Genomic DNA, 110838 nt, shown 5'->3' on the forward strand with positions numbered 1-110838 from the left:
ATGAGACTGAGTCTGGATGTGCTGCTCTGTCATTAACTCCTAAGTTTAGGGAAAGTTCAAACAAAAGAGGACAGTTCAGATAAGACTTGAGAATGAGCTTATTTTGAACAAACATCTCAGACTTTCTGAGCTTCAGCACCTACAGCAAGATATTTTAACAACAAGCAACTCAAGAGATCCAGAAGTTGGAGAGAGTTAGCTTTAGCTGAGCCAAAGAACATGTGGGATGCTAACCTAGCAAACATTTCAGACTTTTCTCTGTGAATTCTGAGAAATAATTTCCTATTTAATGACAGAGCTACACATCTTAACTCAGTCTCATTAAAACAGACTCTAATTCAGTGTCATCCATCCATATTAAAGTGCAGTTACCCAAAATGTTTGTTGCATGAGCTCCAACAAAACCTGTCCAGGTAGAAGGCCACTTTGACAAACAGGAAGTGGAAGATTCCAAGTAGATTTATAGAAGGGGGAACCGGACTGTACTAAGTGTGGTCCAGTATAGAGGGGTGTTTTGTGGGTTTTTAAGGCTGATAATGATTATTAGTGAGACATTTGGAGTAGATATTCATTTGCAGTTAATGAGAGTATTTATAAAATCTTGGAGTTAAACGTAGAAGAACACAAACTTTAACAGAAAACTTTGTTGATACGTTTTTGTTTTGTTTACAGATGTTAAGTTAAAGGAGTTTTATTCGTGACGTATAACCAATCAAATCACTCCAGAAGACAGAGCGACCACAGGTAGATAAAGGTTCAGGGCCAAAGTAGCGCCATTTCTCAATGTATTTATTACTGTAAATCAATAAAAAATAAAATACTGATAATCAGTAAATCAGTCAGCCCACAATTACTACAATTCTACAATGTATGTCTCTTTCCTTTGACTTGTTATTCGTACAATATATGATGTATATGATGGTGTTTTTTCATACCAAAGGCTATACTACTATACCACTACTCTGTTTGTTCTGGCCCTGGGCCACTGCACTCCTCCTCTGTTGTTTTCTGGATTGTACTCAACTGCATGCCTTCGTCCACCCGGCCTCCGTTGACTCGTCCCGCCTGCCGTCTCTGGAGCTGAAGCTGGATTGGAACAGACCAAAGTACAGTCCAATCACGATGCCAGCTGCCTCTCAAAAGGCTCCTTCATCTGGCAGGTGGCGGCACTTCTTCTGAGGGGAAGCTGAGCTGGCCCTGCAGAACTTTGGAGATGTGGTCCAGTGGTTGGTGGATGTGTGGGGAGATAGAGAGGGACCTGTGAATTGTTCAGAAAGGAAAACAGGGAACCCATTGGTAGTTTTAGTTTAGGGTGCTACTGCGGTGTGTTTTGGGGTTTTAAGAGGTGAACAGGAAGAGTTTTTTTTTCGGATTGATTATCTTTTACTTTGTTCCTGGTTGGAATGCCCATCAATGTCAACATGAAGTTCACTTTTAGTTCTGTTTATTTATTTTTATTTTACTAACACCCATTTGCTTTTAACCCCCTCACATGTTGTGTTGTTGTAAACTTACTCTTTCAAATAAACAGTCGGTTAACCCTCTGGAAACCAGCGTTTGTACTGTTTTTGTGTGGCTCCTCACCTACATTAGACAGCCAGGACAAAACAAGGTTTTGTGGACCAAATGCTATATTTTTTAGAGCGACATGCTATACTATGACAATTTTTGAGCGACATGCTATACTATGACAATTTTTGAGCCACATGCTATACTATGACGTTTTTAGAGTGACACACTATAATATCGGCTTTTTTAATTGACATATTACTATGACGTTTTTTTGTTTTAGTTTTTTTTTGTTGTTTTTTAGCAACATATTGTAAGAATTTGAACATTTTTAAAAATTACTATACTTTTACTTTTGCAATGAAATATTATTCTATGGCATTTTTTAGACGACATTATACTCTGATGTTTTCTTGAATTACATACTATTTTGACAATATACTGCACAATGACATTTTTTGAACCACATATCATACATGACAATTTTAGACAACATCCTATCATTTTGCACTTTTTGAACCACATAATAATCAGTTGGGTTTTTTTGTCGACATGCTATACTATGAACTGCAGGCCATACTATGTTATTCTTGAAAAGTATACTATACTTTGACATTTTCTGAACTACATCCTATACTATGGCATTATACACAGAGTGCTTTGGTTACATGTTGATTTATAATCTAGATTTTTTTCTGTTTTGTTTTTTGACAGGATTACCACAGAGCTGACCGTGAACACCGTTGACACCCACCTGAGGGAGACGCTGCCTAAGATCTCAAGGCTGCTTGGTCGTGGTCTTTCTGGTCCTGCTCCAGAACGCCTTCATCAACTACGTCTTCTTTTGAAGAGGCCCTCAGATGCTGCAATCTCTGACCTTAAGGAGGAACTGCTACTTTCCCTCTGTAACGAGACAGCGGTTATTTTAAAGACCCAGCTCCTGGCGGTTTTGAGTCAAAGTTTAACACCCATCAAAACGGAACTACAGACAGTTAAATCTGAGCTGTCGGTCAGTATTTCAAACATCAAGTCCGACCCGGCTGCCATAAAGCACACTGTGAGTGAAACGGAAACTTCACTCTCCACATCACCAACGACATCGTCACACTCCAAAGCAGAGCACCTCTCTGCTGAACTTTTAAAAGTGGACTATAAATGTGAAGAATGTGATCAGCAGCAGACTGTGAGCAGCGGAACAGATGCGATCAGAAAGAAGTCATTTTCTTTTCTTTCTGGTTGACTTGATGCTGTCTGATGCAGATGCTGGAGCTGATTCTGATCTTTCAGGATAAAAAGCTGCTTTTCCTTCACAGACTTTTCAGGAAATTATTCTCTCAGATTTTCTCTGCTATTTATATTTTTATTATCTGTGATTATTTCATTATTTCTTTATTGTAAAAATAAAGTTTGAGGCATAAAGACTCATTTAGTTATTTTAATCCTGAAATCTTTGATGTAGCAGAACTAAACTTCCATTTTCCTTCTTGTACTTCTGATAATAGAACTAAACGTATCTTCAACACGGATCATCTGCTTTTAATGAATCAGCAGCAACATCACAACAACAAATGAGACAATTTTCAACAAATTAATGAAACTGATGTCATTTAAAACTATCAGTCTGTTTTAGTGTCAAATTAAAGCTGATTACTGACAACTAGAACGTTAACGTTACTGTTTTAATCACATTTAAGTTTCCTGAATGTTACATTAATGTCAACCAGCCAGTTTTATGAACTTAATGAACCACACTACAGGAACACAACACACTTCAGCTGTTTACATGAAACTCAACACATTAGCTTGACGCTACGTTAGCTTTAATCAGGTTACGACTCAGTAGCTAGCTCGGTTAGCATCGCTAACATTAAAGCTAATATTTACTATGCTAACTTTCTTCTCTGGTCAACACACACTGAAACAAACTCCACCAACATCTGGAGTGCATGGCACACATTATATCTGACACTAAAGCTGCATATAAAGTGCATTAAAAGCGGCACCGATATGAAAATAAACATTTACTTACCGAACTATCAGAGTCCTTTTAGTGTCTGGTGGTAGAATCAGCCGAAGGTAGAAAACTGGTTAAAACAAGCCAACGGGCAGGAAAACTGTCTGTGGAAAATGTTCTGCTGCTGCACCGATAAATAAACCAACAGTTATTAAATCAGAATTAATCCAAACGAGGAGAACAGAGTCTCTGCTGCCTCCTCCATAGGACCTGTCAATCATTCCAGACCGGACTGTCAATCAAGTAGTCCCGCCTCCTGGCTTCGCAAAACTTTAACGCTCTATAGAAAAATTCAATATTGATTTATTTTAAGATCGGCCACCTGATCTCTCATTTTGACCATGAAAACTAACGAAAAAAAAATGTATATACAGTCTATGCGCCGTACTCTGTGGCTCCACACTTGCTGATGACCACTTCCGGTCTCAGAAAATGAAAAAACGGACCTTTTTTGTTTCTGTCTCTTACTGATTTTACTTTCTTGTTATTCTAAATATAAAACGAAATTCAAAGCATTTTTTTAAAAAATCGTATATCCCTTTTTGATCATGGAAAGGAAAAACGCCTTGTATTTCAATTTTAATTTTTGTAATTTAGAACAAAAATCAAATAACCACTTCTTGTGTACCGTCTACTTTGATAATTAGGTAAAGCATCAAGACATGACGCACTGTCTTTTCGGTACTTTTATTAAACAAATGCGGACCACCAACATGCCGCCTCCGAGATTCTCACTTCCGTCCTCATGTGTCCCTACGTCATCACGTAACACGTATATCAATACATGACACCACTCATTTTTGTTTTTCAATACCCGTTTCAGAACGGAAAATGAAATTGCGAGATTAATACACGGACCATTTCTGCAGCTCTTTTTTTTTTAAATAACTGATTGTTTATATCTGCATCCAAATTTCATGATCTTGTTCACGTGCACAGATTGTTTCATTGTCAGCATGTTAATTGATTCTTTGCATGACTTATTCATACTGTAACAGCCACTTTTTTGTGTCTTCCAGCTCATTTAAGACAAAAACGCTCTTCACACATGCATCTTTTTCATGGGACAGGTGTGTAACAGAGATTCAAGGAGGGAAAATATTCCAAAAGACTCCCACACAGTGTCTAAGTTATAAAAAACAAACATGTATTTACAATATTTAGTGCTAAATATTTATTATAGACGGACAGTTGCAGACTCATCTAGGTTTTTTGACCCTTGGGGATTTTGAGGAATCATATCCTAGGATTTTACCGAAAAAAAGAAATGATAACAGCAAATGGAAACTAGAAATAGACAAAAACAGAAAAAAATAATTTTGGAAAGTAACTTAAAAAACACCAAAGGAAAAAATGGCAGAAAAGGCTTTCTGATAAACAGACAAAAAAAAAAAGGACATGCATGAAGACATTCTGTCCACTCTGCAGGCAAATTTGAGACTTATGATAGTGGGTTAAATTGACTTAACCTGTGCACATATCAGACTGTCCTGTACTTTTCATTGTATGGATTATTATTTTATATTATTTTTTCATTAATGGGCTGGGTCACTATTGTTTGTCTCCAAAAGCTCAAAACTTAAAGTATAGAAGATTCTTTGCAGTAACTGAATCAAGCATGACTCATTTTGAGAATTTGTCAATAAAGCATTGGATTTATTTATATGCTGGAGCAGATTTAAAAACAGCAAAAGTCCTTTATAAAGAGGAATTTAATAATTTAACACAAACAATCAAGTAAATAATGACAAAACAGTCATATAAATAATAACGGGGACTTTGGTGGTGGTGAATGTGAATTGATTGAAGGATCTGAGGGGTCATGAAGCAGAAAAAAGAGTTTGTTGATGTAACCTGATGACAGTCTGTACTGTGCTTTTACTACAAAATGAATCAATATTACATAAAAGCATCAGAAATAAGAGCTAGAAAGGACGTCTGCAGATACACATAATGTCGTAAACGCTGCAAATAATGACTAAATTAATTCAAGGTTGTCCGTTTTACAGATGTGTCAAAATCCTCAGTACTTAGTCAATGTTGTACTTAAATCTTGTGAAATTTGTTTGTGTTTTGTGAATTTATTATCCTCTTGAGGCAGAGATAATGAACAAATGGCATGAGAATAGTTTAAAGCTAATTTTTGCTCTGAAGGCCTCAAATAGATGTACTTCTCAATCTTAATGCTTCTATTTTCGAAGCAATTCTTGACAGTATGAGCTTTACATACTTGGTTTTACTTTAAAGTAAAGTGATGTGCTGTTGGGGAAATTTCTGTCAATCATGCGAACACTAATATAGACGGCTGCTGTGAAGCTTCTGCTCATGCCAAGTTAAGTAAATGCAGCTATCAATCACTGAAGGGCTTCTTTTTCTTAATGATGCTTTGGTAATTACACGCTCTGACCTCTGGAGGGAGCAGCAGACTTATAGTTGAACAGGCTGCAGCTTCCTCTCAACACTGGTGCAAAAAAAGAGAGATTTAAATAAGCCACAGTGATAGACAATGTTTGGTTTAGAATGACACATCCAGAAAGCTAATATCTAAGGATGTTTCATCACTATCACAAATAATAGAGCAAATCAAAGCCGACAACAAGATGAGCTTGTCGCCGTACGGGAAAAGAGTCAGTGTGGATTTGATAAACTTGCTTTAATATTAAGCGCTTCACAGACAGGATGTTTCAATCAATACATGTTCTGCTCAAATGACAGCAGAAGAAGCCAATATACAGGATTAGATTTAAACAGTGAGCACAAAGTTTTAAAAAAAAAAAAAATAGCAAAGATGCCTTGGTCTCAGGGTGGTTTCTTAGAACGTTTTTTTATTTTTTATAAAGTGATAGAACATCTGTGATTTCTCTATTTTTATGTCTGTATACATGTTGCACTTGGAGTTTTTGTTTTCTAATGAGATAGTTGACATTATACTATGATTAATTAAATGTTTATATAATACAATATATATCTGCAGTACATTCAAAATAACATAGCGTATATACGGCTGCTGACGCTGCCTTTGCTGCCATAGCCATGATCATTGGCATGCTACAAATACAGTATATTTCAATGAAGTCTGTGCAAAGGTGTTACACAAAATAAAGGATCGTACAACCCGACTGTACAGCTGTCAGAATACACTGTTTTTAACTATGTGCACAACTTGTTAAAACAGCTATTCATGTCTTCAGAGTGCACAAATAATAATAATAATAATAATAGCAGGACAGTTCAGTAGGACTATGTGTATCGTGGTAAAAGCCATACGCATCACATGTGACTAGTTAATTACAGACCATTAATTTAACAACTTATCAGTCTGGACACGACGCCAGAGTCAAAGCTGATAGAGAGCCCTCTGTCAAATTTTAAATGCACGTTGGAGTCCAGGATTTTCCCTCCAACGTCCCTCGTTGATGAACCTGCTTTGACGCAGCCGATCGTCGCTTGTTTTAACCTCCCACTGACTCCAACTGAACTTCAAAGTCCACCGTGAGTCGCATCTCTCATGCTCCGGTCAATCAGCGCCGTTCACACTCTTCACAGAGGTGAAAGGGGGTTTTGGCACATCTCTGTTGTCAGTGATCCATGCAGCTCCCACTGACGGGTGAAATCAAACAAGCGTTTTATACATTTAGTGCTCATTCTCTGCTGCTACAAACATCTGATCCTGGACTCCTAAAGGCACATCTGGCAACAGATAAATTAGAGGAGAAAATGACTGAAAAAGTAACATCTGAGAGAGACATTAATTAAGACTTGATGGAACTTAGCATGGGTCATAAACGTTAACATTTTCATTAAACTCTTGCTTATTTTTCCTTCAAATGATCAGCAGTTCTCTTGAGAAATCTTGACATTATTATCTGAAGACTTGTTAAGCAATATTAGAATGATTATTTATAATATTGAGTAATCTGCTCATCATTTTCTCTATTAGTTGACTCATTTTTTTGCTTATAAAATATCAGAAAATTCTGAAAAAAAGCAAAGAAAGTCAATTTACTATATGACAAAAAAAAAATCCCATTTGAAAATGTAGAAGCAGTGAATGTTTGCCATTTTTGCTCTTAAAAAATGACAGGCACACTATTGGCAGACTAACGCTCTGAACTCCAAACAGTGTCCCAGCATGTTTTTGCTCACATTTTTACTCACTGTGGATCATTTTACACTGCAACTTTAAGTTCTGCACCCCTGTTAAAACAACACCACCATGGCTACAAGTAGAAACAACTTAATGTCTTCTGTGCATTTCTTTTAAAGTTTTAATGCTGCTAATTATAAGAAATGTCATTAATTATTTAACAAAAATGGGCCCACATACAAACAGTATTTCACTATTTACATTTATACTTTGTTTCCATACTTGTCTCCTATCTGTTCTGTGTAAACACCACCTGCAGTTCAACGTTGTTTACCTGGAAAAATTTCTAAATTTTCATCATGTAACTGTTGGTCACAGCTGAGTCACTAACGGCTTCCTGGTTGTGCCAAAGAGTGCAGAATTGTTTGTTTTTCACAGATTCTGTTATTGCAAACTGTTGATTTTGGGTAAATTTCAAAATGATTTTCATGAAATATCATATTTGAAAGCTTAGATTTGGTTAATTTATTCATTCATTCAAGTCACAAAGTTGAAAATCTGACAATTCAATGGTTTTATAGCTCCCTATTCTGATAAACGGTGTAATTTTGGTGCCTTTCAAGCCCACTGGTAGGTTTTGGGGTTCAGAGGGTTAATGTGTTAATTGATGAACTGACCAATCATTGCAGCTTAATATTCCATACAATTAGGGAGCTCTTCTTTCTCATGAATACCATCTAGGAGGACAAAAACAAACACTACTGAAGATGCACTTTGATCACATTTGGTCTGTTTTCCCTACAAAATCAAGAATCATCATCTTTACATCCACCTGCACTTAATATTATACAATCTTTATCTGCTGATATAAGGGAACAAACACTGAAGGGCAGGAGGATGACATTATTATGCAGAATAGCTCTATGTCAAATAATGGGAAAGGTGGAATACAATTTAAAATGTTTGTTTGAATGCTTTAATGAAATCCATTAATCAGTTTTGGCACTGCTTCAACCCCAGGTGAAGATGAAAATGAACTGAATCAGAGTCTACATTGCTGATGTGATGTGGGTCAATCCCAGGTCATGGGAGTCTTCCTTTCCAATGTGGGAAATAGAAGACAGTTCCACCGCTAGTCATGTCGGTTTACTCGTCCCATCCGGGTTCTCCAGGGCGACGGCGGCCTCCTGTACGGTGCTTAGGGCCTTTTTGCTCCCCGACACCTTCTCCCCCTGCAGTCTGGCCGAGAGGCAGAAGTCTTTGAAGCAGCGTTTGAAGTTCTCGTCCAGAAAGGCGTAGAGGACGGGATTGAGGCTGCTGTTGGTGTAGCCCAGAGCCACGCAGAAGAAGTAAGCGGCCATGATGGCGGTGGTTTCCGGGACGCTCACGAGAGCTTTGACCAGGATGAAGATGTGGATGGGTGTCCAGCAGACCACGAACACGGCCACCACGACCACCACCAGCCTCGTGATCCGCCGCAGGTTGCGATCCTTCTCACGAGAGCCGGAGAGCATTCGGACGCTCTTCAGCCTCAGGACCATGAGGGAGTAGCACACGGTGATGATGAGCACAGGCACGATGAAGGCAAACACAAACACACAGATCTTCATCAGCGTGTCCCAGTAGGTGTACGGCTCAGGGAACTGCAAGGCACACTCGGTTATATCTGCAGAAGGAATCAAAGGGACACAATGTTCAACAAATGGCAAAGTGCACTTTTATTTTATCATAAATAAAATTCCACTTTGCACCGTTCTGCTTTCAATTTAGCACGCTGTTATGAAACGGCTAATCTGCACTCATGAGGGAACACTTCGCCCTTTTTTCTTACATCATCTATATTCAGGAAGGACGTACCTGATGTGTGGTTAATGGAAAAGTCTTCCCCGACAGATGAACTTGATAGAATATATTTCTGGGCTTTAAAATGTATTAGTATGTTCTGTGGATTGAAAATTGGCTGAAACTTTTAGACGTTTTGAAAGTATGGTCATCTGGGTATCACCCAGTACAAAAGCAAGAATTCCTGCAGCCAATAGTCTGCTTCATTGTGTATTTTCCTCTAAATGGGATCATAATTTACAAAATGAGCACCATGCAGAATTGAAGAAGACTTAAAATCAACAGCTGAGACCATAATTTCATTAGAAATGTTAGAATGTTAGAATGTTTTCTGAGATAACAATATGAGAAGTCTGGTCATTTTTTGCTAAACTTCTTTACAATCAGATTCTTTTTTGTAGCCAGAGGAGTTGCCACCTACTGATTGATAGAAAGAATGCAGGTTAATGCCTTCAGTTTCCAGATTTGAAGGCTACATCCACCTTTTTTACAAAGTCTATGGTTAAATATGAAGCTGCAGTTAGCAGTCAGCTAATTTGGACTTTTTGAAAGTATGGTGAAAGCATTTCCTCACAACTGTTCACCAGTTTACCCAGTACAAAAGCAGGAATCCATGCAACTGATACCCTGCTTCATCATCTATTTTCCTCTAAATGGACCCTAATTTATGAAATGAACACCGTGTTTTATTGAAGAAGACTGAAAGCTAATAATTGAGACCATAATTTCATTAGAAAAATGTTTACTGAAATAACAGATAAAGTGAGAAGTCGGATAATTTTCTCATTGACTTCTATTTGCAACCAGAGGAGTCGCCCCCTACTGGCTGATAGAAAGAATGTAGGTTTATGTCTTCTCAGCATTGGTTTCCATTTTCAGATTGGAAGGCTACGTTCATCTTGTCGACACAGTTTATGGTTAAATATAAGCTACAGCGAGTAGTCAGCGAGTTTAGACTTTTTGATACTATGGCTAAAGCGTCTCCTCACCACTGTTCGTCTGGGTACCACCCAACACAAAAGCAGGAATCCCTGCAGCCGACGACAGGATCCAGATGCACACGTTGATCATCTTGGCTTTGATGGGAGTGCGGAAGTCCAGCGCTTTAACCGGGTGACACACGGCCACGTAGCGATCGACGCTCATCATGGTGAGAGTGAAGATGCTGGTGAACATGTTGTAGTAGTCGATGGAGATGAAGACCTTGCAGACCACCTCGCCGAAGGGCCACGTGTTCAGAAGGTAGTCGGTGCTCTGGAAGGGCATCGTGGTGGTGACGAGGGCATCAGCAAGTGCCAGGTTGAAAATATAAATATTGGTGGCCGTCTTCATCTTTGTGTACCTGTTAAACATGCAGAACACAAGTTTGTCCGGTGATTACAAAGACAGGAGATACAGCGAGAGCCAACCATCCACCCAGACTACCTCGGTTGCAATTATTGCCGTCCTGACTCTGGAGAGCACCTTTCTTCTTGCCTCATTATGAATTAAACATTGTCCATTAGGCTGCAAAGCTGCCTTGAATCTGTAATGTAATTTTTGTGACTCACACTTCATTGTTATGTATAGTAGGCCTACACTGCTGACTGCAGACTGTGTGTAATCACCTTGTTTCCATTTTGTTAAAATACAACAGCACAATCTGCGTTATGACTTTCGCAGAGTTTTATTTCATTCTAATCTTATCTTTTCCTGGGGCATTGCCTAAAGGAAATCTGTGCACATTTATCTTGATTCAGCACTATCTGTAAGTACCAGGCATCATATGCATGACTTTTTTCTATGGTCATCCAGAGAACAGATGAGTCGACTGTGACCTTCTGTTCAGGCTGCTGCTAGCAGAAAGTACATTTATCAAAGTCAGACTTCAATTTTTTTCTTTTCTTTCTTGAATTCCTCCCATTGTATATTTTTGTGAAGTTTAAAAAAAATCAAAGAGTAGTTCCACATTTTCAGAAGTATTCACTCTCTTGTCAAGAAAGTTGAGAAGATTGATTTTTTTTGTGGGCTGGATTAAATAAATGGATTGTCTATAAAAGATGGAAATGGCCACAGAGGCATCACCAACTGGCTTGTGGACAACCATTTTGAAGAGTCAATCTTTTTGGGTGTCGCCAACTCCTTACATCCAGTAGCACTTTATCAATCCAGAAAACATACCCTGTTTCATCATGTATTTTCTTCTAAATGGAACATAATTTACAAAATGAACACCAACTTGTGTTGAAGAAGACTTGAAAGTAACAATCAAGACTATAATTTCATGTATGGTCACTGAGATAACAGATAAAGTGAGAAATATGGTCATTTTCTCATACAATTCTATACAATCAGGCTTCTTTTTACAACCAGAAGAGTTGCCCCCTACTGGCTGTCAGAAAGAATGCAGATTCATGTCTTTGGTTTTCTTTTTCTCACACACAGAGGCTAGTTTCATCTTTTATAACACAGTCTATGGTTGAATGTGAAGTGGCACCAAGCATCCAGCTAGTTTAGCTTAGCATACAGACTGTAAACACCAGGAAGGAGGTAGCATCTGTACAGAGGTCAAATAAACAAATTAATAAAATTTACCTACCAGCTACACTCATAGAAATTTCTGAAATCAACATATTACATCTGTTTTGAGGAAGTGTAAAAAGAAATTGTTTATCAGTAAAAAGTTTGCTTTTAAACTAACTGGCCTCTAACTGTAGTTTCATATTTAATGGATAATTATGAGATTGGCATCAATTTCCTCAATTAACTTGCAGCAAAACATAGACATGTCTTCCCAAAACTTGAAAGTTTTCCTTAAAGTTGACTTTTAGGTCACTTGATTGAAGAGAAGCAAGCTTCAAACACAACATATAAGCGGATATGTGGCAAACATATCAGCAAACAGTTGCCTCTCTACACATCAAACAGACAGTTAGCAAGATACCATTGATTAGGGATTGTGTTTCTGGTCAAGTGACTAACAAGAGTCAGATATAATCTCTGTTTTAGCTCTGTTTTGGTCTCCACCAACTCCTGAAAAACAAATGTGGCTTATTAGCTGCTACATATTTAACTCTTTTCACCACTTAGTCACAAACTTTGTCTACCTTGGTGCTGGGTTTGTAGCACACAGTGGGTTTATAAGGTTAAAACAGCTGTCTGTTGCTGCTGGAAATAAAATGTATGAGGAATCAAACTTAAATCTATGGGTGGTAAGACGAAAAAAATTTGTGGAACGATACTAAAATGCTCTGTAGAACTGAGAGGACCTGCAGAGTTGGGTGGTATTTATCTGTAAGTTCCTCACAACAAGTTGCACTTTCCACATTTGATCCAGAGTTAATGTAAAAATGTTGAATAGTGCAGCTTTAACAATATATATATAATGCCCATTTAAAGAAATGAAAGTTGCACTACCTTGTCAGATGCTTCTAATAAAGCCTTATAGTACAACATTTACTCCGTCGCCCATGTTGACATGGTACATATTAGATCAGTGCAATTCCAGATATTTACTTACACTCCATCAGCATAAAATATCTTCTTCCTTGTGCTGAAGTGTCCTCCGCGGAACAACTATGCAGTAAAACATACAGTCTTTTCTGGAAGCGAATTGACAAAATTGGCTCCAACCAACAGGCGGAGCAATCTATATCTGATTTGAGGTAACTGTTCTCTATGGACTGAAGCATTCTGGATGGCTCTGCTGCCCTTTGCATTACATCAGATAGGATTTGCTGCTCTCACAGACTATAAATAAAGCCCAATGAGGTGCAAGCAAGCTATCGGCTTGATAAAGCACCACTGGTTTCAACTATAATTAATATCACGTCTGCTAGAACTGGAGAAGATTCACTGAAGATTGTTGTTTTATTTTGAGAGTTATTGGATTCATAAAATAGGCTAGTTTAAAGGTTTTGGGCACTTTCCAGCCTGAAGGAGGCAGAATCGGCTCATAGTGTCACTCTACACATTTAATGCTGGATTAGAAATGACAGCTTTCATATTAAACCTGAATGCAACCCTGTTTTCTGTTGGCTAAGAGCTGAGAGCTTCATACCTTCTTCCTGGGATGAACCTGTCCCTGAAGTGCATCCAAGAAGAAAAAATGCAGCCACCAACAAGAGCTCAGACACACAGCAGATGGTTTAGAGTTTACTGTAAAAGCTTCAGAAGTGGTGCCAATGCTTTATCCACAAGCACTAACATTTACAATATGGAGACACAAAGTCCTCTGGCTGAATGTTGCTGCTAAAAACATGTCATAAATATGTTTCCCTCCCTCTGACTGCCCATATATTTCCTCATTTATCAGCACAGTGACATAAGCTCATATCTGGCATATCATATGAGCAATATGTGGGTTTAATGGTGTAATTTTTACTTAAAAAACGATCTTACCTGATGATCACATACATGACCAGGCAGTTGCCCAACAAGCCGACCACAAACACCACGGAGTACACTGCAGTGATGATGGGGATGATGGGGGACATGCTCTCCTGCTCCCAGCTGTCATTATCGTGGCTCACATTGCGGCTGTCGGAGTATCCGGACACCCAAGCAGAAGAAGAATTCACTGGACAGTCTTCCAGCAGCGCGGAGAGGCACTTACTGTCTTCTTTGTAGATTTCTACCGGAGTGTTTTCCATTTTGACACCTGTTTGTTGGGGAGAAAAAAGCTCCATAATGAGACTTTAAAGTGGAGGAACTGAAAAAAATGCGTAATATGGCACAAGGTGGCCAAATAAGGTGCGACTGAGCCACAATTACGCATGCAAATCAACACTTAATTCCTCCTGAAAAAAGTGGATATAATCACGTTGATGCAAAAAAAAAAAAAAAAAATTACAGCTGCACTAACACACTTTGATTGAGGAGACACTTGTGGATCATGCAAAAACACTGTCGGCAGCAAACACACGGAGACGTTCAGGAAAAGACGCGCACTGGAAACGCATCACTGCCCTCGCAGGTTACTCACCTTGATCAGGCAGAATTAGCAGCCTGGAATAAATATATAGAGATATATTAGACAAAAAAACAAATAAATCTTCCCAGTTGTAATCTTGTTGTGTCGCCTGGAGGAGGGGAAGGTTACAGCTCATCAAAGTTTTGTGGACGGTCTGGACTGCGCGCCTGGAGAGGAGCAGCAGCGGCGTCTTTGCGGACACTCGTGCACACGCACCGGTGGAGGGGTGGCGCGCAAAAGAGGCTAGACCCACCACACACACGCACGCGCACACACACACACACACACGGGCGCGCGCATTCACCCAAAATACCAAATGACAGAGCGATGACAATAACGCGCAGGCAGCTTCCCACCATCATTATGTTACAGCAGAGTAAACTGTTGCGCATCATTAAGCGAAGGCATCCCTGATTTGTATATTAGAAGGCTCTAAAGGGTAAATTCCCCCGATTAGAACTACGTTTACATTGCAGTTTGATAAAAGTCTTCTGTCACAGTGTTCTTGTACTGTCAGATTAATGTCAGCAGGTCTCCAGGTGCAGAGAAAACAGTTTCCTGCAGCGACTTTAAATTGTGAAATTCCCCGAGAGTGCAGGAGACATGAATCTGGTGGCATTCAGCCCCCTGCGTGTGTGCAATGATGGGGGTCATAACCACTTTCAGCGGACACAGCACTGCACATTTCAGGGCATTTCTGCTTTAGTGGACACGGTGAAGCCCAGGGACAGAGCAGGAGATGATGTATGGCCGAGGTCCAAACACAGACAGCCAGCAGGATGAACCATCATTTCACCTTCTGAGTCATTTTAAAAGGAAAAGTCCAAACACTTCAGTCCCACATTGCAATGTTCTGCCGCTCTGTTAACTCTAATAGTTGGTAACTGTATTTTTTTTTTTAAACAATTTGCTCTTATTTTACAGATTTCCCCCAGTTTTGTTAAATTACAAATAATATCTAGCAAAATTACAGAAATATGTTGAACCAAGAAAAGCAGCAGCAGTTGATGACAGAAACATTATGAGAGCTGTAAAAAAAGACCCTAAAACAACTGATAGTGACCTCAGCAACAACCTCTAGAGGGCAGGAGTGAAGGTGTCACAATCTGCTGTTGGGAGAAGACTTCATGAGCAAAAGTAAAGAGGCTACAGCAAGAAGAATATGAAGGCCAGGCTGGAATTTGCCAAAAAAAATTCAGGGACAAAGTTTTATGGCCTGATGAGACCTTTACCAAAGTGATGGAAAGGTTAAAGCTTGGAGAAAGAAAGGATCTGCTCTTGATCCCAAAAATACAAGCTCATCTGTGAAACACAGTGAAGGTAATGCCATGGCTTGGGCTTGCATGGCTTCTTCTAGGACAGGCTCATTAATCTTCACTGATGCTGGAACACATGATGGCAGCAGCAAAATGGAACTCAGAAGTCTACAGAAACATTTTGTCTGCCAATTTAAAGATGCAACCAAACTGATTGGGAGATCAAGATAATGTCCAAAAACACACCGCTGAAACAACAAAGGACCATCAGGGGCAAGAAGTGGAAGGCTTTAGATTGGCCAAGGCAATCTCTAAACTTAAATCCTCTAGATTTGCATTATACCTGCTGAAGAGGAGGCTGAAGGGAGTAACCTCCCAAAACAAACAACTGAAAGAGGCTGCAGTGAAAGAATGGAAAAGCATCACAAAAGAAGAATGTAAAAGTTTGGTGATGTCAGTTATTCTTTTCAATTAAAGAATAACTAATTTAGTCACTTTAATCTACTTTAAGTCTATCTGTTCCAGTACTTTTATTCACCTAAAAATTTGGTGTTCTGTTACAAATAATGCTATCTTCTAAGTTGTGTATCAGGTCCAGATGTAAATGCTTAATTGATTTTTTTCAATGTCGCATTATTCCATAATTTTTTTTTTCTGGCACCTTTCAGCCAGATTTTTGCTATTTTTTCATGACATTATATATTTTTTTAAAAATAGTGCATTACTTGATTATTTTATTTGACTTTTACAGAGCAAACTTTCTTGATTCTTTTACTTGCAGCCTTTTAGGAGTTCACGCTGAACAATGCCGATTGAGCCATCAAGGAATGAGGAGCAACATATAGATTTTCTTCAAGGGTTCGCTGTTAGTCCAACAAAAGCAGAAAAATCTCTGTCTGTACCTACAGTGCACAGTGTTGTTTCAAACTCTGAAGCCTCTCCAGCCTGATGCATTGAGCTTCTTTCTCTCCTTTTAAAACATTCCCTGCAGTACGGGTGCCAAAAAAACAGCTCTTCTTATTCTTTATCCTGCAATCCTGGCACCACAGGCTACTGGCGAACGACGTTTATAGCAGTGGGTGAAGAACGTGAAATGGCAGAGTTGTACAAATGTGTGAGGTGCATCTGTCTACGGGATTGTGTTACTGTAATTCTCTTTAACAGCCTGGAGAATGTGCTAGAAGTTGTTAAATCAGCTTGGCACTGGCGGATAATGAGAATAACTTGTAAAACATATTTCAAACCGAAGTGCTCCACTGAAAATCTCTTCTGCTTGGGATCACACTGACTCCAGAAACGCCATTAAACTGAAGGTTTTCATCTTTGTTTGGGAGGTCGATGCTGACAATACTCTTGATGCTGCATCTCCAAAAAGTGTTACTTTGCACAGTTTGTAAAGAAGACACAAAAAGATACCAACAAACTTACTGGATAAACATTAGTAGAAATAGATAATGATCATTCCATTAAAGGTTGCACAAACTGGAATACTTTACCTATAGCTATCAGGGAAAACTCCACTTTTATCAGTTGTAAGAGACAGTATAAGATATGGCCGATTGATAAACGATGGAAATTAGCCTTTTGCTAAATCCGGCGTATTTACTGCAACCTTGTGTAAACTATTATGCGACTGTATGTTCATTAATATGCACTGTCCTATCCAAATAAATAAGTAAAATTCTAATTTAAAAAATCAGATTAAATTGGAGATAATGTGCTGTATGTGTGAAAACAAAAGAATTATGTGGGTTCACACAGAGCCCAATAAACATGAAATATGTTTTATATGATGCAATAACAACGTGTAGTGGTCAATAATGCATTTTGTTGCATTCATCAAACACAGTCGCAGTTTGTTTTAAATTTCTCTGGACCTTGGACTGTTTTATGGCAGCACCCGCCTGTCAATGGAAGAAGCCACAAATGAAATCCTGCATAATTTTAGGCCTTAATACAATTTAAATGGGTGAGTTAAATATAAATTCACTCCCTATACAGTTATCATGAATGGAAAAATTAACTATAGAGACCTAAACCATGTGTTATACCAGGCTGTAAACGTGTTTATTTCTACTGTAAAGTTGGACATTTTAACATGGAGGTCAATGGGGATCGACCGGTTTTTGGAAGTAGCCTCAAGTGGCCATTTGAGGAACTGCAGTTTTTGGTACTTCTGCATTGCCATCATTTTTCATCCATGGAGGTTGTTTTCTACGTAAGCACGGGCAAAAATCTGAAAGGGAAGGAAAAGATTGTTTCTGCAATCCTTAAATTTTGTTCCTTATTGTTGAGCTTGCACAACCTCCCCTAATGTATGGGTAAAAATAATAATGTCAGTTAAACAGCTGCTTTACTGTCATCTTATGTGTACTTTGCTGTACTGAGACATCCATTTATACATGTCTTGATTTAGTTTAAAAGCCATGATGACTCATTCCAAACTAATGTCTTGTTTTTCATGTCTCCTCCTTTACAAACCAATATGTAGCATTATATTACACTATATCTGTATCAAAGACAACAAACGTCCTCAGGCTGCAATTTTCACATGATTACATGAGACAATCCTGTTAAAAATAAGACATGGAACTGTTTAAATTAGATGCATTACGGAGAGGCTTTGTGTGACTGTAATGCTGTGATTTACTGTCGATCTTTACGTGAGTCATCCTCGGCGTATCATCGGCGGAGCAGTAGCCAAGCTTCAGTGCAGCTAATGTCTGAGGATATAAAAAGGTCTCATATTTGTTGAGTCCTCGAGGCCCATCAGGAAGCCATATGAGCTTATGTCACATAATTACTGTGAATGTAAGGAGAAAAACCAATGGAAAGTCAAAAGTCATTACAGCAGACAGAATTTAAGCTGTTCTACTGCTGACTCAAGCTATATTTTATGAGCTCATTTCTACTCTGGGGATCAGATTTTATTATATTTCTTTATAGTCAGAAATGTCTCCATGTAACAAGGTCCAGGTAGTAAGTTTCTACAATGTACTTTCCACCATCTGCCTGCACTGATGGCTATTCGTTCTGAAAAGTATTGTTTTTTAAAAATTAAAATCCATGAAATTTACAGCTTTTAAGAAAACCATCTATCTCTCTTTTTATACAAATTATAAATCTTGAGTGTTAGTGAGGGCTCTTTCCTCGCAGCCAGAAAGTGAAAAACTGATCTCTGAATGTGCTGAATGTTAACTAGAGCACTCAATTTCAGTGTGACAGCTCAAAATTAGCATCTCCACCATGTCATGACTTCATTTGTCACCCACGATGCAGATGATTTTATATTCCTTCTTGCTGAGGAAATTCAATGACGCCTTCCTTTCTTTCTAGCTGGAGGTAACGCTGCAGCAACTTGACAGGCACTGACCAAACCTGTCCTGGGGCTCGTAGAGAACATGGTCAGAAAAGGGGAGAAAAGGCTTCCACACTAGCTGGTCAGCAGTGTTACAACATCCCCAGTGGTTCTTGGAGGAGAACAAAACGAATCTGGGAAATGTACTTCTCACCTAGTGCATGCTGGGATAGGCTGCACACACTGAATAAAAACAAGCTGATGTAGAAAATCAATGAATGAAAGAAGAGAAGTGCAATGAAAACAGCTTCTTTCAGAAGGGAAGGAACAGTATATTCAGCGTGGGGGTAAAACAGATTGTTTTGTATTGTATACCTGCTCATTTGTGGGGTACAAACAGTGGACTAGGAGATTATTTGAGGCTTACATTCAACATCACATAGGTTGGACATTTAGAAGGAATTAAGTCACCAAAATGATAAACAAAATGTACAGAAAAATAGCACCGCTCAGATAAATCACTATAGACATTGACAGTTTTATCTCTTGCTGCATACTTGACACATTTATGTTGTATATAAAGTACACTAATGGGCAAACATAGCTGTATTGCATATAAATGTCGGTTTTGCCTAGAAAAAAACTAAATGTGAAGAGTAAATGTAATACATTTCAAAGAAACTTCACATAGTAAGGTAAACATAGTCTAGATAAACAATGGTTTTTAATTAATTTATTAATAGGAAATAAGATTTTCTGAAGTGATTGCATAAACCATAGAATATTATTGATTGTAATGTATAGTAGCTCTATCTATATGCACCCTATGTGCAGTAATACTTTAATGTATGAGAATTAAATTGTAATACCTCACAATGATTGCATCATTTCTGTCCTGAATAGTGGGTTATTTGTACCTATGTATTTGTACCAAAACAACATTTAAGATTTACTATATAAAAAAATACTGGCTCCACATACAGAACTTGATGCAACTGAAGTCACAACTGAGATTTACATTCTTTACTTTTTCAGTACAACTTCTTGTTTTTAATCACAGACAAAATCCTCGACAGCAAAGAAGACACAACATTTCTGGGTAGATGTTCTAAGTTCTTCAGCTTATTTTTCAGCTGAGAGGTTGTGTTGCTCAACTTTTCTCCTTAAAACACTCCAAAGGTGCTCTGCTGGTTTCAGATCAGGCAAGATACTAGATCCACATCATAGTTTTTTCTTTTTTACTTTTTTCTTCTTCAGAAACTCTTGTGTGATTTTGGCAGTGTGTTTTGAAATGTTATGAGCTGGAATATTTATCTACTGCTGTGCTTCTACCATATTGTCAGCCACTTTTCGGGTATTCATAGTGCATCTATAGATGTCATCTCTAACTCGTTTTGCAGTCATGCAGCTCTATATCTTCAACTCTCACCTCCGTCTTCACTGTCAGGACTATACATTCATTGTGGTAGTCTTGACTAGGTACAGGCCAAACATGCTGGACCTCATCTGAGCTGACAAATTTACATGCTCCCAATATATATCAGGCTTCTTTTCATGTACAGTTTTGCTCTAAACAAAAGGCTGAGGCGTCTTCTTTCCAGCAAGATTGACATTATGCACCGTACACCATCTGTGACGCCACTTTAGCTCTGATTAGTGGTATTATGACTTGTTCTATACTTCTGATTCCTGCTGCACCTGATTTTTAGTCACTTACAAATCCATCTAATGCTTGTAATTGATTGATTGATTGGTGTTTTAGTGTTGACCAACATCTCCAGAGCCCTGCAGCTAGCATGGCTAAACCTCACCAAGAAATCTCCGTTCACTAGTGATGATTATGTAACAGACGAACATGTAAATGCGATGTTTAAACGTTATGCATTGTTGTTGTAGATCTTTGTTTTAATCCACTGTATAGACCTCTGCTGTAATCATCTGCACACATCTGTCTGGAGATCTTGACAAAGAGACTTTCACTCATCCAAACTAATCCAGTTCAAGCTGTCTATCGGCAAGCATGCTGCTGAAGTGTTCTTGAGGAAGTTACTGAACCTGTTTCTTGCTCTGCAGCTCACCCTGACCTCCGACCTCCGCTGTAGAGGATAGTGCTCAAGAGAATGTGAATTCAGGAATCAATACATCGCATTACTATTCTACACTATACTATTCTAAACAAATCTGCCACCACTACGCTGGGCTTAAAGGAAACACTCATCTATATGTGATCGGACACAATTCTGTCAGTGCCTCTGCAAGAATTTCAAGTGTGTACCCACAGTGAGGGATTAAATGGATTTAAAAGAAGATTACTTTGGAAGTATGCAGCTGTGTTCACTAATAAACTGCATCAGATGTGATTCATGCTGTGAGTTATTCTAAGAGCGAACACAGAAACGTAGGATTTGTAGCACAACCTGTCATCAATATTTTCACGCTTTAGGTCACCGATGGATCCACAAAAGGAGACTCCGCTGTATGACGATATTTCTACTCAAAATACTCACAGTACAGTAAAGAAAAATACTCACAGTACAGTAAAGAAAGACTATTGCTGACCATCTTGATCTTGATCATTTTCATAGCTACAGCTCGATATTTTTAACCGAGGGCCGCATGGTGTGACAATGAATTGATCCAAGTCTGACAGGAGGTTTGATTGATCTCGCCATTTAGTCATGCACAACATTTGCAGTTTGTTCATAATTTTCAGCTTTTGTGAAGATGTGTGGGAGGGCGGCGGGGGATCTTTCACAGCTTTGTCTGAACTCACAGTCATGAACGGGCAGATGGATGCCATAACATGCACCATGAGGAATCTTGGATCTAATTTAAGTGCATTCCTAGGAATTATATAAGCAAAGTCATGAGTTCGTCCTCAGAGGCAGACTAATTAAAGTATAGACACCCTCTACCTGAAAGGGAGTCAAATTCAAATACAAAAAAATGCAATTAACTGTTATGTCAAAGTCTCTCAAAGTCAGTGAGTTTATTGCTCTAGTGTCCTTGTGCGTTTACTGCAAAATCACGCCCTCAAACCTCTTTCATTCTGGTTTAATCAAACCCCACCATGCTGATCTTTTTCTCACATCTTCGTAAAAAAAAACAGAACAGTGGTCATTATGTACTACTCATGAATCATTTTTCCTCCCTGGTTTACAAACTCCATAGGCATCATTTTTCAACCCACAGTGATTTGTTCTTGTTTTTGTTCTCTTTTTCTAAACCATCTCACCAGAAACAAGCAGAAATAGATGTTTGCACTGCGATGTCTGCTTATAAATCAGCTCTTTCTGCAAAGCGTCTACCGTCAGTGCTTCCCTTGGTGACACAAAGCAGAGATGGGAAATGTGTAGATGTGAGAGCAGCTATTTCAGGCTGGAGGTTTTCCCTGCTGGACTCCTGCTACAGTAAATGTGGGAAACTGAGTGTGTTGCTGTGAGTTATTAGAGTTCCTCCCAACACGGCAGAGGCAGAAATGCATTTTAGTGTCACTGGAAACAAAGGTCTGGCAATGATCTGTCCTCCCTGAGGTCGAAGGGATAAATTGTAGTTGTGTGTGAGCTGCTGAGTCAAAGGCTGCAACCGCACTGATTTGTCACCAAGTGGACTGAAGTGGAAAGGAAAGTGTTGCAGCCGGCCTGGTTTGGTTATAAAAATCCCTCTGTGGTTCAATTTGTTAAACAAACAAGATGTTGCACTTGGCATCCTCAAACACTTCAGCTCGTCCGAATTTGTTGTGTTTGAAAATCTGGCAAATACTGAACCGTTACCATAATAACAGAGCCATATGTGGTAAATGAACTACACTTAATGGACAAAACATTTTACAACAAGCCTCTCATTCACCTATTGACACGCCAAAATGATGCAAGAAATAACTCACCCACATCCAGAAGTTGTGGCGCGAGGTGTGGTTTTTTTTAATCACTTTTTTAACTCAGCTTTTGGTCTCCACCAACTCCAGAGCAACCCTGTTTTCACAAAATTACATTTCAATACAAGTGTCTGAGTAGATTCTGTCATCCAGGTCATGGTAATCCTTTTAGGTTCAACAGAAAGCAACTGGACATTTCCTTTAGGTTCTTTCTAGGTCTTTAGTAGTATCTGTTGTGCTCTGTGGCCTTTGACTGTGAGGCCAAGCTATAAGCTGTCAGGGATGAGTCTGAGCTGTCTGCATCTGAGGTAAAAACACAAGTGGTTCCTATATTCTGCAAGTTTTCTTAACATCTTCTCATATTTCTGCACCAGTCATAGGGGTTCATCGCAAAGTGCAAACCAATATGTTTGTGTTAATTCTCAGTCATCCAGGTCATGGTAAGTCTTGGAGCTTCAGTAGAAGGCAACTGGAGTTCTCTTTTGGGTTCTTGAAAGTAAACTGCATTCGGAATAACATTTTAAGGGGAATGTGACTTTGTTTTGAAGTTCATGCTTCAATTTGTGAGGTTGTAGGAAAAGGACCATAAAATCCATGTTAGGAGGTTTGAGAGCAGGATGAAGAAACAAACCAGAGGCCGGATCTCTGCCCAGAAGAGCAGAGTTTGTATCTCATGATGGACAAAGAGGCCGTAACAATCTTCTCATATTTCTGCACCAGTCATAGGGGGCTCATCGTATAGCACAAGGCGATATGTTTGTGTTAATTTTCAGTCATCCAGGTCATGGTAAGTCTTGGAGCTTCAGTAGAAAGCAATGGGAGTTCTCCAACGATGTGAACATTGATTGACTGATTGATAATATGTTTTAACTTGTATTATTCACTGTTTTTCTTATTGTTGTTGTTTTATTTATTTATTTTAGGATGCCAATTAACAACAGGTGGAGGGACCACCGATGGAAACTAGTGTGGTTATGTTCAGAAAATGTCCTGTTTTGGTAAACATTTTTACATCTTAGAAGTTTGGTTGAGATTAGACACCTAAACTACTTGGTTGGATTCGTAAAAATGTCATGTGTTAAAATACAACCCTTTCACTTCATGTTTGAATTATCTTCTCTATTTTCTTAGTTCCCAGGGTGACAAATCCATCTAATTTATGACTGGTTGTCTGAAAAGGAGTGACAGTAAAGCAGTTAATTAAATAACAAAGACATGCTAATTAGAAACATATCTGGGACACATTTCAAACAAACGTAATCCAGCAGAAAATACATTTCCTGACAAGTATAACTGAGAATGCAGCTTAGTTGAGTAGGAACAGAATTTTGTGGAAACTGGGTTGCTGAAGTGAGAAAATTCTGTATTTTTAACTGCTTAGAGAGTCATTGGAGCATTTGAGAGTTAATTGTTTGGGCACGGATGGCAGGAGTGTCAGTAACATAGACGGGCTTGTGTTTTCAGGAACAGTGATCAAAAGACCTTGGTTTTCAAGTAAAAATTGTAGTCAGTGCCAATGCAATAGTGCAATATGTGACTGAGAATATCAATACAAGATGAGATCAGACCCTGTCAGAACAAAACAGTCCACTGATGGTCACGTAGACACGAATACTGTAGTCAGGTTGCAGCGCATAAACCCTCATTACAAAGATTAATGGATATTTGAAAGCTCATTGGTGCCAAAAAACAACAACCTTGCTCTGCAGAGATGTGAAAGAAAGTGATTTGGTCAGCATATTTGGTCCTAAACATAAAAAAACCATAGATGCATTGCGTTAATAAATCACAGCTGCAGGTGATAAATGTAGCCCCAACTTTCTCTTTAAAAAAAGATAAAAGGTAAAGTAATACAAAAAACAGAAGGACTGTTTTATGGAAAGAGAGAAGTGGTGTGACAAAGAGTAATAATTCATAGCTTTATCTTATTTATTAGTCAAATACCTACAGATATGGGAACACACACAGAAAAATATCCCTCTAAAGCTGCTCCATGCTGTCGGAGTTTAAATGATCCACCTTGAGCTGTGGAGCCGGTGGGGCTCGGTGTTTGTGATCTATGACTCGGGGGAACGGCGGATCATCTCCAAAAACGCTGACTGTGCACTGTGAGCGAGCGGGACGTTTACAATCAATGGCCGAGGGATTGGACTGCACACAGACGGTCCTCTACATCAAACAGGGAAGGGAGGAAAGTTGGAAAATTTAGCCGTTGATGTGGTGAAAAAAGTTGGAGAAGGAGGCAGAAGTGATGGAGGGTTTAGACAGAAGCCAAAAACGATGAGGCAGGTGGGGATAAGAGAGTTTTAATTTATCAGGATCAGCTCTATGGGGGTTCAAAGCACTTCTCTCACTTTAATACTTTGTACTTTCAGTTGGAACTTGAATAATGAATGTTTGTCTATTCAGTCGTGATGACGAATAAGAAGACTTGCAGAGTGCATTGCATGATAGTTCCAAAAAATCATGAAATGCACTCAGTAAAACATCAATCTTCTCATTTGTGTTGGACCTGGGTAACTCCAACTGTGACTGGACAGCTTCAGTCTAGTAGTGTTTAGCAGTTGTCCAAATATCCTTACTTTGATATTCATAAATATTTGGGGAGGTTGAAATTGACAACAGTAACAAAGCCTCAACTGCTGAAGACGCCGAGACAGAACATGGACACAACAGGCCTGTTTCCAGACAGAAGTCAAAGTTATCCTCAAGTTTAGACCCAACTACCACCAGCTCAGCCCCGATCCCAAAGCCCATAACTTCAATAAATGCTTCCAGAGTATTGAGAAACATATAACTAACTCATGTATGCTGTGGGGTAGGGTGTTGGTTTTGTGGCAGATGCTTTAAAAACAGAGAAAACAAGAATGTTCCTGTAAAAACAAAGGCATTTTTAAGAAATCTTACACCAGACGTAAAGGAAAATGTTGCCCTCACCTTCTCTAGAGACTGCAGTCTCTTATTTCTAACGTGATATCTGCGCATTAGTGATCTTAAACTTTAAATTTCATACATTTATGATACTAAAGAAGTCCATTTAGTTCCAACACTGCTCCATAATGAAGGACATGTGGAAATGACTTTTATTTTTGGTTGAATTTTAGTGAAATTAATTACTCTCTGTGAAAAATATAAATATACAAATCAAATTTCTAATCTATGTTTATTTAGCTGCAATACCAGCACTTTAAGATGGAGTTGGCAGCAAATCAAGACTAGTGCATTTTCTACATCAACAACTAAATGCATGAAGGTTCCTGTGACAATGTGATGCATACAGTTACTAAAGTACAGCTCAGAAGGCCTGCAGATGTAAAACATTCCCCCACCTGAGAATCTGTATCTTAATAGAGAACATGGTCAGGATAAGAACTGGTTAAAAGGAGATGTTTCGTACAGCTGATTTAAATCCTAAACTCTGAATAGAACCTCCTCTGGAACCGGTTACCATGGTGATGTAGCGGGTTAATAGTGCCACCTTCATTAAAACTCTGGATTTATGCTCAACATACCTCAGTAACCCACTAATCTTCCTTTGTAGAACATTATCAAGTTTATTTTTTAACCAGACTCTCCATTATGAACATCCACATACAAACTTCTGCACCAGCTCAGACAATCAGGATAAACTCCTGAACTGACTGCGACTGCTCATGTTTCATTCTGTATCTTTGCACTGAGTTGAACAGCACTCTCCTAAAGCCAACATAATACACTTCTATATATAAAACAATTAAATCAAGAGACAGCTGCAGTGAGGAAACAGCGAGGCCCTGCAGAAATCTTCCCGTCTCACAGCGTCACAAGTGCTTTCCACTGATTTGCCCTCAGGTCTTAAAACTCGCTTGCCAGTGTGAACGCTCCCCGCAGACACCAGTGTTTGCTGTGTGTTTTATACTCACACATACATCCACAATACCTCCTCGCATTCTCTCACATGTAATCCTGGACCTTCCCGGTGAGCTGAGGCTCCTCCGACAGTCGCCACGGTAACCTGCAGCTTTGTGATGGATGCCTGTGACTTAATGAGAAGTGAGAGGTGTCAATAAACAGGATCAATAGGCGCGCCGATGCATATCTCAGCATCTCGGCTTCACAGACACACATTTTCATCCTTGATACAGAGCCATGTGGGCAAACTCAAAGTGCAATTACAGCGATTATATTCAACATTAAGATTTTCTGTAAACTCAAGCACTGTCATGAAAAGCGGTCTATTATGGGATGGCTACACTGTTTTCCGGTACCAGGACTGTCGTAGCTAATGTTAACTCTGGTGCTAACGGCAACATGTTTTGCATTGAGGTGATACCGTCGGCTTGAAGTGACGCAGTGATCAGAAAACTCTTTGTTGCACAATTTGCAGACAACCAGGCTTTTATCCAAGCTGCCATCAGGAAGATATTTGAAAGAAAGCTTTCCGCCCAACAAGCTCAAGTCTGTCTTGTCTTCCTTCACTGTGACATTTCCTTTATGAATTATTTGTCCATACCGTGTGCCTTTAATTTTGGATGTCAGAGGAGGGCTCAAATGTAGACACAGGAGGCCAATTAAAAAATGACAAAAAAGGCTTAAATTACTGCAGAAGATCAGAAGTAAAGTCCTGAAGGCCAGCAAAAAAACATAGGAAGGAGGCAACAAAGACATGAGGAACAAAGTGAAGCAAGAGTCGATTGACAAAAAATGGTTCAAAAACTAATCACACATGAGAAATGCAGGGGAACTCAGGCTGGTAAACACATGAACTGGCAGCTACAAGAGTGAGAAACAGGATTATAATGTATGTACACACTGGGGCTCATTGGGAGGTGAAATACAGGTTAAATTGATCAGGGTGGTAGCAGCATTCAAATGAGCAGGAAAACACGCAGGGGAGGAAGCATAAATATCTGAGACACACAACATAATGAAGCAGAAGGTGATCTTAAACAGAAACCAAATACTGTGTCCATGATAGATTTTTTCTTCATATATAAATGGTGCAACAAGTCATGAGCCCGTAAAATCTGTTTATATGGTAATAAATTTATATTGTCTCACTGGGAAAGCTGTAACGGTCCATGTTTTTAGTGTAGACTGTATATAAAAGATGAACAGCCTACAAGTCTTATAAGAAAAGACAATACTGAAGTACCATAAGTGTGCATTCTTTGTAATGGCCATCAGGGGGCGACTCCTCAAAACTCAGATTGTATAGAAGTCTATAAGAAAATGATCCTATTTCTCACTTGATCTGTTTCCTCAGTAGATTTTCCTAATGAGTTCATGGTCTCATTTGCTAGTTTCAGGTCTTTTTCTACACAGCATGGTGCTTATTTTTTTTAAATTATGGTCCCATTTAGAGGGAAATAGGCAATAAAGCACGGTATGTTTGAGACATCTAGCTAACATGTTGCTGTCGTAGTATCTTTTCTTTTCAAAAAATTAGGATGCCAAATGAGAAACCTAAGGCTTCAAAACAGTAGCCCATGAACAATATACAGTCTGTGGTTTTATGCTAGCACCAATTCCCAATAGATTTGTGGCATTTCAGTACTCCTGGTTGCTCCTACACACTTAGCGCTGGGTTTGTTTGGCATTGATCTTTTGGAGGTACGGTTTATTGTCAAAACTCACAACAATCTTTAGGAGCAGCTGGAAATAAAAAAGAGGCTGCTAACAAACATATTTCCTCATCTTCAATTCATACAGAACACCAACATCAGTCAGTCGCAATCAAAAACACACTGACAAACAATTCAAGGGCTGCCGTCGCTGCAGGATAAACGCTCATATTTCTTTCATGTGATAGTGATTTTGAAATATGTGCAGCAAAAAGGAAAAAAAAAAATCAGTCACAGTCCAGAAGGGGATGTTAATGTATGTCTCATGTGATATAATGTAGGACATGTTGGCATTTGGCATCAGGTGTGTGTTGACTGTGTTTGAGCTTTGATATTTACGTCGGTGATGTGAACAGATGGTTTAATACGAGTGGAAACATCCATCACACATAATATGTGCAGATCACACACCAGAGAAATAATCTCAGATGTTTTTCATTCATTATATTTAATGTCGGATCATTTCATAAACAAAGTTGAAGCGTAATTACAGACATTAATATACGCAGAAAAAGAATTCAAGCAAAAAGGATGCCACTAATTACAATGTGCTGGATGTGACCTGTGAAATGTTTTTTTAATGAGTTTACAAGACTGCTGATGATTTTGCACATTTTTTTGGCTGCTTCTAATTTAATATGCTAACAAGAGCCTCATAGATTATCATGTACACAATGATCAAATGTAGAGTTGTTGTCGTTCATGTTCATTTGGTGTTTACTGAATTGGAAAATCACAATGAATGAATTTGTGTTTTAATGTTTTTAACTTTCTGACAAGAATCTTTAGCTGTATCAGTTATCAAATATAGAAATTTAATGAATGTAATATATGATTACTTTACTGAAGATGAAGGAAATTGTCTACAAACGCAACCAAATGAAAGCCTGCTGACAGATTAATAAGCAAGATGAATTTATAGCTACACCACTATGAAAAAAATTACAGTGACTAAACAGCTCTGACCTGTTGTGTTCGGTGGTTTCTGGCAACAGGAAATTGTCACAGGATGTTTTGGGTGAAGTGGGCCTCCGTTCCACTGGATCCCGTAGATGACCAATCTGATTGGAATATGGAGAGTTTAGAGGCCAGATCAGATCTATGGACACTTTTTCATGCTCTCCAAGCTGTTCCTGAGTAGATTTTGGGCGACACATGTCAAAGTAACATCCACAATAATGCAAAGATCCAAAGTTTTTCAGCACAACATTGCATTTCTGTTAACATGATTAGTGGTGTTCACTTCACCCATCAGTTGTTTGATTGTTGTGGCTGATCGGTGTATTATTTAGCCCATTGTGAGTAATTAGATGTAACCAAAAGAGGAAGACAAGGAAATACTACAGGGGTGTAAAAGACCATTGCCAGCAATTAAATTAATTTTTAATCCTACTTTTACCATTAATCTCTCAAATATGGTCAATTATGGACCAACTCCAGAAGCGCCCACAGCTTCTTTAGTGGTCACAAAACCATTTAAACAAAGCAGATAAGTTCAGTGTTTGTATAGTAAATGTAAACTGTCAGTTTAGTGATAAACTCTCAACTGTAATTTATCATACATGGATGAATAGGGTTCTACTGAATTACTTATTTTAGTAATGCATATGCCGGTATTTGAAAATTAAGTGTTTTTAGCACTCGATAGCACAACACAGTCAATATTAGTCTACAGAGGAGTAAGCTCTGAGTAAAATGTTAAACTGTTCACATTCATGTTAAAACCACATCATTCATGCCAACTCATGTTTGTCATACACTTGCACTGGAACACATGCTTGGTGTGACGTAAATAAAAGGTATGAAGGTCATTCAGATCAAGCACAAACTCTTGAACAAGGTCACACATCTTTTTTTGTGTCTCATCCAGCCTTAAGAAAACTTCAGAGGTTTGTTAAAGCTGATTGGAACACAGCAATATTTTGCCATAAAATTCGTTCCCATCTCCTACCTTCATCTGAGACATACAAGTTCAGTGAGTAAGATGTGTCCACTCACATTCATTCCCCTATAAATATGGTCTATTCCTGCTACAGGAAGCTAAATAAATCAAACCTAGAGATGAAAATGTCATTAGTGCAGTTTACTATGTATGGACTGTAATTACCGCTTCATGATTTGCTCAGTAATTAATATCATGATACACAGAATTTAAAGTTACATGGAGGTTTAGTGGTTCTGGTTCATCATTTACCATAAAACGAATCAACCTGAGAGGAGAGGATGCTGAGCTGTGAGGCTCTTTCTACTGTCACTTCACTTTCCCACGCTGTCAAAATCATTAGACTCTCTATTGAACATCACTACTCTCACCTAATGATCTATTTTCCTGCATTTTCCAAGCCAATCAGTCTGTAGACCCTGTTCTTTAAAGTCATTTTAGTTCTGTCACTCTTCCTTCCAGGCTGTTAAAAACCATCTCCTCATCCACGTTGGAAAGAGTGTCTAACTCGGTCATCATCACCTGTCATTTGCTAACTTTGCTTCATCACCACCAGCATCTAGACTCAGAGGAGTCCTGTCCTCATCTCCTACCTTCATCTGGGACTCTGTTCTATAATTTCACTGCTCACTGGAGTCTAATTGCCAAAATGCTTTGATCTAGCAGGCTCATGTTCCTGCAAGAAACTTTTGTCCTCTAATTACATCCGATCTCTCCTTATATTAGTAACAATAAGTGTCATACTACTAGATTTTGTACTAAGTGCTTAAATTGCCAGAAATTCAAAGTCTCTTAAACTCATCTGATCCACCTTTTATATGACAAATAGATAAGACTCCCTGCATTAGTTGTTGAAGAAATACTGAGGTCCTTTATTCAAGTTAAGGTACCAGCAGTGTATAAATACTCCATTACAAGTAAAGGTCCTGCATGAAAAACTCTACTTAAGCAAAAGTACATAAGTATTAGCTGCAAAATGTAGCGGAAACATGAAAATAAAAGTACTGGATTGGTCCCTCTGACTCAAATATTATTATATATGACTGCTGCAGGTGGAATTGGTTTGAACTATTTTATATTTCAAATCTGAGGGCTTCAAACACAATTAATGGGAGAGAAAATTAGAAAAACTAAACTCTGAGTCACAACTGTGTTTTCACTTTTTCTCCAATGTTTGATTTTTGGATAGGTGTTGAATCATTTAAACATTTATTGAAAGGAAACCATGTGAGAAGTTCAGGAGGATTTGGTGGAGCTGTTTATAACTGGCATCTGAAATAAGACCTTGACTACGCTGTGATTTTTTTAAGAGGCCAAAAATGTTGGAAACTGTATTATAAAAGCTTGTTTTCTTATCCACTGTGTGAATCTTTTACCTTAGACGTAACAAAAGTTGCCAAATAAATTTAGCGGAGTAGAAAGCACAATATTTCCCTCTGAAATGTAATTTAGTGGAAGAATAAAGTAGCACAAAATGGAGATACTCAAGCAAAGTACAGGGACTTTAAATTTACACTTAAGAGCTGAATCTGACAAGGTGCTCTTAGTTACTTTCCACCGTTATCCTGCATCCCAGTGTGTTAAATATTTAGATATTTCTCAGGATGGAAGTGTTCATCAGATTCTACACACAAACACAGCAGACAGATGAAGACAGTGATGTGGTCTGTTGCTGCTCGTCTACAGCAACTATAGTCAGCCCCATACCATATAACCAGCGACCTTTAGACAAGATTCATGCAGTACATTAAACATAAAACATTTTTGGAGGAACTCATGAGGAAAGACTGAAACCTGCAGAAGAGAAAAAAACTAATTACTCAAATAATCATCGACCGCAGTGTGTTTGAGCGAAACAAATGAAACTCTGCGAAGCAAATGACATTAGAGCAGTTTATTATGGATGCACTGTAATTACCGCTTCATAATCTGCTCAATAATTAATGTTGTGTTACACATAATTTAAAGTTACATGCGTGTTCGGTGCTGCTGGTTTCACCATAAAATAAATCCACCCATGAGAGGGCCGAACCTGATAAATGCTGAGCTGTGAGGCTGCGGGCTGTTTTTTTCCAGTCTGCACTTAATAACATACGGCTGGAGAAACACTGATTTGACTTCACGTTTTATAACAGCGGCACTGAGGCTAATGCTGCTGTGCATTAGGCCAAGACAATAAGCGACCTGCCTGCTTTTGTGTTGCCACGTTGTACGGTTTCATCAACCCGGCTGCTGATGCTCTGAGGCTGTGGAGGCACTGAAACATGTCAATAAGAGTCTGTGACAGCGTGCAGACGATGACTTTAATGGTCCCATTTCATTAGATTGGGCTGCCTCTGAGAAAATGAACACAATTTTAATATTTGTCCTGGAACGTCCTTAAATTGGAGAGAATGCAATCAGCTGTTTTTCAGCTCACAAGGATGCTGCCAGTAACAGCTAAATATTTGGTAACCTTTTATAAAGTGGGTAAAAATAAAATACTGAAGCAGTGATTAACTAAGGCATGACACAGGATGATTTAATGCATGAATTTTGTGTCATGAACTACTGTTGCTCATCATTAACAAATGACTGAGTCATCACTGGTGTTTTTTTCAAGGCAGAAATTTGCAAACGTTTACAGGAGCAACACTGGAATCAGTCCTAGAAGCTTGTCTGCTTCCACTACAAAGACTAGTTCTTGGATGTAAATCTAGCTATTTAAATAGGTAGGAAATAGAACAGTGGAGGGTTTGTTTTGTTAGTCTGCAATGTAAATTTTTACACTATTGTCAGAGGAAAAGACAGCTACTCAATGAAGAACGGCAGAAAATCCGTACAGGAGTGTTTTTGTGGCTGCTCAAAAACACAGCGTCTATTACAAGTACTTGAAAGTTTTCCGATTTTATTGCTTTTTAACACTGAGTTACTGTCAATTTAATCTGGCTTCTGTTGAAAAGATTTTTTTTCACAAAGGCTCTTTCGTGATCAAGTGAAAACAGATTTCTATATAGTAAAGTCAAATAATTACAACAAGAAAAGCACTCAGACAGCACAGCACTCACACATAAATAGCTCAAGAACCATGAGAAAGTTGAAAGTCTATTGATTCCGTTTTTACACTGTCTGGCTCTGAAAATGGTGTCATTATGGTGATTTTTTTTAACACACCTTTAAACCCACCAGATTTTTATGTGCAAAGTGTTAAGTACATGATTTATATCCTCATCATAAAGTGTTACCAAATATTTCTTTTATGATATTTTCTAGTCGTGATGCTCTGGTACAGATTCATCTTCAAGTTGTTAAACTCGAACATTCTAAAGTAATATATCTGCTCTGTTGATTTCCATGTTTTTTGCTTTTTTTTCAGACACAAACATATGTTAATGTTCTCTGGGGCGGCTATCATCAATACTGCAACTTAAAAACACATAATGAAGCAAACTTAATGATCCATTCCCCTATATGGATCATTAAAGTTGAAATCCAAAGCATTTTTACATATTCCAGAAGAACACAGGGTTGGAAACTGACATTTCCATGTGTGACACTCATTCAGTCATTTCCTCGCAAACATTAGACAGCTGCTTCGGGGAAACTGCAGGGAACATGAGAGGCGAATATTAATAAATATAGCAGCAGAGAGGGGTGTTAAAGGTGCTGGGAGTGCATTTCTATTAAGTCCTGTCAGCAGCATCTGAATTATCAGAGCATAAAGATGGTCAGTAGAGTATGGCGAGGCCTGCCTTGGTTTGTAGTTATAGATCCATACTCAGCTTTACAACCACTACAATCAGAGCAGAGTGATGGAGGTACACAGCCTGCCAAACAGGAAATTCAATGTTTTTAAATTAGTGAATCACAAATGGGAAATTTCACTGGTAGCAGCACACAGATGGAGTTCAGAAACAGCTCTTACCTTACACTTAGTGATTAAAATGGACCTCGAGCTAAAGCTTAATGAAGCACCTTGTGCACTGCCTGGCCTGTGCAGTGTGGAGTTGCCAAATGAAGTTTGACCATGAACAAGTCTTTCTCCTGAGCACCCGAACGCTTTGATGCTAAAAGCTCAGCAAATGACACGCTCATTAAAACACTGCACACGATGTACTCAGCAGCTCAGCGGGAACTATAGAAAAAAAAGGAGAAAAACTAACCAGGGGAAACAGTTTAGGGGCTGTTTTTGTGCTTTCACTGGATCTACAGGTCCTTAAAGTGTTCCGTCATAAACATTTTGCTCGTTCTCAGGTAATTCACGATCATGTGCATCATTGCGGGACGATGCTTGTAAGAATTTAGCTCGGGGACACATCAGCAGGGCTTGAACCAGAGTTGCACAGGTGAAAGAGTCGCCTCGCTGCCTTTGAAACTCTCCCCGCAGGGATGTCGGACCAAAAAACCCAATTTGAGCCCCATTTCTGTCATATGTAACCTCCTACATCCTCATAATCCTCGAGTTGAGCTCCGTATATGAAACTGATAAATCAGAGCAAACCGCTTCAGCTGCAGCGAGACAAATTAGGGTGAAGATATTATGACTTTTTTCTGACCTAAGGCTTGTGTGTCCAGCTGATCAGCCGCTTGACCTAAAGTCAGGCAAGAACAGAGGAAATAACAAGCAGCAGCACTTAAAGGTCACAAATGTGGTGTTTCAAATTAATTGACTGAATTCATTGTTCCTTCTTTTCTGCCGGGTGCAGCAAGCAATGTCAGATACGGTAAATATCTTCTATCCTCTAAAGTGTTTTGTGATGATTGATGCATTTAAATTAGATTGGGAATACATTCAATGCAGAATAGAAATGCTGTGTTTGCAACGGTTTTTCAGGAGAGATGGTGGCTTTGAAGTAATCAGGGCCTTTTGGATATTTGCAGCAAAAACAAATGTTGTTTTGCCACTAAATTATTCATAACATTCAATGCATAACGTGAATGTCTGCTCAATGTAACAAAGCTTACAGTGAAAATAGAAAAAAATGATGGAAATGCCAGAAAAGAGAACCTTTATTTACCTGTAACAAATATTCACTTCAGCCATGCACAGGGAAGATGGACGAGATTTTAATACAAACATTTTTCCTTAGTTAGCCACATTAACAATCATCAATGAGCGATCAGTTGTTAAAAATAATAAATAGAGTCATTACAAGGGGGTCTGTTGCAGTTCTTCACTGTTTTAACATTTTTTTTGGAAGATTGTCTATCACTATGAGCTGTGGCTTACTTTCAGTGTAATTTCACTACCTTTGCTTCTAAGCTGTTATTTGTAGTCAGTATAAGGAGTAGTCATACATGCTATGTCTTGTTTTGTATCAGAACATTCTTGACTAATCAGATCTTCCATCATTTATTATAATACTACTTGCGCATTTTGTTAAATCAGCCTTTAAAGCAAGGAAAAGAAAATATTTTTATTAAATGCTGGGAGTAGACAAATACTGCCTGGCCAAAAAAAAAGAGTCACCACCCAGATTTAACTAAACAAATAGGTAGTAGCCTTCCATTGGATAATTCCTGCAGTGATGAATATGTTTCATCTGCAACAACTTATTTAACTCTAGCTGATGCAATGAGGAGCTTCTCATTACTTAAACAACCATGTTGGAAGACATGGAAAGGATGTTAATTTGTCTCAGGAGGGTCAAATTATTGGCCTGCATCAAGCAAAGAAAACAACTAAGGAGATTTCTGAAACTACTAAATCAGGTTAAGAACCGTCCAACGCATTATTAAAACCTGAAGGATAGTGGAGAACCATCATCTTCCAGGAACAAATGTGGTCTGATGAGTCCAGATTTACCCTGTTCCAAAGTGATGGGAGCATCAGAGTAAGAAGAGAAGCAGATGAAGTGATGCACTCATCATGGCTAGTGTCTACCAGCCTGTGGGGGTTAGAGTTATGATCTGGGGTTGGTCAGGTTCAGCAACATTATGTTTCCAAAGAATGAGGTCAGCTGTCTACCTGAAGATACTGAATGACCAGGTCTTTCAATCAATGGAGTTTTTCTTCCCTGATGGCATGAGCATATTCCAAGGTGATGATGCCAGGATTCATGGGGCTCACAGTGAGAATGAGTGGATCAGGGAGCATGAGACGTCATTTCCACACATAGATTGTCCTCCACAGAGTCCAGACCTCAGCCCCATTGAGAATCTTTGGGATGTGCTGGAGAAGAATTTGTACAGCATCATCAATACAAGATCTTGGTAGAAAATTAATCCAACTCTGGACAGAAATAAATGCTGAGACACTGCAGAAGCTTATTGAAATGATGCCACAGCGAATGCGTGTCATATTTTTTTTGGCCAGGCAGTGTATTTTTTCATAATCGTGTAGGGAAATCAGTGATGAAGGAAACTGTTTGACTTAGAAATAGGATAAATCATTTGCTTTGTGCCTAATAGAGAAATGTTATTTGTTTATTGGATTGTACACATACAATAGTCTACTCTGAAGAACTTTTATGCCTATATTGTTTTTACTTCAGTATGCACAAATAGGTAACTAGCATAATTAAAAAGCTCTGTTTAATGTATCATTGCATAGAAAGCAACATATCTAGATATTAACACGTCTCTGCAATGACGAGTTCAGGAGTAACTCAAAAAAGACAAATAATAAATTACATGCAAATTCAAAATTAGTTTGTCACAAAGACAGGCAACTGGCATTGTTGGAAAGGTCAAGTGGTGCAATTTTACTTTTCGAGATTCCTTCCTGCAATAAATACTTCAAAAGCAACTCAACCGAGAAGAACGGATGAGAGTTTGGATGCAAAGTTTAAGTTCTTCAAGGGCTACAAACTGCTCTCTGACACTCCTGGTCTGTATAAACTGAGCAGCTGCTTCTGTTTTAGATACAAGTTTAGCATTCACATCAATCCCTGATAGCCTAGTCAGACTTCAGGTAAAAGCCACTATCCTCTGCTACTATAAATCCTCTTCACTACAGGAAGCAACAACCACCTCTGAGCTGGAGCTTCTTGTGAGTCATGAAGGAAACACCTAAACTCTCAAAGGAAGCCTCGATAAAAGTTTTGCAAGCCCCATGCGAACCATTTCGCCTGCTCAGAAAACATTATGCAAAGCCACAATGTTCAAGTCACAACATATATTAAAACCTTAGACTGTGAGGGGTTGTATTAAACAGTAGGTGTACAAGTACTACAGCTAATGTACAATACAGTTTCTGAGATGCATGTAGAGAAAACAGGTTTTTACCATCTTTTGGAGCTTGTGGAGCCAGGGTTAGGTTGAGTTAGTGCCCTACTGGAGCTTTACAATGAGGTTCGTGACCACCTATGTTATATTAAGAAACAGCTTGTATGGAAAGATGCAATATTTTTCTTCATCCATTCATTTGTTAAGTGTATACTGCACATTGTATTGATTTCAACAACTTAAATATGCTTGAGGTGTGTATTACCTGTCAACAGATACTAAATATCAAATGACTTGGGGGGAAAAGAGGCAAAAAAAACTTAATCAGAACATCCCTTTCTCAAATGTGGAGAAGGTTTAGTTAAGTTGAGGCAACAAAAACTTAAGCAAAGACTGTGTTCATGCTTAAATTAAACACTGATTAGCAGAGACAGGATGCAAACCACTGCCTCTGGGGGTCAAGACCACACAATCTGTATGCACAGCTATTCACCACTTAAATTATTTTTTTTCATATTTCATCAAATGCACTGAGATGAGCGGGGAGGCTGAGTTTAGTGGTGCATGACCTCACATGCAGCAGCATCGACTGGGGAAACGGTCCAAGTCGAGCAGGAGTCGATGGCTGGAGGAAGATTGAGGAGACGACGGCAAACGTCCATCTTTAAAATAGTCTCATTCCAGTATATAACCATCTATCCATGAGCACTGCTCCATCTGCTGAGAAAGACTGTGAGATGTAGTTAAAACCTCAATTAAACAGCCAATGAGGTAGTTTTGCCAGCTATTTTTTTAAAAATATTTTCTTGCAGCTGCACTCATTTCATGTATAGCAATACGTGCTTTGATGTAAATGAATTAAATGGTATTCAAACGCAATTATCATTACTAAAACATGAGCAAAATAAGAATGATATTCATCTCAGGGATATTAGTGTGGACCTAGTTTGGAGTAATTTACTAGATTTTGATCGGGCTTGTAAGGCAGATTTTCTTCTTCATTTTCTTGTTACCAGCAAATGAGTCCCAAAGTGACCTAACAGTGATTCATCTGATTACACACATCTCATTATCTTCAATCTGTTTTCCATCTACAGTCCACCTGTTTAGCAGGTTGATAAAAAAAAAAAAGAGCAGCAGCACAACAATGTGACTCTCCAGAGCACAAAAGCGAAGCAGCCCAACAACTGTCTGATCTCAGGAGGGGAGGAGGAGAGAGAAGAGCTCATTCCCCTGTGAAAAATTCTTTGAAGTTACAACAAAAGGATGAAGCCGAGGCCTCCTGGGAACCCTCGCTGCAGTGCCCTACGCATCCATTCATTTCACTTTTCATCCAGAATACAGAGAGGGTGACACATACATTGGCTTTTTTCCCCCGATGATGCATTTTTTAACTTCATGTCAAGTTCAACTGTTGCTTTAACTCTTGAAAGGACAGCGTAAATCTGGTCATAGGGGACGGTCGTCACGATGATATTTTGAAGGCGACCAAGGGGGATGGTCGTTTCTGTCTTTTTGGAAGCCACAATGAGTAAATTTTCATCCCGCCTGGAATATTTGGAGTCATTTTCTGCACATTGTTTCTCTCTAAAAACCCAGCTGCTCCAACAATTAAATCTAAACATGGATTTGACACATCAGCTGCATCTGCTGCTGTGCAATGAGGGCTTTGGCTCCAATCGTCCTGACTCTCATCTGAAATGGCAGACGGAGCTGCAAATGACCGGAGAGTGCTTATGGAGGAATAATGACAGGATGCCGAGCAGCTGTGAACAGAGAGGCTGAATGCATCTGAGAATCTAAATAGAGACATTATAAGGTGACAATGAGATTCCAGATTAAACGCAGATGTCGGAATAAAAGCAAAATAAAGGTTCAAAGCCGGTGATGTGGTATTTATGCTTCCACGAGCATTTTACTAATGCTGACAAAAAAGATCTTACAGCAATGTCATTTTTAGCTGTAAAATGTGTTCTGGTAATGGACTGTCAGACATGAAATGTATCAGAATGAGTGAATTCAAGAAAAGTCAATAAAAAGTTTTTGTTGCTGTTGTCTCACTGTGAAAAAGCAAACTTTACATCACTTTGTGAGGTATAAACCTACAGTGCCTATCAAAAGTCTCCTTTTACTGCTTTGAAACACTGAATTATGGTCACTTTAATTTGGCTTTAATCCGCCAAGAGCATGTCTTCCGCAAAAACTGACTGACTGTATAACAAAGAGACTAGTAAAGAAGGCCACCATGACATCTATGACTCTTCTAAAGGAGTTATAAGCTTCAGCAGCTAGGATGGAAGAGACTGTAATACTTGTTTCCTGTTCTTCACCCATCAAAGGTTTATAGGAGTGTGGCAAAGAGTTGGAAAAAGCTTAAATTTAATTTCAACTAGAGTTCAGGAGGCTCTGAAGTCAACCAAAAGAAGCTTCTTTGTTCTGATAAGACCCAAATTCAGCTTTTAGCCATCAGTCTAGATGCTATGTTTGGCAAACACTGCCCAATAGTCATTATAAACAAACCATCCACAATGAAGCATGGTGGTGGCAGCATCATTACAAAGGGATGCTTCTTAGCAGCAGATCCTTAAAGACTTGTAAAAGCAAACTTTTGGGAAATCCTGGTGGACAATCTGCAATAAAATTGTGACTTGGGAGAAGATTTGTTTTTCAGCAAAACAATGACCCAAAGCATGAAGTCAAAACGGCACAGAAATGGTTTAAAGACAACAAGGTAAGTCAGAGCCCAGAACTAAATCCAAATGAGAATTTCTAGCAGGACCTGAAAAGGGATGTTCACTCATGATTCCTGTGTACCCTGTTTTCATAGAAAAACGGGATAAAACTGCAGTGTCTCAAACAACTGATAGACGTATTCAGAAAGGTTTAATGCTATAACTGCAGCCAAGAGTGCATCGCCTGACTTCAAGGGGCGAATGCTTATGCAATCTATTATTTTACCTTTTGATATTTTCCAAAAGTTTTCTGAGTCTTTGGAAATTATCCTGAATTATTTTTTTAACAACTCTATTGACCATAATTCAGTGTTGAAAAGCAAAAAAGGAGAAAACTTACAAGGGGCCACTCGATAGTTTTTGTATAAATTTTGGCAGGTGTCCTCGTGACGTACGTCTAGATAACTGTGTGGCTTAGCCTCTGAAACAGTGACTGATTAACTGCCTTGTTCTGTTGTTGTGACACTAAAGTCCACTGAAAGCAGACGAGGACGTCAGAGTCATTGAACATGTCACAGAATCGACTTCCACTGAACCATTTTGGATAATGAGGGACCTGAAATAATCAAGGACCTGCCTGCACTGCACTGATGGCCTGTTTTCATCAAGAGCAGCTCACAAAAACACCTCATTTTAACTCCTCTCTCTGCCCGACACCTCTCATTAAAGCCGCAGTGAAATCATGATCAAGAAGTGGCCCAAACACCTCTGGGGAGTTTGATTGCACTGATAAAAACCCTCCACAGTCTTTCACAAAGTGAGTAAATTCATGGAGAGCATTACAACTTACTCATTACACAAATGTTTTAGCTCAGATCATCACAGTCATTTCAAGTCTCTGCAGGGTGGAAAGTATTACAGCAGATATTTGAAAGGTGCCTGTTCAAATCATACTACGTAGCTTAATTGCTGCAAACAGCTCCATTACAGTTAAGTGGTGAGAAACCATTTTTCGGCACGTGATTCTTGCAAGGATAAAGATCTTATGTCTTTGCAAATTGCTGTACTGCTTTTTGATAACAGTATACTGTCCTCCCTATGAGTTTAACAAATTTCCAAGTAGACAGCTAGCTAATACGTGATGTTCTCTAAAATCCAAGGCATAACTTCTCTTGTTGTTAATGAATATAAAAAATATAAAAACAGAGAAATCTGAAGATGGCCAATGCACACGTTCAACATAATATAAGAAAAAAACTAAACAGAAAAAGGTAAACCACAGCTATACCAAGATGTCAATCAAACAAAATTCTAAGGCAGTCCTTTGAGGAAACAAAAGCATAACAAATATAATTGTTTCCTGTTATCAAACAATCCCAAACAATTGACCCACTTACAGACAAGTACTATCCGAGGCAACAACAGTGAAATAAAAACTGTAGCAGGAGAAGCTACAGTACTCAGCTCTGCTCATGGTCTGAATAACTCAGAAATCGTAATACGGAAATCCACTGTTCTAATGTTACTTTTCACAAAAAAAATCAGTAGAGGACCCTGCAGTAAACGTAATTCTGCTGTAAGGCACAACAAACAGTATCGAATTCTACAAACTAGTCCAGTTTGGTTGTAAGATGTTTAGGGTAAGATCAGGCTTTGAGGAGTTCGGACATCTGGAAGGACCTCAGAGTGGAGTCAGTGCTACTTCCTGTCGGTTCAGGTCTTATTAAGATGCATCCTGAATGCCTTCTTATGGAGATTTTCCAGTCACGTCCAACTGTGAGGAGACTCAGAACTCACTGGAGGGATTACATATCTCATCTGGCCTGGGAATGCTTTGGGACCCACCAGGAGGAACATAAATATATAACATGTGAGAAGGACGTTCGGAATGACCTCCTTAGCTTGCTGCTGCCGTGATACGACTCAGAATAAGTGGAAAATAAATGGATTGATGGATGCACCATCAGTTAAAAAAGGCCAAACAATGAAAATTAGGTTTTAAAATTGATTTAGGAAGGCCCCAACAGCAAAGGCACACATTGTGACCTTGTTATAGCTGTAATAGTTGTAATTTGGCTGCCATCGTTGGCTGCAAACAGTGCCTATTTTACACCTCACAGCCACATTATCATTCATTTGTGGTCACATGTTGTCCAGAATTCATTCGTCTTTAATGTCTGTGTTTGTTCCCCACCAGTGAGTGATTCATTATTTTTTAATAACGGTGGGGACGGTCTAATAGGAACAACTCCCAGCTTCTACACCAACATCAAGCACAACACGCAGCAGGGAAGGTAGATTAACAAGGTCAGTTCATGGATGACATCAAGACAGCTTTGTGGAAACCTCCTCCCAGTGCGAGGACGTATCATTGAGCCTGGAGGATCTGGAGGTGGAACAATCAGATCCAGGCTGCTATAAAGAGGGTTGTAAAGAAACAGATTGGTGCCAGGGAGCAGAACGTTTTGATTTTGGTTATAATAATAATAATACATTTTATTTAAAGTGCCTTTCAAGGAACTCAAGGACACTTTACAGAGGCATAAAAATTGACAATAATTAAAAACTATGCAATAAAAAAATATCAATAACAAGAATAAAACAGAAGAACAACAAAGAGGTGTGGAACAAGGGTGACAGAATGTCACCTCATGTCTCTTCAGACCACCTCCTGGTCACCATGAACACCAGAATATCTGACTCTTTAGCTGCTAAATCCTCCATTATATTCTCCAGCTAGTTGTTAACTTTGTCTGTCATTTAGTGCCAAGCAGGAAGCAGACATAGTGGACTTTTGGGGCGGAAAAATCTGGTTTCTGTGGTAGAAATCTATGCTATAAGAACTCTGGACATTAAAAAGCTGACAGGAACTGTCGAGTTGAGTCAGAATTATCTATAGGTTCACCTCTACAGGGGATTTCTATCACATGCAGTCATCATGTGATCTATTATTAATGCAGAAAGGCTGATTATAGCCACTTTATCACATGCACGACACATTTCCAGAGGTGTTTTCACTCATTTTCTCCCTTACTCCCACTCATGTCTGTACAACTGACAAATACAAAGAGAAAAGTTTCTGTTTCAGCGCGATTTCCTGAATAATTTATTCATATTTTACCAAAAATCCTCCCGTATGCCATTAATTATTATCTTTCTTGTATTTATATTGATGAGGATCCTTAGTAGCATCCTTTTTATGATGTTACTATGTGATTTCAAGTTTGTGTTTTTTATGCATTGTATATTCTTACACTTAATGGTGACAGCTTCAAGGTGTTTCCACCACAAATATGATATTTTGGACTCCATTTAGCCACATAGTACCTTCAGGCTCATTTGTTTTCCTTTGGTTCTGAACAGTAAAATAAGTGGAGACTTCCAGACACTGGTTGTGGTTAATCCATCACTGTGAACAAACAGCAAATCCCATTTTGGAAAGCAGCACCACAATGGTGTAATTAATCTGTTTTCAAAGGAGCCGGCTTGCTGAGAGTCATGACAAGATTTATGGCGTCTGAGCCTTTTTCTGATTTTCATATCCAATAGCAAGTATCTTAATCTGCACTGGAAAATGATCTACAGCAGTATATACGTCGAGGGAATACACAGAAAGAGTGAAAGGTGCACTTAATGCTTAAGGTGCACCTTTCACTCTTTGAGGAACACAGTCTTTTCGAAGATTTCTTTGCAGAGAAGCTGAATACTTTAAGGAGGAGGAACAACTCGCCAAGTTCATGAACTTTGGTGAGAGAAAAGTTTCCATCTACTAGATTTTATGTGCATTTTCAATTTCTGCTGAGAAAGTGAGTGGAAGTGCAAGAACTTGAGAAATGGTTGAATTTGTGGCTCAGGTGTGTTGATAAAAACGAAATCCTACAAAGTAGAAGCAAACAGAAGTGATGAATAAATCTAAATGAAGCATGCAGTGTAAATATTCTACCAAGAGATGGAAAATAGCAGCAGACAAAACACCAGACCTGTTTGACAAGGAGGCTGTAACATGTAATTTGAGGTTTTTGCTGCCTTTAAATAGATTCGTGACAACAACACGTGTACACTAAATGCTTGGCTGTAAGCGGTGAGAATACTGCTGTTATGCAAAATCAGAATAAACATCAATGCTAGTTTGGTGTCTACAAGCCTCTGAAAATAACCGATTTACAAGCAACACTAACATACAAAATGCAGATTGATTGTTGAGAGGCCGCTTTGTGAAGAGAAGTAACCATTTGTTCTGGATTTAGGCTCAAAACAAGAAGTACAATTAGCCAATGAACCAATTCACACTGAACACTTGCTAAAAGTTGTAAAGTGAAAATTCTTCCATCTTTCGCTTTGATAAACATCCTGTGTTGACAGAAAAAACTGCTTTTTTTGACTTTTTTGTCCGGCAATGGAATACTTGACCTTTCACCTTAGGTATAACTTGCTATAAAGCAGGTTGATGAGCAGTTTGCTAGATCTAATCACATGTTTTATGTTTAATGATGAAGCATAATCAGTAGTTTGGTTATAGTCTTACAGCCATATTGAGAGAAAAACTGAGTCATTTTCTCTGTACTCCTGGTAGAAAATGAGGCACAGATGGAAGAAATTGAGTTTGTTGTTGACTTTAAGGTTGGTCCTCTTTTTGTAGAAGGTGTTTGGGGATTTTTGTATACATTTTGACCCGTGTTAAGCTTGAAATAAAACCAGATTTTTGACTGCACACTGCCTGAGCCAATTTCCCTAAAATAAGGGATCTGTTTGTGACAGAGTCTGCCAACTGGATTTGAAATTTATAAAATGAGTGGAGTTTTCAACAAGTGAAGAGATATTTCTCACTAAAGCCAAAGTAAAATTGCTGCTGACACATTTTGCATTAGATTTAAGCTGTCGCAAAATTGATAATAGATAATAGAACAAAATGGAGCCTTGAAGCAATGTTTTTAAACAGACGAGACTCTTGCAAATGACACAATCAAGTCAGATTCCCCTAAAACCTGCAGCACATACACTTTACTTTGTTCTTCTAACTCGATATGACTCGATATTCTCTGTAAGAGACGCAACCGAGTCTGTTAACCAGGCATCATAATTGGCTCCGACATATTGTTTAACTGCATACGTAGAATATTGATGCTTCGTCTGATTACTGTTTTTGAATGGATAAACCAGACAGTCGGCTCTGGGTAATTGCATCCATTATCCAGAGGAGGTATCGTGAGGAACCACGCCAGCATACTGAAAAGACAAGGCAGCTAAGAATATCAACATTTACCTCAGACATGATAAAATTACAAAAAAAAACTCCAAACTCTAAAATTACAACATATTACTTACAATCCACTGAAAACTGGATTTTCATTTCTGAAAACATTATGAACCACGTCACAACTCAAAGCTCTTAGCCAACAGTAAAACACTACTGAAAAGGTGGAACTCTTCTCGTAAACACAACCCCGTTTCACCGGCTCTCTTTTAACCGCTTAACTTTTTCTGCTGTGGTTTAATGACGCCCAGATGGAGAATTAGTGTTTATTTCAATGAACCGATTCCTAATTTCCACAAAAATTCACCGTGAAAAAATGTGCAATAATTAGCATTTTCTTTTGCTTAAATATTGTGCTTCATTTGGATTAATTATGAAAAACAGCATGTGTGAGGAGTATCAAGACCATCTGTGCACCTGGAATTTCTTTTGTTCTACTAATGTTCTCAGATGGAAATTTTCTTTAAGTTCCTAGAATGTTCTTACAGGTAGGACAACTAAAGATGTTCGAAAAAGGTTTGGTAGCTTATGATGGTTATTTATGTCCTTGAAACTGAAAGTTATACTGAAAACATTCTTCCTTTGTCCTGAAACATTGCATTGGTGCATTTGGAGCATCTTTCCTTTGTTATCACTGTGGAAGCATCTTTTTGAAGAACATTCTATAATGTCACCAAAAAGGCAAAATGTTTGACCTTTAACGCATCACATCACAGGAACATTACAGAATGTTCTGTATAAAAAAAAGTTCTGTCTGTAAGACTGTAAAATCATCAGGAAAACCATTTTTGAATGTTGGTTTAAGAACATTCTTCGTTTGTCATCACTAAACATTGAGGGAGTGTTTTCTAGAAGAACGTTCTATGAAGTGTTACCTGAAGAACTTCCCCAAAATATCCTCAGAACATGGCAGGCAGAAAGTTTCACCTTTGTAGAACATATCAGCTGAAGTATAGATAACATCTGTAAACTGATTTTGCATGTTGGTTTGAGAACGTTCTTCCGTTGTTACAGAACATTTGCATTTTTCTTAACTTTTTTCAATTCTTAAATTATTAGAGCTTCCATTTCTATTTCTCTATTTATTTGGATGGAACAGTGCATATTAATGAACGTACAATCCCAGTAAGTTTACAAGATGTTGCAGTTAATAAGCCGGATTTAGAGCAAGACTAATTTCCATCCGTTGTCCCAAACATAAAAGAAAAACATACAGGGTTACGGACGTATAAAAATAATGTAGCAAAACAAAGACAATGATGATAAATTAATTCTGGCTGGGTTAAACATACCCTAAAGTGCTATTATTTTAGTAAAGTGCTTTCTAGGCAGAACCTGTCATAAAGTGCCTGATTTTCTCAATGTTCACAAGTCTGACTGTTAATCAGCCATGCCTTACACTGTCTCTTAAAACTGACAAAGGTGGAACTTGCTCTGATAACTATAGCTAAAATACTCCAGTTTAAGCAACCTTTAATAGAAAAGGTATTCTGTGCAAAGAAGGACTTTCTAAATTTTACTTCACCCCTGGTGGCTGACCTTGTATTAGTAATACCATTTCTCTTTTGGATAAAATCCCTCAGAGGCAGTGGGGCCACTTTGTTCTAATAATCAACTAAGATGCAAAATAATCTCCAAAAGTGTGCAGCTAAATCCAACAAACCAACAGCTGAGCTTTCAATAATCAGTACACATGGCTTCATCAACCCGTTTTTTTTCTCTTCCTGGAGCTGTTCCCCAAAGAAACATGCGTTTTCAGATATTTTATTAAAACGTATCCCTTCACACTTCCTATTTCATATCACATGTCCTCCCTCCCATGAGAAATTCTTCCCTCCAAGCTTCAAGTTCCACACTCGTTACACCAAGGACTTGTATCAACTATTGATGGGTGTTATGTCAGAAGGTGCTGGTGGTATTATCACAAGTCTCCTGACTATGAAACAGGGGGATGAGCTCAAAAAAAAGAATAAAAAAGCTGTATAGATTCTATTGATTGTGTGTTACAGTGTTGAGAACAGCTCCTGTCTCTTGTTAGTCCGGTATGTGGGGCAGATGTGGCAGGAAGTGGGGTGGAAGCTGAGCAGAGCGGCAGGTGCAGCCCACGAGGACAACAAGCCACACCTGTGCCAATTAAAGTCTTTGTGTATCAGTTGATGGAGCAGACTGAGAGCTGGAAGCAGGAAGACATCGAATCACACACCTCGAAGAATCACCTCAACGCACACCCTCCTGTTGCAGCTTTCATTCTGATTTGTTAATTAACCTGTTTGTATGGAGTCACAGGTGCAAACCAGAACGTGCATTTTTTGTGAACTTAGAGTAATCCAGTTCATACAGAACTTCTTTTCAGTTGACGGGATTATTGATAGTTTACTTGGAGTCACATGACTTGTCAAATGAACCAATACTGATGGGTGTCTCATTGCACAAGAGCTTACAGTTGGCTTTAAATTAATTTAGAAGAACTAGTTTTCTATCAAATGTTTCTCAAGCTTCTTCCGTAAGATACCTGGATGATCCAAACGCATCTGCAAATTTCTGCACATTTTGAGCCCATGGGGCTTAAATATGCATAACAAGGATTCCCACTAGTGGACTTCTTTCAGGCTCCCAACTGGATATCTTTGGACCAAATTCTGGTTTATAAAGAGGTTTGCAACACTTGTAAGTATTTGAGGTAAAAACATTATGGGGGCGAGTGGAGTTGGTTAGCCCAGAACTACTCCACGACTGCAGGAAGTTCAGTGCCATCTACATTTAAAGCAAAACTTCATAGCTTCTCATGGATGCAAAATCTGCTTTTGTACTTTGTTGCATGTTTCATAAATGTTCAGCTCTTTTGTTGTTGTTGTTGCTGTTTTATCCTTTAGGGTGAATCACTTCACTTTGATTCATATTCAGTGTAAAAGTTCTTTTTTTGGGATTTTTGACTGTAATTGGTGTTTTTCTTGAGGCTTTTTGCCTTTTTGAATGCAAAACTTTGAGGTCTTACGCGTTTAAATGTCATCTGATGTTTTTTCTGATTAATCACCATTTTAAAATGTCAATATTTTCATTGACGGCATGAATTTCAATTGAGAGATGAAAAAAACATCTCAAAATGTCTTCTCTGAATATGAAGATGATTCAGTTAGTTCAGCTTTATTTATTCAGGAGGTTTCATACAAAGGGAATGACAAATACACAATAATACAATAAGACAGCTGAGTCATGCAAAGGATTTGTCACACAAAGACACACTTGTTAAGAAGCATTACTGAAAATAATTATGAATAAATGGAACTTTAAAGTTGCCTAGAAAAGTGAATATTTTGCACTTCATTTGAGCTCTTCTCCACGTTTCTGTAACAGAAATCTTATTTGGACAAGACTGTGGTGCAGTTTCTACTGATTCACAGGAAAAATCAAATGTTGTGATCTTTAAACCCAAATAAGAGGATTTAGGACACCTTTATATGAAATCATCCTCCCATAAAAAAAAAAAAAAAAACACCCTCACAGGTTGTAAGCAAGCAGACGGGCGACAAATTAAAGGAAAAACCTGAACTTTACAATTAGAGGATCTAGTGTTCCTGTTATGCTGTGAGGCATTTTGCTTGCTTGGTTTGGCATCGCTGCTGTTACCTTTAGAGGGAACGGTCACTGTAAATCAATACAAAGTTAGAATGATCACTTTTCTGTCCTGATATGATGATAATGCATCCATCCACAGGGCAAGAGGGGTCACTGAATAGTCTGATGAGGATGAAAATGATGGGAATCTTGTATTATGGCTTTAAAAGTCACTAATGGGAGATTTTGGACCAATTTCTTAGACACGGTCTCCTCTACAGTCATCAAAACACGGAACGAGGGAACATCTTAGGTAAGAATGGTGTTCATCCATTCAGTGGAGTTCCAGATACTTGGAGAATCAATGCAAAAGTGCACTAAAACTGTTGTGATGCCACATGAATCCCAACACCTGAATAAGACACTTAGTTTTTGCATTAATTTCTCACTGTAATTTTAGTTTATTGTGTCGGCATAGGACATTTGTTAGCTCAAAAACTCCAGCAGTGGCCGAGTGGAATGGGATCAGTTTTCTAGTTAACTGAAATTTTGACCTGCAAATGGTAACAAAAATCGTTCATTCATTCATTCATTCATTCATTCATTCATTCATTCATTCATTCATTCATTCATTCATTCATTCATTCATCCATTCATTCATTCTTGGGACCGTGAGTGTAAATAAATGCCATGTATAATCTACAGCCAATATGAATAAAAATGTGAATTTTGACAACATGAATGCAACTAATTCAAAATACTTTTTCAGTTTATTAACAAAAAACTGTTAAGAATATATTAGGATTTAAGTGAACTGTTTCCTTCAACTGAATAACTTTTTCTAAACGAACACAACATAAAATATGCCCAATACTTTGTTTTTATCTTCCTAATCTTTGTATTAAATTACAAATTATTTCCTGCAAAATTCCCTGAAAAACAAAAAAAAGCTACCAAAAGAAATTATGCCCAAAAACTTAAAACCACAAACTACAGTTGCATTTTAAACACCAATTACTACCCCAGTTTTCAGGAAATGCATTTATTTACTTCACCTCAACCAAATGGAAACACATGAAGCTCTATTTTTTTTCTTTTTACATCTTAAAAGCGTTGTTTTTAAATAATTCCGCCTCTTTACATTTAGCTGCAGATTGAGGTCACATCATTTCCGCTGCATCCTGGCATCCTAATGTTTGTAGTATAAACTCAGCTTGAAGCAGAAGGTTGAACACTGGGAGGAATGGAATGTAAATCCCAGTGATTTACATTCGAGGAACACGGCCAGATGGGCTGGTTAATTCTAAGATCTGAGACGGTTTCTATCAGGTCCAAATGTTTCCGAGGATGCAAGCATGATTGGATTTTGAGATTAAAATCTGAAGTTGTTTTTCACCTCATTTTACAGCTCTCTACAGTTGTCTGACTTCTTAGAAAGCTAGTTTCTGTGTGTACTCTGCATGTAGTAATACTTGTTGGATGATATTAATTTGGTTTCAGTTTTATGAGACAATTCAGACACTGATTTATTTCCTCTGAAACCTTTTTTCCTGTCATTTCAGATGTATTGCAGCTGAATGGAGGCAACAGATGTTCCCCTGATTCGTTGCGACCACCAACCAGCTACGACCAGCAGGCGTCACACACTTGCCCCTATTCTTAACCTCTTTCACCCTCGAGGTCGCTGCAGCAGAACGAGACCATATCTGTTACAAAAACACAACCAGAGCCATTTTTCAAAGGCTGCCAAGCATGGAACAGTCACTGAAGAGGCCACCTGGGACCACTGGGACTGGAATAGATGGAGCAGAAGCACGGGATTCTTTTTTTTTTTTTCCAATCAAATTTGATTTCAGGCTGTTATTTACTCACTATTTAGCAGTTTTCATTTGGTGAAAGTGAAGAGTTTGCCCCAGTGGAAGGAACAAAGAGACTTACAGTTGTGAACAAAAGTGTACTTGCACTTGTAAAGGTCGCGTATATCATGGCAGTCTTATGTTTCCAAAGACTTCTAAAGCTCCTAATTTTCTATGTTGGAATCACTGAAACACACGGATCTTTGTCAAAAAAAACAAAACAATCATGCATTTTGGTTCTTTCATAGAAGGTCTACTGGAAATATGAGTAAAAATAAGCTGGGTCAAAAATATACATACAGCAATTTGATTTATCAGTTTTGGTTACATAGAAAGTGGTTAATGAGATTTTCCTACTGGCGTGGCCTCTTAACTTCTAATGAGCGATTACAATTTACTACAGCTACTGACTCCTCTGATCCAATTTATATAGGGCCTATTTGATAGACTCAGACTCAGACACAAAAACCAAAAAAATAAATAAATGAAATAAATCGAACGTGCTGAGTGCATATCTGAAAAAGCAAATCAATGACTTAAAGTCAGAAGAGTCACTTGGAGCCATTTCAAAGCAGCTACAGATCCCAAAATCATCATAAAGTGCATTGTAAAGTTGTTTAACTGCCACGATCAGGAGGAAAACACAAACTATCACCAGCTGCTGAGAGACAATTGTACAGGATGGTCAAGAGTCAACCAAAAATCACCAAAAAGCAGATCCGCAGTGAATTAGAAGCTGCTGGAACACTGGTGTCAAGTGTGTTTTACATTGCCATGGCCTGAGACGCCTTCTGGAGAAAAGTTCTGTGGTCAAATTGAGCTATTTAGCCACAATAACTTGAAATAAATTTGGAGAACAGAAGGTGGGGCCTTTAGCCGAAAGAACACCAAACCTACCATCAAGCATGGTGGTGGCAGTATTATGCTCTGGGGCTGTCGAACTGGTGCTTTACACAAAGTAAATGGAATAATGAAGGAGGATGACCGCCTCATTCTTCACAAAAACCTGAAATCATCAGCCTGAAGGTTGGGTTTTGGACCTAGTTGGGTATTTTGAGAAGACAATGACTCAAAACAGCCATCAAAAGTCATAAAGAAATGGTTAAATCAGGCTAGAATTAAGGTTTCAGACCCACTTTCACAAAGTCCGGACTCAAGAACCCGTGGACTGTGATGAAGAAACAAGTCTGTGTTAGAAAGTCAACAAATTCTGTCAAGAGCACTGGTCAAAGATCCAACCAGAAGCTTGTGGACGGCTACCAAAAGCACTTTTACCAAAAGCGCCGGCCAAAGAGTGTCTAACCCAATATTAGAATTGCTGTATGTATATTTTTGAACCAGCACATTTTGTCATATTTCCAGAAGACCTATAACAAATTGATGAAAGAACCAAAGTACGAGATTGTCTTTGTGACAAAGGCATGTGTTTCAATGATTACATCACAGAAAAATTACGAATTCTAGGCGTCATCGGAGACTGCCATGATAAACGTGGTTTTTACAAGTGCATGTAAACTTTTGTTCACAACTGTATCCTATAATTTCACAAGTGTCTCTTATCCATGGAGTCCAAGATTGCTCACTTTGGCTTCACAGTCTCACAGCTATTACTGACTACATCTGATGATGATTTTTCAGGTGGAAATAAAGAAAAACAGCCTCGACCTGAAGGAGTTAACGATTATGAACAATCCCAGGAGGTGAATTCCTCATAGCAACAAGTGTAATCATTCGGAGGGCAGAGATGGCCTCCAGACAGCAGGCATTACTCTTACTAATAAGCCCTGTCAGAGTGGAATACACCACACATCCATCAACCAATAACAAAACCGTCAACTTTGAGTGTCTAAACACACAGGCCGATGCTGGTTAATCACCACACGGAGGAGAAATAAATGGTCTTTCAAAGAATAAAGTTTCTCCTCAGTACTGATGTCTGATAGGACGCTAATTTTCAGGTCAAAGGATGAATGATCACCTGAGATTCTGTGATATTTTAGAGTTGCACTCAGCGTTTAGAAACACCGAGCTCATTTGTTCTCGACTCCAAATGTCTCTTCAAGAGTTTAACTGATCCTGATTGAGTGCAACGCCTAAAAAACATAAAACCCTCAATCTATTTCAGATTTGTTATTGTAAAACATTGACTCACAGCAAATATACAATGAGTTTTCTTTGCTCTGATCAAGTGAAAGTAGAAAGAAATGTCAAAAATGTACCAAAAATATAATGTTTACAGTTTAGATAGTTATACTGTATTTAAGTATATACTGTTATATACATTTAAGGAACATGTTCAGTGTGTTAGGAAACATTTACTGGCCATTTAGACACATGAACAAGAAATCAAAACTGGTAAAATATCAATGTATTTGCTTATTCAAACATGTATAAATAACACTTCTCACCACAGACACTTCATTAATAACATTATACTTGCCCAAACACGTTAACCTCTAAGATGTTCTTGTATATGTCTACAACTCTACATTATTTGGTGTTTCAAAGGATTTCTTAGTAAACTATATATTATGAATACTAACTTTAGTGATCCTCTGAAGGCAGCAGCACAAAAGATTTAAGAAACAGACGAAAGACTATTTTAAATACAAGAACATTTACATGTGCATCATCTAAGTTTCTTGTTTACTGACAAAAAAGGGTACTAATGATGTGGTCACTAATCTTCCTGAAGTCCTTTAGTACAAATATATATATATATATCACAAGATCTATGCAATTCTTAACAGTGGTTGAAGAAAAGAAAGCTACATATAAAATATCCTATATATATAAAATAATATTTGAAAAATAAAACAAAATTGTAGTAGAATTATATTATAAAATAAGAGTGAAAAAGAAGCTAGAACCAGGAAAATCCCAGAGAAGATACACAGTTTTGGAAATAAATGAGACAAAGTCAACACAACGGGCCTTTAACAGATAATTTTAGTTTATTTTGTCAAAGTGGTTAAATAACTACAGAATCTTCTAAAAGACATGAAAAAGGTCTTAAAAACCGGATGTATTGAAGCTAAAATTTTTTAAAATCCCACTAGAAGGCTGAAAACATTATTTTAGTCGCCATTATTTTGTGCTTCAGCTGTTTATGTTGAGTCAACAGATGATCAGAATCAGCCGTCCATTAAGAAGAAAACACAGTCTGGCTACAACAAATTATTAGTTTTAGGAGTTAGTAGCCATAATTGACACATCTCAGCATTCCTTAATGTTCATATTTCAGGTTCATTTAATTAAACTAAACCCAAATAAATTCAGGCTTACAGAGAAGATGTCTTTTCTTAAAGCAATTGTGTTCTCTGGATAACTTCTAATGAATTTTGTCAGTAATATATTCTTATAATAATATAGCTCTATATCCTTCTCATCTGCTGCAGACTGAATGATGACTAATGTTGAAGATGGATTAGAAACACTGATCGGATGCTCAAAACATCTGAGGGTGGTTCAAAGTGATATCTGGAAGTTTGTTTTCTTTAGCTTACTCCAAGCAAAAACAAAAATAAGTAACTGCAGACTGTGCAGGTCATTTAAGATCACAGGGGAGTGAAGAAAGCTGTTTTCTTCTGGTGTGGAAATGATGTCAGCTGTCAAGACAACACAATAAGGATACATGTTTTTCTAGCTACTATTCTTCTATGTCTTAAGTATGCTGTCTTTTTATGTTTTAAACAAAGGCACAGATAGCGTTTTTTACGTCAACAAATCCTGACGTCGCTGATGCAGATGGCTGACATTTTAAAAGATACTGAGCTGCAAACATCAGTTTCAGGGATCCGTCAGATGAGAATTCACCTGCTGTCAGAAAACATCAATAATTGTGCAAATAATTTATCCAATAAGCAGTCAGAAGTGACGGACGATCAAAACACGATGTCTCGTCAGTAAAGAAAAACATCAATAATGATGCTACCATCCTTCTAGCTCATGTGTGCCTCAGTGATTGGATCTATAAACGCATTGATCTGTATTCAAACCCCAAGTGGTAACTGCTGAGTTTTGCATCCAGATGTTTATTTATTTCATTATTTCGTGATTACATTTCGATTATTCTTGAGGCTTGAACACGTGGAGATTCTTCTATACGATGCTGCGGTTCAAGCTGTGAATAATTTATGAGTATCGTTGCTATTATTCACCATCAACTGGATTCATATTGTTTAAGAACTTTTGGGGCCAAAGGCTGTGCCGGCTGCTCTTTAGGCTAATGGAGGCGACAGGCAGCAAGTACCATCACATTAATGGTCATCAGGTTGACAGCAGCCTGCTAATGGCCACTGCCTGACTGACCTTACATGCTCCAAACCACACGCCTGAGGCAATTATAGGACTGTTATCATTTTATCCAGAGTATGTGAAAAACATTTATCACAGAGGAATAAAAAAAAAAAAAAAAAAAAAAAACGCCCTCCAGGATGGCAGAAAATTGACATCTTTAATAAATGCATTTGTGAGAGCTTTCTCTGCCCTCAGGGCTCATAAAAAATGATGTTTATCAACTTCATGGATCAGCCCAAGTAATGAATGTGAATTAAACTGGCTTTGAAATAATAGATTAGAGTGAGAGATATTTAGGTCTGACTGCTATTGGAAAGAAAATGAAGGATTTTTAAAGGAATGTGGTTTGATTCTGTCATGAAACAAAGGGTTAAACCCAGTTTTCCACCAAGAAAACAAAATGACAGAACTTTAATCCAACATGTAGTATATAAATAGTCATATATGACATTATATAAAGACACATAGGAAATAAAGTGTTGCAAAATTATAAAAATGCATCCAAGACGTGGAATAACATCAGCAAAGTTCTACAAATTACTGCACATTGCATGAATATTACTCTCTATAAATTAAACGTATTTAATTAATTATTATCACCTATTTCTTCTCTGTTTCTTTCCTGAAAAAAAGAAGACTTTGCTTCTCTTTAAAACTGTGAAATCATCTTTTAAGCCAAAACTTCAAGGATTTGGCTCTATCATATACAGTCCAGCATGTTATTTGTTGCTACTGTTATGTTCAATTTAAAGGTAAGCGTACATTTATAAATGATAAATTTTAACATTTGACGTGCAATATGTAGCTTTCCCCGAAATACGATGTTGAGTTGTCATCAATTTATGTCAAAAATCAACTCAAGAGTGACAAAGAAGATCAAATTCAGCTCAAAATTATTCAAAAATCCCCTGGTACAACCTAAATACAACAATTAAACACTAAATTCTACATGCTATATACTAGTAAATAAAGAGTAAACACCACATTTGAGCACGTTGGGTGGATACTCTGGAGAAATGTGCACAGTAAGGTGCAGGATTGTCTGTGGATGATAAGCAGAATTACTTATATACTGGATATAGATACACATGATCAATATAAAGTGTTTACAGTAGATAATAATGTGAATGATGCAAATAAAAGTCCAGTTAAGCTCTTATGAAGGGAAAAATTGATGCCTTTGGAACAAGTCAGTAACACAACAATGGGCATTATCCAGAGACAGATTATTACAAATGTGTTTCATTAAAATACAGCATTAACACTAATTTTAACCTCAGTGCCAAAATCATAATTTGACTAACACCTCTATGACTGAACACTACAGGCCTCACAAAAAGGATTTGGTGGGCAAAAATCACATTTTTACATCCATTTTCAGTTCATGTGTGGACTTCCTAGAGCTAATTCTCCTGTTTTTAGTACATTTTGTTTTACAGATTCATCTCACGAAAACTCAAGAAGCAGGAAAACTCACATTTCAGAGTGCCTTAATTCTGTGGACTATGACTATGTGCCCCACTGAATCAGCACCAGCTGGTGTTTTTGCTCGCTTCAATGCAGAGGAGGGTTTATTTTTTAGCCTCAACTAGAAAAGTGGTGGGCTGACGGCTGTTCAGAAGAGGATGATATAATCCAGAGCTTTCACAGCCTGTAAAGTCCCCGCAGGCATATGCATTAGCTCAATTTTAGAATTTGGAGAGGCAGGTAAAAAGCATTCACATGTGTTTATCCCCTCCCATGTGCCACCCAGCCTGCAGCCAGAGCGCAAGTCTTGTGTGTTGTAACTGTCTTGTAATGTCAGCGCAAACTAATCAAGTGAGGTTCAATTCACAGGCATTGCATGGGACAAATGAAAGTACTGATCTTTTTATTGTTTCCCGTATCTGTAGGTCTCTGATAATACTGTATTTATGTTACGACCCACAGTCCTGTCAAGGAAGGGAAACATCCCTGAATGATGCCGGTTGGTTTGTTGACCTTGTGCAGCTGATATACAGGATTGTTTTGCACCAGATAAATACCATACATCCTTTACCAACATTGCATTTAAAGTCCCTTTGGGTGTTTTGCAAAGTTGGGTGTTGCCATTAAAACTTAAGAATCACCGTACAATAATTGCATCACTACTCAGTTGAACAGCTGGGTATTTGCTCCTATGTAAGATAAGATTAAAACAAGCAGTTTAGATTGACTATATTAGAAAAACAGCCCCTACATTAGGAACTTAATGCAGTAAACGTCTTTCTTTACTTACATTCAAATCTTGTAGGTTTTCTGCCTTTCTTAAGAGATGAGAATTTTCATTTGCTCTTTATTGGAAGGGTTGTGTCGTTCCACTTTTCTCTTTAACCTTCGTGTCGTCCTGTGGGTCAAACGGACCCGTTTTAAAGTTTGAAAATGTTGCGAAAAAAATTTATTTTCACAGTGAAACTTCTGATGTCCACATTTTCAACATTTTTGGGAAATTTCTGAACATTTTTTGGTGGAAAAAAGAAATGCTAACAAAAAATTGTTTCTTAAGAACATTCACAAAAAAAATCAAACAAAATCCAGCGAATTTCGCTGGATTTTGGTTGATTTTTTGTGAATGTTCTTAAAGAAATTATTAGAAGTTTTGCTGATATATATGTAATCACATTTTTTGGGAGATTTTTACTCATTTTTTGAAAATATTTACAAGAATTTTCTTGCCAAATTTGGGGGATTTTTTTAAAAAAAATAATACTGTTAAGGGAAACTTTTAAGGAATTATTGGAATTTTCTTCCTAAAGGTTTTGCAAATTTTCAGAAATTTGGGGAATTTTTTTTGCTGAATTTTTGGATTTTTTCAGACAAGAAAACAATATTTTTTGAAGCAGCTGCCCATCTGTTTATCAGAGCTAGATTATTACGATAAAAAGACGATAAAAGTCAGCCAAAAAAAGACAAAAAACAACAAAAACAAGACAAAATATTACAAAAATGAGAGACAAAATGACAAAGGAACAATGAGCAATCGAGTATTTTACCTTACGATCAAAACAACTTGTCAAAGTTGAGAAATTATTTAAAATTTATAGCTGTACAAATTTACAATTTGCAGTTAATGTCTTCTCTGCACTTTTTACACTTTACAACGTCGCTGCTTTGCAAACGCTGACACCCCTGTTCTAAGGTATTTGTAATCTTCGTATTTAATATTTTCCTCTTCACTCTAAATTGGTTGTATTAGCAAGTTAACATTAGTGTTGTCAAAAAGCTGCATAACGAGGCAGGTTTATGGAGAAATTATTCATTAATAACAGATTAGTTTGTGTGTTGCAGCACGTTTTTATTTAATAATGTGTAATCCTCTGTTTAAGTTTTAACTTAACAAAGGTTCATGCAACTGGCTGCTCTAAGGCTAAAATTCCAATTAGTGGATTGAAAACAGTCTAAATATTTATTTCACTTCTTAAAATTAATAAATAGAATTGTGTTGTTCAAAAATGGTTTGTGTATGTCTGTGTCAAGTCTGAAATTTTTTTAAAAAGCACAGAAAAATGTTCCAATATCCAAACTGCGCTTGTTTGTGCTGCACTCCCTCCATCCTTAAAACCAAGTTGTTAATGTCAGAGGGATTTTCTGTCTTTGAAGTATGGTCAACATAAAATACGAAAATCTTAATTAACCAGACATTCAAAAACGTGAATTATTCACAGCCTGGCCTGATTCGCTCTCTGCCGGTGTGATTGCAGCTGGAGTCACCAGACAAATATCTCACTCAGCAGTGCATTATTTATTACTTTCTGACAAGAAACTCATCAGATGTTGATTCAGACGCACAAGCTTCCATTCTTTCCCTACTCTGGGCTTTTATCTTTGCTGCTCCAAAGGTCGTGGCCAGAATACTGAAAAATCCTATTTTCTTTTCACCCTTTTCGTCTGAATCATGTTTCCCCTCAAGGCTCGAGTGTGCTCTGGAAGACGGACCAGCTCTTTACTGGAAACAACAATGAGCCGTAACGCACAGTCTACCAAGTCAGTCCCACTGCAACAGAAACACAAATATTAAACTGTGTTCTGGCTTCTCCAAGGCGGGTTAATTACACCGTCTCCATCCTGCCTTGAGGTTCTCTGGATCATGCTCAGCTGTTGTCAGTCATGTCAGCTCATTTGGAAGTGATTGAAGCCGACATTCTCGGTGTGTTGGATCAATTGGCTTTTCCCTACCACGAGCGAGAAGAAAAGCAAACTGCTGTTGCTGCGCCGGATGAAAGAGCAGGGCTTTAAACGCATCATATAGCTTCACTTGTTGGCTTCCTCACGAGACGCCAAAAATGGTTCAACAGAGGTTAACTAGAAGATTTAGAAGTCTAATTTGTCCTTTAGAGACGACGCTTTGAGGATTGTCGCTCAGTTTATGATATAACGCTACAACCTTAGATGGGAAATGTTTAAATACAGTGTGAAGATGATGGCAGCTTTCAAAAAACTACAAAAGAAACTCAGAGACCGCAGTACTCTGCCAAGGCTGCTTAGTCGTTGTATGATTTCCTACAGATGAAATCTTTAATAAAAAATGACTTTGCGCTGAGCACAGGCGTGTGTTATGCATGTGTATGTCATCTACAGATACTGAATCGCGTGACCTAAATATGTAGCAGGCGGCGGGAATTGATGGGACTCAGAAACACCCCCAACAATTTAATCAATTGTTCCTTGTATCATTTAGGACTGATAAGTCCAAATAAGTCCGCAGCGTTCGATATGTAGTTGGATCGCAATCATGCGATTGTCAGAAGGCAGCTGACGTAGTGTTCACTTGTTGTCATAGTTACGCCGTGCCGCTATCTTGCAGTACAGAAATCTTTAATAAATCCGTGGATCCAGACTATAAGCTGCATCACTGCCAAAATCTAATCAGTTGGTCCTTGTGTCATTTCTGACCTTCCCTGAAAATTTCATCCAAATCTGTCAGTCTGTTTTTGAGTAATGTTGCTAACAGACAGACGGACAAACGTACGCCGATTGTCACATAACTCCACAAACTTTTAAATATGAACAACCTATTTTAGTGCCACTTCACCAACAGAGACGATTATAGAGTTAACTTTGTAGCTCTCTAGTGCCGCAAAAGTTTCTTTATTTTAAGCAGGATGCACCCATGGTGGTTCTATTAACCTGCTGGACGGTAAGTTAAGTTCACAGGATCAAAATAATATAAAAGGAAACAAGTCTACACACCATCAGCTTTCAAAAAAATGCATCACTTTTTGCTTGTATTTAACCAGAAAGTCTCTTGAGCTTTATTTAAATTAATACACCTGTACAATATACAATATACCAATGCATATGTACATTATTTTTACACTAAGAACAGTATTCTCTGCTTTTTGCACTGTATTATGACTGTAGCAATTCCCATTTTGCCCTACTGTGTTTATATATTCTTTTCTAGTTGTGTAAATATCTGTATATACATCTTTGTTATTTTTATTACTACTATTTTTTTCTCTTCTTCTGTCAATAGATAGATAGATAGATAAACTTTATTGTCTGTCCCAAATGGTGACAGAAATTCTTCTTTGACAGGCTCCAACAATAAAATACAACACATAAAAACACACTGAAAGCACAAGCTCACAAAGTAGATGTCTAAAAGAAGTGTTAAAAAGAAACAGCAGCCGATAAAAATAAATAAATATATAGTGCTCAGTGTCTTATTTTATTTTGTTCAGGGTGGTTATTGCAGTGGGAATAGTTATTTTACTATACTGTTTCCTTATTCCTAGGATGACACCAACAGCTGGAACCAACTTTCCTGTATGTTGTGTACATACTTGTCCATTAAAACTGATTCTGATATTTTTAATATTATCAGCACTCATAGTCAAGAATATTCCACATGTTTAATAGAGAACACTGCTATATTACTTTTCCTGTGCACCCCAGGAAATGCTGAATCCAAATTAAGAAATCAATAAACAAATAATAAATAAAACAGAAGGAACAGGAATACTAACATATTTAGAATCTCAATGAAAGCACAAACTGATAAAGGAGTTCTTTAAAGGGAAAGAGATTAAAAAGCACAAACTTCTAGGAGATATTCCATTAAAGGTTTGGCTGCCAGTGTGCAGTTTAAACTCATTTTGGCTGCAGGCTCATTTCTTTGTACTGCTGAAGATGGTAAAATTACATCTCTGTGTTTACACTTTAAGGGGTTTATTGAAATGTTCTGCTCTGTTATGCAACTTTTGTAAGCTCTCATTTAAAAAAGTTTCAAAAATAAAGAAAGAAAGGAAACAAATATACAAAATGTCACCCTGGATTGATTTCTGACCTCATTCAGCCGATATGATCACAAATTTACACTTTCACCAAAAAAGATGTTTGCTTCTTGATGAAGTCCACTCTCTACTCTCTGCATTGCTCTGTGCTCGACTCTAATGATTCCTGAGGGAAACATTGTGGCTCTTTAGCTGCCTAATGCTCCACGATGTTTACCAGCTATGGCTGCTAACTTCGACTACTACGGCTTGAAATTGAAGCCAATAAAGAAATACATTTAACTGTAAATACAACTCAGCATCGTGAGGCTCAAAAGACTCCACTGGTTCACAAAGATCCCATAGACTTCCCTTCAAAAAGCATCGACTTCTCATGAAATACAGACTAAGTCACTTTCTCCTTCAAGTCATGAAGATTCATTGACCAAATCTCCTCCCTCTGATCAGTGTACGGCTGTAATTTTTTTTGATTTAATGACTCATTTTGTCATCATTTGTTGGTTGGTTAGGCAACACGTTTTTGCCGTTATTGGCTTGTTTTAATCAGTTTTCAATTCACTGTAATTAATACTGGTTTGTTAGTTAATTGTGCTAACAGACCTTCAAGGGATTCTATGCAGGTTTTTCGCTAATTATGTAGTTAGTGGCAATTTTAATGCACTTTAAATGCTAATTTTAGCTTAAAGAAGAATGTGTCCAATGTATCTGACACACTGATTAAACTCTACACGTTAGAATTGCTCAACTCATGGCTCTTAAATGGTCCAAAAATATTTCTAAGCCTTAGTTTAGTGACTAGAGAAAAATAAAAAATAACACATTCTGTTTGAAGAGCAACACGAAGCTGCACAATATCTGTCTGAATGTCACAACTGAGGTATATTAAAGGAATTACAACATCACTGAATTATCTTGATCCTGTCTATTTTGCATAGACTGTACATACACACACACACACACATATATTATATATATATACATATATATATTATACATATATACATATATACATATATACACACACACACACATATATAGATATATAGATAGATAGATAGAGAGATGATAGATAGATAGATAGATAGATAGATAGATAGATAGATAGATAGATAGATAGATAGATAGATAGATAGATAGATAGATAGATATCAATTTCTGGCACACCGGTAACACTGATGAACACTCCAGCTCAGTAGGTGGCGGTAATGCAACTAAAGTCTGTTTACCAACTGTGAAGGAGATACACAGGATGGAATCAGCGCACAAACGTCGGATCAACATGGCTGCTCAGTCGCAAACTTTCTCTTTTATTAAGAAAACTGTTCGGCGAGAAATAAGTTGTTGAATCTGTCCTCATTTTAGTTCGACGACAGCTAGTTTAGACGTTTAATGAAAATTTTGCGATGAGTCGGACCTCTGTTTCTGTATTTGCATAAATTCAACTACTTTATGTAAATGAGCTTCGGGGCGACGCACCATATGTTAGCTATGACAGTTCTGGTACAGGCAAACAGTGTAGCCATCCCATAATAGACCACTTTTCAAGACACTGAAAGTGCTTGAGTTTACAAAAAGGTCTATAATTGGCTATAATTGCACTTTGAGTTTGCAGTAATCTGTGAATGTAGTAGACAGATGAAAAATGCAGATAAATATAAATGAAACATTTTTTCTTGTTCAAGTTCATGTATATGTCTGTACATCAATTCAGTTGTCAATCAAAATTTATCTGAATTGAAAAATTTTGCTTTTTGTGTCAAATATTGCAATTTGGCAAAAGTGTGATTAATCACAATTAATTAATTACAAAGCCTCTAATTAATTTGATTAATTGTTTTAATTTTGTCCCATCACTAATTTAAATTTGTTTCCTTCTTTTTTGTTCTTCTAAGTGCTTTTCTCATTTTCTTTCATCCACTTCATGAATTTCAGTTTTACTGTTTCTAAATGTACCTGCCTCTTTTCGTTTCTTTTTCTTTAAATCCATCATCCTCGATGTTTTGGTAGCATTGTGAACCAGACATTTATGCCAATAAAGCATATTAAACTGCTTTCTACAGCTGATCATGTTTACCTGCTGCAGCTGAAAACATCACTGATGAAAGCAACGAGACTTTAAGCAGAGTCACTGAAACTACCGTTCATTTATAAGCACACAAATAAAATCTTTTTCAAGTAACGTTCAATCCTTTGTGCTATTAGGTTGCAGTTGGATGGATTTTTTATGTGTTTTAGCAGCAGAGAAGTCTCCAAATGTCCACATTATGCAGTCCCAAAAACCAGAAAGATGGCCGGAGCAAGCAGAACGTGTCAAAATGTTTCTGGGTGAGAAGCTGTCATTGGAATTAATGATCCACCGAGTTTCTCACTCAGTGTTCAGCAAATCCACAGAACAAGCTCACAAAGTCACACCAGGCGAGAGTGAGTTAGCAGAGGCCAGACTGCAGCATCGCAGTCACACATTTCTAGTCCTAAAGTCTAAGCAGATCTCACTGATTACATTTTAAATTAGAATTCAGTAAATTGGGTGACTCTTGGTAATTAATTTAGAAGGTTCTTCAACTCAAAAAACATTTCCTCTGCTCTTTTCTTTTTTTTTTTAGCCTCTTTTCCCATATTTATGATCCGTGGTGAAACTTCAAAATAAGATTCAAATGAGCCCCACGTTTGTTTACATCACATCATGTCCACTAGATTTAAACTGCATTTTTAGCTTCAACTGATTTAACATCCAAGGAGGTGTAAAATACATGTCCGGAAATTTCCATCTTCTCCGTTATTACTTTCTACGATGTAATCCTATCGTGGCGGCAACTATTTTCCTGCTTTGATGTAAATCGTCACAGGCAGGTCGACCTGAACGCTCGCCTTGATTGAAAGACAAGAGGGATTTAAATGACAAACAAATGCATACAGGTAGTCTGAAGGAAGAGGCTGATCATTTTCATGTGACTCATCGCCTTGAGTTGGTGTGGAACAAAACTCAATCCATCAACGTCACTGGAGAGGCCTGAAGTAGATCTTTAAAGCAGACAGAAAGGACTCGGCATCGCGAAGACAGACGAAGATCAAAGACGCCCTGATTACAGGTTTAAGATATCAAAGGTTTGAATTAGAGAGTCACTGGAGATATTTTTCTGCTCTTAAAAACTGTATAACAGACAAAAAAGAAGAAGGTAAAGCACATGTAGAGCAGTAATAAATATGGGTTTGTTTCTTTGTAGCTGTTGACTAAGTTACCTGCTAGAATAAAGTAAACAAACAGGTGACTCCATCCACAGGCAGTAAATTATGCATAAATCTCACTGTCTCTAATGAAGGTTTGTAGAACTACCTGTATACAATGGTTCCTGCAGAGGAAGCTCTAGGTGGTGATTTTTAGCTGTCCATCAACAGGATTCCTCACAAAATCAGCCCAGGTTGTCTTCATCTCATCCTTCCTGTGACATTTATATAAGGAGACTGAGCTCTTCTGCAAATTCTGGCATCCAGAGAAGATGCATTTGCAGGCTGAAGACATATCTAACAAGCAAACTACAGGCTTTGCAGGTGTAGAAACTCGCAGTCAAACAGGAGAACCACTGATACTAATGTGCTGTAAGGGTTTCATTTAAAAGTAAAGGACATAAAGGGTCATGTAAACTACGGCCCCAATGCATGATTGACTCTCCTCACCACAAAGATGTTGAAAAGCTGTTTCACTATGTAACTCCACAACTCACAGACTGTTTGTATTTTTTCAGTTTTGTGACATGTACAACTTTAAGCAAGAACCACAGATTTAACCACATAAATGTGTCAATTCAACACTACAAAATCATCTTAATCACAGTTTACACACAACAGTTCTTTAAAAACTCCAAATGAATTTAACCTGGACTCAGCTCAACAACTTCATGTTTATTTTCCATTTTGACTTCATGTTCTTTTGGACTTGGTTTGTTGTTTTTCTTTTGCGTTTCTCCTCTTTTGTAATATTCTCTTAGAACATGGATGTGGTCTAGGAGGATTCAGTTTAAAAAATATCAAATCTAATATGGCTTCTTGTTTGCTTTTTTGTGCTCTGCTCTTATGGGATATATTAACTATGACTGACTCATTTGAAAAGGGTATTTTTATTGACATTTTATCAATGTGAATTATGAATCCTAGTTTATTATGCTGCTTTGACCGGTTTTCTTTTACCTTTTTTGCATTCTGGCAATTTTCCAATTTACTTTCATAACTGAACAGCAAAAACATAAATTTAAAAAATCAGAAAGAGCTGCTCAATTATTTTTAGAGACAACACAGTGTATTTCTCCAAGGATGCTGTATAAAACCAGCCTTACGGATGAAACTCATTAGGGCAGATTGTTCTCCTCTTGTGTTTTTATGGCTCACACTAAAACCCAGAGCAGTAAAATCAGTGAGTGGATACAATAATTTGAAGTCCGGGACAAATATGCCGCTGGCTGTAGCAGTATTTTTAGCCGATGTGCACTCAGTCCTAACAGGTGTCCAGTAAAACAGCTCTGACAGTCATCGGATCACATCTGCTCTGACGGCTCCTCAGACTCTCCCAGGTGTGATGAATTATTACTGCGAGATTTGACTCATCGCTCTCGTTTGTTAATGCGTTTAGGGGATCGCTAAAAGCAACAAGCATTTGAGACACTTTCATTAGGGAGTCATTGGGGAACAAGAATTGCTGTGCAAAATTTCATCGCAGTCTGTCCAGCAGTTGTTGAGACTGAAATTAATACAACCACACAAAAGAATAATCAGTTTAGCGGGTTGTGTTTCTAGGTGATGACTTTATCTTTCTACCCTAAGTGTTTGAATGAAGAGTTTTTGACACACTTTATATTGTTAAATCCAATATATTATTCAGACTTTTTTGAAAGGCCTTTGCAAAATTAAGAATTGTACAAGTTTCTCAAAGCTATCAAGGAATTAAATTATTTTAGTGTTTATTTTAAAGTTAACAACCATAAACGAAAGTTGTACATTTGAGACGAATCTGGAACCCTTCCTGGTCATTTCTTTCTCATTTTTTATGCTTTTTTTCTTTTCTCATTCCTGTATTTTTGTTATTCTTGTCTCTCTTTGATGTTTGCCTCTTGTGTAGTTTGTCTTCTTGCTGTGATGGAGAGGAGGTTGTGGTGCTCAGATGTGTTTAGAGGCATCTGGAAATCGCAGCATGTCAATCTCAAATCCACTGTGCAGACTGTAAAATTAATAATTTATCCCTCTGATTCTGAGGGTTTATCCATTTTTTTTTTCCACAGGAGCTGTAAAACTGAAATATAATTTGTGCTCTTTTCATTGGTGCCACTCAAGGGGAGTTACAGAATCAGCAAATGCTTCTTTAAAAATTCTATAAAAGCTACTTTTGTATCTTTAGAGACATTACTGCTGTGATGTTAAGATTATGGGCCACCGAGGAGTAAATGACCCGCTGCATGTGTGTGGGCAAGTATCTGCCACCCAGAGTCCCTCTGCTCCTTCTGTCATCAACAAACTGCTGAAAATACAAGGAAAATGTCGACGGTGTTAGCTGTGAATTACCTGCTGTGATGTGGGCGCTCACGATGAGGCAACGAGGCAGTTTTCCAGGCGGGAGAATAAAGGATCAGAAGAGCAGTAGGAGCAGTCTTTGCTTCCAGCACTACACAAGAAAATAGATGAAGAGAAAAAGGTACACATTATTTCCTTATAATACACAAAGCAGTAGCCACATATCTGGCAAAAAATGAGCTTTGATCATGATTAAAACATATCATGTTGCATAAATATACAACTTAATGACAAAATGTGCTGTAACAAACAAACAAGAGAAGTCTGGCTTGGAAATGTGTGCTCGTACTTACTCAGAAACAGCCACATAAAAAGTTGTAGCGGTATATCAGGCACTAACTAGCAGGTATGATCATCACAGCTAGCTCTAAAGCTCAAGGTCAAATCCCTTACTTCAAATCAAAAATGTGCATTTTGGTGGCAAATTTTGGTAATTCAGTTCATCTTTCCACAAAATAAGAGACAGCTGCTGAAATTGTTGCTAGGAGCGTGCAGGAAAGCTTTTGAGCCATGTGGAGGACAAACAATGTGCTCGAAAATCGGACGTTGTTTGTTTGCAATTTTTGAACAAACAGCACATCTCCAAAGGATGAAAAAGAAACAAATAAATAGCAAGAGAAAGAAAACTTACAAAAGAACTTTCACAGCTTGCATTCAGCAGTTACGAGTGCTGCCTTCTGAACAAATCATTCCCTCAATTCTCTCCCAGTACACTCATACATATATATATATAGGGAAGAGGGCGTGGTGCTCCAATTTAAACTGGCCAATCAGGACACTCCAGGAGGTCCACCTACTCAGGGAACCAATAAACGAGCTGCTCTGGAGGCATGTTTCCTGTTTAACTTCCAAGACAAGATGGCTTGGACAAGGAAGAAACTCAGGTGAAGACTTCTGCAAACCAAACATATATTTCTAATAGGCTGCTCGCTTTAATCAGATTTAAATATAAAGATTAGTGCAGGACCAGCACCTAAGAAATGGGGTCATTGCTCATTCATCATCAAAAAAATTAAAAATAGCAATAAAGGCTAATTTTCACCTACTGGCTATGGCTTTTCTTTAATAAAAAGGCAACCTAAAATTAGATTCAAATGACTTATCACAATCAATACAGAAAATACCTGCAGGACAATGCACACCCACCAATTAATGCAACATAACTATGTTTAAACCACCCTGGAACATAGTTTCTCCAAATGGCCACTAGAGGCTGACTGTAAAAGTGAATAAATCTCCATAGACAGCCATGTTAAAATGCACAACTTTGAAGCAGAAGTAACCATGTTTACAGCCTGATAGTCCAACAGTTTTGGTCTCTACAGCTAATTTTCCCATTTAAATCAGTCATAGAGGGTTTGTATGTTTACATAAGTCACCACTTTAAAATGCATTAAGTTCTGCATAATTTGTTTAGTGACGGTTGTTAGCAGACCATTAAACGGCCTGTTATTGGTGCATATCTCTACCATACATACGACCAGTAGTGACTTCCTTTGCCTTCTAGTAGGCTCAGTAGGTATATTATCATCCATTTTGATCACTTATAAACAGAAAGTAGCCCTGAAAATGTGAGCACTGTGAATAGGTGCATGTAAAATATATGGTGGAGACAAAACAATACAATTATAAACAACAAGCTGTAAATAATCAAAATGTTAATTTTTCATGCAAACTCCATCAGACGTTAAGAAGCATTAATTAGGAGAGGTAAAAGAACACACTGTGTACATTTTTCTTGCATCAGTTTTAGACTAAACGTAGTTTGTATGGCCTAAAACTGCAAAAAATTAAGGTAATTATTACTTTTTTTGGGGGGGGGTTGTCTTTTGTTGGCTTTTTTGGACAGGTTAGTAGACAGGCAGACACAGAAGGAAAAAAATGGGGGGAAGACATGCAGCAAAAAGCCACAAACTGGAATCAAACCCAGGCTACTGCACTGGGAACGTATAGCCCCTGGTCATGGGTCACCCACTCAACCAGTTGAGCTATCTGGGCATCCAAAATTAAGGTGATTTTAACTTTTCTATTTGATAAAGTTTGTTATCTTTTCTGAAAGCTTTGTACTGTTGTTCCTGAACTTCACTGCTTTTTGACTTTGTTGGGAGGTATGGCTCAAGACAAAGAAACTCTTCGCACATCTTTTTCATGAGACAAGTTTGTACAGTAGGAGATAGATGAGACGGATGCACACTGACTTGTAAAATTACATTTATTCCCAATGTCTCAGTGCCAGACTTTGATCTGGCAAACTTTAGACAGTGTGCAAGAGTATATTTGAAACTTTCAGAGAAGTATAGCTCACAATATCGCTGCCGAAGAAACAAAGGTCGAGTCGCACACACTCATGATAGAGGAGGCTGCTCTGCATCTACAGCAGTATATCTGTCTCCGGTAATGAAGGGAAAAGATGGATCTTTGACAAATCTGAAAATACAAGACCAGCTGGCACGAAAGGGGTGAAAGGACAGAGCCTGGTTTTGTGTTTTACTGCCTCGGTGCAGCTCTATATCAGCACGTCATCACTGTCTCGCTCCAATTATTTTGGAGGAACATATTCCATTTCTCTCAGCCTTCATTTTATTCCTGAGAGAACTCTAATTAGTTGCAGTATTTTTCAAGTCGCTGTCCGCGGCGGGCGAGGTAAGCCTTGAAACACAGTAATAGAGGTGGCAGAACATTAAACCTTAACAGGTTTCCAGACGGATGTTAAAAAACAGCCTGAGCAGACCTGACTGGCTGTGCAGAGAAGCATCAAGATGCATGGTCTCATTGCAGACTTCTGTTAAGGATGTATGAGCACTAACAGACTTCTAGCAAGAGGAGGATGCATAACTTCACTTATTCATGACAACCGCATGACATATCTGTTTTTTTAAATAAGAAACCACAAATGATTTCAGGTTCTCAGGAAGAAAAAGACAGAAACTAGCTGTTCTGATGTTGTCTTTGGGCGTGTTTGCCTTTGGACTTTTTGTGGACGGAGTTGCTGCGTGGCAGCGAATGAGGCATGAATATGAAGCACCTCGGTCCTCGTCACTCCATTACCTGCTCTCTGTGCTTCTCATTACAGCTCCTTCCCCAGGGAAAGCACTCTGACTGCAGGGCTGTTGCACTGGATCACATTATGCTGCGTTTCTGCTGTTCTTCGTCTCCGAGTGCATAGACAAGCAAAGAGCACTAAAAGGGAAGGAAGGCACAAAACAGAGCTTAAACTATATTATATCACATTTATTTAGAACTATTGTTGTATTATGTCATTAGACGACTTATAGTCTCGACAGAATTATTGACTATTATGTGAAAATGTATGAAAATATAAATGGCAGAAATATTTCATATATACATATAAGGGCCAATTGATGCAGGTATATCCAACCAAGTACTGTTAGCTTTGCTGCTTCTCAGCCTTTGATCAGATAAAGGAGAATCTTAATGCTATATATTTTTATTCTAGACCTGTGTTTGGAGCTAAACCTGTACTACTGACCACTTCCAACAGGTGAGGTTCTTAGCTTGAACCAGAATTATGAGTGATTTTCATCCTGATGTTTGTATCATTTTTAAGGCAAGCAAAAAGTTAAATATAATCAAATATTTTTTCTTACTTTTTTGTCCCTTTTATCACTTTGCTTCTCTTCAGATGTTTCAAAACTAATTTAGAAAATGACCTAAACCCTTTCCTACGGCAGTGTTTCTTGCCAGAACATAAAAAATATCTCATTATAAAGACAAAACATTCCCATTTAACGTGATAAAAATCTTATCTTATAATGAAAGAATAATTAGAATGTTTTCTATTTCAGTTGATATATTTTTATGCTTTGGTGCACATAAATTGCAGCATTGTGTTGCATAACATTATTTATATAAAGAGAAAAGTATCTTGATCGATTGACTAAACCCTTAGAAACTCATCTCTATATATCAAAATTCCTTTTTACCGTAAAAGTAATTCCTTCCTGCCTCGTTTCCTCTAGAATGCAGCTCTAGCACACCAGCTCACCTAGACTGCATTCATATACTTTAAAAATATATGCAACACAATTACAAGTTGTAATATTTGGGCAATTCAGCCAAATATGTTCACACCAGAAACCAATTCTGAAAGCTTCAGTTGACAGAAATGCTGCTTTAGATTTGTTACATAAACTCTAGAAGTCTGTATCCATGTTATTTATGCTTCAATTTCAATGAAAAACTGCTTAACTATGTTTATTTCAGTCAAGATATGGATTCTAGCATACAAAAACAACCCCATATTGACATGTTCACACAGTAAATAAACATGATTTGTACCTTAGCGGGTCTCTAATGAGGAAACTTTCTCGCTTTGTTGACTCTTGTTAAAACAAGTCTGTCAGTAAATCTTATTCAAAGGGTGAAAATCATGTTACATACATCTGCGCGCTATCTCTAATTGGTTCGTTTAACTCAACTGAAGAAAATATCTGGAATGGGAAAATAAAAAGCTTTCATCTGCCATCTTGCTTGCTGACCTCCATTGCTGTAAATACTGAAGTTTGTCGTAATGGTGATGCAGTGGAAAATGCAGGCTGGATGTCATGATTCTAGAAAGTCAGTAGGTGTGGAGGAATTTAACTGACCTGCACAGAATCTTGACCTCGGCTCCATCCGACACTTTTTGACTTAAATCTGAGCCCAATGTCCAAATCTGATGTGCAAAACCTGCACCGGAGAGTGGAGGATGTTAGCAGAAGCAGATTTAAGATAGGGTGTTTAACCCTCCTGTTGTCTTCATTTCATACGGCCACCAAAAAATATTGTTTCCTCGTCTGAAAAAAATCCAGAAATTCAGCAAAAAAATTCCCCAAATTTCTGAAAATTTGCAAAACCTTCAGGAAGAAAATTCCAATAATTCCTTAAAAGTTTTATTTAAAAAAATCCCCCAAATTTGGCAAGAAAATTCTTGTAAATATTTTCAAAAAATGAGAAATAATCTTCAAAAAATCCTAAAAATATCTAAAGTGATTACATGTATATCAGTAAAACTTCTAATATTCTCTTAAGAACATTCACATAAAAATCAAGCAAAAATCCTGCAAAATTCACTGGATTTTGGTTGATTTTTTTGTGAATGTTCTCAAGAAACATTTTTAACATTTTTTTTCCATCAAAAAATGTTCAAAGATTTCCCAAAAATGTTGAAAATGTGGACATCAGAAGTTTCACTGTGAAAATATTTTTTTTCCACATTTTCAAACTTTAAAACGGGTCAATTTTGACCTGCAGGACAACACGAGGGTTAATAATCTCACTTGAGAGTAATGTCTGGGTGTCCTAAACCAATTTTTCCACCATAACCGGATGTATAAAACTTACAGAGTAGCAAGAAAAGCAAGAATATGTCACATTTACTGCAAAATTATAGTCCAAACCAGCATATAGGGATCAGATCTGGGCAGCAAACATACATTTTTAATTCACGCCACGAACAAAAGAATAAAGATAATACTCCGCTGCATTTCCCTGAAAGGTAATATTCATCATGATGATGCCTCCTCTCTGCTGTCAGGAATCAAATGGATGATGCTCATCCAGTGTCTGTCAGTGTATTTCTTTCCACAACAACAAACCAAATGACATCTGCGACCAAAACTTCTGACATCTATGAAAGAAAACAAATTAAAGCACTTCTGAAGTCCTCATTTTCCAAAATGGAAGTGTTCGCTGAATGATGACGCCCCACCGCTGAGCTGCATGCAGCCGGATGTTCCATCTGTTCTGATGCCAGAAGTCGCCCGTGGCTGGTTCAAACTGTCGCAAACCAATTTCCTCCAATATGGAAACTTTGCTCGGAGTTAAATTGGAAATGAACTGCAATTCACACAGAGGGGGAAATGTGTATCTTTGAGTGTACTGAAGTTTAGTCTAGAAAATAAGGTCCCCTCTTTAGTAATTGATTATTAAAAGATGATTTTTGAAATCATTCTGAATTAATCAAATGTTGAATGAAGGTTGGTTTATTTTACATGGAGTGAAAGTTTTAGTCCACAGACCAGATTTACTTTTACATACTTTTACCTGTTTTTAGCCCTTAGAGATGCAAATAAATTTATTGGAATAGATTTTTGTAATAAAATAAATTAAAAACAAGGGTCGGTTACATTGATGAAGTTACAGAGATTTATTATTTCAGAGCTTTATAATGAGTGTCAACTTATTGTTTAGATGTTTGGTTCACAATTTTACCGTTTTGGTTTGCTGTTACTATCTGCTGTAATGAGAATGCAACACGCCAAGTCACTTTTCTTTGCATTTGAGGTCTTCTCTTGACTTTAATGGTATTCTTAAGAATTTCACACCTTATTTTAATGGCATAAAATGATACATAAAAAGCCTAAATAGTGTAGAAGCAAAGTAAATTTATATGTCTAATGTGAAACAATAAAAACCTGTCACATATTTCACTATACACATTGACATTTCAATGGTAAATACAACCTAAACATGTTTTGAATCAAGACAATCCCTTTGACGATTAAATAATTACACTTTCTCATTAGTCGACTCACTTTGCCCTAAAATAAAAAACTTTATATGAACACATAACGACAGTGGTTGTGTAAAACCTTTTTTTTTTAAAATTACATATATTACATTATAAAAGAACAAAGTAATCTATGAAAAAGTCAAATTAGAAATTTGAATGCGTAATTTTTTTTTTTAAAAAGGCAAATTTTACTTAGTTAATATTAGAATTATCTTTCAAAATTTAGGTTCTGTAATTTTACATAGATTTGTTTGGTAAATGAGAGATATGTGGTTTAATTAGATAAATTTTTGCAACAACAAATATGAAATTAATGGGTTTCATGAGCGTATAATATCTATAAGCAGTGATAATCTGTCAGAATACAGTTTATATTATATTATAGTTTCCATTCATGTTCTTCATTAAACATTAGGAAGCACATATAAGAAGATCTTATGTAAATTAAGGCAAGAAAATGTGTTTTGTGAAAAATGACTGTATTTTTATGAAATGGTTATTTTTCAATATGGCATTTACAGTAATTGTATTTAACTTCACCTTTCACAGATGCATCATTAAAGTGATTCACACAGTAATACATTAATAATCAAATTAAATATATTATTCTGAAATGTGATATTCTGCATAATACGTGTTTTTTTTTACTCATTAGTGAATATGTTATTTCTACTTTTACCTACAGTCCCTAAACGAAACCACATCTGTCAGCAGAGGATGGGATTTACCTGCAGACACATCCAGCGTGTTGTGCAGCAGAAACCCTGCAGCAGCCTTCAGGTGATTTCTGCCTGCGTCTCCCTCAGATATACAGCACACCCGCATGGTCAGCCAAGCCGTGGAGCTGTGAGAAAAGTGTTAAAGAGCCAGACAAAACAAGAAGAGGAGTCACTACTGCGGAAACCTCTGCAGCTCTGAGATAAACTCTGGTGAGGAGCTCCAAGTGCGTAACCGGACTTTAAATTACAGAGCAAAGAAATGAGTGGAAAACAATTACATTTGAGCCGCAAGTCATTAAAAGATTTTTACCCGCTGCCAAAGTAGGAATAATAACTTGTAATGAATGGAGCTGCAGACTGGTGAAATGTGAAGCATAATAACTGCACATCCAGAGCGTTTCACTCTGCTGGAAGCTGCCTGAGCAGACTGCTGGGTGGGTGATTTACTGGATGTGTTTTTGGAAGGCTTCATCTTTTTTTTTTCTTCTTTGCACAAGGCTACGAGCTCTGAAACTGAAACCATATTGAATTTAAAAGTGACACTGGTCTGACCGAGCTATATTTGCTGGCACTTTCTAGGCGCTCACATCCATGTGGAGGGATTAAACGAGCCACACGTGTGCTCATATTTGCAGCTGTAGATCACGGCAGCAGTTATCTCACAAGAGAGCAGGGTCCATTAAAGAGGCAATTCCTCTCAAAGATTACTACAGCTCCAAGATGCATGATTTATTATGAAGCTTACAGGGAGAGACTTCTGCGTATTGAATTTGTTTTATTGCTGTGCCACACATACAAAGTGGAAAAGGGATGCCTCTGCTGCAATCGCCACTTAGCATATTTCCACAGTTGTGTTTGCAACTTCAGCTGAAGTGGATAATCTCATTCCACACTATGCGCCGCACAAAGAAGCTGGAAAGCGGGAATCAGAAAATGTATTCAGCGTGATTATAGTTTTCCTCGTTTGTGTGTGTTTAGAAGATAGCATGCGGTAACTGTGGCTGGTCAAACATGCTGTATGGGTTCTGTCCTGTAGCAATACAAAACTGAAAGTGCACATTTATGAAAGGCCAGCGGCGGTCTGAGGCAGCATCCAGATAAATTTGACCTTTTTAATTGTCAAGTTTGAAGAGAGGAAGAAGGCTTTAGCTACAACTGGAGACAGAGATTGTTTCCTTCTTATTCCTCCTGGGAATTTTGAGGCTTTATGAGCAAATATTGTTACACTCAATGCTTAGAAATCAGCTGTGACTCCCATTAGATCCTTTACTTCAGTGAAGGAACAGTGTAAAAGTCCTCCAAATCAGAAATCATGCACTCAGAATCTCAGTCAGACTGAATCAGCAGCAGTAAAATGTACATGAAGCATGCAAGATTGTGTAAAAAATGATGCACATTGCTGATTTTTTATTTTTTTTTTATTTAAGTTTTTCTTCAGCCATCGAATAAACCCTGAAAAACTCATCTCTGTGTATCAAAGTTACATACACTGCTGTTCCAAAGTTTGGGGTCACCCAGACAATTTCATGTTTTCCATGAAAGCTCGCACTTTTATTCATGTGCTAATGTAACCAGGTCTAAACAAAACCGCAAAAATAAATCTCAAGGTCTGGGATCACCACAGTTAATTAGTGACGTCCTTGTTCGTGGGTCAAGACCATTTATTTACATAGAATAACTTCTAAGTCTTAGGCAGTAGAAAAGGAGTGATTTCACACAGAGAATGACACACAGACTCAAATCACTGGTGTTGTTTGACCAAAATTATTATTCAAATGTCCCAGAAGCACATTCAAATATTTGGTTTCAGTTTCAAAAATAAAATAAGGAAGAAAAATATCTGGCCAGAATAACAGATCTGCTGCAGCTTTTAGCCTCTTAGTTCAGTTGTGCACAACGTTAGCTCAGTCCCGTGTCACTTTTGAAAGTTGCCTTCCCAGCCAAACTTGAAGGGAAGCTCTTGCTGACGTAGAAGGTCGGCGATCCAAATCCCGCATGAGAACGGAAAATCCACGACGGTCGTCCACAGCCACGGTCACTCCTGGCGGTAGAAATCGGCGCAGAGCGGCACCTCACACACCGAGACACCTCACACAGTCCGGGCTATTACAACAAATAAAAGTTTCAGAAACTACGCTGGAAAATCCCCAGGTCTGCATCCCGTTTCCTTGCCTCACAGAGAGCTAAAGTTACGTCTACCTCCCTCTACAGCCAGCATGGAAAAGAAAATGCACAGCGCAGTACCGCTGCCACAGGCTAAGCTAAACGTGCTACACATACACGTGTACGCTAAATTCAACTTACACACAGCTAAACCATTAAACCCTGGCCACACAACTTTTAAAACGTCTAAACAAGTTATATGTAACAACAGCCCACATACATTTCAAGTACTGAAACACACACAGGCTGTCTGAGATAAACAGCGCCGCAAAAATTCGGAACATTCACTGTGGCTAAACAGTAACATTTCAATTTTAAACAATAAAAATGACAAAAAAACGATGTATATGAGCTTACCTATTACAACAAATAAAAGTTTCAGACACTACGCTGGAAAATCCCCAGGTCTGCGTCCCGTTTTCTTGCCTCACACAGAAGTAACGTTACGTCTGTCTCCCTCTACAGCTAACATTGAAGAGAACGAGTGTGACGCAGTTCCGCTGCCACCTAGAGGAATTTACCACCAAGCGTTTGTCGCTGCTGTAAAATGTCGAAAATAACAACAGCCCGTAATGAAAAGAAATAAATGACTTCACCTGGAATTTTGTGTCTGATTACACTGTGCAATAGGAAACTCATTATCTTGATGACTTACTAAATACTATTATCTAAACGAAATGCTTAACATATTGAATATTTAACTTATCATACTAATTGATTCAAATTAATTTTTAAACGTGCAAAACATATGAAATATTTTTATAAATTTCAATATGGTGATTTTTACGTGGGTTACACTAATATAATTTCACAAGGGTTTTCTAGTCATCAATTAGCCTTTCAAGTTTATAAAAGACACTATGTGGACATGGTAACGGGATAAAAAAAACTTGATTCTTTACCAGAGAGATGTCTTTAAATTCACTGTATAAGGAACATTTTACTGTTGTAGCGGGGTGGAGTTGATTTTAGTCGAGATTTTCTGTTAAGGACTGAGCTACAAAGCAAGCAGAGTCTTTAGCGGGTTTTATTTTAGCCACAAATGGACAAAACTAATTTTCAAAACCATTTGGCAGAGTCTGATTCAGGCCTGGTGCTTCCTTGGTGCCATCTTTTTCCAGAGACCAGCCAGATGATCGCAGCAGCAGAAGATACTCCAAAACAAAAAAGATGAATGGTGAAAAAAATATGTTGAACATGCAGAAATTAATGAAATAAAACTTCTGTACTTCAACAAATGCCAGATAAACCATTAGTGTTGTAAAAAGTTGTCATTTATGTGTTTGTGTATGTATGGGTGTCAAAAGTGTCTCAACCCAGGGGAACTAAATTGTTGTAAGAGCGTTCCTGACTTTTGTATCACATGTTTTATATTGCAAGAGTGGGCATCATGGTTCACAAAGTAAGGGTCATACCTCCAGAAATCTAAGAGGTCGTGGTTTAGTAGATGTTAAAGACGAGAAGTAAAGCAAAACAGTGCTCGTATGTGAACTTTTAGCTCATCTTAGCTTTTAAAAACTGAATATTTCTACTTCCTTCTGCCTTAGTGTGTAATATAAATTGAAGCTTCTCAGTCTAGAGGGGGGAAATCTGTCGGTGGTGGATCTGCAAACAACCAACACACAGTTAAATTGCTCGCAAATGGTGAACAACGCCTGGATCTTATTGTTTTTTTTAGGTGCATCATATAATGCAACTACTAATTTTAGCTGTCAGATAAATACCGTGGAGTAAAATGCATAATATCCTTCTGAAATGGACACATCAAACTGTAATACTCAAGTACAATTACTAATTTAAGCAGTGCATATGATAAGATAAAACTGTATTAATCCCTAAGGAAATTCTTGTGCCAGATATTGCAAAGAAAAAGCAAAAGACATAATAAATGCAGCCCCTGAAAGTGGAAAGCAATAACATAGTAGTATGTTAATTTCCAGCTACGCAGCTTCTGAATTACTGACAATAAATATGATTGGATGGTTAAATCAAGTAGATGTGTGACATAACATTTTAAAAGTCAGAAATGTCCAGCACCAGTGGATTTGTTTCCAGTGAGGAAGCTGTTTCTAAAAGCGCGGCTGCAGCGCTGCATGAGGCCAGCTGCCTCTTCCACACCAAGTCCTCTCTGCATACGGCTGAATACTGAAGGTCATGACAGACTGTGTTTGCTCAACAGTCACTTAATCAAGTTTTAGTTCCCCTGACTTGCTCTCAGCTGGTTTCCACGTCCCCTGAGGGGGCAGCTGGCAGGAGCAGGTCTGCTTAAATGGATCACTACTGCCCTCTGGTGGACTCCTGCAGCCCTGGGCCTCCACTGGAGAGGAGGAGAGGCTGCAGATGCTGAAGGTCCAGATGTTTGACTGAATTATTTACAGACAGCATCTAACTGTGTTTGGAGGGAACAGCTTGGCAGAGACAGAAATTAAGTAATACTGATGAATCTCTATGACCACAAAATGACCACATAGACATCAAAACAGACACAAAATGACAACAAGGATGTAAAATATTCACAAAAGGCATGCGCAAAATGATCAAAAAGAGATGCAAAATATCTACAGAGAGACAAAACAGCTGCAAAAACACAACACGAAGCATAAAATGACCACATAGACACAAAACAACTGCCAAAAACACATAAACTAGATGCAAAACAACTATAATAAAGCACAGAAAGAGACAAAATGATCACATAGATGCAAAAAATGGCAAAAAAAACACAAAAAGAGGCACATCAAAAGAACTGCAAAAATAGACACAAAATGATCACATAGACACAAAGTAATCGCAATAAAGCACAGAAACAGGCACAAAATGACAGCATAGACATAAAATGACTGCAAAAAACGAACAAAAAGCGATAAAATGACCATATAGATGCCAAAAAATGCCAAAAACACAAAAAGAGGCATAAATAATTACATAGAGATAAAACAACTGCAAAAAACACACAAAAACAGACACAAAACGACAGCAGAGGTGCAAAACGACCGCAAAAGACACATGCAAAATGATCAAAAAGAGATGCAAAACAACTACAGAAACATAAATCAACTGCAGAAAGAGACACAAAATGACCCAATAGACACAAATCAAGAAAAATGAAAATGGTACAAAAGAACCATAAAATGACTGCATAGACACAAAACAACTCCAAAAAACATTAAAAAGGATACAAAAAATGGAGAAAAGGCACAAAAACAGCCACAATGCATGTAGGAAATATAAAAAATAGATTCAAAAATAAACACAGAAGCATAAAACAACTACAAAAAGACAGAAAGAGACACAACATGGCCACATGGGCACAAAACAACCGCAAATAAACATAAAAAGAGAGACATACAATGACCACATAGATGCAAATCAAAGGGAAAGGAAACAAAATGACACAGAGAGACAAACAAAATGGCTAAAAGATACAAAAACAGCCACAACACGTGCAAAAAGACAACAATAGATGCAAAATGGCTACGAAAGACACAAAAAAGACACAAATCAGGCACCTCAGCTTTTTTTTATTTTCATGCAGCTTTACAAATAATACCTGATGGGGTTTGACTAAAACAACACAAATCAAGACTACAACACATTTCTTCACATTTCACTTCAACAGAAGTGATTCCAGCTGCATAAAGTTATTGATAACACACCAGCAGGATGCAGCTTATCCCTAAATTAATCATTAATCCATTATAAAAAATGTCATTGTTCCTCATGTGAGCCATGCATCGGTCTGCCAGTGTGTCCTGAAGAAGCCATTTCTGTCACAGTCAGCGCACATTGTGTTCTGGCTGTTAATACTCGGGCGCAGAAAAATCTTTTCACACTTGCAGGAGACGCATGCGCGGAGAGGAAACCAACTGGCTTGTGTCAAGTCGAGGCAGACGGATGTGATCGAGCCAAAAAAAATCACCTGTACTCTGGCATTCATGGTGACACAGTGAGTACACATTTATGTGGAGATTTTATTTTTAAAAGCACTCAAATCCGGATCGCATCTCGCGTTTGTGCGTGTTTATTTAGGGAAAATAAGGTAATTTCATCTTCCAGGGAGGCTGGAGCATCTTTATGTGGATAGTCCAGCAAACAGAAATGGTCATTTTTTTGGGGACATTTCGTGCGTATTCTGAGCTGCACTGAAATGAAAACGTCGCAGATTGAGGGGAATATGTGCAGAACTGCTTGTTCTGTTGCCTTTAAAAAGAAAGGAAAAATAAGGCTGAGGTCTGGTGCGCTATCGGGCTTTCTGATCAAATAATTTCATCATGTTGCTATAAATTGCTGCAAAATTCGCTTCGGGCTTTTCGACCATCCTGTGTGCGCGTTTCCTCCCGAAGGATGCGACTGATGGATGCGATCTGCAGCCGTCCAGGAGTAACGCCTTGTCGCTATCATTACCGCTCAGACAGGAGAGGAGATGAGAATAGAGGAGATGAGGAGGGGGTTTGCTGCTCATCACATTTGGTTTTCCGATCCGACAGACGAGTTGGATGCTCCAGATGTTTGCGTTGAGATATCTGGAGCTGCTTGTTTGTGGATCCAGATGTTGCACAGGACAGAAGTTGACTCCTTGCAGTGGCCGTGCATTCCCCAAGATATGCTCAGTTTTGTGCAGCAAATATAACATACAGGGATTTAACTGGGAGATTATGGGAGCTTTTATTGCCCGATCAGTGTGCTTTGATTCATTTTTCTTCCTCTCAGGCCTCCTTGGATGTGGCTCCTATCAGATCTTTAATCTCCTGTGATTTCTCAGATTGTGATGTTTGTGTGCGACGCTCCCTCTTAATGCGGTAATAATCTTCCAGTAGAACCTCCTCCTCCTTCCTCCTCCTATCTCACTGCTTCTTCTTCTTCTCCCTCCCTTTTGCAGTCCATGGGCTCAGAGCGGGTGGAGATGCGTAAGAGACAGATGCAGGTTCATCAGGAAGCAGCTGCCAGTGTCCTCCAAGCGCGCCACAGAATGGGAAACACCCCCACCAACGCCTCAAACGCCTGCTGCTTCTGCTGGTGCTGCTGCTGTAGCTGCTCCTGGTAAAGACACCGACCCCCTCCTCACACACACAGATTCATACATCCCAGGGTGAAAATGATAAATGCTGGTTTGGGAGCATCTTCAGAAGGTGCAAATACAGAAAATCTGCAGTTACGTCTTTGCTCAAGCTGTGATTTTCCACTGGGATTAAAAAAACACACACACACACACATTGCAGTAGAGGCAGATCACAAACTCCATCGCTGCTGAAGAATCCCTCTGATGACTGAATTAAATTCCTTCCGTTTGCATGGCTCACATGTTGTTATGCATCAGTTACCTGCAGTGGAATGCCGTGCAATTTCCAAAGCATGCATGCAAGTCGTTTTTTATTGACAGGCTGCAAAACTGAGCAAGAATATGAGACAAGGATGGCTCAGAAATGGGAATATATAAATGAATACAGCACACTCACAGGCATACAGCAACAACCTAGAGTGTCGAATCTGTATCTGCTGAGTGGAAACCAGTGAAGCTTGAAAATGACGAAGGGAAACATGTCTACAGTAAGCAATATCCATGAATAGCCTGCCATGCATGCACAACAACTGGATTAATAGTGGTAAAAAAAAGAGATCGGTACGTTAGAAATGCTGAAATGAAGGAGTAATATGGAAGGCAGGATAGGAAATAGATGGAAAAACTGAAGAAAATGTGCTTCTGGTGCATATTTTTGCAAAGATAAGTTGAAATTAATGCATTTTCTGTTACATAATCAGGGGAAAGTAGGAAAAACACATCAAATACATTGAAGGAGATGTAACTGTTAAGTGTAAGATGAAAAGGTATCAATATTTTCTATGTTTCAGATAGAAAAACCTGCATATTTGTGTTTTAATTTTCAATCCAATCCTGTAAGTAACATTGCATAGACTTGTGTTTTATAATTCATGCTACATTAAATATGATATGATAATCCTGTACTAACCCTAAGGGGTTATATTACATTCATTGAATACATACATTATTCATTGTTAAAGGAACAAAGAGGTTATTATAAATATTTAAGAAATATCTGCAGAAACATAAAAATAAATACATAAGTTGTAGTTCTTCCATATGTGGATTTTAAATTGTTCAAATTACTCTGGATATGGAAAAAACAATAAATACAAAAATCTTGATGTAAAATAGCCTTTATTGTTACTCTAATGATTATTTTTCTTTCTTTAACTTCCTAGAGTCCATTGTGTGTCTCGAAATGTTTTGTTTTGTCCATCTAAAGATATTTAATCTGCAGGGACATCAGTCAGAAAAATATCAAATCAATCAATCCACAAACAGTTTCAGCTTTATTCTGGACTAGAGTGAATGATAAATAATACTTGAAAGGGTTTGTTCAGTAGCAGAAGCAGCTCCTTACAGCCCAACAATCATCACAGAAAAACAGAAACTCAGAGATCATGTGACCTGCGCTGTGCTCTGATTGGTCGGAGGCCTCGGGAGGTTTTAACCTGTTTTGGAATTATTATCCAGCGTTTACTTCCTCTGAGGACTCAAACCTGTTGTGCTGTTAATTCACTCCTCTGGGGATGAGTAATGCGATTCGTCTATATGAACTCGCTTTAATGGTCGACTCTTACTTGCCTTTAATTAGTCCACAGCTGCTGCAGCAGGTATTGGGAACATTTTAATTACACAGGTGATCCCCTCAGGAGCAGCTGGACAATTGACACACTTTACTATTTACGCAAACGTTCCCGGTGGATCCACCTGAAGCTGCTGTAGGAGTTCTGTCAACGCAGAGATCCTGCTATAATGTAGACAATCAATGTGTGGGTCTGATTGTTAGATTGTATGAGAGAAATGCTGCTTCTGCTGGTTCTTTCTTTATTATCTCAATAAACACTGTAGGGCCAAAAGTATGTAGACACCCCAGTCCACGTATCCTTGTGTACGGTTTATAGTTTCAATTAGAGGACATTTAATGCTATAACATAATATCAAAGCAGTGGTTCCACATATGTTTGATTTGTTTGTAAAAGTAACAAGAAAAGAGAGCAGTACTCCGCCAAGGCTGCTCATTCCCCCATATGGCATTGTCAGAAATGCAGCATATTATTGTAGAACGGTGAACTTTCCCCACTGTGGGACCAATAAAGTTTATCTTATCTCATCTTAGAAATGCAGCATTTATTAGTTATTGATTATCAGAAATCACAGCAACATAGAATTTGTCCATTTATTCTAGATGTACCCACAAACAAAATGGCCTTGCACTGAGCACAGGTGACTGTTATGCATGTGTACGTCATGTACAGATACCGAATCATGTGACCACTGTGAGAATTTGGCTGTATTTTTACAGTAATTCATTACAGTGTATGTTTTTCAGCCACACTCCAAGCTGCTGTAGCTTGGGCTCCATTTGCATTGTTGAGGTTGCATCCTTCTCATTACTGCCGGCTGACGTAAAACACATCGTAACCGGTGAAGCAGCAGGGGAATATGGCCACAGAAAGCAGATTTTAATCTCCACCGTGCTGTAAAATGCAGAAAGATTTACTTCAAACTGACAGGTTTAATCAGCTGTGGACTCGTTTGGCAACAGCTTGAATATAACAAACGTTCGTGTCTATGGAGAAGTTCTGCACTAGAAGTCAGCAGTTCTTTATCTTCTTCTTCATCTATAGGGAATGTTGAAGGCCAGAAGGGATGAAAATATCCATATTTTACAAAAAAGCACAACCTACAAAAAAAATTGACATGGTTTTGTGTGGTTTTCAATCATTTTGTGACGCCTCCGACTGATCTGGAGAGCCCATGAAGACACTAGGTTTACTACTTTGTGGCAACAAAGTCTTTATGGACGTTCAGTCTGGTCCATAAAGACATATTTTTCCTGGTTTGGTGTGCAAGAACTTGGCCAGTCTGCACAGAGCCGTGACCTCAGCTCAGTTTAATACCTAGAAGAGCTCAGCCTCATCACTAAATATCAGTAATTCTCTTGTGGCTGAATAGGAGTGAATCCTTTCAGACATCCTAAGACCAGAACAGTGAAGGCTGTTAAAATCCTTCATTTAACCCATGCAATCGGGTAACACATTTTATGTGTTGTATTTTTATTGTTGGAGCCTGCCAAAGAAGAATTTCTGTCACCGTATGGGACAGACAATAAAGTCTATCTATATATCTATCTATCTAGCTATCTATGTCTAAAAACTACATACGTGTTTCCTCGTCCACAAACTTTTGGCCATACAGCTTACAGATACTGCCATTTTTAGTGTTCCTTCTTTCTACCTTCATGCAGTATTTTTAGCAAGAAACGTTTATATCAAAAGACTGCAAAGCTATTTTAAATGCTTGGCTCCAGTTTCTGGATGGAACTTGGTTGACAAGCTTCTTAAAATAGCTCAACGATCACAACAAAACATTTCTCACTGTGTTTTTTTTCTCCTAGTTTGACTGTTCGGGGTGAAGATGAAACAATACAGAGGACCACATTCGAGCATAGGACAGAGGGAACCATTAATTGTGAAGAAAGGTAACGTGATCCTTCTGAGAAACACTTCAGCAAAACAGAATCTTAGACATTATAGTGACGGTTCCAAAATGAACCAATATATTCACTATTCTTTCTATTTTAAGCCCGAAGCCCACTGTGGAAGACGCTCGGTCCTGGGCAATGTCATTTGAAAAGGTGATGAAAAGTGCAGCCGGGCGAAGCTGCTTCAGGCAGTTCCTGAGGACAGAGTTCAGCGAGGAGAACATGATGTTCTGGCTCGCCTGCGAGGAGTTAAAAAAGGAGACAAACAAGACTGTGGTGGAGGAGAAAGTACGTCAAATATACGAGGACTTCATCTCCATCCTGTCTCCTAAAGAGGTGAGACACTGAAGCCAAGTATACAACACACTACAATCCAAAAGGTCTGTCTGATATAAAATCTTTTTTTTTATCTATATCTCCACTAATAACTGAACAATCTTAATGATGATGGATTAATTGTCTGGTTTCAGATTCTCAAATGTCAGGACTTGATGCTTTTCTCTGTTTTAAATTTATTATACAGTGAATATTTTGGTGGTTTTGAACTGCAAATTTAAATACATTACTCTAGTTTGGGAAGTTGAAAGTCATTTTGTGGTATTGTCTGATATTTTACAAAATGAACTAATACATCTATTTGTAATCTGCAATTTTATTGTTTAGGAATATAATGTTTTAAAATTGTTCTTCTCTGGCATCACTGACAAAAACCGTTGTTGGGTCCAGTTAGCACAAGCAATTCTTCTAGCATTCAATACTGCTTTTGCTGCTGTAAACCAGCTTGTATGTTTCTTCTTTGAGCTCAGCTAAGGTACAGGTCCTTTAGCAGTTGTGGTAAAAACAACCAACACACTTAAATTTAGTTAGTTGGAGCCAAAAGTGACTAAAGCAGGAGTAGTCAGTCTACCCACTACAATTTTTAAAAGATTCTGGCTTGTAGGAGGCAGGCAGAAATCAAGAGTGTACGCCGGCTTTTATGTCCTATTGAACACCCAGGAGATGAATCACTGTGGCTCTCCATGATGTGCTTACATTTAACCTCTTCCATCTCCCCAGGTCAGTTTGGATTCCCGCGTCCGAGACGTGATAAACCGCAATATGCTGGAGCCGACCTCGCACACGTTCGATGACGCTCAGCAGCAGATCTACACGCTGATGCAGAGAGACTCGTACCCTCGCTACATAAACTCATCGGCGTACATGGATCTGCTCAAGAGCCTGGAAGAGCCTCCCTCCGAGCCATAAGACTCCCCACTGCCACACAGTTAGCTTTCCGGCGCATGCATCCCACTCAAAGCAGTTCTGTGTTCATGTTGGAGTCCTGCTATTTAAAGAAAGACAAGACAGGAGAATGAACACTACTTAAAACCGGTCTTTATCCAGCTGTAACTGCTGTTTATTTTACCATTATTAGCTTACCAAAACCCTCGGAGCAAACAAGAACAAATGCTAGTCCGGCATCAGTTACTTGTTCAAAAGCATATCTATATTTTTATATACTCCCTAGCGCTTGACATTGCACTTTTCTACCTTGTTTATTGAGAGAAAGCATGTATCTGTGAGCACTGCATTTGTATTTAGGTATATTGTGAGCCTTAATGCATATTCAGTTCTTGTAGAAATGAGTAGGTTTTATTTAATAGTAACTTAAGAAGAAGGAAAGTGCCTTGGAATAAGATCTTCTACACAAGCACCTTTGGTCTAACATGAATGGTGCCACAATGACTTCACATGTTGGTGCTTTCAGCTCTTCTCAAAGATACAAGTTTTTACAACTCGACGAGCTGATACCCGGAAATAGATCTTGTCTGTTGTGTTTCAATACTGTGACTACTAGTCATATATTTAATTTCAAGAAGACAGGGAAAAAGAAACTGAATACATGACCATGACCACTGATATATTTGTGTATTTAAAGAGGAATTTGTGTGAAATAGCTATTTGAATTCTCACAAATTAAATAAAGCACAATCATATGTTGTTTTTGCTGTCGTGTGTCGTGAACATTCACAGAATATTCTATACTTTGAGCGAAAAATTCCTCATTAGACATTTTTCATGCATGGATTGCATATTAAGCTGCATATGTGCTTTGTTTGAAAATGCTTTTGAGGTTTGTTGAAAGAATTATCCCGCACATTAGTGCAGCTGAAAGCAAATATTTCCTTTTTCAGAGTCACTGTTTTCTCTGTGAGATGTTACAAATACTGAAAAATACTAAACTCATGTCTATCAGTTGGCTGTTTTGTCCGTCAACAAACCCAAAATATTATATTTACACTCAATTAAAACAAAAAAACCCCCCAGCAAATACTTAAATTTAGGAAGCTGGAAGCAACAGATATTTGGCGGTTTTGCTTGATAAAATGCCTTAATTAAATGAGCTAATTTATCAACTTATTTCATGACTACGCCACAGAAGTTACATAAATGGAAAAAAAGCATGTAACAACAGGCCATTTATTGTGAGACAGTAGATATTAAACCATAATGTGTAGCCCTAGTTATTATAATACATACGTTTCCCATCCCAATGGCAATTAGCTTTACAATCAAGCAACTAATGTTACTCTACTGTAACACTGAGAGTGTGAGTGGCTCCAGGTCAGGATGCAGCATCGGTTCACTCATGCTTCCCCCGGGGCTGAACGCGTTAGCAGCCCCAGTCCTGTCTGGATCTATGAGTAGCAGCGTGGGTTTATAGTCAAGTAAGTCAGTGGTCCTCGAGTCCAAGGAGTCTCACCAGAGTCGAGCCTGAAGGACTGTTGATGCTGAGCGGCTGAGCGGACACTCTCAAGTTCATTCGTCGCTGATGGGAGGAAGCTGCTTCTCTATGAATCGCTTGACATCCACCATTTCCTGCAGAAAGAAGGCAAAAAATAAATCCAAGATAGCGAGCAGAAATCACTCGTGCGTTTTTGTTTTTGTTCTTGTTTTTTAAAGGGCTGATTATGATGCCAATTATTGATAATGAAGAAATGCCGATAGCCAATATCTGGAACCAATAATCATTAAATATAATGTTTTAACAGCATGTGGCAGCAGAGAACCTATCATTTATAGCTGGGCTTCTTCATTAATAAGGGTGACTATAACTAAATACGTAAGCTAGAAATGGGAGTGATTAAATTAGGACGCTCTCCTCTGTTTATGTGAATCCACTGAGATTGATCAGTTTGTCTCCTGCAGTTCTGTCTGCTGTTCTTCTCTATTTTCTCCTCTATTGCCCACTAAGGTTCATATCTTAAAATATTATTAATTATTGCTTTCCATACTCTGTTTAAGATTAATCAGTGGCTGCCTTCTAACTTAGCTGCTAGCCGTTAGCATAGCCTTAGCCACTGTGAAAGCAGCTAATTTCCTGGTTTGTGGCAGCAGCTTGTGTTTCTTGTTTTTGCAGTCTCTGCTTGACAGACATTTCTGAGACCACAGAGTGACCACAGACAGAGAGGAGGCTGTATCAGACCTAAAGTATAGCATTAAATCCATCAATAATAGGCCAGTAAAAATACCAATAATCGTGAAAAATGCCAAATATTGACTATGATAATGGGCCATGCCGGTAATCCGTCTATCCCTAATAATGAGACAACTAGAGCTCAAGTGTCACATGTGATCCCATCCACACTGACCTCCGGACAGGCGCTGTGAGGTAGACCCCGGTAGGACTTGAAGGTGATGTTGGCAGGATTGATGAGACTTTTCATCTTCTCTGCTGTCTGGCTGCCAAATACAAAAGGGACCAGGGGGTCGGCATCCCCGTGGCACTGTAGGACGTGCATGTCCTTGTTAGCACTGTTGGCAGACGCCTGAGAATAGAAGAGATTAGGATTATTCTACTCATCTGATTACAACAGATTATGAGCTGGTTATGGGATACCCCTGTTGTGTAATTCAATTAAAGGAATAGTTCACAAAAAAAATGAATATTAAAGGAATTATATGTCTATTTTCCAGCAACTAAATAATAAGTGAAGTTTCCACTGGCAAACAAGATCATGAATTTAAAATTTCCAGTGAACAATTCCTTTAATTTCCTCTTGAACGTCTAATAAATTTGCACATTAGACGCTGAAAGTAGCACCGGTGCGGACTTGTCGGTGTCATGTTTCTCCTACCTGAGGGAAGGACTTGCGGAGAGGAAGCCAGCAGCTCAGAGCGACCACACCGCCGAGCTTCTGCTGAGTAGTCAGAGCTGTGTAGAGAGACAACGCTCCACCCTGGAAAAACAAACCCACAGAGCAGTTCTCACATGGATCCTACGCATTTATTAATAGAGACACCGAGCATGGCATAACATGAATCACATCAACAACAGGGTATTACAAGTGTGCACTGCAAGAACAAAACAGCTCCTACTACCTACTTTTGAGCTTTTATCTCCTTAAACCAATGAGGTATTTGTCCATTTTTTAAAAATGCTTATACACACGACTTCTACTGGAGTTGTTGTGTATTGATTTTGTGATATATACTGAAAGGAACAGTTCAGGAGGTTGTGAGTTTGATTATTTCTTGTAATTTCCTGAAGCCTGCCTACAGTACTGCATACAATGTAACTTTTAAACTTTCATTTTTACACTTAGGAATATTTCCCAAAACGCTGACTTTTAAAGAACTTAAAGGCCCCCTCTAATGATAAGGTAACATGTCCTAACAATGCTTTCTATTTGCTGGAAGGCACATAATGAGGGGAAAAAAGCCCTCAACGTCATTTTTAAGCAGTTTCACTTTGAAACTGAAGTGACAGATTGAATTAAATGGATTTTTAGGCTCAAAGTGAGAGATGTCCCGCTGTTCTTTAGATTCCGGCAACACAATAACTCTCTTTTTGTGTTTAATATAAACTACCAACATGGCCCAAAGAGACTCTTTAGCAGAACTTACTGTAGTATGTTGTTTATGAGTTGTGACACTCCTTTTAAAATTTGACTTTTGAAAGCTGCGGAAATAATCTGCCAAACTACTGCCAAAGTACTCAAATAGAATAGAATAGAATAGAATGGAATAGAATAGAATAGAATAGAATAGAATAGAATAGAATAGAATAGAATTTTATCATCATTTGCACCGGTACATTGGAATTCTTTGTGGGTTTTCTCGAGTAAGCTTTATATACAAGGAAAAATAAAATAAAATAATGAAAAAGGTAAGAGCAGAAGCAATAAAAAAGAGAAATACAATGTACATTATCAAAATAAAATCAGTACACATTGTAAAAAGAACACTTAAAAAAAAACATACCCTGAGACATAAATTGCACATATTTGTGGCGTACAGATGCTATATTGTCACATGCTGTATTAAATCTTTAAATTACCTGTGCAATGTAAATATGCATTTCTATTTTCATACTACCCACTGAGAGGTGCACTTGCATGTGTGCACCATTTGAATTTAAGCACATTTGTTCTATTTAAATGCATTATCGCTGTGAAAATGCTGTTATGTAACACATCATCTGCGCACATGCCACACTAACCTGTGAAAATCCACCCAGGATAATTCTGTGCGAAGGAATCCCGTTTTTCACTTCTTGGTCTATCAAGGCTTTAACTGTGGTGAAATCAAAGAAAACCCTTGATGTCAAATCTGAGTCTTCATTCTGAACATGAGTGTAAGATTTCTAAATCTTTTCATGGACGTACTGTTCTCTGATGCTCTCTTAATACCAGCCTCATCTTCATCTGCATCTGGACTCAGTCCATATATATCAAACCTGTAAATGAGTAAATACACGCAAGACTGATTGTAAATGTGGGGGCAGCACAAGTGTGATGATAAAACAGGCAAACTAACTCAAAAAGTCTGTCTTACATAATATTATTTACTCCAATTTGAAGGTTCTTGGACACAGTTTCATTTTTATTTTTGACTTTTTTCACAATATGGCAAATATGTTGACATGCAGGCTTCATGTGCACAGCAAAATGGCCAATGAAGAGGAGAAAACATTGAAAAGGGAGATTTTGTTGCAAAAAGAAACGCATTGTCAGCTACAGAAAGGACGATCTTCAACAAATACAGGTGAGCAGTGTCTTGTAATTGTTGCCACTGATCATTTGAATCAGCATCACAAAGCTGAGTTTCACAAGTGCAAAGCCAGATCTGAATGCCGTCCAAAGCAAAAAAAATAAAATGTTTTGGATGCCTTTGCAAGCATTACATAATATGAGAAATGTTCCAATTTTTAAGCTTTTCTAAGATTTTTTTTTTTAATTATTATTTTCACTGCAGACTCACTCCCTTCGAAGATGACTTGAATCATTTGAGACAGATTACTTTTGTTCTCTGGTGAAAACTCTTGTATATTTTCCATATCGCGAGATACATACAATAAAAGCAATCTTGTAATGTATTTTTTTCCTGCCACAGTACATGTGGCAGTTTACTGATATATGCTAACAGACTGTGACACTTACCAGGAAGGCATAGACATCCTCATGTTCAAAGAAACAGGCATAGTGGGACTGTGGAGAAAAAACAGGTGGGATTAACTGAACAAATCATGAATGCTAATGAAACTGTCAACAGGTTTGGACACGTTCACACCCTGTTGTGCAAATTACAGTGGAAGACAGGAACATTTTTAAGCCTATATGAGGCCTTAGGCACTTGTAGACTTTTTAAAAACTTTCTGCTGTAAATACTTACGCATGTGGACAGATGTATTTCACATGTGGTATCCTGATGCCTGCAAATGCTTCAGCCCAACCATGTCTGTCACAATACACACAACAAACCAGTTTACAGTGAGACAAACCGTCTTGGAGAGTGACAGATGCTATTAATTTTGCGCAAGAGCTGAAAAACAAAGCTGTCTTTACGTACCCAGTGTCACCAAGGCCATGCAGAAATATGACCTATAAAAAACAAGCACACCTATTTGCACAGGCTAACCACGTCCGAATTTGAAAGGTGTTTTGTGTCCAGCTCTTTAGTATTCGCTTGAGCTGCTTTTGAACTTGAAATGAGACATAAATGCACTGTTGTCTTGCTAACTCACCGCTGCAGTGGCTTTCCGGGCAGCAGGCACAATGGCAGGTAAAGGCGCTGACATGTTATTGCCGCACATACAGCGCTGAGGCAGCTGATATGTAGTGAGAAGTTAGCTAATGTTAGCTAATAACGACACCCCCCAACTGTCAATCTGTGTCGATCCTGATCCAACCCCGGCTGTCGGATACAAAACCGCTGAAGGACAAATAACCGACCGGCGACGGAGATCACGGTAACACCGCCTCCCGTTACTGCGGGCAGAGTTGAATTTCTTTTTTGGAAGTTGAATTTTGTGACAATTTAACACACCGTCGGATCACACTAACCACTAGCACATTACTCGCAGGGTGCACCGACTTGCCGCGTAGTCCCGCCCACTTTGAGTACCTGATTGGCTGTCATTAGCGGTCCGTTACAGATGCAACGCAGCCATTGGTTCAGTGAAATGTCAATGAGCGGCGTGTTAATGACCGTTTAATCCCAGACCGTAACATCAAAGTATATTTCGGTATCTCTGAAAATATTAATAATATTATGGAAAAATATGAATGGAAGCTTAAAAATGAACGAAAACGCGTACTTTAAAATATTTAGAATCTTGTGTCATGGCTTTTGATTCACATTTTAGTGTCTAAAACATCTTCTATTTGCTCTGTTTTCCGATTCAAAAATTACAAAGTAATGATATATTATTTTCTACCACTACGCTGCAAAAAAAACCCCAAAACAATCTCCATCCTTGAATGGTTCACATCAAAAGTGTGTATAGTACATTTTGACTGAAACGTCGTAAGGCGACAGAGAAGTACTTCCGGTGCCTTCTCGTGCCACGTGACCTGTGTGTCCTTGGTTTGCTAACTTTGACATGTGAGCAACACAAACATGTCTTTCCCCAAAAAACCCGGCGGCAAAGCACTAGATGTTTTGCAGGACCTGCCGCGGATTTCTTTAGCAAACCTGCGGCCTGAACCAGGAGCCAGACAGGACGTGAGTTTAACGAGTCCTATTTTTTTTCTTAGCTTTCTTTGGCCGCACACACTTTAGCCAGCATAGCTAGTTAGCCTGGGAGCTAATGTAAGCCAGTGGAGACAAATGCTAACCTTCTGTCAGCTGTTTGCATGTCAGTTTTTTAACATGCTGCTGTGTTGTAGGGCAAACGGCGGGGCAGAGGACAGCACCATGGCAACAGAAGCGGCCGAGGGCATAAAGGAGAGCGACAGAGAGGAACCCGGCCTCGGCTGGGCTTCGAGGGGGGTAACACTCCCTTCTATCTGGCTATTCCAAAATATGGATTCAATGAAGGACACAGGTAAGAACAGGCTGCATTGTTCTCCACATTTGAAACTAACCAGAGAATGTTTGGTAGAGCAAGATTATGTTTTGTTGTTGCACAAATGCAGAGATTGTGTTTTACAAATAATTTACACCACATTAATCCCACAGTCCAAGTCCCAGCTATTGCTAACGGGGCAGAGGCTAAGTTCCACTAGCTCTCAAGTGTACACTGCCATCACTATACCTTGCACAAGAAGGGAGATGACACACTTGAAAATTTTCCAGTGTGATTGTTGTCACAGCAAGCAGTTAACTTCACTTCTTGAGCCTGCCCTGCCTCACTACACCAATGTAACCAACATCTCAATACAATTCTACGATTTTATTTAGCAAACACTTTTATCCAAAGTGACGTACATCTGAGAGTAGATACAGCACAAGCAATGATCTAGTCAGGAGAAAACAACCTGGATAAGTGTTATAAAACAAGCTCAAGTGTGACAAGAGGACCTTGGTGCCTACAGGCAGTGCAGGATTCTTTTTTGCAGTCTGTCAAGTGCAAAGTTGTTCAATAACTCCCTCAGTAATTGATGCACCGCCACTTTTCTTTGTGTCACTGCCACACAAACAAACGATCTTGGATTTCAAGTTGCACTGCTGATGATCTTGCAGAGGATCATGTCACAGATGTTAGATGTCAAGAAAAAGGCGAGAACAGGCTGTTGGCATCCTGGATACTGGCATGTCAGTTAGGACCGTAATCAGGCACTTGAATGTCCACAACTCCACTGTTTGCTGTGTAAGAAAGACAGCTCTGGAAGGCCATCTCTGAGAATGTGATGTCCCCCAAAAAGTTTGCCAGTTCTCCCAGCCCTTCGTGAAGAATGGGACAACATTGTATAAGCAGTATTAACAATTTGACTTCAAGTGTGTGGTACTGTGCAGTCGTGGAGATGCTGAAGTTATGATTTCCAGTCTGTGATCCTCCCATTATCGCTTACTAAATACTTCTTGACTCATGACGTCTATTCTGTTGTAGCGATGCTGTGTGTCAGAACAACAAATTCTTATTCCTTTTTTGTTATTTAGTATAGTTAACATTAATAATGCAGGATCAATTCATAAATAGTTAAATACTGCATTGATGCTGTGGTTAAATAGATCAGATGGTTTCTGTATGCAGTTTTTAGGTGTCAGTTTTTGCCACATTTAAGTATCTTTTAATGAACATTACCTAATGAAAAATAAGTTTAAGTGTATTTTTGTATGTCTTTTCAGTCGCCGTCCACAGTACCAGCCTCTGTCACTGAAACGACTGCAGTACCTGATTGATCTGGGACGAGTCGACCCCACCCAGCCCATAGACCTGACCCAGCTCGTCAACGCCAGAGGACTGACTATCCAGCCTCTGAAGAGGGACTATGGAGTCCAGCTTGTTGATGAGGTAAACACTGCACGCTTGTATAGAGTTATAAGAGAATCAAAGTTGTTTTCTCATCTGGTGGTTACAAAAAAAAGAGTAAATCTGTCTCTCTTTTAAAAAAAACAAAAAACATCTACAGTCTGATGCATTCAGTTTCAATGGGAAAAGCAAGACTGGAGAAAATTGTAATTTTTATTGCATTCCATAGCAGAATGAGACCATATTGTTTTGGGGAGGTTTAATGTTTTACTACAATATACAGGGAAGTTAGTCATTTCTCCTTCCTTGAAGAAGGCAGCTGAATGGAGAGACTAATTTATTCTGGTTAAATGTTTTATGTCTTGTGCTATCACCATAATGCACATATCTCAATTACTACCAAGTGCAGAAAAGAAAGCATTTATACGGAAATTATCATGGAAATATATTTTCTACACTGCCACCAGTAGAGGTGCATGTTTGCCTCATTATTTCCAGAAAGATTAAACACTGTTGTATTGTACTGAACAAATAAGAATTCTGTGAGAGAATGACCACCTTCCATGTGATTTCAATTTGAATAGAGAACCAATTTCAGCACAAGATGAGAAAACTATATGTTTTAATTGCTGAATAATGAAACCACACATTTAGGACCCATAACAACAGCCTCTTGGATCAGCTCAAACCAGCAGGTGGCACCACATGACAGTATTCTCTGTGCGACCAACAACAGACCAAGGTGCTGCTGTGTTGACCCCTATATGTTCTCTTGCAGGGCGCTGACATTTTTGCAGCAAAAATCAACATTGAGGTTCAGAGAGCGTCTGAAGGAGCCATAGCTGCTATTGAAAGGAACGGAGGCGTCATCACAACCAGTTTCTACGATCCTATTACTCTTGGTAACGAATACATGAGCAGTCTGATGCACTTATCCAACTGATTTTAATCTCATCTTTTAGATAAAAGGCTTGAAAATGTATTCTCACTTTTGCAGCGATTCTCATTAAGCCCGTCCCGTTCTTCATGCGTGGGCAGCCGATCCCAAAGCGAATGTTGCCCGGGGAGGATATGGTACCGTACTACACTAGTGCCGAAAACCGAGGTTACTTGGCAGACCCGGAAAAAATCCAGCAGGCCCGGCTAGCCCTGGCACAGAAGTACGGCTACGTTTTGCCAGATATTTCAAAGGATGAACTTTATCACATGCTGGCCATGAGGAAGGATGTTCGACAGATCTTCTTTGGCCTTGCTCCAGGCTGGGTTGTTAACATGCTGGAGAAGAAGATCCTGAAACCAACCGATGAGAAGCTGCTGAAATATTACAGTTCATAGGTGTTGGGAGGGAAATAGCGTCGATGTACAGTTTCTCTCAGCAAAAATCAGCAAAGGACTGAGTTTTGCTTGTTGAAAATCTTATCATTTTGTATGAAAAACAGCATTCAATGTGTCTTCATTAAACTTTATCTTGAAAACTACTCTTTTTTGATCATTGTTGTTTAAAGGATTTTCATTTTATGTTTTATATCGGCGTTTCTGAGTGACTCACATCTGACAGCTCGTGTCCGAGCATAGCTGGCCCGTGCTGCATGATGGAAGGAACGTGAACTGTAACAGGTGAGGGGGAAATAAGGAAAATAAGATAACTCAAAGAATGAAAACAGGAAACAGATGCCTGGTGATGTGTGTTACTTGTGAAATGGGTTGCCTCGGCCCTAGAAGGGGAGTTTGAAATTAGTCATAGGCAGCTGTATCCTGGTGTGGACGTTCAAAAGATCCCTCTCCCCCCCGCCTGGAGCACAATCACAGGCAAAAACATACATGCAGCTTTGCCCGGTTATGCTTTGGAGACACAAAAATGCCATGAAAACATGCTTTGAAATGCTGAAATGACAATAACAATACAGGTTCATTTCCACTTTCACAGTTTTGACACTTCACTGAAAATATCCAGAAAAAAAAGCCAGATTGTTTTGCTGGTGTCTCATTAAGATTTCTGTGATATTACACTCAACACCCTGCCGGCACCAGAATATAGTCTGGAAGGTTTTTGTTGGATAACTCTACTTGAATTTGAACCCTCCGCAATGTTCATGTTTATTTTTTGAAGTCAAAATGGCACATGCACTAAAAATAACTTGGTATTTTACGCTGATATTGTCTTAAGGGACGCTGCCATAGAATTTGTGCTGGTATAAAAACACTTTATCAAAGGAAGCATATGTTTGTGTGCAAGACCACGAGCATTGTGTTTCTATAAAATCCCCTCTGCCACTTTGCAGGCAGGTCTCAATTATGCAAGAAGACGAAAAAGAAAAGAGGCGATGCACCAAACTGGGTTTAAATATAAACCGTTATATTGAGCCAGATTTTGCATTTAATTTTTTTTAAAAAATCATGTTTAAGGTGAAATTCTTCCACTGTTAGATAATGTGATAATAATCTGAGTCAAAGGTTTCACTTTGATGATTTGCTTGTGGTTCCCTGAGTGTTTTCCTGAAGCTCAAGTATCCAATAAGCTACACAAGCAGTGGACTCCTACACAGCCGGCCCTGCCAGGAAAACCAGCCCAAATCCTTACAGCATAATACTTTAAATAAATCACGCCACAGGAAAGAAACAGCACAATCACTGTTTATGGCAGAACCACGGCGCTTATCTTCAAAGCAGCAGATCCTTTTGAATTTGTATCAGGTCTCAGACGAGCAACAGAGAGAAAAAGAGCAAGCTAAAAGTTTTGTATAGAGGCACAAACATCAATCCCCCGAGTGTGAAGGTTTGTATTCGACAATGGAGAAATGGATTTTCTCTGTCAACTCATTTTGGCTAAAAAGATTTGTGAACTGCTGGTTTTCTGCTCCAAATAATCTAATGTCTGAGTCTCACCAGTTCACGCTGTTTAATTAAACATTCAGACATTGTTGCTGAGGTCGAGTAGACGGATTGTTTTGGTTATCTGCCGCCTTGAATGAGCCGTTTAGGACAGACACAGATCTTATGGTGTCTCACAAGTCCCTGGCCAGCTCCAGTTAATAATTAGGGTTAATTACAGCTAAATGAAGACCTCTCTGCGCTGTCTGCCCAGGACAGACGTGTGGACGAGGCCTGGGATCAAGATGAGCATTGAATCATGAGAAGGCAACGTGGATGTTATGAATAGTCGGCCTGCTGTGGCAGTGAGACACTAACATCCAGAGCTCAGCTGTCTAAGACCTTGGAAGACCTGCAGATAAGAATCTTATCAGAGGACAACACAATTCCTAATTTGCAAAGAATAGTGCTGTTTTGGCTGCATGAGTGGATCTTTGCCTCATTAGCTGGTCTCAGTCTGAGCAGGTCTGACTGACAGACCAATCAAATTAAACTAGAAAACACTTTGATAGACTTGGATATGACTGAAAACTTGATGGGTGTATTCTGAGATCAATCAAAATTCTGAACAACACATCACAAAATCATGCACCCAGGGACTAAACAATGATTAAAACTACATGTTTTAAATGATACATGGCTACAAATATTGGTTATTTTCAGTATTTTGTTTAATTTTCACCCAAAAAAAATGTAATTAAAAACAGAAAACACGAAAAACCACCATAAACTGACAATATTTCTAAAATTAGTGACACTTAAAGTCATTAAAACACATTAGAAATTTTAGTCTTTTACACTTGTTTGTCCAATATTCTTTACAAATTTAAAAACTATTATATTGTTTAACTATTACCTACTGTACTTCTTAGTTTAAGACAATTATTTCATTTTATGTTAACTTTCTCCAGCTCTATTTTAACAAACTATGTTTTATAAAGCCTGTTGGAATTTTTTTTTTTATTTAACAAATAAAGTGAAAAAGGGGTCAAGGTGTCAAAGGTCACGTCTTTGTTTTGTCCCAACATGCAGATATTCAAGAGATAAGACAGAGAAAAGGCTCAATTTTTTTACATTTTTAAATGCTTGAGATAGCATGTTTGCATAATAAATGACAAAAATGAGGACAGAAGGTAGTTAAAGCCCATTTAAAGGTGCCTTGGCTCCTTTTGGTTTGGCCTGTTCCTGCGCTGCAGCTTGGACATTGTACCATGAGAGGTTCCCAAGTTGTGTTTGAAGTCTGGCTGAGCTCTGCCTGTTATCTCTGCTCAGAGGTGGGACCATCATTGTGTTCTGCTAATGAGGCTACATTAAGCCTGTCTACTCCAGGGGGCATGTAATCCTCTCAGCTGGCCTGACGTTAGGGCCGGGCAGGGCGCTGTTTACACGGGGAGTGTGGAGGCCAACACTCAGGAGGCCGCAGGCATCAAACATGTGATTAAGGAGTGGAGGTGGAGGCGGATACCGCTGCATTGAATGCTGTCTGAGACCTGACACAGTATATCTTGATGCTGGCCTGCTGTGCCCACACAATACAACACAATGCAATACAGTCCCTCGCTGCGAAGATCATGGTCACCTGAGACAACAGTATTATATCCTCTTCACACCTTCCAGCTATGAAACAATGCAGCACTTTATGAATGAGCCACTGTAAGGAAAGTCGGCGGGATGGCACTGGAGCCAGGGTGGAATACAGTGGTTTATTAGGTTACAGGTCAAGACACCGGCCTCCTGTAGCTTTCCTACATGAAAGGGTGACTTCAAGTTGTGAAACTAATGTTCAAATAGCTCAATATCCATAATAGAAGAAGAAAATATATAAAACCGTTGTGGCATCTTGAAAAAAAAACACACTCCAGATGCAGAAAAACAACAAATATCCAGCTCGGACAGCATCCAAGATCCTCTCATAAATCCTGCAAAGCTCAGTCGTCCCTTCATAAGTTTGCATTCCTGCAGGTCCTCGGTGCACAGCTCTACCTGTGCCTCCTCGCTCATCACTGATCCACAGTGAAGAAGCAGAGGAGTGTCCCATATATGAGTTCTGTCCAGTACAATGGCACATTGTGATCAGAAAGCAGCAGAGAACAATCCCTATTCAGAAAGCATAGTGGCCATTCAGCAGCACACAAACAACGCACTGATACCCTGCTGTCACCTCATAGATTAGGATTCTTTCATTCATTCATAGGAGTCAGAATAAAGGACCATTTACACGTTTTCCACAATAGTTAAACTTCTCCAAACGTCCTGGTGCGTAATGGCGCACACAAAAAGTTGGTGACATGGTTAAAAGCGCAAAACTTACGATCAGATTCAACACACACACACACACACACACACACACGTTGTTTAGTATTTGGCCGACTGCATTCACGCAGAGGGTCAGCCGAAACTAACGTTATTGTATTCACGCTGCGCCGTTCAAGCTAATTGATTAAATCCATTAGCGCTTCGCACTGCGCATTGGAGCGTGCGTCCCGTTTGACACCGCGGATGTGGATTCAGCCTCTAATTCTGGCAACCTGTGAAACAAGGACACACACACACCCCACCCCCGATATACCTCCCCTCACCCAAATACCAACAAAATATACACATTTACTTGTAGAAATGAATAATCCTGATTTAAAAATGCCCCATCACATGGATTTCTCGGTGTTTTTAGTATCGATTTCCCACATTTTTACTGTTATCTCCCCCCGCAGCCACATGCCACCTTATCAGCTTCCACTCATACTAAAGTTTTGTTGTCAAAGAGGGATGAGGAACACTTAATCACTTCTGTTATCGAGTTTGCCAGTATTGATCAGGCTTTTTCCTCATCAAGATGCGCAGCTCCATGAGGCCCGAACCTCTTTTGAACCAGTTAAAGTCCAAATTTTCGACTAAATTGCGCATCATTTTAATTCATTGCGATTCCTGTTTATTCTAGTAAAACTCTCTGTTCTTATTGTTCGTTAACGCTGGATTTGCAATCTAAAGAGGCTTCATAAGTGATTCGTCTGCAGGGACAAAGCAGTGCAGGTGCAGCTCTCACTGTCAGTCCGTGTATTGCAGATTCAACACTGTCTGCATAATGGCATCTAATGAAACCATACAGTGGCAGCCAGCACCTGTAATGGCATCCTGTTATATTAAAGAGGATCACACGCCTGCAGTTTCTATCCTGGATACATAAAAATGGACAATAATTCCTCTGATATTTGTACTAAAGGCCTAAATGTCTGTTTTTATTTTTAATATAATGTCGCTGCATGGATTTGCACTGTAAAAAGAGAATTATTGGATCAACTTCAATGAATTGTTTTAATTGGTAACATGCAATTGAATCAAGTTTATTCCAATTAAGTAAACAAGTAATATTAATGGCAGTGGTTGGTCAGATTAAATCATTTAAATCCTCTCAAATTTTAAGGAAAACTGACTTGAAGTTTCTGATTTTTCCAACTTGAGTGTTCACTTTACCTAAATTCAAAACATGATTTTGTCATGGTGTTAGTCTTTATTCTGTAATTGTGTTAGAAGAAAAGAGTTGCAGCAGAAAATTTCAAAGAAAAATGGATATCAGATGCAAAATGTTCAATTCTAATACCAGTTTAAAGGGGGAGAAAATAATTTCAAGTTGACAGAATCCACAAAAGTATAAAGATGACTGGGATTTCTACAGTTTTCACTTGTTTTGCACATTTATCTACAGTACTTTACTTCTTTACTACAGCTTAAATGCATGTTTTACAGTGTACAATAGTGACTTTGTAATGTGTTAGACATTTTATGTGTATGCCTAAAGCTTTATGTCACCCATAATTTATAATAACAAGTGATATTTGTGATCAGATGTGAGTTTATCCCTGTTCATATGATACAGGAGAAGGAGTTATGAGCATTTCTACTTCTGTTTATTTTAATATTTAGGAGAAAATTCATTAAATCAAATGTGTATTCTTCATATTTCAAGGCGTAAGCCTTGAAATTAGATAAACACTGTGCAGAAACTGGTAACAGCAATGTTCCAGATACAGTTGTACGCATTTCAGGCTGAAATGAAAGAACAAAGTGCCAACTACAATCATCACCATCCTGCTGCTGCTGGAGTTTCTATGAGTCTGAATCTCCGCTGATTTCAATACACTTTTGTGTAGCTCCTTTTCTTCAGTCTCTGCTCCTCATCTTTTCGGTCGACTTGATAAATGTAACAAAGTTATTTCTCCTTTTTTGAAGTCCTGGAGCTGAGCTCATCACGCCCCCTTTGTGCGTCCCTATCGCGCAAATATTTGTGCGCGGTAATCGTGTAATAAACGCGCCTTGATCATGTTTGTTTCAGTCCTGTAAAATGTACTTTGTAAAAACAGTGGATGAGATAAGAGCTGAGAGTCACAGTGTAATTAGTAACCAGACCTGTGCGCTGGAAACTTTGATGTTCACCGATCTGCCTCTGGAATATTGATTCCATCGCTCCTACAGGTAAAAGTTAATCAGGGCTAAAGGTCAGAAACGAGATGTATTTATGCGACTGATTCAAATGTAGAAAACGTGTAGTCAGACGTTTTTTGTGTGTTTGAGGCCTTAAAGAGGGGAAGAAACGAATCAAAACGAATACATTTGATTTCCTGAGGTTCATTTATGTTAAATCTGAGGTTTGAGTTGTGATTTTAAAACTATATAAAAGCCCAACTGTGTGTTTTATTACAGATTCACGACTCTCATCCGCAGTTTCGTGAGTTGGCTGATTGGGGCGTCAGATGGGCCTATCACCGACCTGAGAAAACACCTGGAATTCACACCTTAAATCCACTCCTCCCGGCCTCCCATTGGTGCAGAAGCCACATAAATCCGTCACGGTGCGTCTCCAGGAGACAGGAGGATGTTAGAGGCCCTCAGCGGACGCCAACCACCAGCAGCAGCAGCATCTGCAGCGATGCGCTTCAGCCACGACTCCGCTGAGCTCCAGCTGTGCGTCAACAGCGCCACGCTCGAAGGCGACGAGCAGATGACGGAGGTGCGCTCCCCGAGCTCAGGATCCTCCAGCCCGCTGTCCGTGAACTCGGACTCCAGCTGCACCAGCCCCGAAGCCAAGTCTGCCTCCGGCCAGCAGAGAGTCCGGAGGCCCCTGAACGCCTTCATCATCTGGACCAAAGAGGAGCGCAGGCGGCTGGCACAGCTCAACCCAGACCTGGAGAACACGGATCTGAGCAAAATACTCGGTAAGAAATGAACCCACAGCTTGACAGTGTTTTTAAAAACACCAATATTCTTAACAAAATAAGAAGTTTACTGACCTGTCTAATTTTAGGGGCTAATAAGAGTTTCATAGGGTTGCATGTTTCACTGGTTCTCGTTTTACAGTTGCAGAAGCTGTTAAAAGTCAGTTTCACTAAACTAGTCAATGCACAGATCATTAACCACTCTGTGTTCCTGCAGGAAGAACCTGGAAGGCCATGTCCTTGACTGAGAAGCGTCCATACATGCAGGAGTCTGAGCGTCTCAGAGTCCAGCACACCATCGACCATCCCAACTACAAGTACAGGCCCCGACGGAGGAAGCAGCTGAAGAAGAGCTTCAAGCATCAGACTCGAGAAGCATCAATGGCTTCCCTCTGCAGACAAGGCTTTGGTGTGCAGTACAACCTCGCACACCTGCTCCAGAACCAGCAGCAGACCTTCCCGAACACGCCTGCTTTCCCAGCTTCCACAGTTAACATCAACCCTTTGCATGGCGGCTTCACAAACAGCCCTGTCTTTCCAGATCCAGCAGCAGCAGCAGACACTTTCCCAAACAATCCAGCCATGTACTCGAACCCTCCTCCCTACCCTGCAGAGCCTCAGGCGTATTTTGGCAGTCAGCACATGCAGCACGGGTTCTCCAGCTCTGCAGTGGAGCAGGGGCAGTCCAGGGTCTACAGGGGTCCACAGTGCCCTGCCGGACCCTCCCTGGAGTTTTACTTAGAACAGGTTCAGGTGGACATGCTGTACGATCTGGACCGCAGCGAGTTCGAACAGTACCTCGGTCCAAACCCTCACAGGCCCGAGTCAGTGGATCCCAGCAGCTACCAGCAGCAGAACAGCCACAGAGACCAACACTCACTGTTCTAAAGCTGCTCAAAATGGTGTATTTATTTAAACGATTCCAGCGTATGTCACTGTCTTGCTTGATAATAATTGCTGAAAGTGTATGAAGCACTAACTTGACAAGTTCTGTTCTGAAATAAGTATATTTGTCTTCCAGTATTATAAATATGTGTTATAATGTATCAATAAATAAATTTTATTCAACCTCTATCTACTTGTGTTCTTATTAACAGCTTAAAAAAAGGTGAGAAAAGTGAGATTAGCAGATTAAAACTATAAAAAGGTTGGCATGTTTACATCATTGTCAGAATCGCACATTAAAATCACAAGTTTTGTAACTTTGAGAGATAAAAAAAACAAAAACAAAACAATACTGCAGTCAAGGCCCAAAAAACTGCACCAGTTTATAGGCAAACTATAGCTAAAACACTGGATCCTACACGTAATCCTAGAGGAAAATGCACATTCAATTTCCAGCTGTATGTTTAAAAAGTTTTCAGAAAAAAAAACCTATCAAATGTTAAAATTATAATTTAAATGAATTATGACACTCACCGTACACATGAACTAAAAACAAGACAACTGGGCTGTAATTTGGTGATATTTCAATGTCAGACTATTGCTCAGAGAGAAACTTAATCAGCTGTTCTGCAAATAACAGACACAGAAAGAGGGTGCCTTCCAAAATCCATACTACCATACCGTGTAGCATGGAAGAAAAAGATCTAGTATGACCCAATACATAGTGTGTCAGATGTAGTTTGCCAAAAATACCCAGATGTCCTACTATATAAGGCACATTATTATATTTAAATAGTCTGTCCTAATTGTATGCATACTTGTGCATAATACCCGTACGTTCTTCCTAAAGGCTGCTGTGGCATGCACTTAAAAAGAACAACTCTTTCAGGAAGGGGACATGGACAGCAACCGCTTACTGGTTTTCAGGGTGAAACAACCCATTTAGAACACAGATAAAACCAGGAGGTATGGGTCATTCCAGAACTGGAGGACAATAGGGCTTCAAAATTTTGAAAAAAATACACCTTGTCTTTTACAATTTTCTGCCACATAATCATCAACAATAGGTAATAAACTGTCAAAGGCTTGATTGGCTCAGCTTACACATCAGTGGTACCTTTTTGATTCCATGTTTTATTTGTTGTTTGCTAACCCTAGTGTAATCACAGGAACAGGGTTGCTAATCTATGCTAATGTTAGCTTTTTCTCAGCAGTAAAAATTAGATATTTAGCTAGCTGTTGCTGCTGACCCAGAGGACAAACTTACTGACGGGAAAAAGTCAAGAAAAAGGTAAAAAGAAATTGTCTTATCCTGATAATATGCATAACAAGGTTGCATGAGGTAGAGTGAGACATTCAGTCAAGGCTCACAATGTTATTAAAATATAAAAAATAGAAGAGAGGACATAGCTTTGCTCTACCCATTCTTTTGGAAAACTGTTTGATGATATTGATTCCAGCTTATCATGTGTTTCACTGTTTTCTTCTTCTATCAGCTAAAAAGGTGCTAACATGTTGTGCGTTCCATGCATAATAATCATTATTTAAAATATTACGTTGATTAAAAAAATGTTCCCACAATTACAAGAGACATCAATGAAGAAAAATACCAAAAAAAAAGTAGATTTAAATTCAGTTTAAACTGTTTTATTTGAGATTCAATTTGGTCATCAGGGGGGTGGGACAAGAGAAAAACTGCATTTTAGGGGGAACAAATTTAGTTGGTATTTTAAAAAATGTTTTCAAACATTCCTTTCTCCTAGTTTTTTAGATTTGGTCTCAGGACAAGTAAATTTACACAACAACTGCATGTTTTAGTATTTTGCACATGGATTATTTGAAATTCAATGGGTGGGACGTAAAATGTCCTCTAATTCTGGAATGACCTTTATACTGTCATGATGGTGAAATGAGCCATTTTTTTGTAGTCTTTTGATATGAAACATTAAAAGATACCGTGAAGTTGTGCATTAAATTTGCTGAAAAAGGGGCACGTTATGGGATCTTTAACATGAGCTGAATGAATGAACAGCTGACAGTTCACTCAACACAATAAACAAAGCTTAGGAGTAACAAAACTAGCATATAAAACTTACAGGGATTATTAGAGGACTCCCTAAAAGTTTCTTCTTTCCGGCACAAAATAAAGGGTTTTGACAATTGACAATCTAAGTTCTCAACGTGAAATCAAGAAGAAACTCTTCAGATCAAGAAAATGTAAAAGGAAAGCAAACCTCTCTGTTGACTCAACTTAATATTTTGAGTTTATCGAACTTGTTTTCTCGGGTTAAGTTCACTTTACTCAGGTAGTTTTACAGTTTACAGCTCATAAGACGACTGAACTAGATAATTATCTGAAGTGCAATTAAGTTGTATTTTTTTTGCAGCAGAGGAACATATAAGCTGTGAAACCAGCAAAGTTATGTCAATTGTGATTCTTTCTTCTGTAAATCATATGCTGTCATTGATGGTTATCTAACAGTACAAGGAGATTGGACCAAAGAAGAAGAAAGGCAGCTTCGGAAAACAAAACACATCTCCTTCCACAGTACGAGCCCTAATAATAAATACAGAGATCCTGAAATAAAGCCAGCAGAGTTCCCCCTATAGATGGCTGCAAATTATTTGAAATATCTGTTACATCTAAACAATGTCAGCGCTATACAACCCTCCCTGTAGCGAACTGTTGACACGCTGTTTTATCTCTGTCCACATGTCTTTCTTGGCTCAGCGAGGGAAGCAGGGTGGGCGCCAGTGGGGGCATAAACTTCGCAGCTTCCTGTTTCATTTTAAAACATTTCACAAAAGGCTCTAAAAATATGCCCGAAAATCGACATATCTCTAAACTCACCCGACTTTGGCTGACAAATGTTTACCCATTTAGGAAAATGTTTACTTCCCTGTCCCATATTTTCTGTGTCACAGCGTTGAGGCTGAACTCTGTCCTGGATGGACGGAAGACGACAGAAGCCTCAAGTGTCTCCAACGTAACAGATGCTGCATGGATCATAATTCCACCCTTTAAATAAACACAAAAAAGTATTGTTTTTGCATGTTTTAAAACAGTAATTTTTAGCTGAATACACGGTTGAATAATGAGACAAAAACGCCTTTATGTTACACCTCTCCATAAGACTTTCTGAAGTGAGAACATTTTTACCTGCACCGAAAAATAAAGAAATGAAAATAACTAAATGTTCGATTCCGTGGCAAACTAGGTCTGACCTGTTCACTTGTGTTAACATGATAGATTCTCTCTGTTTGACAACCGCTTGCTGACTTTAAGCACGATTAAATGTGAGTTTTTCCTACAGATGACAGTCTACACATATTGCATACTCCGTAAAAGAAGTTGCACCACTTTGATAAGAGTAAGGCTTATCCATATCCACATTTATCATCGTGCTTTATTTTATTCCAAGTATTCAAAGTATCACTGTACACTTTAGAAGATCTAAAAACTATCCAAAAATCAAACTGATGTATCAATATCGACAGTGCAATGTTAGTTTTGTCATTTTAGCAGTAAATTATAATTGGAAAACTTTAGATTCCAGCATTTTTTTCAGTGTTTTTCCTGCCTTGTGGTATATATCGAAACAGTAAATTCATATCTACCTCCTTCTCAATCAGTAACGGCTTGACCTACTTTAGTATCTATTCAGATCATTCCAGACTACACTAATTATGTGATATACATAGACTAATATAAGTACAGTTAACATTTTGTGTACAGCAGTAACCACCGATCAAAATATCCCATTAGAACAGGTGCTGCAGTGTATTTAACAGGAAAAATCCATCAATAGGCAGAGTTTATTTCTGATTTCAGCAAACACATTTCAAGGTTACATTAGGTTTTAAGAATACTTTGCCTCAAAGTTACTATTGGGGTTACTGCAGCCGAAAAATGCATTATTAAATTTATTTTCTATTGAATTTCCCTTCGGGGACAAATCAAGTTTTTGTATTGTAAAATGAGTATATCAAATAAATAGAAAAATAATAAACACTAGGGTACAATTGGTTGCTCTACAGTCCAAAAAAGGTTTAATAGCATTAAAAAATTCAAAGCCATAAAAACAACATTGTCTTTCTCTTTATCCAAAGTTACATTAATCTAAAATATGTCATCATGTCAAGCAACATTAGCTTTAAACACCGAACCTCAAATACTGGAAAATTCCACACACAGAAATTATAGAACTTATAAAATAAAAACACTGATGCAACTAAATGCATACAAATGTTGGTGTGTTATGAAAATATTGTGCATCAGTTTATAAAATTGCCGTCCTGTGACCCAGCATTTACAGATTCAAACTACCATTGTCATGTGCCAATCACATGACTCTGTTCGACAAGGGGGCGGAGCCTAAAGTAGGATTTCCATTCTTCCAGAATGTTTATTTTCAAAATGGAGTCACATGCATTGTAACAATTGAAAGCAGTGATGTCATGATGATGTCATAACAGTCCTCTGAAAAGCTTAGAATTAAAAGCTCAGAAGTCTCTCCGAACTGAACAGAACCTCATCCAGAGTACGATCTGACACCAGACCACAGCGTGATCAACACGACAGCTTAGAGCAAAATGCAACCAGAGAAAGAAACCGTGATATCGAAGGCGACCTTGGAAAGAATCCAGGCTAGATTAAACAAGCCTGAGCTCAAAGTGTACACCAGACAGCAGGTGGCAGACATCCATCTTGAGAAGATGGAACAGAACAGGTTCCCTGGGCAAAAACAAATGATCGACACCCAGTGGCTGAGGCAAAAGGAGGAGAGAACAGCCCAACGCCTCGCCCACAAGGAACACTGGGACAGGATGGTCGCAGAAGAGACTGAATTTAAACAGCAGCAGAGACAGAAGTTGCTGGACAGAGCCGCTGACATACAGTTTCAGAGAAGAGGCGACGTTAAAAGCTTCAATCGCCAAATCCAGTTCACATATGTGCAACTGGAAAATGAGGCACTGATGAATTTACAGAGAGAGAAGATGAAGAAACTGGAGGACGACCGCAGACAGTATGCGGACGAAATGAGACGTCGACAGATGGAAGTTCAAAAGCAAGAGCAGGAAAAAACTCGTCAACAACAACTGAGGAGCTTTGCTCTTGCTGATGAACAACGCGCACAGCACCGACAGAAAAAACTACTGGAAGAAGCAAAAAAAAGGGAGAAGCAAGAAGAAGAAAGATTCTTCAAGTTGCAAAAAAAGCATGAACAGGAGGTGCAAGACCAGATCAAAATAAGGGCCGAGGTTAAAGAAAGAATGAGAAAAGAGCGAGAAGAGGAAATCTCCAAGAGACACCTCCAGAGAGAACTGGAGGTTCAACGAATGATGGCAGAAGAAGAAGAGAGAAAATGCTATCAGACTCACATGGAGGAAAAACAGCGGCTAATCCAGAAGAGACGCGATGAAATCGTGCAACTTCCGCCTCTTTTCCAAGCAACAATGGTGAAAGACCAGGCAGCCATGAGAGCTCAGGAGGAGGAGAAGAGGAGACAAAGAGCTGTGGAAGAGAACATCATCAGAGAGGCAAGGAGGATGGAGGAGAACAAGTGGAAGAGGCGTGAAATGGAAAAGTCCATTTCACAGTACAATAAAGAAAATATAAGACAGAAGAATGAAAAGAAGAAGGCCGAGCAAAAAGCCGACCAGGACCGGCTCAAGGCCCAAATCCAGGCTGACATTAGTTTCAACAGTCAGCAAAAGGAAAAGGCTCGAAGGATGCGCGAAGAAAATATAAAGATTAATGAGGACAACGCTGCCATGGAAGCACAAAAGCGTGCACGTGCTGAGCAAGAGAAAGAAAATGAAGAACGTGCTACGATGAAAACTAAGGAGCAGCTTTCCAAGATGGAGGAACGCTGCAAGCTCTATGTTCAATCTGAGCTTGACAAAGCTGCAGCGGAAAAAAGGAATGTTTCACATCTTTTAAGAACAACCTTACCAGTGACTGGCTTATTCACAGGCGGTGAGGAATCCAGTCTTCACCAGAAGCTCACTGCAAAGGATCTAGTTGGAGGCATTAAATACAAACAGCCGACTCTACCTCCCGTTTCAAACACGAGACCACAGAGGATACAGCTGGCTGCTCCACTCGTCAACTGTTCAACACAGAACGTTCTTCCACCCATCACCACCAAAAAGAAGAACGTGACGATCCTTCCAGCTTCTACAAGCAAACCAAAGCTCAGGCAAAACGTCCTACCAGCCATTTCCAGAAAGTAGACACCTGGTGTGACGGGGTCTGATAACCATCCAAAGACCTCTTTTCCAGGATAGTCAGTCTGGATGTTCTTCTGTCTTCAAGGACTTGTTCAATAGGGACTTGTTCAAATCATTTTTATACTGTAATGATGTCAATTTTTTATACAAAAACTGTTGAAAAAACAACTACCATCATAACTAAACTAAAAATGTAAAATATAATATAAACTAAATATAAATAATAAAAAAATTTAATCAAATCAATTATAATTCAGATTCAATTCATCCATTCAGCATAAAAAGCAATAAACAATCAAACAAAAGAATCAAGAAAAATGTCCTAAGATGAGTTTGTGGCAAGTGTTCCAATGAATGTACACACACACACACACACACACACACACACACACACACACACACACACACACACACACACACACACACACACACACACACTATATACATACACTAACCTGATGTCCACACTTCGCACTTGGAAAAACTATATTTTTTCCAAGTGCAAAGTGTGGACATCAGGTCAGTAATGTCTTTTAAATTCCTTCTTAAAACATACTTTTAGCAGAGTCTTTCATGATTTTATGTGAGTTTCAATTTTCTTGAACTATCTTTCATTTTATTTATTATTTATTTTATTTTTCCAATTTATTTTCTTTATTCTGTCTTTTCGGCGTATTTCCTATCCGTGAAAGGTATATTATAGGTCTTTAACTGATTATATGTTTTTACTTTTCATACTCTGGAAAGATATATTTTATAGGTCTTTAATTTATCATATCTTTTCTACCTTTCCTACCCCGTATTGGTGTTTTAATAAATCAGTTTTTTCCTGTCTTTCAAACTTGATGATTCATTTGCTGCTGATGCGAAGCATTTTTTGAAATGTGCTATCTAAGCAATGTGTATTATCATTATATTATTACTATAGTGTGTATCGGTATTTAATAATTATCATATTGACATAGTTTTCAAATAGTCTCTAGAGAACAACAGCATAATAAAATCTCTGAAATACAGTTACGGTTTTTAACTTTTTTTTTTTTTGAGACATCTCAACATCT

General features: G+C 38.4%; 5 protein-coding genes and 2 long non-coding RNA genes across 7 annotated transcripts; 3 read left to right on the plus strand and 4 right to left on the minus strand.

Annotated features, from left to right (window-relative positions):
• Nucleotides 1-964: 964 nt before the first annotated feature.
• On the minus strand, nucleotides 965-3687 carry LOC129348024 (uncharacterized). Its single transcript, XR_008600439.1, has 3 exons — nucleotides 3539-3687; nucleotides 2264-2412; nucleotides 965-1258 (listed from the first exon to the last, which is right to left on the minus strand). It is a non-coding gene; the product is annotated as an uncharacterized LOC129348024 (long non-coding RNA).
• Nucleotides 3688-6328: 2641 nt separating this feature from the next.
• LOC111567822 (delta-type opioid receptor-like) lies at nucleotides 6329-14088 on the minus strand. The gene is made up of 3 exons (XM_023269152.2): nucleotides 13833-14088; nucleotides 10442-10794; nucleotides 6329-9276 (listed from the first exon to the last, which is right to left on the minus strand). Exons 1-3 carry the CDS (start codon nucleotides 14081-14083, stop codon nucleotides 8747-8749), a joined length of 1134 nt encoding a protein of 377 aa, XP_023124920.2. The 5' UTR covers nucleotides 14084-14088; the 3' UTR covers nucleotides 6329-8746.
• Nucleotides 14089-24468: 10380 nt separating this feature from the next.
• Nucleotides 24469-71770, minus strand: LOC129348041 (uncharacterized). The gene is made up of 4 exons (XR_008600463.1): nucleotides 71582-71770; nucleotides 70023-70154; nucleotides 66966-67065; nucleotides 24469-26855 (listed from the first exon to the last, which is right to left on the minus strand). It is a non-coding gene; the product is annotated as an uncharacterized LOC129348041 (long non-coding RNA).
• Nucleotides 71771-80157: 8387 nt separating this feature from the next.
• Nucleotides 80158-86882, plus strand: LOC111567824 (regulator of G-protein signaling 20). Its single transcript, XM_023269154.3, has 5 exons — nucleotides 80158-80316; nucleotides 81250-81410; nucleotides 84815-84898; nucleotides 85003-85237; nucleotides 85958-86882. The coding sequence occupies exons 2-5, from the start codon at nucleotides 81253-81255 to the stop codon at nucleotides 86144-86146; spliced, it is 666 nt and encodes a 221-aa protein (XP_023124922.2). The 5' UTR covers nucleotides 80158-80316; nucleotides 81250-81252; the 3' UTR covers nucleotides 86147-86882.
• A 463-nt stretch (nucleotides 86883-87345) lies between these two features.
• Nucleotides 87346-92269, minus strand: lypla1 (lysophospholipase 1). The gene is made up of 9 exons (XM_023269153.3): nucleotides 91908-92269; nucleotides 91733-91764; nucleotides 91556-91621; nucleotides 91324-91371; nucleotides 90550-90620; nucleotides 90384-90457; nucleotides 89020-89121; nucleotides 88534-88710; nucleotides 87346-87760 (listed from the first exon to the last, which is right to left on the minus strand). Exons 1-9 carry the CDS (start codon nucleotides 91974-91976, stop codon nucleotides 87701-87703), a joined length of 699 nt encoding a protein of 232 aa, XP_023124921.1. The 5' UTR covers nucleotides 91977-92269; the 3' UTR covers nucleotides 87346-87700.
• Nucleotides 92270-92716: 447 nt separating this feature from the next.
• mrpl15 (mitochondrial ribosomal protein L15) lies at nucleotides 92717-96055 on the plus strand. The gene is made up of 5 exons (XM_023269171.3): nucleotides 92717-92887; nucleotides 93052-93209; nucleotides 94454-94619; nucleotides 95356-95479; nucleotides 95575-96055. Exons 1-5 carry the CDS (start codon nucleotides 92783-92785, stop codon nucleotides 95910-95912), a joined length of 891 nt encoding a protein of 296 aa, XP_023124939.1. The 5' UTR covers nucleotides 92717-92782; the 3' UTR covers nucleotides 95913-96055.
• A 6317-nt stretch (nucleotides 96056-102372) lies between these two features.
• Nucleotides 102373-103580, plus strand: sox32 (SRY-box transcription factor 32). The gene is made up of 2 exons (XM_023269147.3): nucleotides 102373-102658; nucleotides 102876-103580. Exons 1-2 carry the CDS (start codon nucleotides 102373-102375, stop codon nucleotides 103544-103546), a joined length of 957 nt encoding a protein of 318 aa, XP_023124915.2. The 3' UTR covers nucleotides 103547-103580.
• Nucleotides 103581-110838: the final 7258 nt, after the last annotated feature.

Source organism: Amphiprion ocellaris, chromosome 22, assembly GCF_022539595.1.
Source record: "Amphiprion ocellaris isolate individual 3 ecotype Okinawa chromosome 22, ASM2253959v1, whole genome shotgun sequence".
Lineage (NCBI taxonomy): Eukaryota > Metazoa > Chordata > Actinopteri > Pomacentridae > Amphiprion > Amphiprion ocellaris.

Excerpts from the sequence above, each read along its gene's own strand:
- LOC111567822 (XM_023269152.2), bottom strand. The coding sequence starts at position 14,083 with ATGGAAAACACTCCGGTAGAAATCTACAAAGAAGACAGTAAGTGCCTC. Across the intron at positions 10,795-13,832 it reads GTCATGTATGTGATCATCAG|GTACACAAAGATGAAGACGG; the intron begins GTAAGATCGTTT and ends CATGTTTAACAG. Across the intron at positions 9,277-10,441 it reads TGGTACCCAGACGAACAGTG|ATATAACCGAGTGTGCCTTG; the intron begins GTGAGGAGACGC and ends TTCCTTCTGCAG.
- LOC111567824 (XM_023269154.3), top strand. The coding sequence starts at position 81,253 with ATGGGCTCAGAGCGGGTGGAGATGCGTAAGAGACAGATGCAGGTTCAT. Across the intron at positions 81,411-84,814 it reads TGCTGCTGTAGCTGCTCCTG|TTTGACTGTTCGGGGTGAAG; the intron begins GTAAAGACACCG and ends TTTTTCTCCTAG. Across the intron at positions 85,238-85,957 it reads CCATCCTGTCTCCTAAAGAG|GTCAGTTTGGATTCCCGCGT; the intron begins GTGAGACACTGA and ends CCATCTCCCCAG.
- lypla1 (XM_023269153.3), bottom strand. The coding sequence starts at position 91,976 with ATGTGCGGCAATAACATGTCAGCGCCTTTACCTGCCATTGTGCCTGCT. Across the intron at positions 91,622-91,732 it reads CATGGCCTTGGTGACACTGG|ACATGGTTGGGCTGAAGCAT; the intron begins GTACGTAAAGAC and ends GTATTGTGACAG. Across the intron at positions 87,761-88,533 it reads CTCACAGCGCCTGTCCGGAG|GAAATGGTGGATGTCAAGCG; the intron begins GTCAGTGTGGAT and ends TTCTTTCTGCAG.
- mrpl15 (XM_023269171.3), top strand. The coding sequence starts at position 92,783 with ATGTCTTTCCCCAAAAAACCCGGCGGCAAAGCACTAGATGTTTTGCAG. Across the intron at positions 93,210-94,453 it reads GGATTCAATGAAGGACACAG|TCGCCGTCCACAGTACCAGC; the intron begins GTAAGAACAGGC and ends ATGTCTTTTCAG. Across the intron at positions 95,480-95,574 it reads CTACGATCCTATTACTCTTG|CGATTCTCATTAAGCCCGTC; the intron begins GTAACGAATACA and ends TCACTTTTGCAG.
- sox32 (XM_023269147.3), top strand. The coding sequence starts at position 102,373 with ATGCGCTTCAGCCACGACTCCGCTGAGCTCCAGCTGTGCGTCAACAGC. Across the intron at positions 102,659-102,875 it reads GGATCTGAGCAAAATACTCG|GAAGAACCTGGAAGGCCATG; the intron begins GTAAGAAATGAA and ends GTGTTCCTGCAG.